At 40.5% G+C, this 144,179-nt stretch overlaps 4 protein-coding genes across 14 annotated transcripts in view; 3 read left to right on the top strand and 1 right to left on the bottom strand.

The window, feature by feature from the left end:
* mapk14b (mitogen-activated protein kinase 14b) overlaps window positions 1-10,480 on the top strand; it is a 29,087-nt gene extending 18,607 nt beyond the window's left edge. Inside the window, exons 4-12 of one of the 2 annotated variants that reach the window (XM_037766026.1) lie at window positions 1-27; window positions 1,210-1,239; window positions 1,503-1,550; window positions 1,649-1,763; window positions 2,694-2,765; window positions 4,828-4,907; window positions 6,622-6,700; window positions 7,570-7,743; window positions 7,881-10,480. The exon at window positions 1-27 is cut by the window's left edge and continues 85 nt beyond it. In XM_037766026.1, the coding sequence (XP_037621954.1) occupies window positions 1-27; window positions 1,210-1,239; window positions 1,503-1,550; window positions 1,649-1,763; window positions 2,694-2,765; window positions 4,828-4,907; window positions 6,622-6,700; window positions 7,570-7,743; window positions 7,881-7,948 (693 nt within the window). In that variant the 3' untranslated portion in view covers window positions 7,949-10,480. Of the gene's footprint in view, window positions 28-1,209; window positions 1,240-1,502; window positions 1,551-1,648; window positions 1,764-2,693; window positions 2,766-4,827; window positions 4,908-5,399; window positions 5,480-6,621; window positions 6,701-7,569; window positions 7,744-7,880 lie in introns of both variants that reach the window. The other variant, XM_037765949.1, reaches the window with a different exon arrangement.
* A 3,301-nt stretch (window positions 10,481-13,781) lies between these two features.
* srpk1b (SRSF protein kinase 1b) lies at window positions 13,782-41,234 on the top strand. Of its 5 annotated transcripts, none has more exons than XM_037765785.1 (16): window positions 13,782-13,899; window positions 14,466-14,520; window positions 30,528-30,655; window positions 30,927-31,035; window positions 31,368-31,455; window positions 31,569-31,656; window positions 33,137-33,243; window positions 33,447-33,612; window positions 34,225-34,250; window positions 35,077-35,311; window positions 35,459-35,887; window positions 36,714-36,808; window positions 37,189-37,296; window positions 38,373-38,442; window positions 38,653-38,745; window positions 40,150-41,234. In XM_037765785.1, exons 1-16 carry the CDS (start codon window positions 13,887-13,889, stop codon window positions 40,332-40,334), a joined length of 1,995 nt encoding a protein of 664 aa, XP_037621713.1. In that variant the 5' UTR covers window positions 13,782-13,886; the 3' UTR covers window positions 40,335-41,234. The 5 variants fall into 5 exon arrangements, with proteins under 5 accessions (XP_037621713.1, XP_037621564.1, XP_037621479.1 ...); XM_037765636.1 differs by lacking the exon at window positions 13,782-13,899 and adding an exon at window positions 14,009-14,096; XM_037765551.1 differs by lacking the exon at window positions 13,782-13,899 and adding an exon at window positions 14,037-14,096 and having other exon boundaries at window positions 14,466-14,524.
* An 86-nt stretch (window positions 41,235-41,320) lies between these two features.
* On the bottom strand, window positions 41,321-46,703 carry lhfpl5a (LHFPL tetraspan subfamily member 5a). The gene is made up of 3 exons (XM_037766140.1): window positions 46,152-46,703; window positions 43,017-43,253; window positions 41,321-42,307 (listed from the first exon to the last, which is right to left on the bottom strand). Exons 1-3 carry the CDS (start codon window positions 46,552-46,554, stop codon window positions 42,297-42,299), a joined length of 651 nt encoding a protein of 216 aa, XP_037622068.1. The 5' UTR covers window positions 46,555-46,703; the 3' UTR covers window positions 41,321-42,296.
* A 19,344-nt stretch (window positions 46,704-66,047) lies between these two features.
* kif21b (kinesin family member 21B) lies at window positions 66,048-143,950 on the top strand. Of its 6 annotated transcripts, XM_037772821.1 has the most exons (35): window positions 66,048-66,464; window positions 94,696-94,918; window positions 95,723-95,905; window positions 97,127-97,276; window positions 98,811-98,945; window positions 99,109-99,363; window positions 100,332-100,447; window positions 101,367-101,562; window positions 103,550-103,739; window positions 103,888-103,951; window positions 105,049-105,279; window positions 106,193-106,316; window positions 106,406-106,544; window positions 107,972-108,160; window positions 108,245-108,444; window positions 108,544-108,651; window positions 109,308-109,624; window positions 110,333-110,516; window positions 111,009-111,212; window positions 111,300-111,401; window positions 112,618-112,783; window positions 113,134-113,194; window positions 113,362-113,410; window positions 114,066-114,310; window positions 115,665-115,733; window positions 115,888-115,998; window positions 120,663-120,701; window positions 124,166-124,302; window positions 125,323-125,503; window positions 125,795-125,959; window positions 126,680-126,797; window positions 126,886-127,056; window positions 133,771-133,970; window positions 135,443-135,579; window positions 137,809-143,950. In XM_037772821.1, exons 1-34 carry the CDS (start codon window positions 66,424-66,426, stop codon window positions 135,540-135,542), a joined length of 5,163 nt encoding a protein of 1,720 aa, XP_037628749.1. In that variant the 5' UTR covers window positions 66,048-66,423; the 3' UTR covers window positions 135,543-135,579; window positions 137,809-143,950. The 6 variants fall into 6 exon arrangements, with proteins under 6 accessions (XP_037628749.1, XP_037628777.1, XP_037628756.1 ...); XM_037772849.1 differs by lacking the exon at window positions 115,665-115,733; XM_037772828.1 differs by lacking the exon at window positions 120,663-120,701.
* The last annotated feature ends 229 nt before the right edge of the window (window positions 143,951-144,179 follow it).

Raw genomic sequence — 144,179 nt, 5'->3', positions numbered from 1 at the left:
ATCTACCAGATTCTCCGAGGCTTAAAGGTCAGTGAAGCTCCCGGCGTAACACAAAAAGTCAGTTCAACACCGGTGCATCACTCCCTGTTGATCAGTAGACTGTTGTACTAGACTGATCTCAAACTAAGCTACTAACTTCTCCTTTGTCTGTATGGTAAAATACTAAATATACATTTTTTTCCCCACTTTGGATGAGTAGTTGTAGAAACATATTAGAGATTGTCTGTTAGTCTATCGGATGGCCTACTGAATGAGAATTGACCTATTTCAAGTTTGTCTGTAATCTGTTTTGGTGCCTGATAATAAGCTCTCTATTGACGGCTGAACTTTGACATCAGACACAGTAACCCCATAGTAAGAAGGACAAAAGCATCTGAGACAGAAGTTAATGTAATCCTCATTTTTAATGGGACAAAATACTTGATGTTCGTCACAATGATTTGCTTGACTTGCTAAATCCTCTTTGTGATTGTTTAACTTAATTTCTGTTTCTGGTATAGATAATTTTGTATTCATATATGCAGTCTTTTATTATTGCACTCAACTGTATTATTGTACTGCAATATATGTCAAAGAAAACTTGGTAGCATATTGTGCATATACCATATAGTGTAGCTTGATGGCATATACAACAAACTGATATTATTTAAGAGACATTTCTATATCCTGTTACTTTTTGGTGTTCAACCACTGTAGATTTAACGATATATTATCCAGAATAATCGAAATAAACAATATTCTTGTCATTTAAAAAAATGAATGCCACTGAAATAAGGATAATATAATACCATAATAATGCAAGTACACCCTTTCAAGGAGCTATGCACTTTTAATTAAGAATATTCAAACTTTTTGAATGTAAAAAAAAATATATTAAAATATTCTAAATAAATAAAACAAATAAAATAAAATCACAAAACAATAAATAAAATGAACTCTTGGGCTCTGTTAACAACAAACAAACTTGCATGTAAACACAACGGCAATATCGAGGTCAGCAAAAATGATCGAGGTCATGTCCACGTACCGTACGATGAGTCTATATAGTAATTATTGTGACAGGCCTACTGACGCATGGTTACACAAACACAGTAAACTATGATATAGGTATAAAACTAGCATATTAAATACACATTCAGTTGTGCTGTGTTCTTCATATTGAGAGTGTAATATAAGTTAATCATACTTATTTTGTTCTTTTCCCCACAGTACATCCATTCTGCAGATATCATCCATAGAGTAAGTTATGAAAGTTTAATGCTCTTTTGTAAGCTTCAATTCTGAAGCATGAAAGATTCTCTTGTTTGGAGAATACATATCTTATGCTGATCATCAAACCTCCTGAAGAGGGTTCACTTACAAAGACCAAACAATGAATAGCACATTAGCTATTCTCTATGGTGTTTGGTTAACATGAACAGGGAAAGGCGGATAGCAGGATACCTCTCCGTTACTTCTGTATCCTCTCTTGACTTTTCCTTCTTGCCTCCGTTTCTCTTCAGGACTTGAAGCCCAGTAATCTGGCTGTGAATGAAGACTGTGAGCTCAAGGTGAGAAATAGTCGACTTGAAACGAGGTTCACCGTATGTGATTTTTAGATGATCATTTGGAGTGGAAGATGTTCAATCAAAATCCCTTTGTCCCTCAGATCCTGGACTTTGGTCTGGCACGGCACACAGATGACGAGATGACGGGCTACGTAGCCACCCGGTGGTACCGAGCCCCGGAGATCATGCTCAACTGGATGCACTACAACATGACAGGTAAACTTAATCATAATGTCTTGGTTCCACAGTTGAATGTAATATTACAACATGTGCAATTTCACACAATGGAAATAGCTTGTATTGAAATAGCTTGCTGACGTCGTTGTGTTTAGGGGTTGTCGTAATTGTCGTAAAATGAATTCAGCATTCAATTTGACAAAAGGTCTAAGTGATAATGTGGAAAAACCTGTTGTTGTCTGCAGTATACATTGCTGATATATACAGCATATATTTAGCTTTTCCTTCTGTAGCCTCGCTTGTTAAAACTTTATTACATAAGAAATGATGAGGGCGATTATAGAGAAACTAGGCCAGCCTTTCAATTTTCTGGTGGATTCAACATGACGTCAAGGTGCAAAATCAGCCAAAAAAAGTTGTCTTGCTTGGCTTTGTGGTGTCGTAAATGGTGAAATAGATTAGTTAGGGTGTTGCCTTTTTGCTGGGGCCAACAGTTGTGCCTGTTTTAGAATATAATACTTCCAAATAGCATGTTTTTTTCACCAGTAATTTTTGCTCTCTTTTATCTCGTGCACTAAATTTTAAAGCATTTTCAAATAAAATAAAGGAGTTCGGCTCAATCGTTTTAGAGTGGATGTACGATACAAAATCACATAACACCAGATATAGTGACAAAAACAGAAATCACAGTTCAACAATGACAACACAGTATGTTAAAGAGATTCTGGGGGGAAAAAAGATGCATGCTGAATTGTTGAATAAGTGTTAAAGAGCCTTGTATTGAACATTACAAAACTATACAATTTATTGTGAAATCCCTGTATGAGTCCTCTCATGGGCAGACTTACTGATCTGCACTGTGCTTTTGAAAAGCTTGAGCTTGGGGAAATGGATGTTTTGTAACTGGTACTGAATATGAAAGTTAAAGTATTCACTAAGCTGCATGTTTTTCTTCATTACATGAAACAGTGGATATCTGGTCGGTGGGCTGCATCATGGCTGAACTACTTACTGGACAGACGCTCTTCCCCGGCACAGACCGTATCCTTCCATCACTGTTTATTGCCCATGCAAAAGTTAAAAATGGCTCCTTGTAGTCAACCTGTACTGTAGGTCTTTGATGCATCTGGACGAGGTAGAGGATGGATGCGTACTCTTCTTTTGTGTATATACTTTTGCTGCTAACGCCACAGTGTTTCAAACACACACACACACAATTTTACCTACTTCAAGCTGAATCAAAAGCGTTGCTGAGTATTGACTTTTGCAAGCCGCATGCCAGAATAGTCAAGGAAGCTTGTGTGTGTAAGTGTGTGCATGCATGTGATCAGAGCTAAGTGTCCCCTGCAGTCTATGACTCAGCGCTGCCCACTGTTGTCTCCACTGTTTCTCTAAGATACAGCACACCTTCCTGTTTCCCTCTCATGCAGCAGCAGAACATGTAACAATGTTTAATACAGAGAATCGCACAGGAAGACGCTGTGTAATTAGGTTACAGACACCTTCAATACCGACATTGGCACACACTACTGAGGTCTCGGTCCTGTTCCAGATCAAGAGCTTGCCGTTGCATATTGTGTGTCTGTGATTCCTGCTCTGAATGATCAGTCAAGCCATTCACTCCTTCACTGCTTGCTCTGTGTGGGGGTGTGTGTGTGTTTGAATGTGTGCCCTAACCAAATCTAAATCACCTCAAGAGGTGGTGGAGCCGCCCACTTATGAAGCATAGTTGAATATACAGAGTACAGTAGTCTTTCTGGTCGGTCTCATTTTACCTGTCTCAATGAACGGTGATCTTAACACACATGTATAGAGGCTGCAAACAGAAAAAAAGTCCATTTGCACATTATAAGCTCCTCCATGTTTTACGGTGTGCAGGAGCTTGATCTAAAGATAATCACACCTATATCAATTTGCTAATGATTGCTGACATTTTCAAATTTAACTAACTGCTCAGCTACATGCACTTTATCTGGTTTTGCTTGGTATAGTAGATCACTAGCATCATCATATTAGGACTGCAATTTAGGATTATTTTCATTGCCGATTAATCTGACTTTTTTTTTTTTTTTAGTTTAGTTTGGTCTATAAAATGTCAGAAGATGGTGAAAAATGTCGATCGGTGTTTCCCAAAGCCCAAGATGACGTCCTAACATGTCTTGTTTTGTCCACAACTCAAAGATATTCAGTTTACGGTCATAGAGGAGTAAAGAAACCAGAAACTATTCACATTTAAGAAGCTGGAAACAGAGAATATTTACTTTTTTTTTTCTTAAAAAAAAATATACTCAAACCGATTAATCGATTATCAAAATAGTTGACTAGATAGTTAACTAATCAATTCATTGTTGCAGCTCTACATCAAATCACTTCAAACTGTCAGTTAGGAGTTCAGTGACTTTAAAAATGCACTTTAGCCCGTTTGCTTAAGTTTCTGGTGTGTTTCTTGCTTGTGTAAGCAACAACGATTAGGTTAATTAGGTTAATCAGATTAATTGATTAGCCCATTGTAGTTTTTTTTTCCAGGTAAAATGCAGGTTCCAGCTTCGCTAATGGAAGGACTTGCTGCTTTTCACTGTTTTAATATAATTTGTAGATTGAATATGTTTTGTTTTATGTGGTGTTAAGTACTTTTTTCACTCTTTGTTGACATTTCATAGTCCTGAATACTGAAACTGATGATAATCGTCAGATAGATGATGAAAGAGATCATTAGTTGCAGCCCTACTTGCTTGCATTTTGCCAAATGACCTAATATTGCATGGCATGCTAAGAGGAAAAAGCCTAAGTTTTCCCTCTGAAACAGAACAACTTAACCCTTAGTAAGAAATGATACAGTGGTTAAAGAATTTGGGAGTTTTAGCTTCTTGTTTTTTTCAATCTTTATTATCTTTATCAGTAACTATCAATCATGCATCACAGTTTAAGTTGATTGAGCTCATTTGAGTTGTTGACTTTTTTTCCCTCTTTCTTTTACTTTTGAATGAATGAAAGAATATTATTTTGTCCACCGATGACAGTTTTGACTGTTGTACCTCTCACCCCTCCTCTCCTTATCCCACACCCTCCATCCCTCCTGTTTTCCTTCATGTGAGTGTGATAGACATTGATCAGTTGAAGCTTATAATGATGCTCGTCGGAACGCCAGGGCCCGAGCTCTTGATGAAAAGCTCCTCGGAGTCTGTGAGTGTCAAGTACCGCCCCGCCCTGTTGGGCCGCCCCTCCTGCCTGTGTTTGTGTTGCCTTGGCAAGAGTTAGACAGTCGACTTTACTACTTTGTATTGCTACTACTGCTTCTAAGCTGCACCTGTTTTGCTCTGAAATTGTGTTGTTTTTCTTAATGGCTTTATCTGCACTTTAGCACAAGGCTTTGATTCCCACTTCTTTCTTATGTACTATGAACTCCAACAGTCTCTCCATATGACACAGTAAGAGGCCTCTAGTGCAGCGATCTCTGTAAATACCTGGATACTTCATTATAGGTTATAGTCAGGCGAAGCTTGCTGTATATTGAAGCTCAAAAACTGTCTTCTTCCTCTTACATCCTCTTCATCCTCACCCTGCGTGTGTGTTTTCCCCCCTTTCCACCCTTCCATACACAACCTACCCTAACCACCCATGCTCTCTGACATGCTGACCTCCATGTTATGATGCCCCTTGACTCGGAAGCTTTAGATATAAACCAGCTGCAGCAGATAATGCGCCTGACGGGGACGCCCCCAGCCTCCCTCATAAGCAGGATGCCAAGCCACGAGGTGAGACACGTGCCCTCCACCTTCCCACAAGTCCCCACGAGTCACAGCCGAATTTACAGACAGATACCGTTAGACTTGATGTGTGGTTTTCAAGTATTTCTCACCGTTTGCATCTGCGTGTTAGCCTCTGCTCTTACTCCCCGTTTCCTCTCTGACTCACCGTGCTTGTCTCAGCAAGGCTTCTCAGAGTGCTTTGCCAGCGTATTCTAATGAGCTATCCGTGGTATTGGCAACACATATTGATTCCGAAAATTAGGGCACAATGTTTGTGTAATGAGTGTGGTTTGGGTGGTAGTTAAAGTGCTTGAAGCATGCCTTACTGGAAGGATGTACAGTAATAGCAGTTTTTGCACCAGGCAAATTTAGTACATCAATGTCAGAAGATTTGGTAACACTTCATTTTACAGGACCGCAAATTTCATGGTAATGAGGTGATAATTAGCAATTAACCTTTAATTAACCATTCATTTGAAATTTCTTTGGAATTACTGCCAAATTACCCCAATATTTACCTCAAAATGTATCGAAAATTACTTTATTATAAACATGATTTAATAATTATATGCTAAAATAGCATATAATCGTTAAAATAGGGCCCTTAGGCTTGAGAAGCGGCTGTGCGTTGCTCTTCATCGGAGGTGGAAAAACAAAACTAATAGAAGACACTTCTGATCAGGCACAAATCTCACCATTGTGTGACTTATTGTCTACACAAATGTAACCTGGTAGCTAATGTCATGATTCAGGGAGTTTTTAAGAAATTTCAAATAAGTTATTTGCTAATTATTATCTATTTATCAGCAGACATGGAAATAAAGCATATCGATTAACTTTGTATTCTTTTCCCGGAAATGTATTAAATAAATTACCAGCTATTGGGAAATAGCGGAATATAATTATTAAATAATATTTATAATAAATATTTTTCCGTAAATTTTGAGGTAAATATTGGGGTAATTTTGCAGTAATTCCAAAGAAATTCCAAAGAAATTTCCAATTGGTTACTTGCTAATTATCATATAATTGCATATTACCTGTAAAATGAAGTGTTACCGAAGATTTTTAAACCGTAGCATGACAAAGTGCAGCCATTTGCCCCTGTGTTATCTTTTACATTTTTGTTGTTAATCTTTTTCTCACAGGCGAGGAACTACATTAACTCACTTCCCCAGATGCCCAAGAGGAACTTTGCTGATGTGTTTATTGGAGCCAACCCTCTTGGTGAGTTCCCTTTTCAGCATCCTACTATGGCTGACACTAATCCCGGCTCACTGAGGCCCTCTAGTGGTAGCATAAAGTCACCGTTTTGTTTTTTAGGTCAGGGATTTCCTCAATTACCACACACTAGTGCAGTTCTCGTTCAAAACATGCCTGTTCAAAACATGCCTGTTCATTACAAGCCGAATGCTTGGCCTGTGGTGTTGCTGCCTGCAGCTTTCTCATGAACTGCACATACAAACAACTTCACACTCAACACCGCGCTTCCTTCCTTCCTTCCCTGAGCAAAACACCTGCTATGACATAGTTGTGTCACACACCCAAGTCACAGCTGCTCATAGCCAGAAACACCAGTGAAAAACACTCTGGTTCACGGGAAAAAACACTCCAAGGTCACGGCTAATCGCAGTCAGAAACATTGATGGAATACACTTAGCGGCGTACTAGTCGCTAGCTTTGACATAACCACTGCTGTTAATATTTGTAGGAGCTGGGAGATCACAAAGTAATTGTACTTTCTCTAATACAATCTTACTCACGGGGGGGAAAGCACACCCAAGTTAGGCAATTAGTAGTCAAGTCAATTTTATTTGTATAGCCCAATAACACAAATCACAGATTCAGTGAATTCTCAGGAAGCTTTACAATCTGTACAGGATACGAAACCCTCTGTTCGTTACAGTAGACAGACTGAGATTACTCGCTTTATAGTTAGATGTTTGTCCAATTTAAATAATCCATTATGAAAAATACTGACCAGAGCTATGTAGTAACAGTTTAAACACCTATCCAGTAATATTAGATTATAGATAAAGCTTTAGATCTTTGCCTTTCTCATACTCATCATTGTTCTCTCGTTGCTGTGTTTCAAGCGGTGGACCTGCTGGAGAAAATGCTGGTGCTGGACACAGACAAGCGGATCACAGCGTCCGAGGCTCTGGCCCACCCGTACTTTGCCCAGTACCACGATCCAGACGACGAGCCCGAAGCAGAGCCTTATGACCAGAGCTTTGAAAGCCGCGAGCTGGAAATTGAGGAATGGAAGAGTAAGTTGGTCACATTGTGAATGCCTGGGCTTATAGGCTAAACTGCTGGGAAGAAAATAAGTAGATGGCAAAGTTGTGTATCCAATAGATCGCTTCAGAAGTGTAAATAACCTCACACACTATTTATCATCTCTCAGGGTTAACGTACGAGGAGGTAATCAGTTTTGAGCCGCCGTCGTTTGATGGAGACGAGATGGAATCCTGAAGAGGAGGAGGCACCTTTTCTTCCATCTTTTTGTTTTCCAAGAAACACTCTTTATTAAGGACTATCAGTCTCTTGTGACTATCCACCACTTTCTTTAAACACACACACACACACACACACACAACCATGACATTCAAGTGCCTGCCGTCATTCATCTCCGGGGGACGATGTGTTATCAGGGATAAAACTTGACATCCTGTTCCTTCTGTCCCCCACTTTGTTGTTTTTGTTACTCTGCATCCCAAGGCGCCGAGGCAGACTTTAAATTCTCCTTTTATATTTTTAGTGAGTTTATACCTCAGACATTTATTGTTTATATCGATCCCCTCTTTGACTCTTTGATTCAGAAAACTAGAAATTACTTGTCAGTATCTTGGATAAAAATTAACTCCTAATTTGTATTTTATGAAAATGTACCACTTAGCAGTAATTAATATTATAGGGGAAAAGGTTTGATTGAAACTGCGGTGTGTGTGTAAAGTTTATCTTTCCTCCACATATTGAAATGTTATTTCTATCATCGCGTAGAAGTGTGTAAATATGACAAACAGTATTTATACATAAGTACTTCAGTCAAACTAGTTACCGTATTTGTGTAATAGTCATAATTGCTGAGCCCCACCTCGGCCAACCCCTTTGACAGTATGAATTTTATTACTAGAGTTTAGCCTATTAATGGCATATACAAAGATACAATATGTAATTTAATACAAGTATGTATAGGATAGGCTAAAATATAGAATATTTACCTCCACATTGCAAATTTAAGGCTTCATATTTCTTACTGTTGGATTTGAAGGTTTACAGTGTCCCTTTTTTAACCAAATATGAGTTTGGAGAGTATGGAGACTTGGCTTGTGTATCCATTTTGCGTACTTAAAGAGGACCTATTATGCTTTTGTGCTTTTTCCCTTCCATTTAGTGTGTCATATCGTTTTTTTGTCCATGTAAAAGGTCGGCAAAGAAGCCGAAAGTCCACGCCAAATTGAGTTACTCTCCCCCACAGAAACACTGCTCCCAAACTGCCTGAAACACCTTGCCTGAAGTCCCGCCTTTTCTTCCGTAACATGGTGATGTCACCAAGTAACACCTTTGCATAATAACTGCCTAGTGGCTAGTTTGGCACGCCCTCAAACAAAACCAGATAGAGCGGAGTCCAAAAAGTTTGGTTCGTTTGACCAATCACAACAGAGTGGGCCTCCTGACCAATCAGAGCAGTCTGGGTTTTTCAGAAAGTATGCACCTGAAAATAAGCACAATAGGTCCTCTTTAACATTTGTTTAGTTTCTACTCTTCTCCATATCAATTCATCTCTTAGCACTTCTGTTGTGTTGTTTCAGAGGAATGTTACAGTCCCCGTTATCACGGCCTAACTTTCGCATGATAAAGCCAGATTTGGCTTTTTATTCGTTTATTGAAATGTGATGTTTCCCACCACAACACCAACTGACAATGTACTTTTAATCATATTGCATTTACAAAACACAGTACTATTAATGTTTATTGAATGTTGGGGGCACACCAGTGCCCTGTATTTATGATCTTTTGTTATGTTGTTTGTATATCGATGTAAAAGAGAATATTATTTGTCCGAATTTAAGGTTCTTTTTATTATTTATGGAAAGCTTACTGTACCAGAAACCAAACGTATCGTCAATAATCTCAAACGTCAGTTAAGCCGCGGTGACTGCAGTTACAGCTTGTCTATCGGAGCCAACATTATAGTTTTAATCAGTTCGATCAACTCTGTTCATCTTGGAGTTGTTTCAGTTCATTATTTTTCTTTAGTTTAAAGCAGTTCTTGAACATTTATTTATCGCATTGTGTCCCCCGAGGTACTGCCCTCCAAAAGTATCCTATTTTTTAAAAAGAAATTCAATAAAACATTAAAGCAAAATATGTGTTTCAATTTTGTATTGACATACAAACCACTAAACATCAGACTCCTAGTTCTGAAGTGTACTACAAACATTTATTGACAAAATGTTTTTTCTATGTGAACTATTTCAGGAGTCATACAAGCTATATCCACAGTCGCTCTGGCTAATGTCAACAACACATCAGTGTCTTCACAATTTCATTTACAACAGCTTGTTTTAATGTAATGCTTTTTCTAATGTATTATTTTATTCTGTGTGTTAAATCAAAATTGGATGTTATTCTGTGATTCTTGTAATATTGATTGTTTTTTGTTTTTTTTAGTAATGCTAGAAATATATTTGTCATTCATTTGAATAATTTAGCAGGGCACATGTTTGTGGGAAAGAGTGTACGTTTACTCACTGGATGCTGAAGGGCAATGCTGAAGCCTCGTTCTTTGTAGTTTTAAAAACAACTGCACACATTAGATAGGGTATTTATCTATTTTCCATATCCAAATGTCAGTAGTTAATTTGGTTATTGGTTATGCTTTCTTTGCCTGAGATGTGTTCATATCTTTTTACTATGTGCTTTATCACATGTACCAAGACAGCACGCCACCTGTGAATACCACCATTAGAAAATAAAGGCTACTATTTTTCAAACCTGTAACAGCATGTTGTGGTGAGTTTTAGCTGTCAGTATGTCGCCACTGGGCGGCAGCATAGCGCAAGTAGCGAAAAACCTCTGCCAACGTGTAGGATGACCAAACCTGAAGGCAAAGAAGGTGAAGTAAAACAGAAATAAAGAGCTTATAAATCTAAATAAAACATTTTTTTTAAATGAAAATAATGAGCGAAACACTAAACACACAAGTACGGGTACTTGCATGATCGCATGCATATACACATAGTTAGAATCCTATGCAATCCTCAATGTTAATAATACATTAATGCATCAATAACCGAATCATGGTAACTAGCTGCGAGGTAGAAGTCAGTTAAATGTTTGCCCAGAGAAAGGGTAACTAAATTGATAAGACGTAAATTTGTGCCTTCACTATGTTTCCCCAGCTCTACATGAAACATGAGTCATGTGTTCTTGGAAATTACATGGAGACTCTTTCATAACATAATGCTCCTCACAGATGGCTGATTTGATGCTTTTCTCAGGTGCACTCAGGTCTTAATTATATGGAAGCCCATTTCCACCAGGCAAAGAAACAAATTTGATTAAAAGAAATGTAGAAATTAGGGCTGTCAATCGATTAACATATTTAATCGTGATTAATCGCATGATTGTTCATAGTTAATCGCGATTAATTGCAAATTAATTGCACATTTTTTATCTGTTCAAAATGTACCTTAAAGGGAGACTTGCAATGCAAATAATAGAAAAATAGTGCCTGAAATAGTCATGACTGTAAATAACTAGGTAACAATCAACAAGGCTGGATTACCAACAAGACAGAGTTTAATTGGATTGATTGCACATTTGTTTGGGAATTTGCATCATTAAAGGGACTGTTTGTAACTTCTAACACGTTTAAATCAATCCGGGTTGGTGTCCCATGCGGCTCGCTTGTGGCTACGCTGTTCAGACAAGACTCCAACACAAACTACACGGAAGCACCAATAAATAACTGCTGCAGCTCCTCCAGACCAACAGAGGTTTCCCGTGTCTTGTGAAGTGACGGGGCTCCGCAACGAGTTACGTTATTGTCGCCGACCGGGTGCCGGTGTCTGCCCTGTTTTCTCCGGCCGTGGTCGGGAGGCTGAAGCAGGAAAAGCCAACACTAGGATCAGCATTGATTCATGGAGAGACCTCCGTCTGGTCAGCTAACATTACTGCCAAGCAGGCAGTGTTGAAGAGACGTGTCATCCAAGACAGCCCCTCCACACCCAGAGCCTTCAGCATTTCTGGACGGATCTCATCAATCCCCGGGGCTTTGCTACTGTGGAGTTGTTTGACTACCTCAGTGACTTCCAGCAGGGTAATTGATGATGGTCCCCCATCAGCTTCCAGCTCTGCCTCTACAAAAGAGGGCGTATTGGTTGGATTCAGGAGTTCCTCAAAGTGCTCCTTCTACCGCCCGATTACCTCCTCAGTTGAGGTCAACAGTGTCCCATCCTTACTGTACACAGCTTGGATGGTTCCCCGTTTCCCCCTCCTGAGGTGCCGGACGGTTTTCCAGAAGCACTTTGGTGCCGACCGAAAGTCCTTCTCCATGGCTGCTCCGAACTCCTCCCACACCCGCTGCTTTGCCTCCGTCACGGCAGTGGCTGCTGCTCTTCGGGCCTGTCGGTACCCTGCAACTGCCTCCGGAGTCCTTCGAGATAACATATCCCGGAAGGCCTCCTTCTTCAGTCGGACGGCTTCCCTGACCACCGGTGTCCACCAAGGTTTTCGAGGGTTGCAGCCCCTTGAGGCACCTAAGACCTTAAAACCACAGCTCACTGCCGCAGCTTCAGCAATGGAAGCTTTGAACGTCGCCCACTCGGGTTCAATGCCCCCAACCTCCACAGGGATGCCAGAAAAGCTCCGCCGGAGGTGTGAGTTGAAAATCTCTCGGACAGGGGCCTCCTCCAGACGTTCCCAGTTCACCTGCACTACCCATTTGGGCTTACCAGGTCTGTCCAGAGTCTTCCCCCACCGTCTGACCCAACTCACCACCAGATGGTGATCAGTTGACAGCTCCGCCCCTCTCTTCACCCGAGTGTCCAAAACATGCGGCCTCAGATCAGACGATACGATTACAAAATCGATCATCGACCTTCAGCCTAGGGTGCTCTGGTACCACGTACACTTATGAGCATCCTTATGTTCGAACATGGTGTTCGTTATGGACAATCCATGACTAGCACAGAAGTCCAACAACAAACGACCACTCGGGTTTAGATGGGGAGGCCGTTCCTCCCAATCACGCCACTCCAGGTGTCTCCATCGTTGCCCACGTGCGCGTTGAAGTCTCCCAGCAGAACTATGGAGTCCCCTACTGGAGCCCCATACAGGACTCCATTCAGGGTCTCCAAGAAGGCCGAATACTCTAAACTGCTGTTTGGTGCATACGCACAAACAACAGTCAGAGTTTTCCCCCCCATAACCCGAAGGCGTAGGGAGGCGACCCTCTCGTCCACCGGGGTAAACTCCAACGTAGCGGCACTCAGCCGGGGATTTGTGAGTATCCCCACACCCGCCCGGCGCCTCACACCATGGGCAACTCAAGAGAAGAATAGAGTCCAACCCCTATCCAAGAGTACGGTTCCAGAACCGAGGCTGTGCGTAGAGGTAAGCCCTACCAGATCCAACTGATAACGCTCCACCTCACGCACAAGCTCCGGCTCCTTCCCCCACAGAGAGGTGACGTTCCACGTCCCCAGAGCTAGCCTCTGCCGCCGGGGTCCGGTCCGTCGAAGTCCCCGGCCTTCACTGCCACCCGTGTGACAGCGCACCCGACCCCAGCAGTTCTTCGGTGGGTGGTGAGCCCACAGGATGGAGAGGAGGGGAGTGCCACTTTGCTTCTTCAGGGTATCCCCAGCCGGGCTCCGTGGCAAGCCCGGCTACCAGGCGCTCGTTGACGGGCCCTCCGTCTGGTCCTGGCTCCAGACGTGGGCCCCGGGCTTCCTCCGGGCCGGGTAACTCCTCCTCTGCCTCGTTTCGTCATTGGGGTTTTATGAACCATTCTTAGTCCGGCCCCTCACCTGAGACCAATTTGCCATGGGAGACCCTACCAGGAGCACCAGGCTCCAGACAACACAGCTCTAAGGGTCATAGGGACACACAAACCTCTCCACCACGGTAAGGTGATGGTCCCCGGAGAGGTATCGAGAAAACTGTCTTATCCGGGATCGGATTTAAAAAAAAAAAAATGTTATCGAGAAATCTGTCTATATTAATGTGATAAATGTCTTAGTTTATTCTCCAAAAGATACTGCATACAACACATCACAAATACCATTAGCTGTTGACAGTTCTTCACACTCCACCCCCTCCTACATCTCTTGTTCCTTTTCGCGGCACTTTAGAGTTCCGACATTTCCAACAGTCCGTGAACGCAGCTCATCTCCTGGTTAGCAGCATGGAAAGAAAAGGTAACGTTGTTGTTGTAAACTTGCTCCTTAAATGCTCTTTTTTACACCTCGCACTTGAAACACACACGCGCACACACTTCATTAAGACATTTATGTTGCAAATTATGTCTCATAATGATTTTAAGAACTGTAAACAAGCCGTGAAACAGTGGATGGAAAGTAAAAGTGGACCATGCGCTCCGCTGTGTGTGTTAACAGTAAGCTAGCTGCAGCTAACAGACTGTTAACATCTTGATCTGCGGGACAAGAATACACCTCAACTTTTAGCCAGATTAGAGTGAAAAATGAGCCACAGAGAGCCACAAACACATATACCAGGAGCTATGCTTGATAATGGACAAACTGTGTGTGATATTAGCAGTGAAAAGTGAATGTTAGCAGCTAAGCAAGGCCGGTTCACTGAGCTCTGTGAGAGGCGTTTACTGCGGCTAGGTCACCTGCTAGCTGCTCACTGCTGCGAATGTAACTACCAGTTTAACACCTGCAGCTTTTGAGAAACAACACTGTGTCGTGTTTTTAAACAATAACAACGAGGTATTAACTGTTTTTCTCTCTACTGTTTTTAGTACTCGCAATGCAAGCAAGGAAGAAGAGGACAAAGCCCAGGAAACTTGGCAAAAAGTAAGTGGAAAAACCTGCTTTGTTTTCATAACATCACTGTTTACTCTCTCTCTGGTCTGGAAAACACAAAAGTAGGAGGAGGCATTCACTCACTTGGCTGACAACTATTTTATCATTTGCCAAAATTAAATGATGTGAAATGAATTTGTCCCACATAACATCATGCACCTGTTAGTATGTGTGTTTTTAAGACAGCTATTGGTGGATGCAGCATCACAATGCATCTGCAAGTTTGTGACTTGCAACTAGGGCTAGGCGATATGGCCTAAAAATAATATTGCAATATTTTTAGGCTATATCGCGGTATATATCGTGTATCGCGATATAGCCTAAAAATATTGCAATATTATTTTTAGGCAATATCTCCCAATAGATATCCTCTAAGCACTTCATAAATGCTTGATTTAACCCTTTCATGCATACAATCACACCAATATGATCACTTGGCTGTAAACATGACAACTATTTTATCTTTTGCAAAAAATGAAATAACGTGAAATGAAGTTGTCCGACATAACATCATGCACCTGTTAGTGTATGTGTTGTTAAGACAGCTATTGGTGGATGCAGCATCACAATGCATCTGCAAGTTTGTGACTTGCAACTAGGGCTGGGCGATATGGCCTAAAAATAATATTGCGATATTTTTAGGCTATATCTCCCAATAGATATCCTCTAAGCACTCCATAAATGCTTGATTTAACCCTTTCATGCATACAATCACACCAATATGATCACTTGGCTGTAAACATGACAACTATTTTATCTTTTATCTCTTATCTTTTGTGAAATGAAGTTGTCCCACATAACATCATGCACCTGTTAGTGTGTGTGGCCTAAAAATAATATTGCAATATTTTAGGCAATATTGAGATGCACGATATATATTGCGATATTTTCAAATATCCTCTAAGCACTTCATAAATGCTCGATTTAACCCTTTCATGCATACAATCACACCAATATGATCACTTGGCTGTAAACATGACAACTATTTTATCTTTTATCTCTTATCTTTTGTGAAATGAAGTTGTCCCACATAACATCATGCACCTGTTAAGTGTGTGTTGTTAAGAGAGAGCTGTTGTTGGATGCAGCATCACAATGCATCTGCAAGTTTGTGACTTGAACAGTATCCAACAGTATTCACTTTAACCAGATAGTTATCTGGCAATAAATGCTTTATATATTTTGATGAATACATAACACACACACACACACAGTTTTTAATGGCTCTAAACATGGCAATTATTTCATCATTTGCCAAAAGGAAATAATGTGAAATGAAGTTGTCCCACATAACATCATGCACCTGTTAGTGTGTGTGGCCTAAAAATAATATTGCAATATTTTAGGCAATATTGAGATGCACGATATATATTGCGATATTTTCAAATATCCTCTAAGCACTTCATAAATGCTCGATTTAACCCTTTGATGCATACAATCACACCAATATGATGATTCTTGTAGTCCGTAGTTTTAATGCAGTACATGTCTGCATTAAAACCTTCTTGTTTATATTCATTTGTGGTTTCTGTTGGAACAATTTTAATCTTACATGCAAAAAGGGGGAAATCACAAGTTAAATTTAACAAAACAGTATCCAACAGTATTCACTTTAACCAAATGGTTATCTGTAAATACATTCTTTATATATTTTGATAAATACATAAAACACACACATACAGTTTTTAATGGTTCTAAACATGACAACTATTTTATCATTTGCAAAATATGAAACAATGTGAAATGAAGTTGTCCCACATAACATCATGCACCTGTTAGTGTGTATGTATGCACTTTAAATGTTCGATTTAACCCTTTGATGCATACAATCACACCAATATGATCACTTGGCTGTAAACATGGCAACTATTTTATCTTTTATCTCTCTCTATCTTTTGTGAAATGAAGTTGTCCCACATAACATCATGCACCTGTTAGTGTGTGTTGTTAAGACAGAGCTATTGGTGGATGCAGCATAAGATAAGATATTCCTTTGTTAGTCCCGCAGTGGGGAAATTTGCAGTGTACAGCAGCAAAGGGGATAGTGCAAAAAACAAGATGCATCAGCTAACACAGTAACAAAAAAAGCTAAACAAAGTGTAACAAAATATGAACCATTTAAATAGAAGGAAGTCACAATGTATCTGCAAGTTTGTGACTTGCAACCCCTTTACATTATTATTATTTAACATATTGTAAAAAATAAAATAAGTACACAAACGACATTTAAAGCTGCAGTGGGTAGAATTAAATAAAATATGATAAAAACATTTTATTTTTTTTTTAAACAGTCACTATATCCTGACGGTAGTACATAGACAGGTAATCTGAAAAGGTGCCTCTGTGTCCTCCCGTGCTCCGAATGGCATAGGTAAGATTTCACAGACCGGAGGAAAACAACCAATCAGAGCCGATCTGGAGCCTTGCCATCTCTGAGCAGCTGTCAATCACTCGTGAACTCCAATCAAGCGGTCAAACTAGGCAGTGCTGATATTATAATATAATAATATGAATCAATATTCTGTTACTGTAATGCCTATTTCTCACCTCAAATGTTTTCAGAAACATCTTGTAGTGTACTGTTTAGCTGTAAAATGAGAAAGTTTGTGACCCAGCAGGCATGTTGAGATCAGTTGAGGAAATACCAAGCACCACCCACCAGTTGGAGCAAACGTTCTAATTTTACAGCTAAACAGTTCACTACAAGATGTTTCTGACAACATTTTACCAGAGAAATAGGCATTAAAGTAAGAGAATATTAATTCATATTTGATCAGCGCTGCGTAGTTTGACCTTTTGATCGCAGTACGCGAGTGACTGACAGCTGCCTCCATTGTATGAACAGCCAATAGGAACGCTCTCTCTCTGTGAAATGACCTCCGATTGGCCAAAGTCTCCCGTCAGATTTTTTAAAGCCTGAAAACAGAGCCATGAGGAGGTGCAGAAGTCTAGTTATCTCTCAGAACACTTGAATTACAATATGCTGAAAGGTTATTATGAGATTTTTGCCCAATGATGCCAAAAATATTCTGCCTACTGCAGGTTTAAATACTCAAGTAGTTTATTACGGATGAAAGGAAGTCAGTTCTTTTTGAAAGAATGTCAATGCTGTCAAGTAGTTTGAGTGCTTGATTTGCCATAATAGGAGCCAATTTTCAAATTGCTCACAGTATGGTTCTCTAAAGTGGACTTGAGTTGACATTTATAACATAAAAGATAAAGGAATTTTTTTTAGAATACTTTTTCCAAATTTATGTATACTTCAGGTACACATAAAAATCATCTGATGTTACCGAACCCATCAAATAAAAAGTTTATTCTGACTTTTAAAAGAAGTCGAGACACCAGGAGAGTAAGGGTCTTTCTGTTATATTCAAACAGGATTACAAAGCCTGCATAAACAATACAGATTACCTCAAGGCGCTACTCGACAACCAATTTTTGTGGCTGAATTTTTTTAACTGAATAAATGGCACAAAAAGACATATACAGTATACATAGGCATCTATAGGCTACCCCTAACACTGCTACTGCAATTGCTATTATGTACTTACTAATAAGAACAATCAGAATAACAGGCAAATAGTAATATGTAAATGAATATTGGTAACAATAAATATTAGTATAACTAGAAGTGGACTCGGAGAGCGCAGACCTCAGCCAAGGCAGGTTTCATGTACGTCGTTATTAAAAAAAATTCTCGAAGCTGGATCATGATTCGGATCACCACCAAAATATAACAGATTGTTTATTGTGCCACACCCCACCCCTCCAAAAAATGTCATTCAAATCCATTGCGGACTTTTGGAGTTATCGTTCAAACGGACAAACCAACGAACAAACGAATAAACGAATAAACCAACGCCAGTGAAAACATAAAGTCCTTCCTAAGCCTAAAAAAAAACTAAATAATCTAATAGTTTAATTGTTAACCAAGACATGCCATCAGTTTTATTGTTTGCAATATTAGACACATATCGTTTTTAATAAGTATCGTACATTTCATGTTTTAATCACGATATTCACGTTAGATAAGAACATCAGTAAGCTAGCATTAACTTATATTGATTAGCTAACAATAAGAAACGTTAGCTAGCTCTTATCAGATGTTACAGAAGCAAACGTTTTGTTGTAACAGTTAATAACGTGAAAAATGCTTAAAGGAAAATGTGATGTGATAGTACTAGTTTTTAATAAGTACTTAATAATTGATTGAATCCCACCATATGTGAGGACAGGCCGGTGATCCATGAACCGGAAGCGGTGTTGGGGAAAAGAAAAACAAGTTGTAACGTTAACTTAACGTTACTCCTCGTAGATCATAAACGTTTGAATATAATAACGACTCATTGAAATCGGTTGAGAAATGTAGACGTTATAATGCTTTTTATTGCCCATAATTGGGCCAGCCTTGCCAAGTCCAATACGGCGCCCACGTTGACGTACGATCCAGGAGTCAGTGCGGCGTCTATGTATATACTGTATGTTTATGGGTAAACAGGCCAAACTATATTAACTACCTTCCTGCTGTGCCAGCATGCACCTGTATCTTTGCCCCTATCTCCTCTTGACAGTGATGCTGTGCAAGAGTTCAAGCAAGTTGCGAGCACCCAAGCATAAATCAGCTTCCCTCTCTCTCTCACTCTCTCTCTCTTTCCCTTGCACCCATTACGCTCCTTCCCTCCCTCTCTCTTGTGTCAGTCGCTGTGTTGTGGCTGCTGTGCTGCTGAGAGGACGCAGCAGCCACCGTTCAGTCGAAGAGCCAGGGGAGAGGAGAGCAGCAGACCTGGTCCCAGACCCAGAGCTTTAAAGTGCCGCCCACCTTTGCCAAGTTCAGTTCAGTATAGACTTGACGTGTAAAAACAGCTCCAGCTAAGTGTCCTCTGGGTCATGTGGCTCCTGGACTGGATCTTCTCCATCAATACAGCTGTGGTGAAGCTAGCCAGCGGTCTCACATGCAAGTGAGTAGGCTCATGTTTGTATTTGTGCAAGCAGGATTGAAGGAAAGAGAGGAATCTGTGATGATGGGAGTTGTTCAGCGTGGTAGTGTTTTGGTGTGTGTACGTGTGCACGCGCCAGATGCCAGTTTACACAGAGTTTGGCTGACTTATTGATGGGCTGATCCATTTTTCATTAAGGAGCAGATGCTGCCTGTTGCTGCTCTATGCGGTACTTGACTACCCGCTCGTGTGTTTTGCTTAGTGTGTGTGCAAGTGAGCGATAAGAGGACGGATGATATCCCTGGAGGATTTGTGCTGCCAGCTTTTGAAAGAGCTTATCGCCCTCCCGATTTTTTTTCACTGTATTTCTGCCTTACAAAATTTTTTTTTGCATCACTCCAAGAAACCACTTGTTTTGTCTAACTTTCTGTGCCTCAGATGTAATTTTAGGACTACATGTGAACTCAGGAGTCTGAACAGGAATAGCCAGCATTGCAGAGTATTTACCAGCACAGTTGCACTCCTTTGTATTTTGCTTTTATCTCTCCCTCTCCCTCCATAGCTGCAGTTCATTACATAACCCATCAACTCTTTTATCATCTGCAGCCCAGTACAGCTCTGTGTTCCTCTCTTTCTCTTGCTCTCTGTGTCCTCACCCTGCAGGTGCTAAAGTAGGTGATGCAGCACGCTCATTTACACTTTGTGTGCATTGCACCCTCAGTACAGCTACCTAGTGCTGCTGTTTTATTCTGCTGCCCAGGCTCTCGTCATTGATTTTATCTGGAGGGAGGGTAGGAGGAGGAGACGACGTAAACTTTTTGGCCACACTCCAACCCCAAGAGCTCTTCCCTCCTCTTTGTCCTTGTTTGTTTTGCTCTAGAGATCTGATGGGGCTTGATGGGTGGAAACAATACAGCCAGGAGAAGCCAGGAGACGCTGACACACTCTGTCATGTCAGATGTGTGCACAGCAGTGATGGAGATGTCAAGTTGTTGTGGCTCTGTGTTACATTTCAGCCCTCACTGGCACAATCACTGGCCCAGGCCGCAGTTAAACCGACCATTTAATAGGCCCTTTGTGTGTAAGACAGAGTCGGCATCAGCTTATTGAAACGGTTTGTAAAAGTACGACCAGTTTTGTTAAAGCAAAGTAGGGACGTTGACAGTGGGATGGTTGTTGTTGGTCTTACAGAGGCTGCAGTTAATATCTTTTTGAAAAAAAACTCTCCCCTTGTTTTCATTAGTTTTTATTTCCTAAGTGAGTGTTCATTATTGAGGGAGAGAGACAGAGGGTCTCTGTGCTCATTTGTCTAATTTGACAATGAAATGTATCCATCATCAAAAGAGAGCATTCAGATCCTCTTCTGTTACCAGTGTCCCCGTAATCTGATGATTCAGATGAGGAATTTTCCTGTGTTCCTATGAAAAAAGGCTACTAGTTTATTTTAGTATTTAATTTCACTATTTGGTTGAAAATAAACAGTTACAATCGGCTGACAGAGGGGGGGGGGAATGCCTTCCAGCTGCTACCAAAGAGACTTTGATATGATTTGTCATATCAGGAAAATCACAGTTGTAACTAATCACATTAATGATGACTCAGTTCTGTTAAAGGTATGATATTTAACATTTCTGCGTTAAAATGTCTAAACGACTTGACCCGTGTTATATATTTTGTTGAGTTGTGTACTTTCATTATCCCAAATCCCAAAAAGGTAACGGTGGATTTCATTTGGTCGCCTGTCAATTGTGTCATATCACCTTTGCGCGTGCGGCAGTGGTGTGGTTGTCTGCTAGAAGCTGTACGTTTTAAGCCACATTTTTATGATATGCTTTTTAGACAGAGGTCATTTTTAACCATAATGTTTTAACCGGATGAATGATTTTAGTCATCGGATGCCTTAATGCGAAAATGTATTGCGTCCTTTCACACAGGGGCTGACATCTGTTGTATTGGTGCATATAGCTCCTTTCACATGCTCGTGTGGATAGTGTTTATATTTACAATGAATTATGAGAATAAAATTGAATTTACTAGGATTACAAAAGTAGGCCATTTTTACAGGTAATGTTGGTAATTCTCCAGAGAAAATTATGCTTGTCACTTAATAAATGCTTAAATGTGACCTTGTGGACCGGATTGACCAAATAGTGTAGGCTAGTTCCCACAGTGCACCAGAGCATTTGGTTCACAGGTACGGATGCAACAATACTGGATCGGATATCGGGCCCCAACTCAAATAGCTGGGTCGGGTATCGTGTATAATCAATCAATTTAAAGTACCAGTGTGTAACACATCGAGGGATCTATTAGTAGAACTGGAATATAATATTCACAACTATGTTTTCATTAGTGTATAATCACCTGAAACTAAGAATCGTGTTTTTGTTAGCTTAGAATGAGCCCTTCATATCTACATAGGGAGCGGGTCCTCTTCACGGAGTCCGCGATGTTGCTCCGCCATGTTTCTACAGTAGCCCAGAACAGACAAACCAAACACTGGCTCTAGAGAGAGTCTTTCATGTTTTTACGTTACCTGAAAGCCACCGTAGTTCTCTGACACACTTGTGAAACCTCTGAATGAGGCGAACGGCATTACCATGGTTTTGCACTCGGCGGCTCACGTTACCGCCGTCTTGGAAAGGGAGAAGTGAGCAGAGGGGTACTTAGCTGGTTGCAACCACAACACTAGATGTGGCCAAATCCTACACACTGTACCTTTTAATGACATATTACTGACAAAAAGCATGAATGACTAACGTACTCAGATTGGTACTTGATCCACATAATAGTGTGTGAGTATACTTAGTGTTTGACATTGACTCTGAATGAGGAGGTATTTAACTCTGCAGCCCTTCAACAAAACCAAGGCCGAAGATAAGTATAAAATTAATCTATTTTTTTAAATACACCACTATAGAAATAAAGCCATGACAGCGATTCAGGGGGTTGTTCTCTGTGCAGCCAGGGATTGTGTACAGATTGAAAAACAACATCTGGCACATGTTTTTTTTTTTTTTTTTTTACTGCAGCCTGTTTTTGTACATTTTGATTTCCCTTAATAATGAATCTAGTTTCATTGTCTCAAGCATGGCATTATATTGTTGTGGGTTCCCCACATTGTCTTTCAAAGGGGTTCCCTTGACCTCTGACCTCAAGATATGCGAATGAAAATGGTTTCTATGGGTACCCACGAGTCTCCCCTCTACAGACATTCCCACTTTATGATAATCCCATGCAGTTTGGGGCTAAAACCATGCAGTTTTTTGCCCGTAGTACAAATGTGTTATTTCCGCCTATTCTAAAATGGTGTGTTCTTTACACTATGACAGTTTCCCTAAAATTAGATTTTAAAAATCGCAATATATTGAATCATTACCCCAGTATCATGATACGTATCGCATTGCCAGATTCTTGCCAATGCACAGCCCTACTACTGATTCCTCTCCTGCATCCAGTCTTGATTGTGATAACATGAGGAGCAAACCCTGCAGAGGCTGGGGCATAGTGCGTACGCAACAAACAGTCTGAGTAGCATTGCTGTTTCAGTGCAAAAAAAAAATGATGAGTGAAACATTGTTGGAATGGCAGGCGTACTAGATTGGGGAGGGGGGGTGATGATGATGGACAGACAGAGAGGGGGAAGAGGAATGGTGTTGTTTTGGTCAGACAGGGAGGAGGGGTGAGGGCTGATGTCGTCCCTCACCTGCAATGCAGTGCTGGGCTGCATCACCCAATCGTCTCCCAGCTGTCAGTGAAGGGGGCGGGGCCAGCGGCTGACGACAGCCAAGGAGAGTTCTCGGTCAGACCGAGATAGAGGGAGAGAGAGAGAGAGAGACAGTGAATGTGTGGGAGAGAAAGTGAGCGAGAGTCAGCGAGCGTGCTCCAGGACTCAGCCTCAGTGTTCAGCCTGCAGCAGAGCCTCCACGTTTCTCCTCTTCTTCTTCCTCTTCTTCCTCTCTGCGCTCGTCTTCCCACCTCTCTTTCCTCCTCTTTCCCCTCTTCTCATTCTGTCTGCCACCCCCTTCTTCTATAATCTCTGCTTTTCACTTATCACCACTGATCTCTCCTCCTCCTCCTCCTCCACTCTACTTTTCACTCTCCATCCCTTTTCATTCTTTTGGACCTCTTTTTTTCTTTCTCTTGGCGCATGGAGTGAGAAGGTTTTTTTAACTACTCCACTCTCTCCTGTCCTCCTCCCTCCATCACGTCCCATGGGCATCCGTGCGTCTGCCAGGTAAGAGCTGGATGTGTATGTGTGTGTGTGTGTGTGTGTGGGTGAGCAGGCGTGACAGCCACAGGCAGTTAGAGGTTGTCTTGAGACAGCTCCAGGTGAATTTTGAGTGTTGCAGAAGTCCCTGAAGTATGCTGCCTTCACGTTGTCTGGCCATCAGAGGGTATTCAACTGTCTCCGTCCAACTGTCGATGTACCGCAGTGAGAAAAAAAAACTTGAACGCACGATTTTGAAAAGGCTTGATCATCTGCTGCCTTTCGCTGGTGTTCGGTTCAAAATGTCATTTTTATGTCATTTGTATTTGCTAAGTATTTCTCCCTTTTTCCTCTCATATAGACATTGTGTCCCTCTAACCTCCACCGTTCTGTCCTTTCATAATTCTGCTCTCGACTTACTAAAAATAGTGTTCATTCTGGCAGCTATATTTAGATCTAGTCCTTGTCCTGGGATCAAAGGTCCAATGTGTCAGTTTTTTAGCTTAATCCTTCATATTTTAATGGGATTTTAGTCAACAGAAAAACATTTTAGTCAGTTATCAAGAACCATGAACATCTATTATATATATTATATTATATATCTTTTGTTGTGTTCATCAATATATTAGTCAAATGAAAACTTTGTGAACATTTTGGTCTTGTTTTGTTCATGACCAAACATGTTTAGTATATTCAGTATCTAGTCTGTCGATGCAGCAGGTGCTGCAGAGAAACAGCCAACAGTCACTGAAATGGATGCATATGATTCTTTGTAAAATGCTTTTTTTAAATACATATCTCATCTTTTTCTATAGTAATGTGTCACTTTTGTCTCATATTTCTATTAGCAATAACATGAGAAGATTCAGTCAGTTTTTGTTTGCAAATATTAATTTCATCTCATCCCATGTTTGGGAAGAAGCCATGTGGAGGTGCCTGACTAATGTTTTCACAACTTTTGTTACCAAAATTCCCCACTATACTGAAGCCCAGTTTAAGCCCACTTTTTATTATTGTTCATTACAGCAAGCGTTGCTCTAAAGCTTGTGTCTGTTTGAGTATCTGAGATAAAACAAACAGCAGAGGGAACAGGGAATTGTCGTTCACGTTTGAAGCACTAGGGATGAGGGATGAGAGGAGACTGACCTTGGCAGTGTTTTGATAGATTTCTACACTGTGTGCATGGGAGTTAATGAATAAATGCAGTGTTGTTTTTACGCCTTTGCCACACGGTGTGTGGGCTGACCAAGTTCTTGAGTGTAAGTGCCGAAATTGCTTAAGCTACAATCACAATCAAGCCCAGAGAAAGGCTGGAGGCTGCACATTTGTCTTTAAGTAAGCGCAGTACAAGTTAAAGAGAACACATTAACTAGTAAAAACATCCAGTGTTTACTCTCTTCAATGCTGCTGTTAAACGTAGGGAGACCCAAACATTATTTTTGGTTATGAGCAAATGAAAAATGGAGTGTGCCCACTCCAGTGACACCTTTTCTTTTGAGAGAAAAATCTCACAACAGATGGGCGAATATGTAGAAGCATAATAATCACAATCTTTTTCTCTCAGCTTTTTCTCCTTGGAGGATTCCTCCTACTCATATGAGCCAGACAGATATATCACCAACAGGCCAATATCACTGGGTGATATTTGGATTATTACAGATATATCTGGTACAGCTCATGGGTTGACAGATATGCAAACAGAAGTTGCAGTATCTGTTTCACTGGCTGCATTTTTATATATTTTGGTGTCTGCATCAAAACCCTGAATTGTTCAGGCTCCAAAAAAGAGAAATTTTAATTCGACTCACTTGAACTCCGAGCCCTTTCTTGTCAAAATAGTAAAGGACCTAATTTATGAATTAATCTCTGACTCACTTCAGCTCAACAAAACAAACCGTTGAGTTCTGCAGGCGGACGAGCGTGACGCAGCTTTGTAAGCATGCGGAGACGCATCCAAAGTGGTCCGTCTTCTTCTGTTGCTTAGACTTAAGCCAATGAACTGATTATCTAGGCGTGCTAATCCTAGTGACTTCTAACATCGTTTGCAAGCACGTCACAATAAAGTAGCATTAACCAAAGCAATCAAACACATTTCTTTTTGTCTCTCCGCTATCACATTTTAGAAGCAACGGCAGAAAACAGTTAAGAGTGAACTGTTTTTCTTCAGAGGGTATGTGGCAGCGTCAGCTGCTCAGACCCTCTCATAGCTTAAGAGATAATTTGACTTGCTTTAATTAGCTCCAAATCCTCCCCAGCACCATCCAGTGTTTACTGTTAAACTGAAATAGCACGTCCAAATGTAGCACACAGGGACTGATGTGCTTTGCATATTAGAAAAATTCAAATGAGATATTTTGTATGCAAGACCACCGTATGTTTATTTGAAATATTATGAAGAAAAACGATGTTGTTGTGCTGTAAACATCTGTCTGCAGTGCATGCAGAGAGCAGGATTTCTTGCTGGAAGCTGTTAGCTGTTCTTTACCTCCACAGTGCACCACGATCAGCCCTCTGCAGTAATACAGTGAAGCAGCATAAGGACAAGGGCTGCAACTAACGATTGTTTTCATTGTTGATTAATCTGTTGATTATTTTCTTGATTAATCAATTAGTTGTTATCAGGTGAGAAATATTGATCGGTGCTTCCCAAAGCCCGGGAAGACGTCCTCAAACGTCTTTGTATGCCCACAACTCAAATATATTCAGTTTACTGTCATAGAGGAGTATAGAAACCAGAAAATATTCACATTAAGAAGCTGGAATCAGAAAATTTTGAATTTGAAAAAGAAATACTCACACTGATTAATCGATTATCAAAATAGTTGGCGATTAATTTAATAGTTGACAACTAATCGATTAATCGTTGCAGCTCTAATAATGACTCATGATCTTCGGCTCTTCAATAAAATACTAAAGATAGTGGGGTAATAATGCTCTGTGTCGGCACAGGAATCTTTGCTCCTAGTCTTGTTTACTTATTCTTCGATCTTTTCCTGATTTAGTATTTCATGTAGGCTTTCTTCAGTTTTAGTACAGCTGTTGTGTTGAGACAACATAACAAAGCAGGCAACAAGCCAAACAGATGCCCTGTTTTGTTCAGCAATACAAATTAAAAAAAGGTGTTTGTTTTCAGCATAGTAAGGTATTGTAAAAAGTATATTTTTGGTATTTGGAAGGACTGTGATGAATATAAGATGCCCCTGGTTCATCTGTCTAAGCCACTGATTGAATTGTGACCAAACATGTTAATGCATTATTGTGGTGTGCTTAAAATTGGACTGATTGGCCTGCAGGGGATGCTGGCAAGTTTATTTTTAGTGGTTACTGATTGGCTGAAGAGTGTTGACATGATTCATTGGTGATAGATGATTTGTTTGTTACTCTGTGGTTTGGATTCAGTGGGAGAGACACAGTACCAGTGCAGTCTCTTCTTTCAGCACCACGGACAGCACCAAGAGGATGAGCAAACCAAGAGCTATTCAGTTTGTCCAGAAGCGGTCATTTACTTAAAGGGATAGTTTGGGTGTGGGGTTGTATGAGGTACTTATCCATAGTCAGGGTATTACCTACAGAAGATGACGGTCGGCACGGCCCCAGTTTGGAGAAGCAGGCAGGAGTTACCGACACGGAAGCAAGGCAATACAAGGCTGTGGACGCAGCCGGCAGCTATATGTATTTTAGCCACCTAAAAGAAAGGTTCACCTAAAAACAGCATTATCAGTTGAAGTCTACGCTATATTTAGAATATTTTCGCCAGTTAACTTTGCCGTGAGACAGCTATACAGTCTATGTTTCCAACGGGGAACTGAAGTCGTTATCTATGCTCTCGTCGAAAGCAACCATACTCCATTGGAAAAAAACTTAAATTTTACTTTGCAGAACACAGATCTACGTCTGACTCGATCAGTTAGGTTTTTTTGTATTATTGTGTGACTTTGGTAAGTTTGGATTCACCAAAGTCACACAGTGGCACAAACATGCTAACCGATCGAGGCGGCGGTTGACCAGCAACCTCCGTGTTCTGCGAGGTAAAATTACAGGTTTTTATCAGTGGAGTCCGGTGGCTTTGGCGAGAGCATAGATGGATATAACGGCTTCAGTTCCCCGTCGGAAAGGGCTGTCTAACAGCAAAGTAAACCGGTGAAAATATTCTAAATATAGCGCACACTGGGCTTTTATTTTAGGTGGCTAAAATACGTTTTGGTGCCGGCCCCGTCCACAGCAGTACACTGCTTTGGTTCTGTGCGGTAACTCCTGTCTGCTTCTCCAAACTGGGGGCGTGCCGACCGTCATCTCCTGTAAGTAATACACTGATTATGGATAAGTACCTCACTTCGAAACACCCAAGCTATCCCTTTAATAGATCACAAAACAAGAAAGAGATGATAATGTGTGACCATAATTGGTTTAGTTGGTCCTTTGGCTTTAATAACTGACTCAGGTAGATTATGTAGTGTTCCAAGTTAATAGTTTGTCCAGCTGGATGCTCTCCTCTGGAGCACCGGTTGTAGTTACTGTACATGCTGCACCTTCATCATCTACGGGGGCCTCTTGTTTTACTTGTTTGATTTCTCTCTTGAATCCTGTGTGTGATTCCTCTAATGGAATCAAACACGGTCTCTGTTACTCTCCAATGAGCTGTCCTATATGAACAACTCAATAATTCATTCCACTTTGTTCAGATTCACACATCACAACATGCTCATTTAAGCACTGAGCAATCACCATGACTTATTCAACAGTACTATTAATGTTTAATAATATTAGGTCCTGGTTGAAAGAGTCTCATTGTTTAATACTATGTGTTTTTTGTGCAGCTTTTAGTAGGTGGTTTAAAAGAAAAATAAATCCTACTTCTCCTCCCTCCCTGTACTTCCTACCCAGCTGTTTGGGACTTATTGTGTAACTGATTGACAACACAGATTCCTGAGCCACTTCTGTTATTGACACTATCCATGCTGTTTTTAAATTAATTTAAAATTCCACTCCAGAAATGCGCTTTAATGTGGGTCTCAAATGAAAGTACTTTCCTTATCCGATGAGAGGTTCACACTTTAAAGGACAAAGGGTGTTGTTTCATGTACAGATTGTAAAGCCCCCTGAGGCTGATTTGTGATTTTGGGCTATACAAATACAATTGACTTGACTTTATTTAGGAGATAATGAAGTATTATGAGACTTAAAATGTTACAATCAGGCAGAGAGCTGTTTAAAACAGTGTTCTGTTACTGAGTCCACTTTTTTCTCTTTTAGTGTGAGCTGCTATTTTTGGTTGCAGCTAAAATGAGTTTGGATTCTTAAGTTAAGAGAGGAGGAGAGGTGAGAAACAATTTATGAGGTGAAATTGGCCTTCTCTGCAGCAGCTCTCTTAGCCAGGACACTTAGCTGGTCTCATCCATTTACGTCCCGCAGTGTTTCACAGGTGACCTGTGTCTCTGTATCAGGCGTCCACAAATATGAGAAGAGAAACAATACAAAGAGAAAATATAGGGACTGACACTTCCTGCTATTTTAAATTGATTAAAGGTGTTCTGCAGTTATATTCTTGAAGTGGCCTCGTATGTCTTAACATGACACAACAATGAAAATCTCATTAACTTCAGTGTTGTATTTTCTCTGCTTAGACATATTTGCTGTCATTACTGGATATTAGTGTTGTCCTCAACCATAGAAATTCTTATGCATGATTTTATACTCCTACGGTTGTGTGCTTATGTGTTCTGTGTGGGCTCATCTCATTCACGCCAAACATACATAGTACTGCGGTGGACTGAGCATAGCATGTAATTTCCATTTGATTTGGACCCACGGTTTTCAAATCCTTTGTCAGGCGCTCTGTGGTTTATTTGATAGGCGTGATCAAGTAGTTCAACATAAGTTTGGTCCAACACAACAAAAATACACAAGAGTTGGCGGATGAAGTCGAACTCCTGTGAATTAATAATGTTGTTGTTGTTGTTGTAATGGATGTGAGGTAGTTCTCCTGAAATCCCACCACCCGGCTCTGATGTCCAGACGAACTTCTGCAGTGTCTGCAATGCCTGGCGCGTAGTCACATTTTTCAGGAAATGCGTGGCTCTCTACGAGCGCTCTGCAGTTTTGCAGAAGCTCTGCGCAAACGTTTCCGCAGAAGTATAAATTAGGCATTAGTCGACGAACACTAATACAATTTTGTCGACTAATCGATTAGTTGATTTAATCGACAGATCTGTGAAACTGAGTTTCAAAAAATCATACAAAAGCACCATTTTAACTCTTGTGTTTACCAGAGATGCGCTCACAAGTTTCTTGGGAATAAGTCATTCAGCGTGAAAAAAAACAACTAATTCGCTCAAGAAATCTTAGTCGACTAAGACCAAAACGAACGATTAGTCAACTGATCTACGGCTGCAACCAACGATTATTTTCATTGCCGATTAATCTGTCGATTATATACAGCTTTCTTCTGTCCCTTTGTGCTTACATGACTGTTTTTTCAGAATTATTAAACAGGCTCCTGATCTTTGCTTGATTGTACTTTTGGTGAAGAATTTGTTCGTATCCACGATATTACTCATGAGTTTCACTGGATGAAAACACACTGTAAGATTTTTTGATAAAATGCCTCTGAAAATGACGTATTATGGAAATCACATTCTCGAATGTTGACTCTTTCCTCTCAGTGTTACACGATTTCTGTTTCTCTCTGTGAGCCAATCTGATGTCTTTCACCCGTTTTCCCACCGTCGCTGTCCCTCCCTTTGCGCTTCCTTCCTCCCCTGTCTTTTACGTTCCTGTCTGTCTTTTTGATTTCTCCTCTCCCTAACCGCCCCTCTCTCTCTCTCTCTCTTTTTGTCTCCCCCCCTCAGACCAGAGCCTCATGGTCGTGGAGGCGGCTCTCAGCCGGGCCAGGCGGACTCTCCAACCCCAGAGCAGGACGAGGAGATCCTGGGCTCTGATGACGATGAGCAGGAGGACCCCAACGACTACTGCAAAGGTGGGTGTTGTGTGTATATATATCCAGGCCAATTAAACATAGTATTAGTACAATGACATAAATAGTACTTGTATTGACATATATTTTAGCAATTATACACATATTACATTAGATAAAACATGATTAAATATCTAATTTGGAGTAAACCTTAAATGTTTTTGTGTGCATATCAATGTGTGTGAAATGGATTTTCTCTCAAATTCATTTACACACCAGCTTTACTCACTATACAATAATTAAACAACATATATCTGCATATTCCTTTGGCCAGGTGGATATCACCATGTGAAGATTGGAGATCTCTTCCACGGGAGATACCATGTGATCCGTAAGCTGGGCTGGGGGCACTTCTCCACCGTGTGGCTGGCCTGGGACATCCAGTGAGTTTTGCTCCTAAACTTGACTGTGCGACGGTGATGTGCAGATTTACAGAGCACATGAGTGGATTTCACCGAGCAACACTTCCGAAAAAGAAGGGTCTAAAATAGTGTCTGTATCTCTTAACAGTAGCCATGGAGTGCTGTGTGCATGTATGTAATGGTCCACAGTGACAGCCACACATTTACTTTTTCCATGTTGCTGCCTTTATATGTGATATTTATAGAATATACTGTATGCTAGAGTATTCTGTAAGGCCTCGCAACCCCCCCTTGAAGCTTTGGCGGTTATTAACCACTGAGTTAAACCCCTGATTTTTGTGTGTGTTTTTCAGGGAGAAGCGCTTTGTGGCCATGAAAGTTGTAAAAAGTGCTGAACATTACACAGAAACTGCTCTGGATGAGATCAAGCTGCTGAAATCCGTAAGGCACACAGTCACCGTGACATAAACATATTCACACTGGCTCATAACTCCAGTGATTCCAGTGCCCGCAACTTTCACAACCCTGTGTGTGTTTTTGTGTGTGTTTTCCAGGTGAGAAACACAGATCCCAGCGACCCCAGCAGAGAGAAAGTGGTGCAGCTTCTAGACGACTTCAAAATTTCTGGCATGAACGGCACTCGTATCCTTTGTTCTTTGGAAGTAACCGTTCACGTGTCCCCAGAATACAGAAATCCACTATTTCTTTTAGATGCTCTACCCTTTTCCTCGCATCTAATCAGATTGGCTGAGTGGGAATGATGAATACATACAATATTGTTGTCCACTTTTGATGAAGTTATAGGTTTTGCAAAGCAATGTCTTGTTTATAAGCTGAACAGCGTCCTTTTAAAACAGTGCATACCGACCAGTGTGTCAGCCAATAGTTTACATTGTAGAAGGTTTTCCGGTGCTGTCGTTCTGTGAAGGAAGGGAACGATGCAATAACAGCAACTTAAATGCTTGGCGTCCTTCCATTTTCTCTTCCGTTCTGTTGCTGTCTCACTGTGATGGCTTGGACATACTGATTACACTCATTCCAGGCCAAATAGCTAACTTTAGTGTGGAACATCCAAGGGTAAGACTGCATCACCTCAGGCCAGACATTAATTTAGCTCATCCTTGTTATAGTGCTCGAAGGCCACATTTGTCTGCATTACTTTTAAAGATGGAGCATCTCTCAGCCGACCATAATTATTGAGCTTGTTATGCGAACAGCAGTGACAAGATACCATTTTGAGTGCCAGTCATTTGGCAGTCTAAAGTCTCCAGCAATTTTATTACACCCCCAGATTCACACTCTGCCCTGCTGTTCGTGGTTCACAGATGTTCATCTTGACGTTGGGCTCGCTGTGTGCTTTGGCACGTCTTTAAGCTTCACAGTCCCCAATATACCAGCGCTCGCTCTATCCCTGTCTCTCCCACGCCACCCAATCTACAGCAGTATATGTGCCCAGGAAAGGTACGGGCAATGGTGTGTGGTGCCGAAAGACTCGTTGACGTTATTTCATCTTCTTTTTTTTAAGCATACTTTTGTAGGTTTCCAGTGAATGAAGTCTTAGCTTGACATTGTAACAATTCCCCTCGTCGTAATCCACAACAAAAAAATCCACAGGACCACTCGGTAAAGTTCAACCATTTACTTCGACACATGAAAACATTGGTACAGAAAAATTGTCCATTTCCAGTGTTATCCAATTCAAGCGAGAATCGTTACAGAGATAGAAAGAGAGAGGGAGGTAAAAAAAGTTGTGTGGCACCGCTCTCCGCTGGCCTGATTGTCCCTCCGATTCCTTCTAACTCAATAAAACATGTAAAGTACAGTTGTTTTACATATTGACTTAAATTATCGTTAATTAATCAAACATCAACAAACTGCATTTAGGCTCCTACAGCTTTCAATCAGTGTTGAGCTTTGCTGGTGAGAAATATAGTTTATATAAATATAATTAATATTGTTATATTTCTCAAATTCAAAATAATCTGGCTTTGGATCAAGAGAAATGTGTAGCTCTGTGTATGATTATATGTGTGTTATTATAAACTTTATTGGCGTAGGTCCCCTGTAGATTGAGAAAACTTTTTGACATGTTGTGTTAGTCCTTGACGGCGTATCTCTTCAGATGTGTGCATGGTGTTTGAGGTGCTGGGTTATCACCTACTGAAGTGGATCATCAAGTCGAATTATCAAGGCCTGCCCCTACCCTGTGTTAAAAGCATCATACAACAGGTACTGTACAGCTACACCTAAACAATTTGTCTTTAAAATATTACTTATTATTTATTGTTATTAAGAGGACAAAATGATCATTTCATGTTTGAGTGCAGAGTCAGTCAGACTGTGGACTGCACTATTGTAACACTAGCAACAAGAAAAACAGATACTGCTCTGAACATCCGTCATTTTTACACGCTGACTTTTCTGCACCGCAGGTTCTGCAGGGTTTAGACTACCTCCACACCAAGTGTAAGATCATCCACACGGACATCAAACCAGAGAACATTCTGCTGACCGTCAACGAGCCCTACATCAAGAAAATGGCTGCTGAAGCTACGCAGTGGCAGAAGACCGGCGCTGCACCTCCCTCGGGTTCTGCAGGTCACAACCTTTCCTTTTCCTCAGCACTCCACTAAGCAACTTCTGTGGTTTGATCGGCATGTTGCTGACAAGGAAGAGGTTTGCTGTTTAGATTTATCAGCAGGTCCAATGCCTGACATTAGGGTTTGACTGACATGTTACTTACTTAGTGGTTCACACAATAAGTGTGAGCCATTATCATCAATTAATGCCATTAAAACAACTACTTAAACAGGTAATTTGATCAATAAATGTTTTTAATTGGATTGTATTGTCTAGAGGCACAAACCGGCCATAAATACGCCAGTGTTCCAGCTCCGTGGTATAATCCTCTTTTGTGTCTGATGGCAGCGTTGAGAAACTTGAAAGCATGTGGAAGTTTCTAATAAAAGCGGAGCGCTTAGCCGTGTGTCAGTATGAGTCACCGCTGGAGCAGTTATGGAAATTACCGACTTGCTCAGAGGACTGTGTGACTCCCGCTGAGCCGGGTGCCGCCGCAGAGACAGTCTATTAGTACAGCTCGGTGTGAATCAACTCAGCCACCCGAACAGAATACTAATTATAGAGAGGCAAAGGATACGCCACATATGTCGCTCACTAATGTAATCCTCTGATTTTTCCTGTCTCCTACAGTGAGTACAGCCCCAGCACCCAAACCAGTAAGTTATGTGTGTTTTTTATTCTTTACCAGATCTGAGGACTTTGTGTGGGATCGTATGAGGTACATATTCATAGTCAGTGTATTATCTACAGTAGATGACGGTCGGCACGTCCCCAGTTTGGAGAAACAGACAGGAGTTACCGCACGGGAGCAAAGCAATGTACTGCAGTGGACGGGGCTGGCAGCAAAACGTATTTTAGCCACCTAAAAGAAAGGCTCACCTAAAAAAAGCAATATCAGTCTAAGTGTATGCTATATTTAGAATACTTTCACCGGTTTACATTGGTGTCAGACAGTCTTTTCCGACGGGGAACTAAAGCCGTTGTATCCCACTATGCCTCGCCAAAGCCACCAGACTCCATTGAGAAAACAAACTGTCATTTTACCAAGCAGAACACGGAGGTTGCTACCGCTGCTTCTATCGGTTAGTTTTTTTTTGTTATTGTGTGACTTTGGTTAATTTGGATTCACCAAATTCACACAATAACACAAACAAACTAACGGATCAAGCCAGCGGTAGACCAGCAACTCCCGTGTTCTGCGGGGTAAAATTACTGTTTTTTTCAATGGAGTCTGGTTATTTGGAGAGAGCATAAATAATGGCTTCAGTCCCTGCCAGAAACATAGACTGTATAGCTGTCTGATAACGAGGTAAAACTCCTGTCTGCTTCTCCAACGTGGTGGCGTGCCGACCGTCCTCAACTGTAGGTAATACACTGACTATGGATAAGAACCTCATACAACCCCACTTCAAAACACCCCTCCCCCTTTAAGTCAGAATACAAACTTAGATTTTTTCCTCTCCTCCTGTTCTCTTTCCCAAGATGGCCAAAATGTCAAAGAACAAAAAGAAGAAGATGAAGAAGAAGCAAAGGAAGCAGGCAGAGATGCTGGAGAAGAGGATCCAGGAGATGGAGGGAGGAGCAACAGAAGGAGGAGAAGAGGAGGACGATGAGGAGACAACAACAGAGACCACAACAGAGACCACCGAAGATACGACTTCAGCCACCATCTCGATGTCTGCCACGCTGCAAGACATCGCTAACCATACAATCACAGGTGAATGAGATTGAGATGGAGGACAGCAGATAACAGTTTGGTTAAAATGTTTTTTATTGATTTGTTGTTTTAAAAAAATCTTAATAGATGGTATGCATTAACATGAGGCATCAAGAGTTGAATGATCCTCACTGTATTTTACCACAGACTCGACTCCTGACGAGCAGCCCCAGCAGATACCAGAGGTAAATGAGCGGGGGGAGAATGCGGCCGAGGAGGAGAACGGGATGGAGGTGAACTGCAACGGCCACGCTTCCAGACCGGAGAGCGAGACCAGCGTAGAGGTACAAGGGACCAAGCAGTTGACAGAGGAGCAGGAGGACCAACAGAACGCAAACCAACCAGAAAGTAGCACAGAGACCCAGGACACGTTAAGTAACAAAGAAGAGCATCAGACCTGTAACGGTTCACCTGGGGACCCAGACGCCGACCCGCAGCAGCTCCCTGCCTCTCTCAGCCCAGACTGTGTCACTGTGGAGCTGAAGGACGGAGACGAGGAGGAGGAGAAGAAGGGGGAGGAGATGGACACTCAAGGGGAGACCAAACGAGGGGATGAAGAAGACGACAGCCAGGATGGTCAGTTAACCTTTTACCACACCTTTTTTTTTTTTAACCAACTGTATGATGATAGATGATATACATTGTGTGTCTTCTGGTTCTGGCACTTTTGAGTATGCTGTGTTTTTCTGGATATGAAATGAAAAATATTTTGGATGTTTTGCATTGTTTATATCAGGCTGTGATCACACACTCAGCACTGAATTAATCAACATGTTTTGTTGTGGAATATACAGTATATTTTCACACTTCCTCTGAACAGCATGAGATTATCAATAGCATATTAGCGCACGTGAACCAGAATTTGCTTTAATATGCACATTAAAGCTAGAGTTGGTAATCTTCTTCAAACACATTTTTTGTTATATTTGTTGAAATTCTCCGGACAGCAATCAATAAATCAAATGTTCTGACCAAAAAAAAGGGTAAAAGAAAATCTGGTGGCTGTCACAGGACTGTAATAAGCAGACTGCATCAGAAAAAACGTTGTGCTAGTAAAGCTGATAAATATGGATTAACCCGGCATATCACTAACAACCTCCGCTGACTTATTACTTAGAGGATACCCTGTAATCTAACACATGATAAACCCTCCAGTAGCATCCTCCACTCTGAATGTTTCATCTACAAAATGCAAACGTTGGTTTGTGAAGAGCTGTCACATTTAATATGATCCTGGGAGTTTTATTCCCAGTTGTTGGAATGACCCAGTGCAGTTTATGAGCATTCGGCCAACTTAGATTTTTCCTGGTCGTCTCCCATGTGTCTAAATTTTCTTCCCCCTGCCTCTTTACCTCACCCTCCTCTGTCCCTCTCCCCCTCTCTTCTCTCCTCTCTTTAACAGGAGGATCAGGCAACATGTTAGTGAACCCCCTTGAGCCTCTTAACGCTGACAAGCTGCAGGTTAAGATCGCTGACCTCGGCAACGCCTGCTGGGTGGTGAGTAGAAATTTAGTGCTCTTTATTTCTTATTTTACGTGTGCTTTAAATCGGACCTTTACGCTGCAAGGATTAATCGATTTGTTGAAAACTATTAAATTAATCGCCAACTATTTTGATAATCTATTAATCGGTTTGAGTAATTAAAAAAAAGTCTAAATTCTCTCCAGCCCAGTCCAGCTTCTTAAATGTGAATATTTTCTGATTTCTTTACTCCTCTATGAAAGTAAACTGAATATCTTTCAGAAAACAAAACAAGACATTTGAGGACCTCATCTTGGGCTTTGGGAAACACTGATCGACCTTTAAATCTTTTGTAAACACCGGCTCAATTATGACTTAATGCCTCATCATTCAGGATTTCTTTCTTCTTCTCACAGAACAAACATTTCACAGACGACATCCAGACACGGCAGTATCGATCTCTTGAGGTGCTGACGGGAGCCGGCTACAGCACACCAGCAGACATCTGGAGCACAGCCTGCATGGTAAAACAGACGCACACAGTCACAACAAACACTCTACTGAACTATGAGGAATTAATGTCATTAACACGGACTGGAGAAGACGAGCTGTAAAGTTATTTAAACTCTTTCAGCCGGTGGAGTTTTTATAGTTATCAAGTTTATTTGTTATCAAACGACATTGTGTGTAACCTTCAGGCCTTACAAACATGTTGAATGTATTTAATACTCCATAAAACATTTACCTTTCTTTAATACTTAATGGACCTGCATTGTTCACATCAGATTCCTGTCTTCTTTTATTGACTCATGGGGGATGATCCCCACTAACACTGTTACTGCAGTCGGCTGAAATGTGTATTGTGTTCATTAACATGAGCCCATAGGACATTAGGATAAGAGATACAGACAATATGTGAACCTGATCATCAAAATATTGGTTTACAGCAACACTCAAAAACTCCTGTTAACCTTTCCTGAATAGACATCCTACACTGACACACCCACACACAGCTGTGTGCATGTTAGGGATGTAAAACTGAACCGTAAAAAAACGAACCGTGGGCTTGTTGAACAGTTGCACCTCTATTAAATACAGGCCTGCTAATGATTTGATGGTCCCAGATACATAGAAGAGGCAAATATCTGAACATTGGTAGAACAAGTAGCCTTTCATATAATATAGAAATATCATTCATCACTATCAACCAATCTATCTCATCTATTTACATATTTTGGAGTTCAAACACAATGGTTATGGTAATGGAAATTATTCTGTTTTTCTTCCCCCGTAATGTGCAAAACAAACCGTGAGCCAAAAAACGCAGTACAAACCAAACTGTGAGCTTGTTGCACCAGTAGTGCATGTATACACACACAAAGTAAGATAAGCCATCATTAGTGAAAAACAGGAAACGGTTGCTGACCCAAACCCTAAATATGTAAAGGGTTGTGCCCACATTGACACTAACTTGCATACAACAAACAAAAGTCAGGGAATCTAGGTCTTGACCTCATTGACCACACTAATGTTCTTATATTTGTTTAATCCGTCCATCTACTGGTTATTGAGTTCATGTGTGTGTGTTTTATATCCTCAGGCCTTCGAGCTCGCTACTGGAGATTATCTGTTTGAACCCCATTCTGGAGAAGACTACTCCAGAGATGAAGGTCAGTGTTTGCCTCCCCTGAGACATCAGGTTTTAACTAGAGCGTTACTCCCAACAGACGAAACACGCTGGCATGGGTGCGAATGCCAGGTTCACAGAGGAACGTTGTGGACTTTGTAGAGTCCAGTACTTCAGACATTCATTGAGACTGTTCTGTTTAGGTGTTTGGCCTTCATCAGCTGTGTTTGTGTGTTTCTCTGCCTCCCCGTAGATCACATAGCGCTGATCATCGAGCTGCTAGGTAAAGTTCCTCGGAAGCTGATCTTGGCGGGCAAATACTCCAAGGAGTTTTTCACCAAGAAAGGTAAACACACCCCGTCACCAGCTGTCTGCCGTATAGCTAAATCCAGTTCATCCTTGAGACATGTTCAGGTGTTCGGTGCAAAAGTTCCTATTTCAGACGGAGCACCTGATTGCTCAGGGGATCAGCCATCTGCTCACTTTGAGGGCAGAACTTGCAAATTAAATTTAATGCAGCTATTTCCAGTTCATACTATAGAGGTGGTGTAGTGGATTTATGCCAACTAAAAACACTCTTACACATTATTTCATATGAAACCATTGTTTTGCACTCTTAAAGGACCAGTGTGTAGCATGAAGGGGGATCTATTGGCAGAAATGGAATATAATATTCACCTGAAAATAAGAATCGTTGTGATTTCGTTAATGAGCTGTTTATATCTACATACGAAGCGGGGACTCCTTAAAAACTTGGTATTTCACCCGGGGTGGTGTCTTGCGTCACACACACAGTGCTGTGTGCGATTCGTCTGCTCACATTGGGTTGTTTCGTCAGTTTTCGTCTGCATAAGCTAGCAAAACAGTAACCAAAAAAAGTTGTTTATTAACCTAAACTTTGCCTTAACCTGAAGATTAAACCTACAGGGTACCTCATGCCTAGTTGTAACTTCAAACCAAGATATTCTTTTTGTGATCATCGATTTACGAAGATACACTTAGACATTTTTTCCTCCTTGTAATGTTACTGCTGGTACGGCTGCAACCGCGACGAGACTTCCCTGCAGATTTTCAAATTGCTTTTACCGGACTGCAGATGAATTCTCAAATTGACCATCATAACTTTACTGGAAAATAAAGATGAAGGCTCCTCAGGAATAGATCTATAAAACGTTAAGCCAAAGAGCAGAGATAAACGTTCCTGTCCGATCACACTGATTTCTGACTCTCGCTCACACACACACACAACTCAACTCTCAGTATTTATAATTCCATGGGGCAAACGTTAATGTTACCTCTGCATATGAGGCTTGTTTACAAAGGAAACCTAAATGTAAAGTTAGCTTAACAGTAAGTTAACATTAGCTAGCCAGTCAATTTCATCCATTATACTCATGGCACATGATATGGGGCAAATTAAAAGTAGTAACCTATATTATTTCTACAAAACTAACGTAACTCGTGAACATGCACTCGCCAAAGCGTGTAGTGCTATTTTCTGCAAAACTACGCTCATCCGGGTGAAATACCAAGTTTTTAGGGAGTCCCACGGAGCCAGCCGCCATGTTTCAAACACCGGCTCTAGATAGGGACATTTAAGTTTTTGCGTCGTCCACCGTAGTTCTCCTTGACGCTTGGCACACGGGAGAAGTTTCAGCTGTTTGCAATCTGCCACCTCGCCTCACGCTGCACCTTTTTAAAATGTAACACATTACCATTCAGCAGTGTAATTGTCGATATCTCCTCCCAGGCGACCTGCGTCACATCACCAAGCTGAAGCCGTGGGGTTTATTGGACGTGTTGGTGGAAAAGTACGAGTGGTCCAAAGACGAGGCGCACACCTTCAGCACCTTCCTGCTGCCCATGCTGGACCTGGTGACTGAGAGGAGGGCCACCGCGGCCCAGTGTCTCTCCCACGCATGGCTCACATCCTAGAGGGCCGGGCCACGCACACCTCCACCCTCCATATTTTGAAAGGATAAATTAGGTTTGAAGATCCCGGGCTTGACATCATACAGCAAAACAAACACATTCTGTGTCTGTGAGACCCTGCGACTGCATCGTGCCTGCATCCTCCCGTCGTGGCTCTCGGATGCTTCCCATACTCACTTTGATGAATACAATAAAAAGAGAGACTGCTGCTGAGTTTTAGTCCTGTCCTGGATTACACTTCCTATATTTATGGCTCTTTTTTTTTACTGGCTGTATAGGACTTATCGACCTTGCTCTCTTTTTTTTTTCCTGACTCCAGCTCTTTCTCTGCAGCACATTATTCTCTGTATTTTTAGCTATAGATAATTGACTGTCGGATTTAAAAGGACGTTGCACTTGTCTACAAATGCAGAAGAAGGAAGGATGTTAACAGAAACATTAAGATCACCATCAAAACAGCATACTTTTATCATTTAGGTCATTAACAAGCCAAATCTTTGTTTGCCCGTCGTCATGTTAGCCGTGCCAGTTTTTATGCCTTTGGCTGTCAAATGTGTGCAAAGTGCTCAGAATTAATAAGTACGTAATGCTAACAGCCATGATGAGAGACTAGTTCTTAGCACTGTTAAGTTAGCTTTATCCTTAACAACTTTTGTACATTTGTATACAGGCATAACTACATGATTGGAAAGCATTTGGAGAGAGACTCATCAGAAATCACACTATTTTTCAGGACTGTGTAATCTGAGATTTTTCAAATGTTCATGTTGGTTTCAGCATTATCTTATATTGCGTTTTAAAAAAAAAAAGCACTTATATACACAAAATAATGTGAAAAACGTTCCGATTCCTTTCCTACTTCATGCACGAGAGGACAACTTTATGCTGTTTCATACCTGGATCGCTACTTCCTGTAACGTTTCCCACATTAACCGTCAAATCAAACTATACGTGGATCCACGTCCTGTGTGCAGTGCACCAAAGAGTCGGCCTTTAGTCTCTCCCTCTCTGCTCTGTACATTGAAGGCACAAGCTGAAATGTTTGGGCATTTATTTTACACTTTTTTTTCGGGAAAAATGCCTGGAGGAATGTTCAGGTGGTTTCCAGTAAAGCTTCATTTCGAGTGTTTCCACTGCACATGGAGGTGTTGGATTTGAAAATAATAGATTGTACTAAAAACAAAATGCTGTAATATTAATAATGCTTTGAATCCCCTCAAAACCATTTTGCTTGTTTTTCTACAAAGTCTCCTCTCCTTCTGTCCATGTCTCAGCTCTTCATTTGATTCTTTTTTTTCTGTAGGTGATAAAAAATAAACATTTTTCAAAATCTAACTAGATTGTATTCGCCTCATAAATCGCCACTGCAGTGTTTCCATTCTCTGACTAACACAAATAAGCAGAGATATAAAAGATTCTGTCATTAACTTAATGCATCATCAGGACATCCACATACAGTAGAGTGGTATCAGATTTTATTTTCTACTAACAGATCCATGATCTAAGTTTATTTTGAGGATCATTTTTTATTGGAGTGTCCAACCAAAGTCACTCCAAATGCTCCTTCAATACTTCACAGGTGTTGGTTTGCATGTCAAATGATGAATTTACATATTTAATGGTGTCTGCTTAGCATTTATAATAGTTCTCTCTCCAAAGTAACAAGGAGCTGCTCGTCATTTTAAATAATAAAATGCTTAAAAGCAAAGTCCACAGCATGTTCAATCAGCTAATGTTAGGCCGTAACATCTGAGCTGGAGGTGGACAGCGACTCTTCCCGTGTTCTCAAAGTCTGTGGATGAGCTGTCACCATTTCAAGGGCAGTATGATGGACTTCTTGTAGTAAGTTATTTTTAGCTTGTAATTAACTGTCCTGAAGCCTTGGAATACATTTGGATCCCTCGAGTCGGCGGTGCTCCTCGTAAAAACCTCGTCCATCTCTTCCCTCCGTTGTCCGCGGAGGGCCTAGGCATTATCTGTAGTAGAGAGGAAAACATTACTGGAAAGAGAAGATGATGTGTCATTGTCAGTTCAGACTGACGTAGATTTGTGGCAGTAGCTTAGCTGGATTTGAACATAAACACTATATAACAAGAGTCTACAGCCCTGCTAGTGGCTCTGTGAGGCTGGACACTACAGCTTTGAGCTGATGCTTAGCAGATTGTTATTGTTTACCATCTAAAGCCCCGTTTCCACTGCAGGAACTTGTACCCCCGGAACTAAGAACCTTTTGAGGAACTCATCGCGTTTCGTCAGCATTGTCTAAATTAAGTTCCGTGGCCTTTTTACCCCACCTGGGAGGGAGGTAGTACTTTCTCAGGGATTTTCACTGGATAAATGAAAACGTTGACCTGCTTGCGTCGCTTAACTAAGTCAGAAAATCACTAAATCACCACCATCCTGTGATAACTGTGTCCGTACAAAATGTTGTCGAGATATTTCAGTCTGGAGATATAGTGGTGGACTGGACAACATTACCATCCAAACCTTGGTGATTCATCACTTATACAGAGGTCCTTGAGGTTTCAGGGCTTCACCTCTTTCCATTTTCCCTCCAGCACTTAACCCTTTAACCCTCTGAAAGCTTCTCTCCAGTTAAATATCCTCATCCAGCTTGTGTCTTCCTCTCCCACCAACCAGCCGTTTATCCCCCCCCTCTCTCCTCCCTTCCCTTCCCTCTGGTACCTTTCCCCTCCACCTGGAAGTCCTCTGGCAGCAGCTTGTCCTGCCGGCTGCCCAGGCTGAAGGCCAGGAAGGAGAGGATGAGCGAGTCCATGATGCTGATGATGGCCAGGATGTAGGCCCAGCGCACCGTGCAGTTGCCCAGGGTGTACTTGTCGGTCCGCTGGCCACACATGCGCTTCACCTCGTCCGAGTCCCATCCGTCAGGATAGATCATACAGCCAATCACCATGCAGGTGCCTGAGACAGAGAGGGGTTTAAAATCAGGTACTTCAACACTCACTCTTAGCCATTCATTCATTCAAATGCACAAACTTTCAAGGATTTTGATGTAGGAAACCTGTAGAGTCTAACATTTACTACATTCACTTAAGTACTATACTTTAGTACAGACTTGAGATACTTTCTTTTAATGCCACTTTATGCTTCTATTTCATTACATTTCAAAGACAAATGTAGGACTTTTTACTGCACTGACAGCTTTGGTTACTACTTACTTTACAAACTAAGATGTTTGCATGCAAAACATATGAGAAGCTTATAAAACACTACCCAACAGTACAGCACATAACAAGTAGAGCTGAAACGATTAGTCGATTGACAGAAAATGAATTAGCGACTATTTTGATAATTGTTTAAGTCACTTTTTGTGTAAAAAATACCAATGATTTCATGGTTACAGCTTCTCAGATGTGAGGATTTGCTGCTTCTCCTTTTATTAATTCTTATTTTTTTTTATTTATTTTTTTTATTTTTACACACACACATGCAGGTGAGTTGCCTAGCAACTCCAGAGCATCTCAACCCCAGCAAGATGAACTTGTACATCCATTATTGACTCTGCAGAGAGACAGCCGCCCTCGAGCCGTCCCACCTCAGCATGCAGAGACACGTGAACTATCAGATGACGAGGTGAAACGTTAGCACATCGAACACACACTTTCACTTTCTGAGCCTCACACACACACTTTCACCTCCTCAAAGTTCTCACGCTCACTTTCTCAGTTCTCTTCCTCAATTTCAAGATAAGATAATCATTCTCATCAGCTTACTAACACGTTAAGTTAAATGTTGACACCACCTGAAATAATTAGGACTCAATTATTCTATTATACATGCAAGGTCAAACCCATGTATATACGTAATTACCCCCCTCAATGCTATTGTTTACGTCTCTAGTAAACTCATATTGAGTTGGCCCTGAAATATGGAAAATGTAGATTTTTCTGAGCCATAGTATCTCTGAAAACAAAATCATATATGAATCCTTTTGGACTAATATAGAGGCTAGGATGGATTTTGTAATATGCAAACATGGATGTGATTAATTTAGAGGCTTGAATAGTTAAAACAAGATATGAATATTATGTATGTGTGTATAATATACAGACATAAAAAAGTCTGGCATTTATTGGAGTGCACACACGCACACGCACACACACACACACACACACACACACACACACACACTGAGCGGCAGGTGTGCGCTGTATGAAGAGCGGAGAGAAGAAAGTGTAACAGCACACCTCCGGGTTAATCTCATTATGTGATTCATTACAGGCTCGTCCTTTCACTTGCAGCTACATCTGTTCTCAAGCTGCTTCATGTTTCAAACACAGGATCACGTCTCACTTCTGCCTGTGTGTGTGTGTGTGTGTGTGTGTGTGTGTGTGTGTGTGTGTGTGCGTCTGTTAAAGGAACTAGTGAAATGTTTCTGGATGCAATTCCCAGTTTAAATTTTCTTTTTAGACGTGGTCTTTCGTGGATATTTCACTCACATTTGAGTCTTCTTTTGTTTTTAATACAAGGCCCAAACACACTCACATCCTGTCTCTCTGTGTAAACAAACTGCCTGAAATTTGTTTTTTTGTTTCCTGTTGTGTGTTTCTAGCCAGCGGTGGAAAGTGACTAAGTACTTCCATTTCATGTTACTTTATCCATCAACTCATTTCAGGGGGAAATATTCCTACTTTTTACTTAACGTCATTGAACTGCAAGCTATGGTTACTTTTTGGATGGGAATTTTAAACCAATGTGTTTTAAAATTATAAACTGTTTAGGGAAATTTTGAACACAAGACTTTTACTTGTGACAAAGTATTTCTACGGTCCAGTGTGTAGGCGGTATCTAGCAGTGAGGTTGCAGATTGCCACCAACTAAAGCCTCTTCCAGTGTGCCAAGCGTGTTGGAGAGCTACGGTGGCCGACGTGAAAATGCGAATGTCCCTCTCTAGAGCCATCTGGAGCAGAGACAGTGCGTAGAGTGAGTACGTACGTAGGAAGTGAGTGGTGAAGCAAGAGAGAGAGAGCGGCGGCGATGGGAGCGAGTAACGTTATGGACTCCAGCCGAAGCAGGAAAAGTTAACAGAGTTTGGTTTGTCCGTTCTGGGCTACTGTAGAAACATGGCGGTGCAACATGGCGGACTCCGTGGAGAGGACCCGCTCCCTATGTAGATATAAAAGGCTCATTCTAAGCTAACAAAAACACAACGGTTCTTATTATCAGGTGAATATACACTAAAAAAAACATACTTACCTAATTGTTACACACTGGTCCTTTAAGTAAAAGATTTGAGCACCTCTTCCACCAGTGTTTCCATCATATTCATTTTCACATTGACGTGTCATCGCTTGCTTATTTATTAGTTAGATCAAGTAAGGTCTTCCTGTGTATTTCTTTGTGTGTCTGTGAAGTAATTCAAGTCTTGTTTAAATGATAAAAAGCTGAATAAATAACTCTAACTGATGTCAGAAACTGAAATTTGTTTGGCTCCATGCAAAATTAGACACAATGGCAAAGGTTAAGTGTTAAGTAAACCAATTGAAGGTCTCACTAGTGTGGTCATAAGTATTCTGGGTGTGCAGACATGAAGAAAAACTCAAAGATATATAGCCCACTAAGCCCAGACATAATTTGAAAGAATACTTAAAAGAAAAATACAAAGGTAGTGTATTTTAAAATTGTTTTTGTACTGCATTCTGTTATGAAATATAGCTTATATTTACAAAATATAGCCTTTACTGTAGGGTTATAATGTTAATAATCTATTAAAGAGACTATATTTAACACAAAATGTATGTTTTTTTATATGACTCATAGAGGCCTAAACTTAGCAGATCCTAACTTTGCTGTGCTCACTGGAGGCCAGCTGCATCCAGGCGCAGATCTTGTAGACGCTCCCGGCGTTGCAGAAGAAGAAGAGGCTGAAGCAGACGATGCTGCCCACCACCAGCAGCATGGAGATCCCCACGAAGAACATGGCCGTCTTAAAGGCGCCGGACGGGATGGAGCCAAAGTCCATCGCACTCCCTTTGCATGTGAGCTCCGAGGTGAGTGCGTTCCCGATGCAGTAGTGGAAGAGGCCGAAGTATCCGGCCTGCGGGGTGTGCACGCTGTCCCCGATCCAGTAGGGCTGGATGAACACCACCACGCAGATGATGGCGAAGGTGATGGTCAACACCGTCCACAGCACGCCCACGGCCCGGGCGTTACGCACGTAGTTGGTGTGGTAGATTTTGGCGGCCTCTTGAGCTGGGAGCATGGCGACACCCTCCTCAGATGTCTCCTGGGTGGTCTGAAAAGAGGAGAAAGTCCTTCTCCTGGATTTTCTTTCTTCTGTAAAACTGTTAAAGAGTGAACAGCCTTTAGTTTCCTGGATCCAGTATGACCGTAGATGCTCAAGAAGTTTCTTTGTAGTTAACTTAGCATTTGGCCTACATGTCACCATAGAGGTCATAAGTCTCCATAAATCAACCTACTAGGTACCATAGCAGCAGCAGCAGCAGCAGCAGCAGCCAGTGTCTTTAACTGTCAGAGTGTTTCCTCTCCAGGGGAGGCTGCGATCCTCAGGTAACCTTATGAATGATTCATGGTTAAAAGATCCGCCGAATCACTAACATTAAAGGAACAGTGTCTAACATTTCAGGGAAACTATTAGCAGAAATGGAATAAAATATTCATAACTCTGTTTTCAGTAGTGTATAATCACCTGAAACTAAGAATCATTGTATTTTTGTTAGCTTAGAATGAGCCCTTCATATCTACATGTTTCGACATTTTTTTCAGATCTTTTTTTTCAGACTTTTTTTCTGGCATTTTTTCAGACTTCTTTTGTCCGACATTTTTCAGAATAGCTCTTTTTTTACGGACATTTTTTCACACTTTTTTTCAGACATTTTTTTCCAGACATTTTTCAGATCTTTTTTTTCACACTTTTTTCAGATCTTTTTATTCAGACTTTTTTTGTCCGACCTTTTTCAGATCTTTTTTTTCGGACATTTTTTTCAGACTTCTTTTGTCCGACATTTTTCAGATCTTTTTTTTTCAGACTTTTTTCAGATCTTTTTTTTCAGACTTTATTTGTCCGACCTTTTTCAGATCTTTTTTTTCGGACATTTTTTTCAGACATTTTTCAGATATTTTTTTTCAGACATTTTTCAGATATTTTTTTTCAGACTTTTTTCAGATATTTTTTTTCAGACTTTTTTTGTCCAACATTTTTCAGATATTTTTTTTCAGACTTTTTTCAGATATTTTTTTTCAGACTTTTTTTGTCCAACATTTTTCAGATCTTTTTTTTCAGACTTTTTTCAGATCTTTTTTTTCAGACTTTTTTCAGATATTTATTTCAGATCTTTTTTTTCGGACATTTTTTGTCCGACATTTTTCAGATCTTTTTTTTCAGATCTTTTTTTTCGGACATTTTTCAGATCTTTTTTTTCAGACATTTTTCAGATATTTTTTTTCAGACTTTTTTTGTCTGACATTTTTCAGATATTTTTTTTCAGACTTTTTTCAGATATTTTTTTTCAGACCTTTTTTGTCCGACATTTTTCAGATATGTTTTTTCAGACTTTTTTCAGATATTTTTTTTCAGACTTTTTTCAGATATTTTTTTTCAGACTTCTTTTGTCAGACATTTTTCAGACTTTTTTCAGATATTTTTTTTCAGACTTTTTTCAGATATTTTTTTTCAGACTTTTTTTGTCCGACATTTTTCAGATATGTTTTTTCAGACTTTTTTCAGATCTTTTTTTTCAGACTTTATTTGTCCGACCTTTTTCAGATCTTTTTTTTCGGACATTTTTTTCAGACTTCTTTTGTCCGACATTTTTCAGATCTTTTTTTTCAGACTTTTTTCAGATATTTATTTCAGATCTTTTTTTTCGGACATTTTTTGTCCGACATTTTTCAGATCTTTTTTTTCAGATCTTTTTTATCGGACATTTTTCAGATATTTTTTTTCAGACATTTTTCAGATATTTTTTTTCAGACTTTTTTTGTCTGACATTTTTCAGATATTTTTTTTCAGACTTTTTTCAGATATTTTTTTTCAGACTTTTTTCAGATATTTTTTTTCAGACTTTTTTTGTCCAACATTTTTCAGATATGTTTTTTCAGACTTTTTTCAGATATTTTTTTTCAGACTTTTTTCAGATATTTTTTTTCAGACTTCTTTTGTCAGACATTTTTCAGACTTTTTTCAGATATTTTTTTTCAGACTTTTTTCAGATATTTTTTTTCAGATATTTTTTTCAGATATTTTTTTTCGGACATTTTTTGTCCGACATTTTTCAGATATTTTTTTTCAGACTTTTTTCAGATATTTTTTTTTGGACATTTTTCAGATATTTTTTTCAGATATTTTTTTTCAGACTTTTTTCAGATATTTTTTTTCAGACTTTTTTTGTCCGACATTTTTCAGATTTTTTTTTTCAGACTTTTTTCAGATATTTTTTTTCAGATATTTTTTTTCAGACTTTTTTCAGATTTTTTTTTTAGACATTTTTCAGATATTTCTTTTCAGACTTTTTTTGTCCGACATTTTTCAGATATGTTTTTTCAGACTTTTTTCAGATATTTTTTTTCAGACTTTTTTTGTCCGACCTTTTTCAGATATTTTTTTTCAGACTTTTTTCAGATATTTTTTTTCAGATATTTTTTTTTGGACATTTTTTGTCCGACATTTTTCAGATAGACTTTTTTCAGATATTTGTTTTCAGACATTTTTCAGATATTTTTTTCAGATATTTTTTTTCGGACATTTTTTGTCCGACATTTTTCAGATATTTTTTTTCAGACTTTTTTCAGATATTTTTTTTTGGACATTTTTCAGATATTTTTTTCAGATATTTTTTTTCAGACTTTTTTCAGATATTTTTTTTCAGACTTTTTTTGTCCGACATTTTTCAGATTTTTTTTTTCAGACTTTTTTCAGATATTTTTTTTCAGACTTTTTTCAGATTTTTTTTTTAGACATTTTTCAGATATTTTTTTTTTGACATTTTTTCAGACTTCTTTTGTCCGACATTTTTCAGATATTTTTTTTCAGACTTTTTTTGTCCGACATTTTTCAGATATTTTTTTTCAGACTTTTTTTGGATATTTTTTTCGGACATTTTTCAGATATTTATTTTAGATCTTTTTTTTCGGACATTTTTTGTCCGACATTTTTCAGATATTTTTTTTCAGACTTTTTTTGTCCGACATTTTTCAGATATTTTTTTTTCAGACTTTTTTCAGATATTTTTTTTCAGACTTTATTTGTCCGACCTTTTTCAGATCTTTTTTTTCAGACTTCTTTTGTCCGACATTTTTCAGATATTTTTTTTCAGACTTTTTTTTCAGACTTTTTTCAGACCTTTTTTTTCAGACTTTATTTGTCCGACCTTTTTCAGATCTTTTTTTTCGGACATTTTTTTCAGACTTCTTTTGTCCGACTTTTTTCAGATCTTTTTTTTCAGACTTTATTTGTCTGACCTTTTTCAGATCTTTTTTTTCAGACTTTTTTCAGATATTTTTTTCAGATATTTTTTTCAGACTTTTTTTGAGACATTTTTCAGATATTTTTTTCGGACTTTTTTTTTCCGACATTTTCCAGATCTTTTTTTTCAGACTTTTTTCAGATATTTTTTTTCAGACTTTATTTGTCCGACCTTTTTCAGATATTTTTTTTCTGACATTTTTTTCAGACTTCTTTTGTCCGAAATTTTTCAGATATTTTTTTTCAGACATTTTTCAGATATTTTTTTTCAAGACTTTTTTTGTCCGACCATTTTCAGATATTTTTTTTCAGACTTTTTTCAGATATTTTTTTTCAGATATTTTTTTTCGGACATTTTTTGTCCGACATTTTTCAGATATTTTTTTTCAGACTTTTTTCAGATATTTTTTTTCAGACATTTTTCAGATATTTTTTTTCAGACATTTTTTTCAGACTTCTTTTGTCCGACATTTTTCAGATATTTTTTTTCAGACATTTTTCAGATATTTTTTTTCGGACATTTTTTTCAGACTTCTTTTGTCCGACATTTTTCAGATATTTTTTTTCAGACTTTTTTCAGATATTTTTTTTCAGACTTTTTTCAGATATTTTTTTTCAGACTTTTTTTGTCCAACATTTTTCAGATATTTTTTTTCAGACTTTTTTTTCAGACTTTTTTCAGATATTTTTTTTCAGACTTTTTTTGTCCAACATTTTTCAGATATTTTTTTTCAGACTTTTTTTTCAGACATTTTTCACACTTTTTTTTCACACTTTTTTTGTCCGACATTTTTCAGACATTTTTCAGATATTTTTTTTTTGACATTTTTTTCAGACTTCTTTTGTCCGACATTTTTCAGATATTTTTTTTCAGACTTTTTTTGGATATTTTTTTTCGGACATTTTTCAGATATTTTTTTTCAGACTTTTTTCAGACTTTTTTTTCAGATTTTTTTTCAGACATTTTTCAGATTTTTTTTTTTTTACATTTTTTTCAGACTTTTTTTGTCCGACATTTTTCAGAGATTTTTTTTCAGACTTTTTTTGTCCGACATTTTTCAGATATTTTTTTTCAAACTTTTTTTTCAGACATTTTTCAGACTTTTTTTTCAGACTTTTTTTGTCCGACATTTTTCAGACATTTTTTGTCCGACATTTTTCAGATATTTTTTTTCAGACTTTTTTCAGATATTTTTTTTCAGACATTTTTCAGATATTTTTTTTCGGACATTTTTTGTCCGACATTTTTCAGATATTTTTTGTCCGACATTTTTCAGATATTTTTTTTCAGATATTTTTTTTCGGACATTTTTTTCAGACTTCTTTTGTCCGACATTTTTCAGATATTTTTTTTCAGACTTTTTTCAGATATTTTTTTCCAGACTTTTTTTTCAGACATTTTTCACACTATTTTTCAGACATTATTCAGATCTTTTTTTTTTGACATTTTTTTCAGACTTTTTGCAGACTTTTTTTTCGGACATTTTTTTCAGACTTCTTTTGTCCGACATTTTTCAGATATTTTTTTTCAGACTTTTTTCAGATATTTTTTTTCGGACATTTTTTTCAGACTTCTTTTGTCCGACATTTTTCAGATATTTTTTTTCAGACTTTTTTCAGATATTTTTTTTCGGACATTTTTCAGATATTTTTTTTCGGACATTTTTTTCAGACTTCTTTTGTCCGACATTTTTCAGATATTTTTTTTCAGACTTTTTTCAGATATTTTTTTTCCAGACTTTTTTTTCAGACATTTTTCACACTATTTTTCAGACATTATTCAGATCTTTTTTTTTTGACATTTTTTTCAGACTTTTTTCAGACTTTTTTTTCGGACATTTTTTTCAGACTTCTTTTGTCCGACATTTTTCAGATATTTTTTTTCAGATATTTTTTTTCAGACTTTTTTCAGATATTTTTTTTCGGACATTTTTTTCAGACTTCTTTTGTCCGACATTTTTCAGATATTTTTTTTCAGACTTTTTTCAGATATTTTTTTTCCAGACTTTTTTTTCAGACATTTTTCACACTATTTTTCAGACATTATTCAGATCTTTTTTTTTTGACATTTTTTTCAGACTTTTTTCAGACTTTTTTTTCGGACATTTTTTTCAGACTTCTTTTGTCCGACATTTTTCAGATATTTTTTTTCAGATATTTTTTTTCAGACTTTTTTCAGATATTTTTTTTCGGACATTTTTTTCAGACTTCTTTTGTCCGACATTTTTCAGATATTTTTTTTCAGACTTTTTTCAGATATTTTTTTTCAGACTTTTTTTGTCCGACATTTTTCAGATTTTTTTTTCGGACATTTTTTTCAGACTTCTTTTGTCCGACATTATTAAGATATTTTTTTTCAGACTTTTTTCAGATATTTTTTTCAGATATTTTTTTTCGGACATTTTTTGTCCGACATTTTTCAGATATCTTTTTTCAGACTTTTTTTTCAGATATTTTTTTTCAGACTTTTTGTCGGGCATTTTTTCAGACTTCTAACCCTAACCCTTTTTATAAATGCCAATTTAAACCCATACCAATTTATAAAAATATCATTCATGCATAGCGTATTTGATGATCTTATAAATCATTTACCAAAAAGTGACTCTACCCCATCATGTCCTTTATATGTTCATTTATTTTACGTCCTTACAATCAGTCATGTGACTTGTTGCCGGAAGAGACGACGGTAAAGTGGAAACGTGAAGTTGAGTTGGAGAGAAGAGAGAAGAGAGAGGAGAGAGGAGAGAGGAGAGAGGAGAGAGGAGAGAGGAGAGAGAAGAGAGAGGAGAGCCACCCACAGGACACCGGTGTTGTTAGAGTTTGTTGTGTTGGAGTACAGAAAGTGTAGTTTAGTGTTATCTAAAAGATGTTCAATGTCATGGCTGAATATTTAGCTGGTTTCGATAATGTGGAGGAGACGCAGGTTTCACGACGAGGCTTCACCGAGTGAACAACTCAAGTGAAAGGTAAGAATAAGGTTTTATTTCTCTGTAAGATCATTTCCATAATGTTTTCAGATACTTATAATAACAAGTCTGTCAGTGGCAAAAACAAGAAGGCTCAGGTCCAGGTTGAACAATTCTGAAGTTATCCTTTATTGTTGTAATATATAGCTTACTTTATTACATTATGTTATATTATATATTATATGAGAACCTCACACTTTATTTGATTGAATTTTATTTTATATTATTTTTAGGCTATTTTTCAATTGTGAACGAAGGAGAAATGTCTAAGCTGTGGGTGGTAGGGGGTACTTTGTTTCCCTGTTCGTCTTTCTCAGTTATATTTATTTATGGAAAAAAATGCTATTTTGCTTCAATAAAACATTAACGTAAAAAATATCCACAGAATAGAGTAAAACAGGTGGCAAGAAATAACCTAATCATTTTCCTTTTCTTTCTTTCTTTCTTTCTTTCTTTCTTTCTTTCTTTCTTTCCAGACCTACTTCTAGATTCATGTTTTAATGTCAAGTCTTAAAACAATATGTAATTGTTCCTCCTGTCCATAATCAACAGACAGTGTTTGCTTGCTGAGCCACAGCAGAGGGACAGAGCACAAAAAGACATATTTTGATCTAAAATGACAGTAACTTTGAAAGACACCTAGTTGATCAACCAAACTTCAGAAAGCATTTTATCACAGAAGGACTGTAGATTTTTGTCCCCCATCATATAGGAGTCATGTGTGATTGTGTGAAGACAGAATCTCACTTCTTTGTGAAAAATATAAGGATGTGAGAGATGTTTTCTTTGAGAAAATAAATAACATATATCCTGAGTTCATCCATCTCCCCGATCCTCAGAAAATACCATACTTATGTGGGGAGAAAAAATCAATGTGCAATATTAGCTGCAAAATATGTTGACTGTTGCCATGCAGTAAGAGGTGCTACAAGCTCCGAACATGTTTCTTATTGACTACAGTACATCTGTAAAATAATGTATATTTAAAATGTATTTGCTATATTGTGATTGTGATTTTTTTGTGATTCTTATTTGTGAAATGTAATTATTAATTAATATGTAATTTAGCATTTGGCAATAATGTAACCCTGAACATTCATGCCAATAAAGCTTATTTGAATTTGACTTTGAATTTGAAGTATGAAGAGACTCTTCACAGCCAGTAAGAACAGTTACAGCAACCAATAACTCTGTCAATGTACGGATGGGTGTTTGAGTATTGATTTAAGGAATGTGAACCTGTCCTCTCAGTCAGAAGTAAAGACTGAGCCAGTGATGGAAAGAGACCCTGTGAGGGTCTGAATAACTTACCTGTATGTACTACAGTCTAACACTAGAGAGAGCTACAGAGCTTCAGTGTAACTACATCACCAGTATGTTTCCCAGTTTTGCCCCAAATCACTCTTTAGACAGGTCCCGAATCCCAGATCTTTGCACCTCTATTAACCCATTTGTGCCAACAACTGATTTGTTTTTTAATTTCCTTTGGTGGAAGTGTTCTCTGGGCACAAATGTGAAGAAATGTTCTAAATCGGTCAAACTGCATGGCCGAGAAGTGAGATTTTCTTATCATACTACATCTTGACTTTGGGCACATGGGACTACTGTTTTTGCGATAGACTCCATTATATTTTAGGAAAAAGCAGTCGTCCCAATGTGTCCAAATACTAGATATAGTAAGATATCTCAGAAACTATAAGAAGCCCAATCAATTATTTGGTATCTATGAACTCATAACAAGTTGAATATCAAAGATATGCACACATATACAGTGTAAAAACAATATTTCATATGGAAAGCATTTAATAAACACAATAGCGTTTCCCCTCATTTTTCAAAAATCCTGACTTTCATTGATATTGATATTAATAAAAATGATTTTTCATGTGATATAAAAATGTCAAAGTTGTATTGTTAGACACTTGCCATATGTCCGTACCAAATTTCAAAACTATTGACCAATCAAAACAAATGTTGTGTCATTTTTCCTTATCATACTAAATATAGTCTTTGGGCACAAACGGGTCAAACAGGCCAGACGTGTTACGATTAAACACCACAGTTTAATTGTTTTTACTTACTTACTTATGTATTTTAAGTTGCAAAACCAAACCATGAATCAATTACAAGTCAAAGTCCTAGATGAAAAATTATACTTAAGGGAAAATACCGAATTTATCAGTGAAAAGTACTTAAGTGTTAAAAGTAAAAGTATTAATTATGTTATGCAAACTGCCCCCTTTCAGAGTATATATATGATTAATATAATTACTGATGCATGTGTACACACTTTAATGTTGGTTAAATCTACAACAATGAATTATATTTTATAAGCTGATTTTATGTTTTCTATGTAAAATCTTAATCTGCTAAATGACTATTAACTCTAGCTCTCAGATAATTACAGTAGAGTAAACAGTACGATCAATAATTCCCTCTGAAATGTAGTAGCCTATAAACCCATAGGCTAGTATATAGTATATATCTTTTCACCTATTATTTGTATAACATGTGTGTGGTGTCCCGTTCAAAACAAGTTCTCCCAACTGCTGCATTTATTCCAGCAACATTAAATTATTATGTCAGAAAAAGCAGCGTGAAAATGCACGTTTGTTACAGTCACACGTGGGCTGTAAATGCATTTATTTCCACAATGCGTTTCACACAGTGAAGTTGTGCAGCTGAGTCTGTAACGTAACACATTCCTTTGTCTCATAGTGTTTTTCCATGTCCGTTGTTCTCAGTGTTGGCCCACATACTGCTGCGCTGCGACAACACATGAATGCACTGACTTAAAGAAGCCCTCTCACATGCCTAATGCTGACATAATATTGACCTCTAGCTTTCAGATCCTAATCAGCCAATACTTCAGGTGCACAAAGCCTCTAGCTGACTGAATAATGCAATAATCTTAGAGCTGATTTTTGACCTAGAATCCATAATTTTCTCTGAGACACGTCTATGATGTTTGTTCACTCTTAGTTTAGTCCCAGTTAATATATTTTTTTTACTGTTGATCTAGTACCTGTAACAGGTTGATACAGTATATAGATCTGCCACCCGATTTGACTGTTATCAGGCCATTGAATAGGCCTTATCAGTCGCTATAAGCACCGTAGATGTGGGTCACTAGGGGCCTACTAAGCCTCCTACGTTTTAAAAGTGAAAGTGAAACTTAAAAGCATCACCTTCTTACATGTTAAACTAAATGAAACGTTACGTTTTGAACACAAACAAAAATACATCTTTAGGTTTAGGCAACAAAACTACAACTTCTTTAAGTTTAGGCAAAAAACAACTACAACTTCTTTAGGTTTAGGCAAAAAAAAACAGTTAGGTTTAGGCAACAAAACTACAACTTCTTTAGGTTTAGGCAAAAAAACAGTTAGGTTTAGGCAACAAAACTACAACTCCTTTAGGTTTAGGCAACAAAACTACAACTTCTTTAGGTTTAGGCAACAAAACCAATTAGGTTAAGGCAACAAAACTACAACTTCTATAGGTTTAGGCAATAAAACTACAACTTCTTTAGGTTTAGGCAACAAAACTACCCCTTACGGAGTTCACAGTCTATACTACAGCGCCTGACTTCCGCTTCTGCTCCTGTCATAATTACTGCAGTCACACTGTTGTGTTCTTTTATACCTTCTTTCGATGATCTACCATGTGAATAGATGATAAAAACCTACTAGTGGGTGTAGTAGGCCCCTATTGACCCACATCTATGGGTCTGATAACGCCTATCTAATAGTCCAACAGTATAATCATCTAGATCTGCAGCGGTGTGTGTGCGCGTGTCTTTGTGTGTGCATGAGTGTGGGCACAGGCGTGTCAATGCACTTAGCTTTATTAAGTGATACCGCCCCAGAGTGAGAGGGAGGTTGTTTATAATCAAGTTATTCGGAGCAGCAATCCAATTTTCCGATACAGAATGGAGTGAGATGTCATGTGTGTGTGTTTGTGTGATGCTGAGATATTCTTTGTGCATGTGTTTGTGTGTTTTTATTGTATGTGTGTGCATGCCTGGGTTTCTTCTATGAATGCATAATGCGATCAAACCTGTTAGTCACAGCTCTCTAAGTGGATACATTAACTATAATGTTCCATAACAGTGAAAAGGCAGCAAATCATGAGCGAGACCCTACTGACACCGGTCTGTTCACATACGGTAGATGTAGATTAAATAAATACAATGTACTTTACCACAGAATCCCTCTTTTAACAGCTGGGGTAGGCAGGTTGGCGAAAATGTGATTACAATTTTATTTTTATTTTTATAAAACGGTCACTATATCCTCACAGTAGTGCATCTGCAAGGTTTCACAGACAACCAATCAGAGCCGAGCTGGAATCTGTCGTCTATGAGCAGCTGTCAATCACTCGCAAACTCCGATCAAACGGTCAAACTAGGCAGCGCTGATCAAATATGAATCAATATTCTGTCACTGTAATGCCCAAAGTTTGTGACCTGGCAGCCATGTTGAGATCAGTTGAGGAAATACAAAGCACCGCCCACCAGCCGGAGCAAACTTTCTCATTTCACAGCTAAACAGTACACTACAAGATGATTCTGAAAACATTTTATGCAAGACACAGGCATTACAGTAACAGAATATTGATTCATATTTGATCAGCGCTGCCTAGTTTGACCACTTGATAGGAGTTCGAGAGTGATTGACAGCTGCCTCCGTTGAATGAACAGCCAATAGATTTTTTAAATCCTGAAAACAGAGCCATGAGGAGGTGCATAAGTCTAGTTCTCTGAGAACATTTGAAATACAATATGCTGAAAGGTTATTATGGATTTTTTTGCCCAATGATGCCAAAAATTTCTGGTTTAGAAGAAGCTGCACACAGAGTATTGAAACAAAAGCAGATTTAAATGGCTTCAAGGGTAATTCAGAAGTCTGGTGATGCTTGTTATTGTATCTTCCATTTTGCCTGTCGTGGAAGATGTGTGTATGTGTGTGTGTGTGTATGTGTGTGTGTGTGATTAACCCTTCACCCCGTCTTCAGGCCTATTCGATATCAGAGCCTCTGAGAGCACAAAGAGGCTTTTCTGCCATTTCAGCATCTCTTCCTGTCCCTTCCTGCCTGCCTTCTTTAGAGGCTGTTTCCATAGTAACGAGGTGCAGGATGCCCCCAGAGAGATGGGCTGCTAGGTGATGGGGTAAGATGACAGAGAAGTTGAGCACATGAAACAATTTGGTAATAATACTAATATAATGACAGTTTGCTGCTATAATGAGTGAGTGAAACTAGCTGGTGATCTAATGAACCATTCAAAAATCACAGCTAGATTCAGTTCAAATTCTGGTTTCAGGAGGTGGATTGTTCCCTGAAATCCAAAATGTACTAATGTGCATTGTTACAAACACATTCACATCAGTATTGTAGGTAATATGTTCCACCCAAGGGGGTTGGTTTGGAGGGTCAGCTGACACAGATGGACTCTATTAGTCGTTTTGTAAATGTGTGAGTAACGGCGTGCAATGAGGCAGAGGACCAAAGAACAACCACTCCTTGTTGACCCCCTCCACTCATCTCTCCCCCACACACACACACACACACACTGGCCTCATGCTCCGTGATGCAGCAGTAAATCAGTCAATGAGTGTGTCACTACCTCTCTGAAACACCCCGAGGGGCTGCAGCAGCAGCCACTATGAGCCTTCCTCCAGCCTCCACCACAGCCGCTGCCCGGCCACAGCCCAGCAGGAAGCATCCAAGTCTGGGCAAGAAACGGAGCAAAGTGTGGGTCAGCGTGTGCCCTGGGGAAGAAAGCTGGAATGTAGGTCTGCTCTACAGGGAATGGTCTTCATGACTCATTACTGATCACTCGCGACTGGTGATCTGTATGTGAATACATGTATGATCTTCTACACGCAGGCTCTACTGGGCTCTTCTGCTTTTTCTAAACATGTTAAAGGAATACTTCACCAACAAAATGACCATTTGTATATCAATTTCTCACCCCGTGTTACCTTGAATTCTTGAAGAAAACGTTTTTCTCGCATGCCTCAATTTTTGGCATCATTGGGCAAAAATTCCAAAATAACCTTTCATTATATTGTAATTCAAGTCTTCTGAGAGGAAACTATACTTCTGCACCTCCTCATGGCTCTGTTTCAGGCTTTAAAAAAATCAAGACTTTGACCAATCACAGGTCATTTTATTGAGAGAGCGTTCCTATTGGCTGTGCTCCGGTCATGTGACCGGAACTTGGCGTTCCTTCACCAGATTTCACAATGGCGGCGGCATCACAAACTTTCTCATTTTACAGCTAAACAGTACACTACAAGATGATTCTGGAAACATTTGAGGCAAGAAATAGGCACTAACGTAACATAATATTGATTCATATTTGATCAGCGCGGCCTAGTTTGACCGTTTGATCGGAGTTTGCGAGTGATTGACAGCCGGCTCTCATAGACAGCAGATGGACAGCAGACCTCAGATCAGCTCTTACTGCTTGTTTTCCTCCGGTCTGTGAAATCTTGCAATTGCCGTTAGGAGCACCGGAGGACACAGAGGAACATGATTTTTTTCAGGTTGCCTGTTTCATGTACTACTGTCACGATATGAACCATTTTATAGAAATAACTATTTTTAATCATATTTGCTCCAATATCGCCTACTTCAGCTTTAACAGAGAATCAAAAACTGGAGAAAGTCTTGATATAGTGAAGTTAATGGTGGCCATGTTTAAACGGCCCCTATTTACTTCACTTTTCTCTGTTTTTTGATTCTCTGTTCACCGTGGAGGCATGTGAGAAAAACAAAGTTTTCTTCCACAATTCAAGGTACCACAGGGTGAGTAATTGACATACAAATGGTCATTTTGTGGGTGAAGTATTCCTTTAAGTGCAAAAGTACCATGAAGGGGTAATCTCTATAAACAGATTCTGCATTGACATGTAGAACCTGCAGAAAACGAGACAATATTTTGGCATCGGAAGCGTTCTGGTTTCCGTTTGTAGTCTGAGTAGTATTGACCAATCACGTTCCAGCAGGCTTTGGTTGAATGCAGGTAAACAGTCTGTGTGGAGAGCAAAAAAGGTGGAACACATTGGCTGAAATGCAATCTCCGACTATCGTCCGACGATGATTTAACTTTTTTATTAGTTTAAAATTAGGTTGTAAACTGGCTACTTGTGAAACAATCTGGTCATACACGTCGTCTCTCAACTCCAACTCCGGTCTCGCGTTTCAAGTTGCTAATCGAACTGCAAACAATGAGCAGCGCACGGAAAAGGAAGTCTTGGCCCTGGATATCCACTGGCTACACCGGAATCCCAGAAATATAGTCCTTAGAGGCTTATCTGTTGACAGACCGATAGACGATGCATTCCGAGATAGATGAAGGGGTTGTAAACCTGGAAGATACATCAATATAATATTAGAGAATGATATTAAACAACATATTGGGAAACAGTTTAAATATTTGTTTCCTGCAAGTGACACAATTTTCTTAGTTTTAGCTGTGAGAAAAAGAGTTGTGAATGTCTATTAACATTTCTTAAAGATCATAAAGTACTTTAGATTAACACAATTGTAGAGAATAAGTTGAGAAGATCGATACCAATCTTCTCATAGACAATACTGAACCTAAGGATTAGGGGTTAATATCACCCAGCTCGCAGTAAAGACACACTTTCACTACTTCTACTGTAAGCAGTGACAGCTGAGCTCTGCAGGGTGATGGTGGGACCAAACACTACGGGGAGTCCATCTCTGCCAAGACCTAGTGCGTACCTGCTCTGCTTTATGCCACTGCAGCTGAAACAAATAAATCTAAACCAGCTCCTCTGTCACATGCATGCAAACATATAAAACACAGACACCATCAAACATCAGTGCACACACATATATTAGACTCAGTCATGAAGGAGGGAAGCAAAAACATAAAACAACTGTGCATGATTCAACTTTCCTTTCTGGCGGTGCACCTCTTTCTCTGCGAGTGAGTCGTCAAATGTGTGTTTGCGTAATCCTGGCCAATTCAAACAGTTTTGTTACGGTAAAGAATGGGGGATTAGTTTATGGAGCTTCAAAAGCCAAATATAGAAAACGCATGTGAGGGATTATAGACACATCAAAGAATAAGGATGGAGAATACATTAGGGTGCAGTTTCCATCTCCTTCTCTCATCTCTTTCATTGGAAGAAGCAATGTGATGCATTTGGCATTAAATGCATCTCAGTCTTTGCTAAATTTAATACACAAGGCGGATATATGGATTTGCACTTCATAGTGTGTATATGGTGGCATATTGTGTTGTTGTGATTTTTATAATAAGTGTCTTTTACATTATTTTCCACCAGTGTGGCTATAAAAAAAAAAAAAAAAAAATATATATATATATATATAAATATAATAGTCTTTTTTAACCCCCCTGAGACCCGCAATCCCGACCGACTTTACTACTGTCTTTCAGAGGCTGTAGCAGGTTCAGTTTTAGAGCTAGGTACATAATTGTAATATGAAACTAGATGTCATGTTAGCTTTTTGGAAGGAGGCTAAGTAACGCTCCAAAGTTAGGCTAAATTTTGGCGAGGAAAAACTGGCATGGCCATTTTCAAAGGGGTCCCTTGACATCTGACCTCAAGATATGTGAATGAAAATGGGTTCTATGGGTACCCACGAGTCTCCCCTTTACAGACATGCCCACTTTATCACTTTATGATAATCACATGCAGTTTGGGGCCAAAACCAAGTAGTTTTTTGAATGCAGTGTAAATATCTTATTTTCACCTGTTCTAAAAACTGCATACCGGGGTCCCTAAACAGTCTTGGAATCGCATAAATTGGGTATGACTGTAAGCTGAGATTCTTGTGGATCCAATGAGCACAATTGTATTCATGTGTGATGAAGTTAGTCCCCATAGTAGCCATTTCATTGTAGTGAGACCATTTTTTTTAATAACTGACCTCACTGTATAAAATGACCTGTGGTGACCTCTAGGATAATCACAGCCTCATGATATTTTACAGCCACAAACTACAGACCTAGAGCATTCAGAGGATGGATGGCTTTCCTAGGTAGATTGACAATAAGGGAGTTTTCTGAGCAGTTTCCAGAACAGAAGCGCTCGCCACCCAATCGCCAAAAAATGCAAGTCTTGCAGAAATCTCCAAATGTCAAAAGTTTTTGACACCAAATCACAGCATGGCTTTTTCTATGGTGTTACTCAAGGTCTTGATGTCTTAATGTGGTATTTTACAAGGTTTTTTGACCATTTTTATCAATTCTCAAGTGGTTAAAAATGGTTAAATTTAGCACAAAATCTGTGTAACAACTTATGATACAAAATAGAGCATGGCAATGACCATCATATACTTTTATTATAATGTTCTAAGCCCTTATACATTTTTACAATTTATTTTTGATTAATTAATTAATGTTAATTTCTGATTTCTAACTAGAACATCTTGACGCACAGTGCTGAGCTGCATCTCAAATTAATCTCCAGGTTCCCAAATTTAGATGATGTATACACCACTTCTATGTGACATCTACTGTTGACCTGTTATCTCCCCCTAAAGACCTCCTGTACCCCCCTAAAAAATACATAAATTGGTCTATTGTGGGTCTCAGAGGGTTAAAAATAATATATTCAACATTTGAAAAATAGCTACAAAAAGATTGTGGTACATTAAAGATATGAGTCATCATCTTGTTTTTAGGTCAGGATATAATCACCCCATGCAGAAATGAGAAGATGGGCCACAAGTATTCATGAAGTGCCTCTGTGCGTGTGTGTGTGCGTGTGTGTGTGTGTGTGTTGCTGGGAGATGAAAAGTGTCAAATCCAAAGAGGGAGACTGATTTGCTGACTTCACCGTGACTGCCAGCACCCGAGGGCGGCTGAAATGATTGTATTTGAACGCCTCTTATGCAATTAGGGTGCTGTTATTTTGACTATATGAAGCCCTAAATATAGGGATTATGCTGCAGTTTGGCAATTGCAATATTAAAAATATCTTCAGGGTTTTATAACCCACACAGTTATGAAACATGAAATGTGCTTTTTACATTCTAAAGTGCTGAGGAGGAGGAGGTGGCGTACGGGGAATAAATCAGCCAGGGTGGATTTGAAAACTGTAAACATGCCTGAAGGGGAATGAAAGGGGACTTAACATATGCTTAGGGACGCAGTGCAGCCTCATTATGTAATAGTTGGTCTTAAAAGTTCACCAGATTGAAATAAGGTGAGTGTGTGTGTTAGTGTGTTTTGTTGTTTGCCGTGGCTGGTGGCCAGTTCCCAGCAGATCTGGGAGGATTGTAGCTTTATCCGCATCATAACTGGATGTTAATCTTGTGTGGAATCCAGCGCTGCTTCCGGGGATCGCGGCCTGCGGCGGCACTAACATCGGCACCTGGTCCTCGGGACACCAACACACACATGATTAGAGTCATAAGCTCCTCTGTGTGCACACAGATTGGGTTTTATAGTTCATGCAATCATTTGCAGACTGTGGTTCGTTACATAAAAGTATTTGTTGCTGTGCAGGGACTTTTTTTCCCCCCACATTCATACAGAAAGCAGTGTTTCTTATTGCTGAGCTGGCGTCTATTTGGTCATACAGAATATGTATTTGAAAAAAGCCACCTAGATCAAACCTGCAGTAGGCAGAATGTTTTTGGCATATTTGGCAAAAAAATCCCTAATAACATTTCAGCATATTGTAATTCAAGTGTTCTGAGAGAAAATTAGACTTCTGCACCTCCTCATGGCTCTGTTTACAGGCTTTAAAAACTGTAGCCCGTGAGCGGAGACTTTGGCCAATCACAGGTCATTTCAGAGAGAGAGAGCGTTCCTATTGGCTGTTCATTCAATGAAGGCAGCTGTCATTCACACGCGAGACACATGCATTACAGTAACAGAATATTGATTCATGTTTGATCAACGCTGCCTAGTTAGACCGTTTGATCGGAGCTTGCGAGTGATTGACAGCTGCTCAGAGACAGCAAGGCTCCATCTCGGCTCGGATTGGTTGTTTTCCTCCGGTCTGTGAAATCTTGCAGATGCCATTAAGAGCACCCGAGGACACCGTAGGACACCGAGGCACATGATTTTTTTCTAATTACCTGTCTCGTGCACTACTGTCAGGATACAGTGACCGTTTTATAAAAATAACTTTTTTAATCATATTCGCTCCATTGCTACCCACTGCATCTTTAAGTTGTTTCAGTTTCTGGAGTTGTGAAAGAGTTGAACTGAACTGTGTTTGTGTTAAATTGGGAAATAACTCGCTGCTGTTCGGACGTGGCTGTCATCGGCAAACTGAACATGAGTCATAAATAATGAGGAGGATGAGGATTTGGAAAAGTTGGAGCTTTCTCTGCAAGTGTAGATTTGAATCCTTGCCAGTCAGTATGATACGCTGCCGTCATCACTGACAGCTGTCAGAGGAAACTAAACCGAGGAGGGAAATCCAGAATTGTATTGTATTGAGAAAAAGAAACAGAGGGAACTCGAGGAGGAACGATTAAAGTGCATCATGTCTGTCTGACTCAACTAAAAAGAAAGGATTTCAATTTCCCCTTTTCAAGAAATCTGACTCAGCATGAGAGGGAAGTGAGCAGAGTGTAACTTCCCATTCAGACCAGAGCAAATCAGCTCCATCTTCTGCAAGAACATTATAACATCTGCATGAGTTTCAACCTTTGACCTCCAGGCGTTTTTTGAACCCGGTGGCCCCTCCTCTCTGTCTCATGGCATGATGGGAACAGTCTCCCTCCTGTTTATGGCAGTTTAACGGACCTCAGATGTGGCCGCAGGCTGTCGGTGTGCAGGAGGTGTGTCTGCTGTGGGTGTGCCGCTGGGCGGGGCTTCAGAGGCCCATCGAGCCCGCTGATTGGTCGGTGAAGAAGGTTCTAATTCAGCAGTTGACTAAACTGCTTGTCAATCAAGTGCGATTATGCTGCGTTCAGGGGCTCTTCGTATTATTGTGTTGTCATAGAAAGTGCAGTAAAGTTGAAAACAGCACTTTAATTCTTCGTTGATATGACCTTCCTGCAGTGGTGGAATTTATTTAAAGTGCATTTTACTGTATTTAAGTACAATTTTGAGGTACTTGTAGTTGATTATGTTCTTAATATGCCTTGTACAAAGTTTTTCTTAATATGTACATTCATACTTCCTGATATGTATATGTTCTTAATATGCCTTGTACAAAGTATTTCCTTTAATATTTGTAATATAACTTATTATTTTAATGGAGCTTCCCAGCAAAAAGCATTTCACACGATTGTACTTGTATAACCGGCGTGACAATAAACATCTTAAATCTTGAATCTTGAATCTTGATTATTTACACTGCACTATATGTCAGACACAAGTATTGTAACTTTTTACTCACATATTACACATACAAGGAATAAAGTGCTACAGGAATGAATCCAAAACCCAGAAAGTTATAGCATTTTAGCACTTACGGTTCCCTCGTCTGGAAGTCAATGGGTTTTTTGAATGGGTTTTTGGTTGGATGCGTGAAATAAGGTCTGTGTTTAACACATGCTTAATAGTTTTTAACGTTTTGTTCTACCACATAAAATACATCAATAAATACCCCACTCATGAATTTTTAAACCTTAAAGGGACTGTTTGTAACTCCTTACACGTATAAATTACCCGGGTTCGTGTCCCATCGTGTATGCGCGCTCGGTGCTCGCGTATGCACGCACGCGTGTGGCTACGCTGTTTAGACTCAGACTCCAACACAAACTACACGGAAGTACCAAAACCGCAAAGTTATATCTAGTGAAGCCCGTCTTGCAAAACAGTGTTGGCTGCGGTCGGAGGACACGGGAGAGACCGTAGCTTTGGTCTCCATGGCCGGAGTCTTTGCGCCTCTGCTCCTCTGCTCCTCTGCCTGCTTTCCTTCACAGTTCCTTCAGTTCTATAGTGCAAAACATGTAAAAGTAAAAAAGTTAGTAGTACAAAGTACAACAAAATATACCAGATATAAAAATACAAGGAGATGAAGAAAACTGTTAAAAGTGAATATTGTGCAGGGTAACAGCTGTGTTACAGGACTATTCAAAAAGTGAATATAGTGCATAAGAGACTGTTAAAAATGAGTATAGTGCAGGGTAATGGGCGAGTGGTAAATAATTGTGTATTCACCATTTTCCCTTTTTAATCTTTTTTCTTGGTGAAATTATCCTCCATAGCCCTCCCTAGTGCACTGCTATTGATTCTGTAGATGCCATAGCAGGAACGCTCCAAAAGTGTATGCATTATTTCCGACCGCCCCTGAAGGCAGCATTCTCAGAGCCTCTACAACGTGATCGCGTCTCTCAGAGCAGAGCGGCGGTGAGGTTACTGGTTACTGAGGAGCGCTTCACTCATACGCACTTTAAACAGGATGTAGCGACTCATTCAGACCACGGAAACACACAGAAAAGGAAAGAAGCGGGTTAAACACAACTGCAATGTGACAAACGCCGGTGAGCCAGAAATGAACACCACAGCAGCGGAGAAGAAGACAGGAGGAGTCCGGATGAGGCATCTCATCGCCGGCAGGTCTTGACGGCTGCTCCTCGCTGACCTGAGAGACGCCCAGCAGCAGCAGCAGCAGCAGCACCACCAGCAGCAACACGCACTGAAAACCTGCAACATATAGCAGAAATACTCCACAATATCTCCACATACTCCAACCTTGATAAAGCGATAATGGCTGGGATGGGCGACTGCTGTGTGAAGGTTGCATTGAGGTAAGCCTGTCTGTCTGTCTGTCTGTCTGTCTGCTGGATATCTGCCGACCTTTAACACACCACATTGTGTCTGAGCCTCCTGGTGATTAAATGCATTCTGCACACCTAAAGTCTTATTACACTCCTTCCTGTCTCTGCCCATTCAGTTGCAGTGAAGAGCACCTTGTTTTGTAATACATGGGTGGTGCTCTGCATAGTATTGATAAGGCAAAGCATGTGCCAGCATGTTATCTTATCCTATATGATTGTTTTTTCATGTTGAACTTCTTCCACAGCATTAGTCCTTTTAGTTATATTATATGTGAAGCTTGCATTCATTCATGCTTTAACATTGAAGTGACAAGGACATCTGCAGCCAGGTGCAGGGAGGAGAATGGGCGTTTCTCCTCCAACCAATTCTTGTATTATTATTCCCACATGCAGCTTATTATACCTGCAGCCTCACCTCATCATAAAACCACCTTATGGATGAGTTATAGCTCCACAACCAGGGGTTTTGAAAGCTTTAAAAAAAAAGAAAAGAAGAGAATAATCCTGCCTCTGCAAATGAGTCGAGCACAAAGAGATGCTCTCCTTCAGAGCTGTGTCATTCACACACAGCCTTTGTTGGAAATGCACCCAAAAAGGCTCAGGCAGCAGAGCAGCTTTTTGGATTTGTATCAGGAGATATTAGCAGCTCATCGATTGTGTGTGTGCCAAGACTAAATGCAGATTGAGAAAGAGAGATCACATAAATGGGCATGTGCTGGCACTAGAGTGTGATTGGGGGCTGCGTCTGTAGTCATTTTGCAGCGTGTGGGGAGCTGAGGCGGGGGTCTGGTCAAACCCACAGACCCTCCCAGTCGCTCACATCAGCTAATGAATCCCAATTGGTCAGACTGAGAATCCTTTACAAGAAGATTAAGATAATAGGCATCCTCACACGCTCTTATTTAGCAAATGCAACAAAGTAATAGTGACATTTAACTATTCTTCATTAAGGACCCCTTTGAGTTTCTCCAACCTCAGTTTGGGAACCATTGATTGAACCCAGTGGGGGTTGAGTTTGGATGGGGGGGTCGGCCCAGGAGAGCAGCCTTTTAAAGATGAACCTCACAACCGATGGCCCCATTTCCCCCCAGGGGAGGTTTCAGAGTCACTTGTCAATCAGCCGCTGAGTGAATCTCCTTTGTGCTTGTTCACAGCGTCAACTGTAACAGGAAGTGAGGTTGGGTGGTGGTGGTGTTGGCCAAAAAAAGCATAGAGAAAAGGTGAAAAGAGAAGCCGCTGAGACAGCTGGTGGCTGCTGCTCAACTGAAGTCATTGATTATTAAAGCCCGGAGAGCAGAGGCTTGTTGTGTGAGTGTAACTGAATGAGTGACTGATGGTGACAGATCTCGCTAGTGTGTGTTTAGCTGTCCATCTTTTTTTTCTCGGTGATACAATATTGACATGATCATCATCAGCTTGTAAGCACATTGTCAAACCTGACAAAAGAGTGTCAAATAAACACAGAGGGTACAGTGGTATCTTTTAAAGAGGACCTATTATGCTTATTTTCGAAAATCCTTAAAAAAAAGTAAGGATTTATTTTTAAATCAACACTTCCTGCTTTCATTTCAAAATAAAAGCCCTCAAGCATTTTTTTTCTGTGGATAGAATTCCTTGATTTGTCAGCACAAGGCTTTTATTCTGAAATATGTGCCGGATAGTGTTGTAGAACATGCAGTGACTTGGAGAGCTCAATGAATGAATATAGTACGGGGTTTTAATTGTGGATTATTACTATTATTTACAAATTACCACGTGTTTCTTAACCTTTCTCTGACTAAAATAAATATAAATTATATTTATAATGAAATGAAATGGCCATTATGAAAGGCAAACTCTATGTAGAAAGAAAGGGCTGGCAGCAGCAGTAGCAGAAACCCAACTGAAGCACAGCTGGTGTGAACACCCAGCGCATCAATCACGCAGCCTCCACGCGCTCCTGACGTTCCCAGTGTGAACAAGCTGAAGCGCCGGGGGGCTTTTGCGAAAGCTGCAACGACATAATTTTCTGGTGCGTGCACCTCGCGCCGGCTTCACTATGGCGACCATAAATTAGGCTTAACTCCCTTTGGCGTGGACTTCTGGCTTTGTAAGTTTGCAAACATTTTACATGCACAAAAAACTATATAACACACTACAGGAAAGGGAAAATAATAGGTCCCCTTTAAATCAGTTTCATTAGCACAAACTTCACGTTGTAATTAAAGCAAGTGTTTGTGTAATTACACGACTACGCTTGTGGGCGAGCTAGCGCTGCTCCTTTTCATCATGTGTGATCTGTGTGAGTGTATTAACATGCCCTGCGAGTGCCACCAAGAGCGTCTGTGTGTTTGACAGGAAATGGGAGCCCACAAATAAACACACGGAGGAGAAGGATAACTTCCTGCCTTATAAGCGACGGTTTTCCCCAATGATCGGCAAGCGTTTTGTTTTTTTTAAAACTCTGAGAAAGTTTGCTGCTGATAAGAGAGCATGGGGTATAATTGCTCCCATGTTGTGCAGCCCTTGGGCCGGCTGCATAAAGCTTGTGTTTGTGTGTATGCATGTGTGAGTATGCATTTGGAGGGCAATGAGGTTGTCTTGTGGACCAACCAACCAACACACACACACACACACACACACACACACACACACACACTCACACTCACACACACAGTCTGAGTTGCCAGCATCCATTTCCTGAATGTCTGCGCTGCCTTCCCTAAACAATGGCCGTGTAACCAGTGACATGACCTACAATCCTGCATTCAGACCTGACTGCCTGAGGAATGGATGTAGATATGACACACACACACACACACACACACACTTACTTAAGTCAATGGCTCTGCATTGCAGTCAAGTCAAACATGAAAAGACGCATGTAATGTAACTCCCTACTAAGTGGCCGTCGTTAAATTGCTTCCGGCTCGGCTGTTTCATCTTCATACATTCAAAAGAAAAGCTCAGTCTGATGCAAACCGGCTATAACAATGAGAAGACGTACACTTCCTGAGTCTCACTCATTTCAACCCCCACACACACTCTCACTATCATATTCAGACATATACGCGGGGTTTCACTTCACCTCGAGGGTGCCTCTTCCTCCTCCTCCTCATCCTCTCGTTGATGTTACGTTGAGTGCTGCATTTCCCCCAGATTGAAAGCTTTACGTTAGGGCTGGCTCTGAGCGTGCATGTGTCAATAACTCAGCTTTTGTGTGTATGCACTAGGCATGTAGTATGTTGGGTGTAACTTGACATGAGAGTTATGAGCACTGTGTAAATTTCCATTTGCATATCAATCTCTCTCTTGCTGTTTCTCTGCAGCTCTACTCGTTTCAGACCGGCAAGCGACTCCACCAAAGTGCTCAGTCAGCCTCCATGTGTATAAATAGACACAAAGAGAAATCTGTTTAGTGCCGTCGTGGTCTTTGACCCTGTGACTGCCGCTTGATGTTCTCACCTGAACAGACTCTTCCCCGAGGCTGTCCTCTCTGCCTGATTTGAGATCTGCAGCCGGAAAATGACCTGAGGAATCACCAATAAATGATTCCTCAGTCCTGTTTGTTTCATGCATTTGTGGCTCAAGTGGATGCCAGTAATGACCCTGAATGAAAGTAATATCTTATGCAAATAGAGCACAACATATCCAGTGTTCTTTCACACCCCGCAGGTGGATGATGTGGACAGTTATGACACAGAGCGTTTTTAGCTCAAAGGCCATGAGAGCTCAGCTGAGAAAAAAAGATTAGCTTTTTATCTCTCCGGTCTTCTGCTAACACGAATACAAAGTTTTTCATGAATCCATAAAAGTGCTGCTGACTTTTTGCCACCCCGTGACCAAAACACTGGCTTCAAAACAAACCCGGAGTAGCGGAAGGGGCCCCCTGACAGCTGATACACAAAGGCTTTAAATGGGAGTTGTTTTTTTTTGTAGGACACCACGTATGTCCTGTGTAGGCTACCAGTCTCGCCTGTTTCCTGTGTGTGTTAACAGTTTACCACACAGGCTCTGTCTGGGTTACACACCTCCCCAGGGGGTTGCCTTTTAAAAATGGCTGGACTCTGGTGGGAAACGGTGTTTTTGTGTGTGAGGCTATCAGCCCACAGTATGTACTAGTCACAGGGTAGTGCTGCAATGTAATCTCCTCATGAGTGCATTCTTACACTTGGTCTCAACATTTATCCTCTCCCCGTATTGACAGCAGATTTACAGTTAGGAAAAGTGAAAGCGGTTTTGCTTTGTTGTTGGGAGTCACCACTGAAGTTGTTTCTAATCGGTGATTTGGACCTCAGCGGAGGAAAGAAGAGCAGGAAACATGACAGAGCACACGCCCAAGTTGAGCATCCACAGCTGTGCATCACTTCCTCCTCACGCTGGGCTGCTTGTCACATGTTTTTTGTTGTTGTAGCTCTTCAAACCTATTAGACCTAACAGTTCTGTGTGATTTTGTGGCAAGAGTGCTAAAGAAGCTGCCTGTCTAGAATGGCTGGGCATGGTGTGTGCAGTATGTACTGTTGTGTCACTGCAGTGTAGATGAAAGAAACCTCTGACATGAGACCTGAAAGTTGATGGGAACATCATGTTTAAACCAAAGGACAGAGGCTACATCCACACTGATACGCTTTTGTTTTACAACAGCTTTTTATAATGAAAACGATCTCCATCCAGATGAGCGTTTTAGGGCCGTTTCAGAATTAATCTCCGTCCCTACTACCACGCCTGAAAACGCCTATCAATGCGCCGGTGTAAACAGGAAGCAGCGCTGGAATAATAGCTTGCCTCCTGGGCATGTTGGCAGTAGTAGCGTTATAAAATGTAGAATTTAACTGCACAGCAGCTGCTAGCAGAGACAGCAAGGTTGGCAACGCTTGTAACTCGTTATCCATGTTGAAATTAACCACTTGTGGCCGAGGCTGATGTCGTTTGTTTTCTTCCGGAAAAGGTTCACGTGATGGGGTGTGACGAATCAGGGAAGGACACGTCATGACTGATAAGACCCAATCAAGAAGCGAACGTGGGTGTCTGTGTCATCGTTTTCAAAGGTGTCCAGTCTGTCCAGACTTAAACGCGAGTTTTAAAACTGAAATGTGATCAGCAGCATTTTCAAACGTCTCTGTTTTAGGGGCTCAAAACTGCCGGAGTAGTGTGGACGTTCGGCATAAACGTAGCAAAAGTTATGCGTTTTGAACCGAATACATATAAGTGTGGATGTAGCCATAGTGATGCGTGGAAGGCAAGAATCAGAACAGAATACTGTGCGACTTGTTCATCGCCTATAGCAACTGGCTCTACAATCAGGGGCTTTACAAGCACATTGTGGCCGAGGAGGTGAAAAAGGTCTGCAGGACAAAGAAGTTAGTGAAGTTGCTGAGCTACGCCTTTTAATGCTGGTTTTCCAAACAATAACACAACTCCTCTTAATGACACATCAGATGAAAGGTGTATAATAAAGCTGCTTGATTGTGTTTCAGGGAAGTGGTGCTTGTGCATAGATCCTGTTAGGGTGGAATTTATTACCCCTTAGCTCGTGTATTTAAACCAATAGATCAGAAATATAAGGGACTTGGCAGGCACAGACTTTGGCGTTAAAATGAGTTGCGCAACTGATGAACCTCTCCCCCGTTAAGTGCATCAGCACTCTCCCGAATGGTGTGCTGCTGTTGCAGAATGACTTCCTGTGAGGCTGCCACTGGATTATACACACTTCCTGCTCACTTCCTGCTTTGTGAACTGCTGATGAGCCCGTTGACACGATTCAGTTAATCCTCAGTGAGAGCGTGAAAGTACACACGACCTAAAAAATAGGGAGGATTTCAAAACCAAAGCGTTGGGTTCTGGGGGTCCTGAACAATTAGAGTTTCAGAGACTTTGTTTCCTGCATTCTGGTGACTTTTAAAAAATGAAAATAACAAAATATTAAGTACACTGCAACAGCATTTTTTGTTAAATAGGCCTACTTTAATTTTACTTTTAATTCTCTGGAAAGAAAACGGAATAACTCGCCCCTCTGGCGTGACCTTGTGTGAATCTCTGGCATAAACTAATATTCATCAATTTTTATTCATTCGTTAATTTTTTGCCCCTGCTTAAGTATTTCTTTCTCTTAGTGGTCTCCATTTCTCTCTCCTTCTCTCTCTCACTGAAGGTCCTTTCAGACACAATGCAACAACGGCACAACTGCGCTCTGAAACCCGTTATTTCCAACGGTTTGCGCCATGCCATGCCGAGCAGCTCTCCTTCGCCGGGAAAAGACATTTGGTGTAGCTCTGTTGCTTTTACACGCTGTACAGTGCCAGGGACATGTTGAGATAACAAAAAGGAAAAAGGTGTGAATAAATAAATCGGGAGATATGTGGGATAATTGTGACCCTGGGAGGAAACCGGGAGAGGGCAATGAAATACGGGAATCTCCCGGGAAAATCGGAAGGATTGGCATGTATGTGAAAGCGAAGGAAAATGGACTTGAAGTTAAGCCTCGGGCCATTTAGAGAAAAAATAAATAATAAACCCTCTCGGAATCAGTCTTCTGCTCTGTAGCCTGAATGAGAAAGGGCCTGTTGTTCCTGACTCAAAACTGGAAAGCACACATTGATCCCGGGTGTACTAACTGTGTTCTCTGTGTGGACGACGCGTCATCTCAAACTTCCCTCTAAATGTTTGCCTCATCCTTTTATTTCCTCTTCTTGCTCAAGCTCGTCTGAACTGTGCAGCGAAATAAAGCGTGACCAAAAATGCTGGAATATCACCAGCTCTTTTATCCCCCCTCCTCAGCTCCTTCCAGCCCTTATTCACCCACTCCTGCATGTGCACACACACACATTTCTGTATTTATTTGAATTCATCCATTTGAATTCAGCGATGAATGAAAGGCGCTTCAGTCCCAACATTTGCATGTTTCTGTTATCAGGGTCTCATCATATGTCAGCTGGAGCTGGCCTTCTAAACAGTCCTAACTATAATCATTCATGCTGCTCGGACACAAGGAAACCTTTTTTTATGGATTGTGTGGTGAAAATAGTTATATTATTCATTCTGTAGCATTTTGTTGAAATACATTTCTCTTCAAAGCTTCTGTGATCTGCATATTTTGATAAACAATATAACCAATTTGTGTGTTTTGACGTTGTTGTGGTCACTTGGAAATCGCAGGGGATCTGTGTGTGTGTGTGTGTGTGAGGGGGGATGTGGTCCTTTAAACAGAGCACCTCTCGGGTGAGCGTAGACAGAGGACACAGTGTGAATGAGTCTGATGTCACTGCAGGTCTTTGTGCTCTGTGCTGAGTTTGCACACACACACACACACACAAGCATATGAAGACACACTGAGCAAGGGCAGAGAATTGGAGGGTAAATAAATGGGGATGAAGAACAGGCTATATTTTTAGAGAGAGGAAGGGGCGAACGAAAGGTTCGCAGAGTCAATTTCTGATGTCGTCTTTGTTTTATAAACTGCTCTCCTTCCTCTGAAAAGAGCAATGCTTCCTGCGATTCAACACAACAAATACAAAGAAAAATCAAAGAGAAAAAGAGGGACAGAGGAGGGCGGAGTGAAGAAAGGAGCAAGTGTCTCTTCTGTTGTCAAAGGGGCTACTGTAGCGTGCAAATATGAGCTCTTAGCCAAACATGCAATCAGTGTGTGTGTGTGCCTGGGTGCGTCCGTGTGTGTGTGTGTGTGTGTGTCTGAGCATCGTGTGTGTATGAATAATTTGGGCACAGCTGCACGTGTTTGCCATATTCCCGCAGAGGGAGGAAGAGATGGAGGTGTTGTGTCTAGACTGCATAGAGTTTATTTACTTCTCTATATTTAATGTTGAATGTTCTTTCTAAAGAATCTAAAATTATATTATCTTCTGCTTTTTTAATCTGTGAACTAGAAATATGACATGACTTGCCAGTAAACAGGTGATAGGAGTGTATAATTATTAATCACTAGGGGTGGGAAAAAAATGGATTCATCTATGTATTTTTTTATTTACGATTTTGAAATACATTTTTAAATGCCAGAATCATTATATTTGCTTCATTTGAGTTTATGAGGAGTTAGAAGGAAGTTACCGCTTTTATTGTTGTAATCAGCGTAACGTGACATCATATTCGTTCCGTATCCGTCAACCAAAACAAACCAGCTGGCCAAACGAGAAAGTACAAAACGGCAGAGGGTCCACATGGATAGATAAATCCAACGTGGTAAACACTACACCTACAGTAAAGTATGGAAACATTTTGGGTTTCACACATTGCAGGAAAAGCAGAGCTTTAAAACACTTTAAACACAGACACACAATTTTCCTCAGCCTCTGAATTGTCTCCTGAAGCATTGCACACTGTAAGCAGGTCAGCATTTCTGTCTCTGTGTCCGTCTGAAATAATTTATTCATATTCAGCTAGATTTAGCTCAGCGAGGAAGTCTACATATTATGGACCAGACAAAAAATGTGCGTCTGTGTGTGTTGTGTGTGTCTGGTGTGTGTGTGTGACCAGCTGGCCCATAATCACCTTCAGCGCTAAGTAGCTTAATCACTGCTGGAGTTTGTGTCTCTGAGTTTGTTTACTGGAGTTGGGTGTGAATGGAGAGAGATGACAGCAGGACGAGGCTTTAAAATGGCTGATTTCAGCACTAAATAACTGAAAAAACGGAAATTTATCTACTTTAATTTGTCCAATACTTTGGTTTATTACCAAATGCTGATTTCAAGTGGGCCGAACCAGTAAAACCATCGCCTGATAACCTATAAATAACAACATCTCCAATTTTAGCAGGAGCACAAGTACACTGTTCACAATTAATGAAGAATCCATAAGCAGATGAACAGTCGGAGATGTCACGCTGATCTTTCGGCTACGACTAAAAACGGACAACAATTCATTTATCTTCTCTGTTCTCAGTTGTCCTTGCAAGTTCTTTTTTTATTTTTCATCATGATGAGTCCGATAGTGGCGCCGAATATTATATTCCTTGAGCCCTGAAAGGTGCTGTGAACACACTGAAGCACACTGGCTTCCCATTTACCTCTGTGAAGAAACAGGAACTGATCCATTTTTCTTGGAAAATCCAACACTCTGTGTCCACTTTTTCTCCTTTTATGAGAAAACAGTGTTATGTCACGTAGCCTGTATACGTGAACATGTGGAATCTATAATAGCGTATCCAGCACAGGGCCTGCTACTCTTATTAGCGTGACCCCCAGTGGACAAATAGGAACAGCAGAGCATTTTATTGAAAAATTGGAATTATTGACTTCTCTGCAATTTTCACACTTTGCAAAGTCATCCAGCGGGCTGGATTGGACCCATTGGCGGGCCGGTTCTGGCACTTGGGCCATATGTTTGACACCCCAGGGCGAGACCGTTGAACGACAGCGCAAGCTATACACTTTTGAGTATTCCTGTACAGCAAAGAAGCTAAGAAGATGCAGCATTTACTAACTGACATCAAATGGCAGTGAATGTTAATTCATCAGCGACATGTCAACACTATATCATGTGATATTCTACTGATAAAGCACAGTTTGTTTGAATTGTTTAGACCGGCATACAAGCACTGAGAAATAGCAGGATAATCTAGCCTAGAACACCTTTCCTTACTGGTAGAAAATTTGCATTTCTGGTACCAAATTTAGCTGTAGCTCATTATCTTGTCTGCTTCTCCATTAATCAGACTAATAATCATCATTTCAAGGTCATAGAACTATTTTTGATGTATCACCTAATCTCATCCGGCTCTGGGTGCATTTAAGGAGAATACACACGTGTGTGCATGTACCTGACAGAAATGTCTCCAGCCCCTGGCTAAGTTCACATAGCTGCAGACAGACAGATGTAGTGGCTGGCTACATTAGCGCTCATGCTAAATGTTGTCTGACAGAGTGGGATGTTGGGCTGCCGGTAATGCTAAGCAGCCCTTCAGGGAGGCAGACAGACAAGCAGAGTCATGGCAGCAGTCTGCAGCTCAGCGGCGCGTGTTGTACACGGTTACACCCTGTGTGGATGAAAAAGGTGAACACAGCCAGAGGTTTTGGCAGCTGTGTGTTTGTTTGACTTGCAACATTTATTCTCCTTAAATATATCTTCTATATGTATGTGTGTGGTTGTGTGTGCTGCAGCTGGTAGACCTGTCCATCTAAACTATCAGATAATGAATATGAAGCACCATTTCTCATTTGAATAATTCAAATATATAGGCTAATGAGATGTTCAGATATTTCACTAGGGTTGTATATTGGCTAGAGTCCGGCGATATGATACGTATCATGATACAGGGGTTACGATTCAATATATTGCAATACTGTACTATAATACTGTAAGCAAGGCGATAGATTGCGATTTTTTAAAATTTAATTTTAGGAAAACTACAAAGAACACACCTCCATATGCATAAAATCAGAGTAAAAAAAGTTTACTTTTTTATGCATCAGAACAGTGGGATCTGCATTTGCATTTATCACAGTCCTGTAACATCATAGCGCTACTTTTTGTGCAATCTGAGCCGCTGTTTACCAGAAATCATTGCATGTAAATTCTTAATTAAGATTGATAGTGTTTTTGAGAATCAATACATAATCACAATAATAATATCACATAATATCGCGATACTCAAGTGTGGCGATATTTTCTTACACCCCTATACAGTATCACACGTCACACGTGAAATGCAAAACATCACATGTGAAAACATGAAAAAAAATTCACATGTAATAGGGCTGTCAATCGATTAAAATATTTAATCACGATTAATCGCAAATTAATCACACATTTTTTATCTGTTAAAAATGTACCATAAAGGGAGATTTGTCAAGTATCTAATACTCTTATCAACATGGGAGTGGGCAAATACACTTGCTTTATGCAAACGTATGTATATATTTATTATTGGAAATCAATTAACAACACAAAACAATGACAAATATTGTCCACATGCCAGTTTTTCCTCGCCAAAATTTTGCACAAGTTTGGAGCGTTGTTTAGCCTCCTTCTTGACAAGCTAGTATGACATGGTACCTTCATTGTAGCTTTAAAACTGCGCCTGCTACAACCAAAAAATTGCAAGTTGTGTAAATTCGTTAAAGAAATTACTGACGTTAAAACAAATTTACGTTAACGCGTTGTTATTGCGTTAACTTTGACAGCCCTATTAATATCATAGGTTTAAACACATTTTACATGTGATACATTTACATATAGGCAGTGTTTTTAATCACATGCAAAACAGTATTTCTCGTGTGAAAAAACTCATTCAGGCACATGTGGTCTTCAGATGTTTCCCATGTGAAACATTAGCATGATAATAGAGGCACGCATGTTATATTTCACATGTGAAAACATTTATTTCCCATGTGCTTTTTTCTGCAGGGGTCCTCCAGCCTGGATAATTTAAAGCAGAATGTGAACCAAACCTCTTTCTGAAGGACTGCTTCTTGTTGCCACTTTCCTTTTAATCTTTGATCTTTTTATGAACTCCATGCTGGGTGTCCCACTTCTCCCACCGCCATAATTTAGTGTCACACCGGATACATTTTACAGCGTAGTTTGTCAGTCGAGTGTATCACTAACACTCTCCAGATACTATTTATTCACATGTTGGCCCATACTAAAATGATACACAGTCATGATACTAAGAAGCACTTTGACTAAAAGCATCCAGTATCCATCAAAAACAACTCATGTTTTCTTAATGGCAAGCGCTTTCTCTTTCAGACCGTGGAAGTTCATTGAAATAAAGCAGAAATCGGGCAGCACCTCCGTGACCTTGACAAGGCCGTCTGTCAGGAAAATGTAGGAAAGGAAGCTAATTTGATTCTTTCTTGTGCCTCCCCCCCCGTCCCCCCCGTGGAGCAGCAGACAGAGCAGACGACGGGGGGAGGGAGGGAGGGGAAATGAGGTGGGGGATGAGGAAGTGGGGATGGGGATTGACCCAGAATCAGCTCCGATGATGCGGACTGATGTGCCCTTGTAACAATGAGAGATGCTCATCTGAAAATGAATGATGGTTACTCGTCTTTGACAGTAGTGAGAAGTTAGTTACTTACTGACACTGGGATGATCAAAGAAATTGAACTTGATGTTATAGTTATTGAATAAGTCATGAATGAATGAATTATAGTATTATATACTTTCTGATTTCAGACTTTTACATCAAAGACCTTTTAAGTACGAGGAGCGTTTTGTCTGTGTGTAACGCCTGAGGGTACGTACACTCAGACAGTAAATAAATGCAATGTGTGGTGTCTCGGTTGTTAAAGCCTAATCCGCTTTGTGTTGTATTCCAGTTTCATGCGTATCCATGCGTATCCACGCAGCTCCGTCCCACTTTACCTGATACTATCAGCATAAAAATGTGATATTTGAGACACTGAAGTGTCCCATAGATCCTACTCTGAAGCCTTCACTCCCCACTTTACCTTTTGATGTGCCGGTTTGTTGTCAAGGGATAATTTCAACAGCAGACAAAAAGAAAGCGATGAGGCCACAGTTGTGTATCAAGAAAGATCTTAAACTTACGCTGACACTAGTGTGTGTCTTTTGGAAATAAATTCCTGAGTTGATCTTTCTGGAGCAGTCGACCTAGCCCTTTCCAGACAATGTAGGACAATTCTGTCCTTGAAGTCTGGCTCAGTTAAGGAAACGCTCATGTTAACATCGATGAACCAGTTCGCTCATTTGTGCCCCAGCGTTCGACACTGCATGCTAACACAACCAGTCAAACCAATGAGCACAATGCATGTGAGCCCTGCTCTCCCCTATCGCCGGTTACCAATCGGTTAGAAGTGCCTCGGGCCACGGGGCGGCCAGTCTGTGAGGTTAGTATCGTAGATAAGGCTCATACGAAGGCCATGAACAGTGTGGAGGTGAATAGACTGCTAGTGCAGCATCAGATGAGTGTGAGAGAGAGTGACTTTCATTGTAAGCAGAAAGCAGAGAATATCCTCCATTGATGGAATGACTGTATGGGTGTGTTTGTTTTCAGTTATTGTTCTCCACGCTGCTACAATAGAGAGACTTTTTCATGTTTGACGGGGTTGAAAACCAGTTTATAGAATTAGATAGTTGATGAAATTGTTATTAATGCTTTTATAATGTGGGTTAAACATTAGAGTTAAACATTAGAGTAGGGCTATAACTAACGTCTACTTTTACTTTTACGTCTAATTTCGGAGGAGACGGGCGGCGTTGAAAAAAGCCTGCCCTTTCAAAACTACTCGCTGACTGCTAACGTTACTTGTGTTAAATAGCGGTCCACTTCCGTGTTTTGGTACGGTTTGCTTTCACACCTGATGTGAACCGTACCCGAGTACATATGATCCGTGCCAGAGACCACCTTTTCAAGTGGTTTCGAGTTTGGTATGGAGCGTTCAAACTAATCAAACGAACTGGACTTTGGGGTTCAAGTGAACTCGGATCCTGGCCCGGGTCCCTGATGTGAAAGCACCCTAAATTGCTCAGTAGAAATGGAGATTCCAATGTCGACAACTCCATGACAACTGGTAAAAACACCATCTGCTGATGAAGATTACATAATGTGACTGAAAGCTCCAGAACAGCTACTAACTGGATGTGAAATTCTCAAATAAAGATATGCATTTACTACCACACAAGACAAAGGAAAGAAGTGAATCCTCACAATTGACTATTGATTAATGGAAGTAGTTTGAGATTGATTGACTAATTGTTTCAGCTCCGTGAGGATGATGCCCGCAGGAGAATCATTTTTTATCTCTAGTATGTAGTCATTACAGTGGCCACATTGAATTGCAGCAGGCATGGCGCTCTGGGAGAATCAGCACGTGTGTGTCAGTGTGGCGAGACAGACGCCAAATGGGAGTGGCAGAAGGTGTCCACTCCGAGTCTGCCTGCCTGCCTGCCACCACCTGGGTGAGCCAGCTGTCCAAACCCAGCGCCGCCAGCCTCTTGTGACCGCTGTCCCACTTCCTCTGCATACGCTTGCTCATAATGTGCGCTGCCTTCTTTGCTTTCCCATATTTCGCACTTAGTCAGCTCTCCCTTCCTTTTACTTCATGCATCACTGCCTCATTTTGTCCAAGTGTTCCTCATTAGTGCTTTCTCTTCCGGTGCTCCCACCTGAGCCAGCCATTTACTCTCTGAACCACTCGTCTCTTTTTTTATCCTGGTATTGTGTCTGCCTAAATCAGAGGTCAAGCCTCGCTAAATGGCATTTCTCCCCCCTCATTCACTTTTTATTTGATGCCAGCTTTTTTCATTCATAGCTAATGTGACCTCAGCTTAACAGGGACAATGCACAGTCAGGTGCTTATTTCTGCCATCCTCTTGGAGAGTGTTGGAGCAGCATATGAGCTTCTCAATGTGTGTGTGTTTGGCTACCAGCCTGTTAACCTGCTGGGATGTCGGGCCCATGTGGAGGATTGGAGGCCGAAGCGAGAGACAGATTGTTTTAGTGAATGGCCAGCAGTGAGTCTGTGTTGCTATTATGCACAGATGCTTAACTGATTATTATAAGAGCACGGCGTAGACGTTAAGGGGAAAGGTGTCTTAGATGGATTGTGACGGATAGAGACGGAGAGATGAGATGAGAAGGTCGACTGTACGGAGAGAGAGACAGTTGATGGTTTTATGTGCGGAATCACTGCAGACAGCTGATGCAGGAAATCAATGGGAGGACTGATTAAATGGGTAGCGGGACAGAAATGCCTACTGTAGCTCGATAATAAAACATGGAGGCTTTCAGCTGTGCTTGTGTTTCATAGAGGTGGTTGGTATTACAGTAAGTCTTTGATGAATGGGCTTTAATTAATGAAAGCTGTAAGATACGAGAAGATGTTCATTAGTGCTGAATACATTTACCTTAATTGCAATCAGAAAACTTAATTTCTCAGACAAACAACGGAATCGACTAATTAGGATGTCAAACACTATTTACTATAAATATTCATGATGTTTGTGATTACATTTATTCTGTGATGTATTTTAAAATATTTGAGAAGTAAACTATACAAAAAAAAAATAATATAAGAATGTTATATTTAAATGAGCTAGGATATGCCAGAATAGCTGACTTGTTGTTGGTCGGTCCATCTCTTTGGTCCAGACTCAAATATCTCATCAATTATTCAGGGATCAACATTGTTTTGTTTTTTTCACTTGCCCGGTCGGACAATTGGATCAGAATTCAATTTTTACTTGCCCCTATACAAATTATGATATATTATTTGTTAGTGGTTATCAACTAACAACAAAGACCAAAGTTAATTGTCATGTTTAATCATCTTTAATCTTTTTCATGTCGTTACCCTGAAACAGTCGCGGATATGTTTATGCAACAAGATCACTTAGTTAGGTTTAGGAAAAACGTCATGGTTGGGCTTAAAATAGCTATGTAAACTGAGTAAAATACGTACAGAAACAATGTAACAAGTACGGAAAACATGTCACCAATGTCTCGAACATATAACTTAAAAATAACTCAACACTTTGGGACACGAACACCGGTCTCAAACACCGGTTTCCTGGTTGAAAGTCCTGTGTTTGTTGGACCTATCCACTTCTCCTCCGGCCCACCATAAGCAGTTTTTCTTTGACGCCACTCGCTCGGAGCGTAGCATGTTCACACAGATGCGTTTGCATTGCAGTCAGTACAGACTGCATGGCGTGTCATTTGTCACGCCAAAAGCAACAAATGCGTTGTTATTGCACACAAAATGACTTACAAATTACTGTGTTATTTAAAATGAGACCGAGCTGACATTATACCTGTTAGGTTTTGGCTCAAAGCATTGCTGTGCCCAAGTACAACCTATATATATAATTTTTTTTTTGAAATAACATTAACATATAATATTTTCGGAATCACCTCTTAAATAAGGCAGTTTAACACTGTGTGGCATATACTGTGTAAATCACCTACATAATGGACATTTCCATTTTAATAGAGAACATTTCCCTGCATTTCATTATTAAGATCAAACATATTCAAGTCTATCACTAGTTAGATTGGATAAATTCCTTTGTGAGTCTTACTTGCCAAGTAATCTTTTGGGCCATCTACTGATCAATTGACCTTGACACAAATGTACATTTCTCACATCCATTCTACGTTACTCACGTTGTTAAATGGGTTTTCTTCCAGTTTTGACCTCAGCAGCCACTGGTCTTCCTCCCCTCCATCCATCGCTGCACCTCGGGGCCTCTCACATTTCATCCCACAGTCACTGATATGCCCACAGCTCCTCACCCAAAATAGGCCAAGCCAATTTCCTGAGTTCTCACGGCTTTTCACGTCAAACATGCGACAATCTTCATGAATTGCCGTATTATCCCTCCTCTCCTGTTCTTGTTCTCATTTTCCCTGTTCTTTGTGGGACTCTTTTAAGAGCTGAACAAGAAAGAGGCAGATACAGTGAGAGAGATGAATGGTTCAAAAGAGCATTATCAGCTCCACCTCGACAGCTTTTCAGAAGTTTTGTATTAGCTGTACGGTGTGACAGAGGCCGCTATCGCATGCTGCCAGAACACTTCCAAAGACATACTGAAGAGGTTCAAGATGCCGACCATGGTTTGAGTCTGGCCAGGGACCTTTGTTGCATCAAGTCATCCCTCACCTCCCTCTCCCCAAATTATTTTTTATGTCTTTCTTCTTGTCCTTAACTTTTTTTTCTTTGGTGAATTTACATTTATCCAGATTTGGTATCATTTCCATCAAGTAAGGAATAATGTACAGCGAGTTGTTCATTGTTGTGAAATAAACCCCAACAGGGTGATGCAGGATGCCCTGAAAGGGTTTATTTCACAACAATGACCTGTTCACTATACATTATCCCGCTTATTACACGGCTACTTACTCGAAAGAAATCAATAGTTTGACAAAAAAAATGGTCCACCAGACTCCGAAATCAGAATGGCACCCATAGCAACGGTCTGCTCTACATAGCAACGGTCTGTTATAAATAAATAACAGCTGTGATTGCTGTGATTGACCAATCAGAATCGACAAAGCCGTGTAATCAGAAGTGTTATTGTAGTTTTCCAATAAGAAAAGACAAAGTTAATAATGTTTTTAAGGTAGTATTTTTTTCCCACATTTGTAAACTTCTTTCTGAGTATCTGCTGAGTTATCTTGTCCCGGTTGCTATGGGGCAGGATGACCTTGACATGACATGCTCACATTGACAATGATAAGCATGCAGCTGGGGTTTGTCACGGCAAGTCAAAGAGAGAAAACAAACACAGGATGTTTGGTTTCAATTTCTAATATAGGAAATTACACTTGATTTTTTGGGATGTATTTCATCGTGTGACTAAAAGGACAGTATGACTTCATACCAACTTTTTATGAATGCTTGTCATATTAACATTTTACTATTATAGTCTTTATTTTTCTCTTGGAGGAAACATTAAGAAAAAAATATATTCTGAAAATGCTGTGTGTATCCCTGTCTGTGGTGCATGCACACACAGCGCTGTGGCAGTTGGGTTAATCCTAATCTGAACTTCCGACTATGACAAAGCACTAATCGGAGGTACGGTACAAGCAAACAGAACAGAACCAGATGGAGACACTGTGCTCCTGTTTATGTAATCTCTGTCGGGCTGGTTGCATGAAGTTAATCTCTTTCAGAAAGGGAAAGACAGTCCTACGCAGTAAATAACAAGACAAGACTGTGATTGTGTTAAGTTTATTTCAGGTGTGGCTTGTATTTGGTATTTATCAGGTTGTAAACAGACACAATAGGCCGACTCATGTCATCACACTCGGTGTGTTTAGTTAAACAGAAGTAAAATAAGAGGAACTTTTGAGTATTCATCATAAAAACTCTCACTGACCCAGTGGCATTTAACATGATTTTATTGTGTGTAATACAGTGGTCAACCTCCGGGTCTGAAAAGTGAAGCCAATGCTGAAGTGCCTTAAACTTGCATTCTTTCTCATAGCCAGCAGGGGGCGACTCCTCTGGTTGCAAAAAGAAGTCTGATTGTATAGAAGTCTATGAGAAAATGACCCTACTTCTCACTTGATTTATTACCTCAGTAAACATTGTAAACATGAGATTATGGTCTCAATCGCTAGTTTCAAGTCTTCTTCAATACAGCATGATGTTCATTTAGTAAATTATGGTCCCATTTAGAGTCAAATAGACCATAAAGCAGGGGATGCTTTAGGGCGTGGCTAACTTGTGATTGACAGGTCGCTAGCACGGCGTTGTCCGGTCTGGGAGTTGTCTGTGTTTTCGTTTTACAACTTAAACCCTTTCACAGTGTGTCTTCAGTTCATTAAAAGTTAATTGTAACATTTTGGTCACCTACAAATATCTTATTCAGCGTTTGGTTGTACTTAGCTCCATCCTCTCGTGTCACTTCTGGTTGCAAAAAAAACAAGATGGCGACAGCCGAAATGCCGAACCCGAGGCTTCAAAACGTCAGTCCACAAACCAATGGGTGACGTCACGGTGACTACGTCCACTTCTTATTTACAGTCTGTGGCGTATTATAACTGTAGATTAGTTACTTGAACGTTGTTTCTTTGGTCATTGGTTGGTAATTTTTCATCTACAACTTGAACGTATGCATAGCTTTGAGTTTGGCAGCAGTTCAAGAATTTATTTTATATTAACTTTCACTTTAAGGTCAATTTCAGTATCTTGTTTGATAAACGGAGGCCACTGTTGTTAGTGTTTGCACATTATTTCAGGGCAAAGCGCTGTCGGGGTTTATGAGTAACCTTTTGTTGTGCAAGTGGAGCCTACACCCCCATCAGCAGTGTTGTGTAGTGGGGCCGTGGTAAGTCAGCAGGGATGCATCCTGAAGCAGTTTGGGAAACCACCGAAAGGCACTGACAAGCTTGAAATCAGAGGGAAACACCTTTTAGCACAGTTAATGTTCTTTAGAAAAATAATCACAGTCTGCTTTGACCTGCAGTGCCGTGCATCACAACTGTTTCCAACAGGTTGTTGTGGAAATTAAAAGAGTTTGTTCTTGTCATGCTGTGTTCTCAATCTTGAGGACTTAATAACATAAATGCATGAGGTTTGCATCCATTTATTTCATAATGATAAATAAAGAAGATGAATTCCTCCTGCCTTTCAACCTTTTACTACTGTAGACATTGTTTTGCACCAATATTGAGCTGTTGGACAATATTGTCTAATGAACACTGCTGGTTCAGTCTTTAGGAGACAGAGACCACTGTGTGAGTACCAGCAGTCATTACACAAAGGAAATGAGGTGTGTGAGAGTAGGAGAGGGGATGCGAGGACAGGTTTGACACTTGTGTCTCTGCTGAGTGGTTATTAATGAGTGGGATGACAACAAGGGGATATTAAGTATCACCACCTCCGACGTTGTCAGCCCATGAGGAGAGGAGAGGAGAGGAGAGGAGACGGCAGGGCACCAGCATAGGGCAGAGTCTGCTTTTAGGATGCAGTGCATCTGTTAATCCAGAAATTAAAGTTCAGTCTTTGGTCCACTACCAAAACAGTCTTATTTCAGACAGTTATTCCTGCAAGCAGTAGGGCAGAGATCTGTTTTTGTTGCACTCTTGTAGTTCTGTTTCCCTGAGGGAAATATCTGCTAAATGATCCATATATTTCACCAGCTAGTTGCTTTGTCTGCCGTTTGTTGCTGAGCAGCCAGTGCACAGATGTATCAGTGACTTTTCACTGAAAACAGCTTCCTGTGCAGTCAGTGTGGAAACTCTGCTAAGTTTCCAGACTGAACCAAAACCGTAAAGATGTGGGCCGTAAAACCAAAATGATAAGCTGAAAGATGGTAAAATGTTGAGTCAGGTGATAATTATCTGTGGGTTCATCTCTACGAACCACTCTTTCCACTCTTACACTGTCATTTTAACGATTGTTAATGTTAAATGTTAAAGATAAGTGCAGCTTTAATGCTGTCGATGCTGTCATCTGCACTGAATTTGACTGAATCTTTTGTATGCAGACATCAGCACAGAGTTCTGTTTGATTGCATTCATCTGCTTCACACATCCGTATGTGTGTGACATGAATCAAAACAATGAATATGTGTCTGGCTTTGTTTTCGGAAAGACAGAACTGAGAGGTAAAATATGGGACGGGGAAGGACAGAAATAGATGTGGCTGTTGTCCCTCATCAATCAGGAGAGTTCAGCCTTTCTGATCCTCCTGAATTGAGAGGATCTTGTGGGACTTAGGCAATGATCTGAGATCAGTGCGCTCAATGCTTCGTAAAACCTGATCCTAAAAACACAAAATCAATTCTAATTTACAGCCTCCCTACGCAGGCTCTACTGTGCAAACATGTTTTTCTACTGTATCTCCCGTCCTCTCCCACTGATCAGTGTTTTTACAGCACCGTTAGTCACCTGTAGCGCTTTCATTCTCTACCTGTCAGCGCAGCCTTTCCTGGATGGCAGCCTGACTGTTGAGTCGTCTGTCAACAGTTATTGGATCTGCTGTGTGATGGGAGGAGGAGGAAGAGGGTGACTGTGTGTTTGCATTTTAAACAGTTGTTAAGGAACAGACACAGTGCGTATGATGGCTACGTGTTTTTCCATTATGAAGGCAATATTTGATCGATAGCATGAAAGCGAGGCAGAGGGAGAGGAAGTGAGGCAGCAGTGGCGAGGAAATGTCCACATTAGTGTTATCAGGAGGAAATGGAACAGGCCCCTCTGCTGCTTCTGCCATTCAAGCTTTTGTCCCGATAGTCTTGTTTTCACTGGCAACAAACTGCGGGAGGGCTACGACACAGGCCGAGGTGTGAGGGTGAAGACGAGAGCGAAGGAACAAAAGGAGAGTCAAATGACGTTTTCCTGTACAGCGATGATGAAGCTAAAAAAGATAACAAATAACAGGGAGAGAGGGAGGGGAAAACGATGGCATAATCCTCGATTGAGAAACATGATGAGAGTAGATGTTGTCCTCTGATTAATGGACAGAGTGTTGAAGGAAACGTGGACGCAGCGTCTGGCTTCCTCCGCTGGCTCAGAGCCAGAGAGGAGACAACAGAGAGCATACGATTAACTCGTATGTCTCTTTATGTGTGTGTGTCTTTACTGAAGTGTTTACATTAGGGAAATGAGCTCTTTGGCTATCACCGGCCTCTTCTTTATAGGGTGAGTGAGCATGAACACACACACAATAATGTACGTACACACACACACACACACACACACACACACACACACACACACACACACATACAGGCATTACTGGCACTCTCTGTTATTGGCAGCGAGCACAGCGGGCTGATTTTATTGGGTCTCTGGGCTTGTTGGTAACAGCCTTGGCATTTGGTCCCAGCTATTTTCTGGATTGTGATTGGATCACAGCAGGTCAGCGGTTGAGTTTCAGATAAGGATTACTGTATAATTTGGGCATTAGCATTTTGTAATTTGCACCGCTAGAATACCATTATATACTTTACTGGTGTAAACACACACACACACACACACACACACACACACACACACACGCAGTCGTTGCACATTAGGAGTCCCTGAGCAGTGTTTGCAGTTCCCAAGGAAACTGGACGCCCCTAAAGTGTGCCAGCTGAAGGGAACAAAAACTGGAAACGAGACTAAGACTCTCTGTTTCTGTTTGCATGCATAATATGTTAGTGTGTCCATAGTGAAAATATTGTGGTACAAATTAAATGGTTCCTTCATACCAGTAAAGGCTTTTTTTAACATGTACATTTCGTGTTTGAATTATATTCTTTCAAATTAATTCAGAATTGAAACTGTTACACGCAAGGACCAGTTATTTTTTCTCTCTCTAAAATATTATGACTTTTTCCCGATAAATATTTTTTTCTCTTAAACTTACAACTTAGTTTTAATATGTTATGACTTTTTCATAAAAATCAGATTTTTTCCTCTCAATATTATGGCTTTGTGTTGAACATTTTTAATTCTGAAATAAATATTACAGCTTTTTTCTCCTAAAATTACTACTTAATCGTCAAAATATTACAACTTTGTTTCTCAAAATATTTCAACATCTTGTAAACTCGATTATTCTGCGCTGAGAGTGGACCTTATTGTCTGTCACTGAAGATAATCATATTTTTCTACAGAATTTATTAAGTTATTAAATGAAACTTCCCAATGCATGTGTTTAATATCAACTTACCACAAGCAGACATACAAACACTTCAATAAAGAGAGTCTAAAATTAGGAACGTTTTAATGATTTCCTGAACTAGATCAGAAAATTTCTGATTGTAATGTGACCGCGATCGATGCCAACAATCAATACTTGACACACTTTGATACTTGATGCATTTCAGACCTACACACAACACTAGCAGCACATTTGGCATCACATTTTGCTGACCTCCTGCTGCTCTTTTCTTACATATTTTCTCTCCCATAAGCCACCACTGTGCTTGCAGCACAAAAGTGACGTCTTAACCCCATCTGCACCAGTACCTCATTCTGCTCAATGAGACCAGTCTGGTACTGATTTATCTCCTACTGAGGCAGCAGCGTCTCTGTAAGCCTCACGGTATTGTGATGTGAGCTGGATGTGTGAATGATGGAGCCCCACTGGCACTTAATGGCAGTTGTAGGTCTCTGCTAACTGTTTCCACCTGCCTGAGGACAAAACACAGCACTACAGAATTGTTTTCCACAAAAATTAAAAATGTTTCTTAATTAAAGGTACAGTGTGTAGGATTTGGCAGCATCTAGTGGTGTAGGTGCAGATTGCAACCAACTGAGTACCCCTCCACTCATCCTCCCTTTCCAAGACTGCGGTAACGTGAGCCACCGAGTGCAAACTGTGGTAATGCCGTTCGCCTCACTTAGAGGCCATCCTTACCATAATAGCACTACTTTAGGAGCAACGGAAGTTTAAGACGGCGGCTGGCGGTACCACGGTTTTGCATTCTGCGGCTCACGTTACCGCAGTTTCACAAGCATGCCGGAGAACTACGGTGGCCTTCAGGTAACGTAAAAAGGTGAAAGGCTCTCTGTAAAGCCAGTGATTGGTTTGTCCGTTCTGGGCTACTGTAGAAACGTGGCGGAGCAACGTGGTGGACTCCGTGAAGAGGACCCGCTCCCCTATGTAGATATGAAGAGCTCATTCTAAACAGAAGAACATGTCAGCCTACTGCACCGTTCTGCGAAGCTTCGAAGCCCAAAAAACGGTATTCAGGACAGCCCTAGAAATCTCTTTTACAATTTCAAAAACAGGATGCCGAGTGATGATGCTGTAAATGTAACGAAGGTCTTGAGGACTGTGTTCAATATTTTTAGAGGTCAGCTGCCTCCCTCATGTTGCAGATTAATTCACTCTCAAGTCACGCATCAATGACTTCTGCAGCTCTCAGGGTTTGATATGGCAATTATTGTGTGTGTGTGTGCGTGTGCATTTGTTAGTTTGTTTGTGTTTTTGTTTTTTTATGAGTCTGCTCCTAATTAGCACTATTGGGTTTGATAATTATTGTAATAAGTGAATTCCCTCAGAGGTTGTGGATAATGAGTCTCTGACTTTGTGTGTGGGTGTGTGTGTGTGTCTGACTGACAGAACTAGGTTTAGGGTCCCTGACAAAAGACGGGGGTAATGAGTATAGATACCATGTTCGTACCTACACACGTACCTATACATTCATCTGCATATAAAGAACGCAAATACAAAAGGTGTGTGTGTGTGTGTGTGTTTTGCTTCTTTCAGGGACTCTGTTTAGTCTTCAGGCTATTTAAACAGTTTTCCTATTAGTGTGCAAAGATGAGAAGATATAGACGCCTTAATTTGCCGCATCAGTGATCCACAATCTGTGTCTCTTTGTTTCACTCCGTCTACGCCTCATACAGGCGTTTAATTGCGGTGTTATGGGCTATTTTTAGCTGCTTAATGTTCTTTAGTGAGTGTGTGTGGTCTGAGTCTGGATCTGTGTGTGTGCGTGTGATGTTTGCTGCTCCGATCAATGTTATGGATCCCATCTTTTGTTGGCGCAGCTGGCTTAAATGTTCATCCAGCTGAGGCGCGGTGTGATCGCGTGTGTGTGTGTGAATTGATTATTTATAGCTGTTCCATTTCTTCTCCCTGTAGATCACTGACGGGCTGTCATTGTTGATTTTGTGTCTCTTTGTTGTGTGTGTGTGTGTGTTTGTCTATTCTCGTTTGATGCGGCGCTTGTCGACTTTCCTGAAGTCAGCCTGAGTACTTGTCTTGGGAAAGTTTTACTCCTCTGTGATAACGGAGACGACACTCAGAAGAAGAAGCGTGTAGAGCGTTAAACGTAGTAGGGCTGTCCTTGATCCAAAAAAATCGTAGTTGACTAACACGTACGATTTTGCCGACTAATCTATTTGTTGATTTAATCGTCGATAGATCCGTAAAACTGATTTTCTCAGATTTTCTTAAATCTTGTGTTAACCAGAGATGTGCTTATACGTTTATTAGAAATAAAAAAGCATGAAAAAGCATTAAAAAAATGACTAATCGACTAAGACCAAAACGACTGATTAGTCGACTAATCGACTGAGGGAGCAGCCCTAAAACGTAGACACACATATTTTATCATGGTATACTTAGGGCAGCAGCCAGCGATTAATGTCATTATTGTTGGTCTTTCTATCATGTTTTCAATCAATTATTAATGTATAAGAGGAGATTTTCAGATCAGATTTTTTTTCACGATTTCTGAGAGCCCCAGATAATTTCTTTAGATTTCTTCCTTTGTCTGACCTAAAGTCCAAAAATATAAATATTGAATTTACAATTATATAAAACACAGAAAAGCAAAAAAAAGCGTCACATTTGACAAGCTGGAACCAACAATGTGTTTGGCATTTTGCTTGATAAATAACTTAAATGATCAAGCAACTATCAAATTGTTGTGGAATAATTTTCTGATGATCAGCCAATTAGCACTTGTAATATTTCTGCAGATAGACCGGGGGGTGTAGGGTCTGTTGAACAAGTTTAAATATGGCACATTGGCCAAAAGCCTGCTGAAGGCACTGCACACAAAATTACTTCTATCAATTCTGAATATACAGAGAAAGACACTTAATAATCAATGTAGGCCGGAGTTATTTAGCAAGACTAAGAGAAGGGATGCCGATCGTTATCGGCCGATATTCAGTAAAAATATGTGATCGGGCAATCTGCATTATTGCTTTCTAGTCATTAGAGATGTTTTCACAGCATTTTAAAAAGATATTATAGAGGGCAAAGCAAATATTTAAATAAAAATACAATAATTTATTTACTTATCATTTGAATTGTGTGTTCTTATGCAAATAACCACTATAGATGACAATAACAAAGTAAAACGATAACATTTAGAATTTGTGGACGCTTAAAATTATGGTGGTGATAAAAGTGTGTCTCTGTTTTATGATGATGTTTAGCAGGTATAATGTTTACTATGTTAACCATCTTATTTGCTATTCAGAACTAAACGCAGCTCATTAGTTTTGCAGGTATTTGGAAGTAAAATTCGGACCTTTATGATGGCGCTAGAGGAAAAGTCTGTAGGCTTCATCTGCTGAGGACCATCAGTGTGTCTGTACAAAAATGTAAATTGCAATTTTTCCAGTAAACTCAAGGCCACAAAAATGGCCTTGTATTTCTCTATCTGAAATGCTTGAAAACCCCAAACCAAAAAATGTAAAACCAAATTGCTGTGTTGGACTCTGTAGAAATTCTGAATTGGCAAAGACCAAAGTGTCAGAGATTCGACAGCAAAGACCGATCCTGCCGTGGCTGCCCAGTAAATCAGTCAGTGCGAGACGAGGCGAAGCTGAAACAGAAAATGCACTGAAGGAAACATGCCAAATCCAAATTACTCCACTAATAGTATTACTGGGATGTTCTTTTTTTTTTATACTGTAAGTGATGATGAAAAGTTAATTATCTTAATAGGGGAAGGACTGACGATTGCAAAATGTGAGTAAATGGATGTGATACTCATTATACTTAAACGTTTCTTTTCTCTATATTTAAATAATTACCAACCCATACTGTGGTCCACATATTTCTTTCTTTCTGTCTTTCTTTCTGTATTTCTTTCTTTCTTTCTTTCTTTCTTTCTTTCTTTCTTTCTTCCATTTAAATGTCAGCTGTCAAGTGTTACACCTGACACTTCTGACCTATAAATATTGCACACAAAAGACTGACAGAATTGCGTGTAAACAGAGAGAAAAGGAGAGAAGAATGACTTCTATCCCTTTTACGATACAGCTGCAGCTCACACACACCCACCCTCCCACACACCCACCCTCCCACACACACACACACACACACACACACACACACACACACACACACACACACACACTGTTCGTCTTATAAGTCCATTGTGCAGACAGAGCCAGTGCGCTCCTCCTGCTGCTGCCGCATCCACTTCATGTTAATAATTGGTTTAAACAGCACTCATGTGGGATCTGCGGTTTTGATACATTAACCTCCATGTCAAGGTCACCTCCAGTAATAAAAAGGACTCGTCTGTCTGCAAGCTGCTTTCTGTGTCTCGCTGTCTATTATAAGGTGGTCGGGGGTTAGTGTGCTGCTGCTGAATTGTCTTTAATTCCTTCCTGGAAGACCCTCTTCAATGAGGCCTCGAGGCCAGAAAGAGGGCCAAATAATGCTGTTGTCAGCTGTGTGTGTGTGTGTGTGTGTGTGTTTCTGCAGCACCACAACGACGTGTGGTGAAAGGATTATTGTGTGCGGTGGGTGTGGTTCTTAATGCATGCTTGAGAAGAACCATGTGTTGAAGTGAAGATAGTACAGTAGGTTGTTTCTGAACTGTGTGTGCGGTATTTGTTTCTAGAGTTACTGTGTGTGTCTTTGTGATGGGCCCACTATCCCTACAGCTGTTGTATATGCGGTTGGGGATTTCTCTTGTGGTTTTATGACTCTATACAGTGTATGTGTGTGTGTCTTTGTTGCAGCATCCCATAGGGAGTCTGTGGTGCGGTCCCAGTGTTTGCGGGGGAGTTGATTTGCATCCCCTGGAGATTGAACTAGGGGGGTTTTAGCATGTGTAGAGGTGGACCCGGCACTCCGATACTGCTGGCTCACAGCTTTTTTCCGCAGCTTAAAGTGATTACCTCCCCACCGTGTCCGCATTGTACCTCTGAAAGCCCAAGATTAACAGTGGTGCCATGTGACAGATCTTCTGTTTTATGTTCATTGCGTTTAGCCTCAGTTTTCTCTGCAATGTTTCCTCACAATGAACCGGCGCTGCGGCACAAGCAAGTAAAAAGCTGTCACTTCTTTTAACGGCTACATCTCCTCTAATCAGCCGCCTCTTTGCCTGCGAGGCTTTCTGCCGTTCTGCTGGAAAACATGTTAAAATGATCCTGAATTTAAATACTTGGGCCTCATTCTGTCACAGGGTTCAGAGATGCTCAGGCGAAGTAGCTGCTTTAACTTCAGACTCATCTAATCAGGGATTATTTTACAACTGGGATGTCAGGTGAAAGCAATTAACCGCAATGAACTACCTGTCAGGATTGGAAAAGCCCAGCAGGATTAACAGCTGATGATGAGTTATCAGCCAAAGTTTGCCACATCGTCTTCAGTGGTTTCACTCAGAACTGTCCTTTTTTATGTCTAATCATTACTGATTTCCTACACGTTCTCTAACTTTCTAAATCAACAGCTCAAACAAAAGTGCTGTTGATTATGTTCAAGCTTTGTCCTCAGGGCTGCTCTTCTGCTACAGATTTCGGTTTAGTTCCACTCTATAAAGTTGCGTGAATGTCTTGTTTGTCTTTTGTGTATCACACCACACAGTCTGCTCCACTTTGCTCTAACAGTCAATCAAATTGATGGTTCATTATCCTGTTGGATAGAGATGTGTTTGAGGACGGTGTGAATGGGTAAATACATATTATGTGATCGATCAGGCTTTGTGACCTTCCTCCTGACCAACGTTTATCTGACACTGCTGGGCTTTGATATGAAAAGTTGATCATGGGTTTCTGTAGTAAATGTTATGGATTATTATAGGGTTCCTGTAAAATTGGTATTTTATAATACTAATATTAGTTTGATACTTGACACTTTTTATAAGGCAACCAGAAAGATAAATCATAAATATATACCACGTTGCCTAAACCAGCTCAAAATGCTTGCAATGTTTCCCCTTGAAATTATCATGAGGTCAAAGCAGAGCATGTCTAGCGTGTGCATCAGATTGTCATGTCTGCACAGTGTATCAGTGACACCCATTTTACATTTTTGATTTATGACGATGTAATTGTTTAATCCGTTCACTGACTATCTCTCCTTCTCTTTTCTCCTCTCAGGATTCGTCCTCAGATGGCCAAGGAGAAGATAGAGGGCTGCCACGTGTGCACGCTGGTCACACCTGGAGAACCACAAGTCCTCCTGGGTAAAGACAAGGCCTTCACCTACGACTTTGTGCTTGACATCGACTCAGAGCAGCAGCAGATCTACCAGGCCTGTGTGTACAAGCTCATCGAGGGCTGCTTCGAGGGCTACAACGCCACTGTGTTCGCTTATGGTCAGGTATGACACCGAGGCATGGATTATGATATTAGAGATTTATTATTGATTAATGGATAGAATAGAGTTCTATAGGTTTTGTGTTTATTTATAATTTTTTAAAAATATGAACAGAAGATGTAAGAAAATTACAAAGAGGCAACCTGAATACCAAGTCTGTTCCCAATCCTGTTGGTGATACATGTTACACTGATGAATTTGACAGATAGCGAACATATTTGTATCTTAAACACACAGTCGAGATTCCCAATGGGCCTTTAATCCAGATCTATCTTGGAAAAAAAACAATAGCCTAAATGTTTACCTGATTTCTGATCAATTTATCTGTTTTGTATGACGCTGCAAAATAAATATAGCGAATTAAAGGAACAGTGTGTAGGATTTTGGGGGATCTATTCCAACTCTAATATTGAGTATTTCTAAGTATTGTATAAAATATTGTGTTGTTATATTGACTGTTTTTATTTACATTTTATTGTGAACTTTTATTCAGAAATTTCTCTGTAGGGGGTTCAGCAATCCTTTAGAGGCCGGCCATTTATGTGCCTAGTCTTTAATGGAAAACTGATAATGACATGGTCATTTTGCAGTGTATTTAAATGCTCTGGTATCCAAAAGAAACATGACAAATGTCCTGGGCAGAAATGGGTTGATTGAATAAAAACACACACACCTCAACACACAGTTAATTAAAGTTTAATTAATAACCAATACACACGTGTAAAAACAGGTCACTGTGCATAGATGCTTGATGTTCGGAGTACAAAGTAAATGGGATCTCATCGTGGTCGATGAAATGTGTTTCAGACGGGTTCGGGGAAGACCTACACCATGGGGACGGGCTTCGACATGAGCCTGGGCCAGCTGGAGCAGGGCATCATCCCGCGGGCTGTTCACCAGCTGTTTGAGGGAATCCAGAACAGGAGGGATCGCGCCCAGGAGACCGGCAGCCAGCCGCCCGAGTTCAAAGTCAGCGCCCAGTTCTTAGAGGTAGGCGACACACACACACACACACACACACACGTGTAGATGTGGATGGATGTACCATCACACGTAATCTACCATTTTAACTGCGTGCAGTATTGATGTTCTTGCTTGCAAATGTGCGTGTGTGAGCGCTGGGATGGATATTGGTCCATATTAACTCTAACCAGATGGGACAAAACAGGGAGACGAGCGGATCAGCCACCTCTTCCACAAACAGGAAGTGACAACCCAATGACAGATGGGCAGGAATGCCTGCCTGTGCTTTGTTGGTCCTGATTAATGTTGGCCATTACCTCTGACATTATTCCTCATCATTGAGGGGTAGAGGATGGATAAGAGCGAGGGATAAGCGGGAGGGAGGGATGCTTGTGTAGGAGCAATGAGATAATATGACAAGTAATCATTTTTTTCTCCAGAGGTTTCTGGCAGGCAAATGTTTGGGTTGTCTCTGGGGCCGATGATTGTATGTGTGTGTATGAACTGATTACTTTAATAAGGTTCCTGTAATAAGATTTAAATTAAAAAATATTTTTCTTTCTAGCTTTCTTTCTTTCTCTTTGTCATTTGTTCTTTCCTGGTCTGTTGTTAGTGTGTTTTTTATAAGTTCTCAGGTCACAAGGTTATCTCTGTTGATGGTAAACAGATGTGTGTGTGTGTGTGTGTGTGTGTGTGTGCGTGTGTGTGTGTGTGTGTGTGTGTGTATGTGTATGTGTATGTGTGTGTGTGTGTGTGTGTGTGTGTGTGTGTGTGTGTGTGTGTGTGTGTGTGTGTGTGTGTGTGTGAGAGAGAGAGAAAGAGAGGGGAGATAGAAATACAAGTGCAATAGGAGAGCAGTTCTCACTGTTGTAGTGCCTTAATTAGTCTGTTGGAGAGATGGAGCAGGTGGGCTCAGAAAACCAACAGGAAGTTGTCTGATTGCATATAGGCATAGTTTTGTGTGTGTGTGTGTGTGTGTGCATGCGTGCGTGCGTGCGTGCGTGTTTGGCAGTAGGTGGGAACAGCTGAGCTTTCAGCTGACCTCTGTGGCCCTTCTGCCCTCTTTGCTTTCTGAGAGGTCATTCTTGTGAGCTGTGTGTAAATAAAAAACACAGCTGTGAGAAAAGGGGAGACCACGAGGGGCACGTGTTTGATATGTTTTGATAAAACGGAGTATTTGCCGTAGTATTGGGTATGTATGAATTGTATAATGATGCGTGTTGTGTTTGCGGCTTCCGTTTATTGCAGTTGTACAATGAAGAGGTCCTGGACTTGTTCGACGGAACCAGAGATGCAGAGAGTCGGAGCAGGAAGTCCAACATTAAGATCCATGAGGACGCCAATGGCAGTATCTACACCACCGGAGTCACTTCCAGACTGGTGAACTCAGAGGAGGAGGTGGGTGCATGTTGGTGTTTGTATCGTATGTGATGTCATCTGCAGTCATTATCCTTACCTTTTCTCAGTCTTTTTCCATATATAGTATTCTTGTACAATGTATAAACTATCGCAGTTACTCTTCTGCTACTCTTCAGCACCTTTAACCTGTTTGCATGCTTTATAAATAAAACTGCTTTGCCTACTGTTTCTTGGTCTAAGGGTCATGAAAGTGTAAAACTATAAAAACTGTCATGTTTTTCATTCAATTTAACCTCCTGCACTGTTATGGCTCAGTCTGTAATCATTTTTGATATTTATCCTAACACACCTGTTTTAATTTCTCGTCACGTTGCTGGCGTTTGTTGCATAGTGTAAATACGCTGCATTCCCATTGCAAAGAATTAAAAAAAAAAGAACATGAGCATAGCAGTTGTGGCGGTTGTTTGCCATCCTCTGTTGTTGTCTTGTCAATAGCGCAGTATTGCAATATTACAGTTATTGCGACAGCAATACAGCAATTCACAAAGTGTTTGGCACCAACAGTTTCAAGGAAAGAGTGCAAAGTCAGTATTGTGTTACTACAGAGTGGTGTTGCATCGCAAAGGGTTAACTGTGAAGACGTTAATGAATGCTGACAGGTTGAGGCGGAGCATGGGGAGCTGCCGGAGATCCCCAGCACCCCGAAAAGTCTGGCACGAACCATCTGGTGGTCAGTCGTTGAAAACAAAGAAATGGGTCGAGGATAATAAGGGAGACCTGCCGCTAACATGCTGCCTTTAAAAGCCCGACTGGTTAAACCCACGAGGCTATTTTGCGTGAGCGATACCAGACTGTCTTGAGAAGTTGCCAGATATGGAGGAGTGAGTGATAGTTGCCAAGAGGGGGAACAGATCAGAAGTGACAATGTGAAAGAAGGAGGGCATGATGGGGTCAAGAGGGCAGGAGGAACGACGGTTAGTGGAGATGTGACGGGTTAACAGAGATGGCAGGTGGTGATTTAGAGGACAGGGCTACAGTAAATGCTGGCAGGGACAAGACACTTAAGGTTTCTTCTCAAATAGGTGACAGAGTAGAAATATGTGAGCGGGTTGTTAAACTGAAGCAGAAAGAGAGGGAGAATAGAGGCTAAATTTAGGATCCGTGCATTCAATTTCCAAAAATTCAGACAGCTGAGAGACAAGTAGAGACAGATGAGTACTCCTCTGCATGGGAAGAGAAGTTCAGGAGGAGGCAGGAGATAGAAGTGTGGAAAGAGATGAGGAGTCAGGTTGAGGGTAAAAAGGAAGAGAAAACTTTTGCATTTGGCAGCATTTTGAGTGTGTAGAAAGAAAAGAAAGTTTGAAGTTGAATGGTTTCCCACCTCCATTAAATATGCCGACGTGTTGAGTTCTTAGAAATCAGCAAGTGATCATGGGAAGTGATACAACAAAACAGCGTCAACAGTTATTTGTTTTTGTTGATTGACAGCTTTTCTGATCATAGTTTTCTCTTCTTCAGTTTGAACTTTAAAGGCATAACCAAACGTCCTCTGTAATGTGTGTGTGTGCTGCAGCTGCTGCAGTGCCTGAAGCTCGGCGCTCTGTCCCGCACCACCGCCAGCACCCAGATGAACGCCACAAGCTCCCGCTCGCACGCCATCTTTACCATCTACCTCTGTCAGATGAGAGTGTGCCAGCAGAATCAAATGGTGAGATTTGGGGTTTGGAGTGGAAAAACTAAAATAAAGACAATAATTTTATTATAACAGTCATAGTAGCATTAGAGGTGATGAAATAATTGCTATTTGTGAGTAAGATGCTCCAACTCATGAACTCATTTTCAATTGTTTTTTGTCCACCTCCCGCCAGCAGAACGGAGGAGGAGGCGGAGGAGGAGGTGGAGGAGGAGAAGGAGGTGGAGGAGGAGAAGGAGTAGCAGGAGGAGGAGTAGCAGGAGAAGAGAACGGAGAGTTGAACGGCGTGGACTCCAGCCCCATCGCTAAGCCAGAGTTCGAGACGTTGATGGCCAAGTTCCACTTTGTGGACCTGGCGGGTTCCGAGAGGCTGAAACGCACAGGAGCTACAGGAGACAGGGCCCGCGAGGGAATCTCTATTAACTGTGGACTGGTGAGACAGACAGACTTAATAATCATAAAATGTGTGTGTGTGTTCATATGCGGGTGGTATGTTAGAAAACATGTAAACAAAGAAAATGACAAAGCACAGCAGCTGTTCTATTGTCTGTCTGTACTCGGATGTGTTTCAATTAGGGCTGTCAAACGATTAAAATATTTAATCATGATTAATCGCACATTTTGTCACTGTTCAAAATGTACCTTAAAGGGAGATTTGTCAATTATTTAATACTCATATCAACATGGGAGTGGGCAAATATGCTTGCTTTATGCAAATGTATCTATACATTTATTATTGGAAATAAATTTTGAACACAAAACAACGAGAAATATTGTCCAGAAACCCTCACAGGTACTGCATTTAGCATAAAAAATATGCTCAAATCCTAACATGGCAAACTCAAACCCAACAGGCAACAACAGCTGTCAGTGTGGTGACTTGACTATGACTTGCCCTAAACTGCATGTGATTATCATAAAGTGGGCATGTCTGTAAAGGGGAGACTCGTGGGTACCTATAGAACCCATTTTCATTCACATATCTTGAGGTCAGAGGTCAAGGGACCCCTTTTTTCTCGCCAAAAAGTATTGTAAGTTTGGAGCGTTATTTAGCCTCCTTCGTGACAAGCTAGTATGACCTGGTTGGTGCCAATGGATTCCTTAGGTTTTTTATAGTTTAATATGATATCAGTATCTTCACTCGAACTTTAAAACTGAGCCCGCTACAACCTCAGATATATCGTAAAGCGATAAGAGGTTAATTAAAAATCAAAAGTTGCATTAAAGAAATTAGTGGCGTTAAAACAAATTTGCGATAACGCGTTATTATCACCTGAACTTTGACAGCCCTAAGTTAAATACAAAGTTTGCATATCTCTCTTCTGCTTTCTTAAATGTCAGCATGATAATAATACTAGAAAACTAGTTTGTAATCAATTTCTGAATGTGTGTGTGTTGTAGCTGGCGCTGGGAAATGTCATCAGTGCTCTAGGAGACCAGGCTAAGAAGGGAGGACACGTCCCGTACAGAGACTCCAAACTCACTCGTCTGCTACAGGACTCACTGGGAGGCAACAGGTACTGTACACACACACATACACATACAAAAATGATTTATATAGTAGGAGAAACATATAGTATTCTGGAATAATATGAGTATTGTGGAAGATTAAGTTTGATCCACAAAGGAAAGTCTTTATTTATCAATCAATCAATCAATGCAGCCTTCCAGAGGATCTGAGAGGAGCTGAAAATATATATATATTTAAATGTAAAAACACATCTTTTTAGTCTGGCTTTTATGTAGTGTTTTATAATTTTTGTGGTTTTATTATCTATACTATTTTATACTATTTTTATTTATACTTTTTCTTTTTACAATATTCTATTCTTTTATCAACATTTAACTACATTGAGTAACTGTTGATCATTATGACATCTGTCAATTTCTTTGTCAATCGCTTGCAAAGCACTTTGAAGCATTTGATTTGTTCGAACATTGCTATAAGTTTGATTGTTAATTTATGAAGGCATCGGTGCTCTGAAATGATTAGTCAATTAATCAGAGATGACTGATTAATTGCCACTGTTTTGATAGTCGATTAAATTTCTGCAATTAAGCAAATTGCCAAATATTTGATGGTTCCAGCTTCTACAAAGTGAGAATTTGATGCTTTTCTCTGCCATATGTGATAGAAAAACTGAAAATTCTTTCACTATTTTCTGACATTTTATCGACAAAATGATTTATCAAGAAAATAATCAGCAGATTAATTGATAATGAGAATGATCGTTAGTTGCAGACCTAGTGCTCCGGTTTAGTTATTGACAGAAGTTACAGAGTTTTTCTTTTACAAGATACGCTGCTGAGTTGTTAATGTTGTGCCTGATTATCAAAAGGGCTTCTGTTATGTTCACGCTAAGAACAAGACATCCTCAACATTGTTATACTGAACGCACAGTCGTCTAAAACCGTTTGCATTTCCTTCCTCTCCAGTCGCACGGTGATGATCGCCTGCGTCAGTCCGTCAGACCGCGACTTCATGGAGACGCTGAACACGCTGAAGTACGCCAACCGAGCCCGTAACATCAAGAACAAGGTGGTGGTGAACCAGGATAAGACCAGCCAGCAGATCAGCTCCCTGCGCGCCGAGATAGCCCGACTTCAGATGGAGCTGATGGAGTACAAAGCGGTGAGAGAGGGAGGGAAGAAGGAAACATCTTGGGAGAGAGAAATGAAAAAAAAATATATTTTGAAATATAAAGACGAGGAGGTGCTCAGAGAAAACAGATAAAAGGGGCTGAATGACAGCAGGGGAGATGGAAAATGAAAAGTGGCACGTTGAAGGAGTGAGACAACATATGGCTGTCAGTGTAACTGATGCAATGAGGCAGTAAGAGAGGGCTGACATGATGGATGCAATTGAGAATAGTAATTGAGCAGATGAAGAAAAAGGACAACACTAATGGGAGTAAGTGCAGATGGTATTAGAGAAAGAAAAGCAGAGAGCATGTCTGCTGCAGCAGCAGCTGATCACTATATCACATTAAAGATTTTTACTGGAACATGCACATCCATTTATACCTTTACTATAGTGCATGAAGGGTATGAAGAAGATTAATCAGTGCAACATCAGCGTTTTCCAAAGTAATGCTGCAGAGATAAATTGATCCTACTTCTGCTGAGAACCTAATATGAACCGTCGGTGGGCCGTCCACCAATCGGAAGGTCGGCGGCTCGATCCCCGGCTCCTCCAGCCCGCATGTCGAAGTGATAATAACGCGTTAACGCAAATTTGTTTTAAAACCACTAATTTCTTTAACGCATTGACGCAATCTATCTTTTGGTGGTTGCAGCAAGCTACCAAATACTGGTATCATATGAAACTATAAAACCTAAGGAATCCATTGGTACCAACTATGTCATACTAGCTTGTAGTGAAGGAGGCTAAATAACTCTCCAAAGTTACGCTAACTTTTGGAGAGGAAAAATTAGCATGGCCATTTTCAAAGGGGTCCCTTGACCTCTGACCTCGAGATATGTGAATGAAAATGGGTTCTATGGATACCCACGAGTCTCCCCTTTACAGACATGCCCACTTTATGATAATCACATGCAGTTTGGGGCAAGTCATAGTCAAGTCAGCACACTGACACACTGACAGCTGTTGTTGCCTGTTGGGCTTCAGTTTGCCATGATATGATCTGAGCATATTATTTATGCTAAGTGCAGTACCTGTGAGGGTTTCTGGACAATATTTGTCATTGTTTTGTGTTGTTAATTGATTTCCAATACTAAATATATACATACATTTGCATAAAGCAGCATATTTGTCCACTCCCATGTTGATAAGAGTATTAAATACTTGACAAATCTCCCTTTAAGGTACATTTTGAACAGATACAAAATGTACGATTAATTTGCGATTAAATATTTTAAGCGATTGACAGCCCTAGTATTTAGATTAAATCCTGAGCCTTGCATGGCAGCCTCTGCCATCAGTGCATGAATGTGTGTGTGTCTGAATGGTTGAATGCTGACATGTAGTGTAAAGCACTATGAGTGGTCAGAGGACTAGAAAAGCGCCATATAATTGCAAGTCCATTTACATTATTCAGTAAGAAGAGCGGAGAATGAGCCAAGAAAATGTGACAAGAAATAGGCAGAAAATTCAAAGAGAGTCTGCAACGAGACTTTTTCATCAGCCTTGACCTCTGGGGCTACAAGAAACGAGCAATCGTTTAGCGGGGTTGTCAGTCTGTTACGCGATTAAAGGGGTTACTACGGTTACTAGAAGGAAGTGAATGCGTGACTGTGGCGAGGGCCTGCGAGCTGACCTCGATGTGGTAATAAGGGATGTGATGTGACTGGAGTCTGGAAGTAATGGAGTGTTGGATTGGCGGAGGTAATGATGTCTGCGAGCTGTGACTGGATTAGATAGAGACTCTCTGTTCGAAGCTTAAACAACGGCATCTTTTCAGCGTTAATCATTCAGAATACGACAATAGCTGCCACAGACAGACCAACTCATGTTAAACGAGAGCATTGTGTTTATTTGGACTGCAACGTCAAGTGTATGTAAGAGTGTGGATTTAGAATCTGTTTTGTCTTTTTCCCTGAAATGCTTGTGGTGTTCAGGGTCGTTGTTTTTCATGCTGCCCGTGTGATTCTCTGTGCAGGGGAAGCGTGTGGCAGGTGAGGATGGTTCAGAGGGCTTCAGCGACCTGTATCAGGAGAATGCAATGCTGCAGAGAGAAAGCGACACGCTGCGCCACAGGGTCAAGGCAATGCAGGAGACCATTGACCACCTCAACACCCGTGTAACACATCTGCTGGCCAACGAGGTCAGCGCTCTGCTGACCAAGTCAAGTATGTGATGGGGATATTGTGTAACTGCTTTGAATGTCACATGAACTCTGTTTCTCTTAAGATTAACGTCTTCAATCTTACTTTAATGCATCTTTGTTGCGTTGAGTGTTTTCTGTGACCTGAGCCTCTTTCTGCTTTTGACTTTTAGGTGAGGGCACCGAGGAGATCGGGGCTTTGATCCAGAACTACATCCGAGAGGTTGAAGAACTTCGGTAAGAGCTCCAGACCTTCTAGGATGCCTTTTATTTACTGCCATCACTTGTAGCATTACACTCACTGAAATCATCAAACCTGAAACTGGGACAGCACTTACTTTACAAAAGTTTTGGACCTGACTTATGTCATTTCTTGTTTTTTAAAGGAATAATTTGTCAATTAGGGGAATACATTCATGAGCTTTCGAGTCATGCCCTTTAGCCGGTTAGCTAAGCTTAGCATAAAGACTGGAAACAAGGGATAACAGCTAGTTGGCTCTGTCTGTAGGTAAAACGTACCTACCAGCACCTCTAAAGCTCAGTAATCAACAAGTTATGTCTTGTTTGTTTAATCCGTATAAGACCTGACATGTAGAAATGGTGGATGCTACATTGGACAAGGCTAGGCTATAGGGGTGTAAAAAAAATATCAATACACTTGAGTACCACAGTATTAAGTTTTGTGATACTGTATTGATTCTCAAAAACACTACTGATTTTTAATGTATAGTTTATATGCAAATATTCATGGCAAACAGTGACTCAGATTGGACAGGACTGTGATAAATGCAGATCTCACTGTTCTGATTGCATAAAAAAAGTTTTTATTTTATGCATATGGTGGTTTGTTCTTTATACTTTGACAGTTTTTCTAAAATTAGATTTAAAAAATCACAATATATCATCTTGCTTACAATATATCGCAATATATTGAATCGTAACCCCTGTATCATGATAACGTAATGTGTCATCAAGTGACAATTATGGTATAATAGAGGGTAGAGGCATAAGGTTCATGAGCCGACTCAGTAATGTCAGTTACACAGCAATATTTTTCTGAAGTTTGCTAACGTTCGCTAAAATAAGCTACCATTTGCTACTGGTCATTCCAGACCAAGCAAGGCTGTAGAGTGTATTGAATTGAACAAGGGTTTATTTTATTGCTTATGAAGTGAACTTCTCATTTGTAAGAGGAAGAATGTTTTAGCTTGTGATAATTCAGTTTGAATGTTGTTTCTAATTTCAGAGTAATTTTTTCTCTCCTTCTCGGAACCAAGCAGAAATTATGAATGATTGAGTTGTCTTTTTCTCCCCCTGTCTTCCTCCTCCGTCAGATCCAAGCTTCTCGAGAGCGAGGCCATGAACGAGTCGTTGCGACGGCAGGCGACCCGACTTTCCACGCGTCCTCAGTTCTCTTCCTCCACTCTCAGCCCCGTCCCCGGCCACCCCCTCGGCTCCTCCCCTGCTCCTCTGTCTATGGAGGCCGAGATGACGGACGTGTTGCGCCGGGCCAAGATGGACATCGAGAGGCTGAAGAAGAAGGAGAGGAGGCAGAGGAGGAATAGGTGAGGAGGCATTTGAGATGTTATCCACATATCCACATGCTAATTCCAAAAAAATATTATATAATATAAAACAAATCAGGGCACAAGTCACCGGAAGAGTCAAATTCACTGAGCTCCAGGAAGCTTTTCTGTCCTCATATATTCAAACAACTCAGCATGATGCAAATTTAATTTCCCAATTGTCCCTCTAAGCCCTTGTCAATGAACCTGTGCATGTTTTAAAAGCCGTGAGAGCATGATGAGTACATGATTGTTCACGCCCATATACTCTCCCCTCCTCATTGCTCCTCTCCTCGAGCTTAAGAGCTGCATCACAAGTCGATTAGTGCTTTGGGATGGCCAGCGTCTGAATAGAATTGGGATGCAGCCAGTGCTGAGTAGTAACGCTGGCTTGGACACAAAAAGGTCTAATTCAGTCGGCCAGTGGGTCATGAGAGAGGAGAGAACACAGCCTAACAGGCTAATTGAGGTTTAATGAGATAGAGATGGAGGTAGACGGGAATTTAGAGATGGTTCGGCATGGTTGTAAAAGAGAGCACAAAGGGGAGAATGAAATTGGCAATAAAACGTAAAGAGCTAAAAGGGCAAGACGAGGGGTAGATGAGCTGAAGAGGACTTTGCTAATGACTTCAGATGTCTGATTTTGGCGTGAGCACATCATTTGGCAACACTCCCAGAGCCTTAATGGTGGTTGTTGAGGGTATGACATCTCACTTACATGAGAGAGAGTGTTTGTAAAACATGGTAACGGACAAAAAACACTCATGCTGCTGTAGTTGAATTGGATAGACTATCAACCACATGTGAAAATAATAAAGGGAAATAATTTTATCATACATAACATATAGAGAAGTGATGTTATTTGTGTATTTTCTCAATGCCAACTGTCATGTGGCTTTTTCACCTCCTGCAGTCCAGAGCCGGAGAAAGGTCTGAAGAAACGAGTGAAACTGCACACTCACGAGAACGGAGAGAACGGGCAGAGTGGTCAAAACGGACAGAACGGAGAGATCGATTCAGACGACAATTACACCGAGGTACTGTGAGGTACACGTGTTGGCATTCAGACAAATTTAAAAACGAAAACAGACCAAAGTCTGATGTATCTGTGTGTTTGTGTGTGTAGGATGTCATGTCTCCACTGCAGGAGGAGAGCGGTTGTGATGAAGATGAGGGGGAGGATGAAGAGGAGGGCAGGGAGGAGGAGGACGGGTTTGACAGTGACGAGAGCCTGGTGGATTCAGACTCTGACTCTGATGAGAAAGGTGTGTTCCTGACAGCTTCTGCTACAAAATGATCAGACCTCTTCCCCCTTGTGTGTCCTGTTTACAGTGATGGAGCATGGCTCTCTGTCTGTCTGTCTGTCTGTCTGTCTGTCTGTTTGATGGTCGGTAAGTATCTCAAAAACTATTGAATGGATTGCCATGACATTTTGTATAAACATTCATGGTGCCCAGAGGATGGATCCCAGAGACTTTGGTGATCCCGTGACTTTTCCTCTAGCGCCTCCTGCTGGTCAAAGTGAGACTGAACTCTATCTATCGGACGAACTGGCACAAAATTTTGCACAGACAATCATGATTTCTAGTCGATGTACCATAATGACTTTTGAGATCCCCTGCCTTTTCCTCTAGCACCATCATCTGGTCTAAATTTCAATTTATTTTTCGTTTATCACCAAATCTTTGCAAAACTAATCACATTCCCATCATCAGCCTCAGCTGTAGTTTGTGTTTATTGCTAAGTAGCAAATGTTAGTATGCTAACCCGCTAAACTAAGATGGTGAAAATGACAAACATTTAGCATTGTCAGTATGAAGCAAGGAGGGTGAAAAGAGGAGATGTCGCGCGTCATAATTGCGTCATATCATTGGTACAACACATGCGCAGTAAATTCTGGTCTGCACTCACCGAAATTTAGCTAATAACAACGCACGACTGCAGCTCCAGTTAAACTGCGCATGTGTCATACCCCAAAGCTCAAGACCGTGTCCCAGCCTCTTTCAATAAGCCTTAGTTTTAGCATTTAACTCAAAGCACTGCTGTGCATTAATACAGCCTCACAGAGCTGCTAGCATGGCTGTAGACTCTTTGTCCTATTCAACGTTGCCTACATCTCCTTTTTCTTTAAGGACATTATGCATATAGTTTGCCAAATGGTTGACAGTGAAGACAGAAGAAAACATTTTATAGTGTAGAGCTGAATTTGAGTAGGTGTGCAGTCATTGGATGGTTTCTAGGAGAAGCACAAAGAAGCAACACATGCATCAAGTAATGCCCAAGTTTTAGACCAGGGCAAATTTGGCCCGCCATGAGGTTTGATTTGGCCGACCAGATGTAAAAATAAATTAAATTAATTTTAAAAATTATAATATAAATCGCTGTTCATGTGGTTTTATTTTTTGTAAGATAAAATGCTCTTTAAATATGTAGGATCCATAATTATTGTGTTTCACAAAATGGAGGCAGAGACAGTGGCACATGGACAAAAGGCATTTCGATTATGGGAAGTTGGGATCCTAGTACTATTTTGCATCTTAACAATACAATACAATACAATAAGTGTTTGCTTTTGGCCTATGGCTCATCATTAAGTTTCAGTTTTGACATTTCCTGCTATTTATTTCGTTATCCTAATTGTTTTATAAGCTCTTCTTTGCACTCTGTCTGACCTTTCCCATCCGACCCGCAGCCAACTTCCAGGCGGACCTGGCCGATCTGACCTGCGAGATCGAGATCAAACAGAAGCTGATAGACGAGCTGGAGAACAGCCAGCGGCGGCTGCTGATGCTGAAGCTGCAGTACGAGGAGAAGCTCATTCTGCTGCAGAATAAGATCCGAGACACTCAGCTGGAGAGAGACCGCGTGCTGCAGAATCTCAGTGAGTTCATGCATCATGGGATTTGCAGTTTACATACATGGTTGGGGAGTTGTTGGTCATTAACATTATTACATGGCCACACAGTGTCAATGGAGAACTACACGGAGGAGAAGGCCAGTCGGATCAAGCAGGACTATGAGAAACGTCTTAAGGAGATGAACCGAGACCTGATGAAGCTACAAGTGGCCCAGAAAGAGCACGCGCGTCTCCTCAAAAACCAGGGGAGGTACGAACGGGAGCTGAAGAAACTCCAGACAGAGGTCAACGATATGAAGAAAGCCAAGGTAAGAGGAGGAAGTGTGAGCGGGAGCATGGATGGATGATATTGTTTGAGCAGGAATACTAGTGTAGTTTAGGGCAGCTAACCTCTCTGCTTTTTCCAGGTGATACTGATGAAGCAGATGAAGGAGGAGCAGCAGAGGAGGAGGATGGTGGAGGCAAAGAGGAACCGTGAGATCGCCCAGCTCAAGAAGGAGCAGCGCCGCCAAGAGGTCAGTCTGTTTGTATGCATACTACAATCGATACTTTCTAGATACAGTCTACAGAAACACATATTAACATATTTTTTATGGTGCTTCAGCTCCCTCTAATGTCTCATGCAGAAATAGAATTATTGGGAAATTGGGCGCTACATGTAGGTGAGACAGTATGAGCACTGTTGTATATGAGCCTGTTTAATCTATGTTTCAGCTGTTGTCCACATGGTCCAAATTCTAATTTCATACTGTATATAAAGAGTGACTCATGCTGATGAGTTGGTGTGTATGTCTCGCATTGAGGTTCTCCTTCTGTTTGTCAGCCTGGCACTTTAAAACCATGATTTATGGATCTTGTACATATTGCACACAGATTGTTGGTATTGTTTTTATGTTTTGAAGATTAGAACATACCCTAAATGTAGTAATTTCCATCTTTATTCGTTTTCCCTGGAGGAGAGGGCTTATTAATGAGCATGAAAACATTTACACTAACACACCGTGGGCTTCGTTCGTAATCCTTTTATTAAGGGTTTCTTTTTAAGTCTTAAAATCCTCTCATGATCAACACTTTGTAAGCCTGTTGTTCAAAACAGCTCAGGAATCTAATTACGGTTTGATGAAGACTGAATAACTAACATATTAAAGGACTGTTTCTCTCCGTCCATCAGTACCAAATTCGAGCGCTGGAGTCTCAGAAGCGGCAGCAGGAGCAGGTGCTGCGCAGGAAGACCCAGGAGGTGACCGCCCTACGGCGCCTGGCCAAGCCCATGTCGGACCGCGTGGCCGGGCGCGTGGCCCGCTGGAACCACAGTCCCCCAGCTACGGACTCTGGAGCCGAGTTCTCGGCCAGCACCACGGCGAGCAGCTCTGAACCGGAGACTGGGAGGTCTGTGAGCGGGCTGGTGAGACAGTGGAACAACAAGAACAATGGGATTGGATATCTGGCAGAGAGTGAAGGGAGCATGGATGGATCCAGGGTCATTGGGTAAGATGGGCTGATGCAGTCAATGACACATGTGCATGTGTTAACACTGTCTTTGTAATTGATATTTTTATAAGAATGTATTAGATAACAATGTGAAAGGGGGTGATGAACCTACAGAGAATTATCACCCGAATCTGGAGCTCCTGTCAGTTTTACAGTGAATTTTAGCTCAACTTAAGCCTAACTTTACTGTTTTGGTTCACTCTCACTGCTCTCATAGCGTGGTTTTCATCGTAAAAGCTCTAAAAACCCACTGTACATTACCTACTCAGCACCAAACAGCAGACAGACACAGTTGGCTACTAGCTGGTGAACACAGTGGAACATTTAGCGGCTAAAGAGTCTGATATAGAGGGCTACAGGGATGACATTTTTTTGTAGGCCAACCATGAAGTTAGCATCATACTGGTTCCCTCGACAAACAGCCAATGGGATTTTTCCATTGGGTTTTGGATTATTGCAGAAAATAAGCTCTGTGGCAAACAAACATTTATGATACTTGTTGCGTTCACAACTTGTTTCCTCCAAATGGCCAAAAAAAATGTTTTTGCAGGTTTAATTTAGGTGCTTAATATGGTGAAGTTGAATGTGTCACACATGTATATAGTACAAGGGGGTTTCAATTGAGATGATTGTTGGTTTCTTCCTTGTCATTTATCTCTTTATACTTTCTTCCTCTCCACTCCTGTCCTCTCCTCTCCTCTCCAGCGGTAGGAAGAAGTTGCAGCGTAAGCCAGCAGGCATTGGCAGCGCGGGAGCGGCGGGCAGAGCCAGCAGCTTTTCCAAATCCGCCCGTCAGAAGTGGCAAACACTAGAGCGTCGCATTATGGACATTGTCATGCAGAGGATGACAATTGCTAACGTGGAAGCAGACATGGACCGCCTTATCAAGGTAGGAATGGCCTTCACATTTTTACTCTAGATTAAGGTGGGAAATATTGCTGTTTGAGGCGTCGTTGTTACCGGGATTACGCTTGGTTTGGTGGCTGTAGAGTAAAATGGCATCCACCGGACTGTACTCAAACATAAGGAATAAAACTTACACATGTTCACAGTAATGGCAGCAGCAGAGCTAGTTTCAGAGGTTACAGCTTAGAGACATTTTTGACTCACTTCGTCTCAGTAATTGACACCTGAAACCAAAGTGAGTGTGGCTCTTCCTTCCTCCGTTCTTTATAGACAGAGACTGTTAAAATCATGCAGTACAATTAGATGGGGATATTATTAATCTGTAAGATGTTTGAGCGTATATCAAAATGAATTTGTTCAGTCAGTATTGCACATAGATATAGTAAATAATAATAATAATTGCAAGTGTTTTTATAAGTATAGCTCTGACTTCTTTTTTTTTGCTCTGTGTGCATTTGTGTTTTTGATGAGTCAGAAGCGAGAGGAGCTGACGGGCCAGCAGGAGTCTCTCTCACACAAGAGGGAGGTACTGATGGCGGACGGGGAGGGACCAGAAGCAGAGGACCGCCTCCTTCTGGAAATTAATGAGGACATTGAGGTGCTGAACGCCAACATAGACTACATCAATGACAGCCTGTCTGAGTGCCAGGCCACCATTGTACAGATAGAAGAGACCAAGGTATGAACACACACACACACGGTAATGTTTGCTGTCCAGCTGTGAGAAGTGACACGTAGTAATGCCTAGGACCGTGTTTTCCTGCAGGATGAGCTGGACTCGGTGGACACCTCGGTGGTGATCAGCTCCTGCTCTCTGGCTGAAGCACGCAACCTGCTGGACCACTTCCTGAAGGCTTCCATAGACAAAGTGAGTTATCATACAGAGCCCATATGAAAATTTAAAAGAACATAAATAGGTTTGCAGCATTAGAAACATGTGCAAAATCCATAGTATTAAAACTATAAAATCTGCACTTTTGGAGATGTGAAGTAAAATATGTAGCTTTAACAACAAAAACAAATATAAAAGCATATACGCACCTATTATTATAAGTGTTTAAATACAGTACACTAAAATAGTTTTTGACTCTTATCATATGCCACTGCAAAAATGTCATCATGTATTGATGTTGCAAGTGAGAAAAGTGCAGGTTCATTGAATAATGGATTGTGGTGCCATCTAGTTGTGTCTCTTTGTACTGCAACATGTTGTCAGGGGTGTATTTGTTGGTACAAAAACAATCAGTAATCACCCTTCTGAAAGGTAAAACACTATATTTACTAGGTAATCTCATTTCCTGTTGTATGATTAATACATAGTCTAAACCAGTGGTTCCCAACTCTTTTCCTTAAGGGACCCCTTTTCTATCATTTAGTAAACTGACGACCCCTGACTAAGTGACATATTTTATGGATTTTTCGTATTATATTTAATGCATAACAATAACCACAGAACAACTGTAAAATTAACCCAAATAGTGAACGCAATAACTGTCGGAAATTTGTGTAAAACAAGCAATTTGAATGAATTTTGAGCAGATTATTTCCTGTGAATATTGCATCAGAGATGAGTTTTCCTCTTATTTTTAGGAACTTTTAATACAATTCTTTGTCTGTATTATGTGTTGTTTTGAATTTTAAAAATCATACATACTTAATAGGCGTCTTTTTTTGACGAATTCAGTGTTTTCTTCTCCCTGATGCTTTGCCATTGTTCTTTTAGCTCTTTTGTTGTTTTAACTGCGTACTTTTCTAATGCAGGATGAGGCTGTTTAGCAGAGAGGGAAGACTGTGAATATAGCTCGTGTTCAGGTCTTCACCGTGATCTCATCATGTGTATATCTTAAATAATAATACAGACTTTAAACATAATGATTTCATTCCGTTTTCTTCACAGAAATGAATGAAATGTTGAGAGATTGGCCAACTGTATATTTATTTAAAAATGTTGTCTTACACCCCTTAAAATCAAGAAGGGCTAACAAACCCCTGTCAAGCTTTGGCAACCCCTAGTGGGGGTCGGGATGTGTGTGTGCGTGTGTGCATTACTGTTTTTGATTTGTCTGGTCATTGTGTGCACGTAGAGTTTACAGGTGGCTCAGAAGGAGGCTCAGATCCGACTGCTGGAGGGTCAGCTGAGGCAGACTGACGTGATTGGCTCATCTCACAATCACATAATCCTCGATGCCCTGCGAGAAAAAGCAGAATACATCCCTGAACTCCAGGCTCTCATCCACAATGTTCAGCAGGGTGAGTGTTGGTGTTTAGGTCCGTGTGCCAGTGTGTAAGACTTTATAGTGTATGCTCCTTGCCTTGATCAGCTTTAGAGAATATATTAAAGATGACCTGTTATGCTTATTTTCAGGTTCATACTTGTATTTTGGGTTTCTACTAGAACATGTTAACATGCTTTAATGTTCAAAAAGCGCTTTATTTTTCTCATACCGGCTGTGCTGCAGCACCTCTTTTCACCCTCTGTCTGAAACGCTCAGTCTGAGCTCCTGGTAGTGGTGGTGGATTAGGCTGTGACACATACAGACTTACTGAGTGGTGTACAGTGTGCCGGGGGCTGACAGGTTGTGTGTTTTGTGTGCTTCCAGAAAATGGTTACGCCAGCACAGACGAGGAGCCCTCTGAGTTCAGCCAAGCTTCTGACTGCAGGTGAGACTGCAGTCGCACACATTAAATCCATCTCACCCTGACCCATTTAAAAAAAAAAAAAAGCATTGTGCAAGCGTGTTCATCCTGGAAAATTTCCATCTGAAAAATATGTACTCCATTTCTCTCTGTATCCATGTCTCTTACTCTCATGTGCTCTCTTCCTTCAGTGTGTCTCACATGAAAGAATCCAACAGCCATGAGGATTTCAAAATAAAGGTACAGCTGATTTGTGTTGTTTTAGTGCATTATAATTATTTAAATCCACATTCTTCCTCTTTCTACAACAATAGCATCCTCTGTCTTAAATCCAGATGTTAACATTAATTCTTTATTTTATATCTCAGAATACTAACAAAATTTTTGTTAGTGTCAAAACATCAGGTAGTGCTGCGTCTTGCAGTATCCAAGCCCGTTAGACCTTTATGAGTCATGATGACGCTGCATGTTGTCAGATGGCATTAGTGTTAGTGATTGTGTTTAGACCCTTGCTCTAATTTCCACTGTCCACACAAATGCCACAGTTTGTCTGTCAGAGCAGCTGCCATATTTGCTTTGAACCACAAGGTGGCAGTACAAGCAAACACTTAAAACCTCGTCCACTTCCTAGAGCTTGGTTTGATGTTCTGAGGAGGAACCCCTGATTTGACACTAATCCCTCTTAACCTCATATTAATGCTGTGTTCTCTATCCTCTATTGGGTTTTTTAGTTATTTTTAGCAATGGTTGCTGTCTCTTTTCTAGCATGTTTGTGTTACTGTTTTCATATTATCTCCCTATGTCTCAGTTTTTCATGTCCCACTGTCTTCCTTTCTCATATCATTCTCCTTTCTATGGTCCTCTGTAACACAAACTGTTCCCATTTTCCAACCAGATGGAGCCTCGTCTGTCCGCTCAGATGAAGGCGGTGTCTGCGGAGTACCTGGGTCCCATCCTGGACCCGTCATCAGGCTGCAAGCAGCAGCACATCACCAAGTCTCTGGCCTCGCTGACCGACATCCAGGAGGACGGCATGTGCCTGGGGTCAGCGAGTCTGGGACTCAGCCTGGCCCTACGAGACTCCTACCACCGGGACCGGGTGTCCCGCACCATCAGCCTACCTGTCAGGGGACACACCTTGTAAGTGAATCATAATGATCGCTGTGATGAAGCTAGGGCAGCAAGGCAGATCTATTTTTATAGTACATCTCAGACACACAGGCTATTCAAAGTGCTTCACAGACAAAAGCATGAGGATGACATTCAAAAACATTTAGAAACCAGAATAATGAGATTTTAAAAAATAAGATGAAATGAAATAAAAAACATAAAATGAAATAAAATGCAAATGTAATAGACCAGTAATACAGCTACAGTGCAGTAATAAGTTGTTAGTTGCCCCAAATGCAACAAAGGAAATAAAAGTGCAGTAGAGAAACCATTCAATCAAAGGCAACAAGAGACCAACAGAGTTTTTCATTTAGATTTGGCAAGACATGCTATCCCTTAAGTGTTACAAGGAAGGGGGAATGGTGGAGACTTGGTTCTTATATTTTAGCCAATGTCGAATTATGAGAACACATCACAAGTATGGTGGAATCGGTATTGCCAAATCTCTACCGGTGGACACATTTCTACTGTCCTACGGTATATGCCGTCATAATGCTCAACCCTAAATCAAAAAGTAATTTCTATTCTGTCAAATTAGTTGAGCTTCTCTACAAATCTTTCCAAGTACCGCCTGGCTCCTGCAGAAATACCCCCTGGGGTATGAGTACCCCCTAGTTAGGAATCACTGCTCTACTGTGCGGGACAGCAAGGTGGCCCGCTTGTTAGAGTCTTCTTTAATAAAAGAAACCTCATCTCGAATCCCCGTGTTGGTAAACATTTGTTCTGCTGAAGCGCCCTGAAGCAAGATGAAAAGAGCAGAGTAATGGGATGCCGACGACACGGGTTGAACTGGAACATTTGAGACTATTTAAACATAAAACGTGTAACTGAGATAAACAAACGAGCGGGAGAGAAGCACGAGGATTATTGCATTTAACCATGTACCCCCTGGAATATCACAAATCAACAAGAAAAAAAAGAACATCGTTTTACATTTTATTTCCTGATAACGGAGATAAAGTTGTCAAGAATTTCTGTGTCTTTCTCAAACTGCACACTCCCAAGTTAACAACCACTGGAGACCTGCCTAAGGCCTGACATTTTTTAGGTTATAAAACTGCTTCAGGGAGAGAAAAGAAAAAGAAGAAGCCAATGAAGCAGTCAGATATGCATCAGTCCTCGGGGGATGGGAAGCCTGCTTGTGTGCGATTTGATATTTAAAGAAATTAGCCTGCCAGTCGCTTTAGTCTGCTAGAAGTCTGCTGTTAAGTTGCATAAACCCTTGTTGCTTATTGATTCCCTATAGTTTCCATAGCTGTGTATCATCCTCCTGTGCACTCCCTTGAAGATATGCTTAGTTTGCTTTTGTGTGTCTGTGTGTCAGTCCCAGGCAGTCTCGGGGTTATGACACTTCCCCTCTAACAAGGAGGAAATCTTACGACCGTGCGTACAGGTACAGGCACTGTGATGCTCATATTTAAGCTACTTTGTTGGCAGATTGAACACATTTTTTGACTGTGTCATATAATTTGCCTTCCTTCTTCCTTCTTAACTCTTCTCGTCCTTCCTCATCCTTTAACACTCCTCACCCTCCCGCCCCTCATCAGGCCCACCGACGGCTACACTCCTCCCTCCTCCCCTCCTCTGAGGACCAGGAACGACCGCAACGTCTTCTCGAGGCTCACCAGCAACCAAACCCAAGGTTCTGCTCTGGACAAGTGAGTGCACGCTTGCACAGATACATACACTCACACACTTCTTTTGTCCTTTTGTCCCCACATTCTCATCTGATCAGTTCAGTCTCACTTTGAACCTTTCCTTTCTCTTCGTTTCTTCTCTTCCATGGTTTAATATCTTCCCCGGCCCTGTAGATGGGCTGATTGTCAGGCCTTTTGAGAGGACGGTGCTTTTGTCCGCGGTGTAGATGTAATAGAGGAGAGTGCTATTCCAGCTGTTTATCTGCAGGTGAAGCCCACTCGTAGACAAAAATACTTTTCATCTGGCATTAATGCAGTTCCTTGGAGGACAGATGGTGCGAACATTCACTGAATCCAGGTGTTAAGTGCACTCAGGAGGCATTTGAAGATCTGATCATCCAAACCACAACCGCAGGCCGCATTTAGCAACACTAACAACAAGGTGTAATTGCAGTGTGTTTCCAGTCGATATATAGGAGGTACCAGGAAACAAATGCAAATTAGGAAGAAAGCAGCTCAGATATCCTCTGTCGGAGAAGGGCAGTTGTGTTTGTGGGAAAAAAAGCAAAATGTGGTGTAATATGTCTGTTTTGAGATGACGTGATGTGCATTCGGGCAATAGAAAGAGAAATCAGCTTGTACAATCTAATCTAATCCAATGAAAATACAGCCCTGCAATATATCTTATCTCATGATATTCAGGTTTGTTGACAGTAGCTGTGTTTCCATTCACATATTTTAATGCGCATTTGGAAGTGTTGCATTAGAAAAGCTGTATGGAAACGGCAAAATTAGATAAAACTGTTAAAAAAAAATGCAGAAAAAAAGTTTTACGCTCGCTGATGTGCTAGATGTGTTATGGAAACGCCTTTGCCGAATAAGTTCTGACGTAGCAAACATTTAACTTGCATGACTGGTCAGCTGTCTCTACTGTCGGCGTCTTCTTGGATATTCCCATTCCCAACGTGTGAATACTCGTCTTCGTCTCCAGACAGCATGAAACATCACCAATACCAGCTGACATGAATTAAATCAATTATAACTGGCCCAATTGAAACAAATTGCTGAAGACCTCTGTCCATTTTTCTCTCGTAGATGGTTAGATCATGGATGTATGGGTTAGATGGTGTGGTGGCAGTTTCTGTTAAAACAAGACACAAACCAACGTAACAACTTGTCTTTCAGTGAATTTAATAAAAAGGCATACATTAATAACTAAAACATCTGCAGATGGACTGCAGATGGACTCACGAGCACAGCCACCTGTTGTGGACTGTGGCAAGTGAGCCCCGAATACAAAGAGTAGTCAGTATTTATACATTTAAAGCATAACATGAAGATAAGTGCAAAGAAGAAAGGAAGAGAAGGATAGAAAGTGTATCAATGCGTCAGCACACAGCAGACAACAGAGCATCACAAGACATAACAAGTATTTCAGCAATCTGTTGTTTGCAGTTACAGAGATCTAAAATGTCAGGTCACCGTCCTATGGTGACGAAATTGAACATGTGAGGCCCTGAGATTATCTAAAGGTACAGTGTTAAACTGCAGATATGAAAATTGCCATTACAATGGCCAAAGCGACTTGCTGTTTTTAGTGTTGGATTACAGCCATGCGTAGCCTATAGCGCCAACTTCTGACCGAACTACGCTGAGTTTATTCGCTCCAAACCAGTCGATGCAAACGTGCCTAATTCACATTTCTTTTTTTGCGACATTTCAAAAGATCGCTTAAAATTTGCTTGACAATTGAATGGAAAAACAGCTACAGTGTCAAAGAGAATTAGATTTAAATTTATGTACATCTTTGAGGCTGTAGTTAGATGTGTGAATTGGCCTGTTCTTAATGTTCTTTCATCCTATTTACATACATAAAGGTTAAAAGGATGTTTTGAACACTCATCAATGTATAAACGTGTTTGCATTGGGAAGTGTGGATACACAATGTGGATATGAGATGAGATGTTAATGTCAGCTGCGGAGGTGTTAAATCTGGAATGAGCAACCGGCCTTTTCCCTTCCTGCTCGCAATCAATTCCAGCTTTCCGCTCTGACAAATGTCAACAGTTAATTTCAGCGTTTTGCTCTGCTGCTCTAAAGTTGTTTGTTTTGTAATCTTTATTAATCTGGAAACATTTCTCAGCCTTATTGACCCCTAATTGTTAGCGAGGACACTGTGTGAAATGAGTGTTTGTGTATGATACTGTATGTGTGAATATCTGTGTGTTGGAGCCTGTGGGTCCTCATTATCGGGAGCAGGGGTAGGTAAATGAGTTGGCGCTTGTCATCTTTCCATGCAGCTGTTGTGATTGGTAGCCATTTAGAATGAGCTCTCAGGGTGGCAGTGTGGGAGGATATTCATGTTTAGGGTCGCGCTCGTAGTTCCCACAGGAGAAGCCTTCCTATAGAGCGTGATGGAGGATGATGAAATGTATTCATCTTTTGCTGCACGGAGCATTTGCATTGTTGCAATATGATATAAGGTATTAACATCATTTTATCATCTTTTTATTTTACGTTAGGTGTGGGTGGGCGTAATGTTTTGTTTACTGAAGTAAACACTGGATACAATGTTTTTTTTTTATTACCAAAGATTCATCGTTTTTAAACCATCATTTTCACTTCGGTTTTATTGTGCTAATATAACTGACACTGTCCTAACTGACACTTAATTCATTATCACAAGCATAAATTTAAAACTAAATGGAGCCAATTTATTAAAAAACAATTAGAAAGCCAGTCTGAATCGTTCTGTGTGAGAAACTGTCTGCTCTGCAAAGACAGAAGATGATGATACCCTCAAATGCATCTTTGCAAATTCAAAAAACTCTATTAAAATGCAATAAGATTTTTTTTTTTATGATTTTGACTGTATGGATGCATTCTGCGTTTGTTTTTTAACCATATTTGAAGAGATTGGTCACCTATGAGACAGGGATCAGGCGTTTGACACAGATTTGAAAGACACATGAGAATGAGGAAGACAGTTTTCTTGTCTTCTGATGGATGAAGAGACTTTGAATCCTAGAACCATTTTTTTTTATCTTCGCATTACATTTGCGTCCTCCAAAACCAATGCATTTTAAAAGGATTTTGTCTTGCGAGTCTGAAAAAAAAAGCGGATATCACTATGCTAATAGCCTCTGTGGCCAGCAGTAAATACCAAGAAATGGAGGAATTTTGTATCACCTTTTAACACTGTTGTTCCCTCCAGACATATCCACAACCATTTTGTTTTATTATTTCATGCTCAGAGTGTAAAGCACGGGCTCTCATGGTGGTCGACCTGAGGCTATAAAATATTTACAATATAATAACACTTTTATTGCACTGTTACACACAGTGGAGGTTCTGTATTGGTCTGGTCTGGATTTTTCCCTCGACAGCTTTGAGCGGGCCTCCGCCTGTGAGTCTGACTGACAACCTTATCCTCCATTCTGGATTTTCCCTTCTGTTAACCCTGATTGTGGTCCCTTATTTTCTTTTCTGCACCAATTCCCTGTATATGGCTGGAAAGAGCAGATGTGGGAGTGGACACTGGCATCAGGGGAGTCATACATCGGGGCTACAAATTGTAATGTGCAGTTTTTTTGCCTCTGTGTATGACTATCTCGGCATTGGTCGTCTATAGAAGGTAACCTGCAAATTGCGAAAACTTGCAAAAACTCTCGCTGCCTGACGACCTATCCTAACCATAACCATTCAAGGTCGATACCTAACCACAACCATCTCGCGAGAGTTTCGCAATCTGTGTGTTGCCTTCTATACACAACCCTGGGCTCGGTGTTTCCTCCCGCACTAATTCCTTCTTTTCTTTCAGTACCTTTTTTTCTGCCTTGTTCAAATGAATAGTTTGACATATTGGAAGATACGCCTTTTCACTTTCTTGCCGAGAGTTACATGAAAATATTGATACCAGTCTCATGTCTGTACGCCAAATATGTAGCTACGGCCAGCAGTCGGATAGCTTAGTTTAGCATAAAGCCTGGAAACAGGGAAACGTCTAACCCGGCTTCGTCCAAAAGGGACAAAATCCACCTGCCAGCACATTTCTTCGTTGAACTGGTAATAAACTGTGCAAATATGACAAGTCGTGGTTTTAGCCCGGCACATAACTCTATGTAAAACCACAATTTTTTTTTAATTCAAAGGAGATATAACCTGTGTATTAGTGAGCTTTAGAGGTGCTAGTAGGTGAATTATGTTACCTTCGGCGTTAACCTTATATTGAATGGACAGACATAAGAGTGGCGTCAATTTTCTCATCTAACTCTTGACAAGAAAGTGAATAAGCCAAAATATCGAACTATTTCTTTAAACTTTTAACCTTTAATGTTCGCCCTAACACCACTAGGGAAAAGTCCACTAAAACCAGCCATTGCTGAGTGTTGGTGTACCTACAGTAAACGTGCTTTACCAAGGAAAACATCTGCAGACAGCGGTCAAAGAATACGGCCTGTTCAGTGAATATCTTTGTGAAAAAAAACACATTTGATAATCACAGGACAAGTTTTTATTGTTTGGCTGAGCTTTCTTGCCTCACTGCTTTTATATCTCAAACCCTTCCTCCAGTCACTCCTCCCTTTAACCCTTTGCCAGTAACCCTTCTGTCTTTCCTTAGCGTGGTTAACCCTTTCCTCTTCCCGCCCCGCCCTCCCCCTCTCCTGCTCCTCTTCTGCCTCCAGGTCGGATGACAGCGACTCCTCGCTCTCCGAGGTGCTCAGGTAGAGGAACTGTGTTTGTCACTCTCTGTTTTCCCATTTGCCTGCAAACTCACCTGGTGTCATCTCGTCTCCACCGGTAGTCAGTGCCTCGCCTCGCCTCGCCTCCTCCTCCACCTCCACCTCCTCTCTTTCCCCTCTGTGGGCGAGGTCGCTGTGGTGCATGTTTTAACCACATGCGGCTTTCTTGACCCGCCGGCATTTCCCACCTGTGATGTCGTGTTTCTCTGTGATTTTGCTCGCACACGAGACCTGAATGAACCTTATCGCTTCTCTGCAGGCTGCAAAGCAAATATGAGAATGTGCAAATGTTATTCAAACAAACATCTTAAGACTAGTAACCACCTGATATTTTGATTTATCACCTGTGAGACAACCAACAACAACGATCAGTAAATTCCTATATATCTTAATTTCCAGTAAAGACTGCAGTATTGATAGAGGTTTAGAAATAAATGAGTTAAAAGAATAACTCGGAAAAAAGCTCAATAATGAATGAATACAAAAACCGAAGTGTAAAAAGGACAAATTGGGGTTGTAAGAGGGGGTTATGTGCCAGACTGTTTCTTGACCTCGGGACCTCAGGCAACCAGGACAGGCTCTAGGTTTTATATTTCAGTTTTTTTACATATTAAATGCAATAAACAACATGTTAATGAATTAGTTACAGCTATTTCACCCTGCCTCCAGCTTAGCTGAGCTAAGCTATTTGACTACTGGCTGTAGCATCAAATTTAGTGTCCATCATCTCATCTAACTTTCGGCAAGAAATAAGAAATAAGCAACATGTTTTCCCAAAATGTCAAACTACTCCAAATATAAAAAAATATATATATAATGATGATAAAAACAGAATTTTCCCCTCTTCTTTCTAATCAGTCTATTTCTGTGTATTTATCTCACACTCGCACACAAATTGATGCACCTCTCACCGAGGCTCTTCTGTCTGTTTTTCTGTGTATTATTGCAAAGAGCACACACTGATCTCCCTTCATGTTTTCATTAGTCTGCTGGTCTCTTGGTGCTTGGCCCTGCAACAGCCATTAGCAGCCCTCACATAGTGCATAACACAGCACACTATCATATCTTCCACTGACGCTGATAGAATGGGAACACTTTCTGCCACTTGGACCAGAGCCGTGCTGCGAGAAGCAGAGTGCTGCATTAAGCAATATTATAGTATGTGCAGTATGTCCTTTATAGAGAAAACTTTAAAGAATGTATTAAAAATAATGCAACATAATGATTCCCTGGCAGGTAAATAACAATTTCTTTAATGCATTAACGCAATCGAACTTTCGTAGGTTGTAGCATTTGCTAGATTTCAATATACTTCTATCATATGAAACTAAAATAACTGGCTATTTTCAAAGGGGTGCCTTGACCTCTGACCTCTAGATATGTGAATGAAAATGGGTTCTATGGATACCCACGAGTCTCCCCCTTTACAGACATGCACACTTTATGATAATCACATGCAGTTTTGGGGCAAGTCATAGTCAAGTCAGCACACAGACACACTGACAGCTGTTGTTGCCTGTTGGGCTTGAGTTTGCCATGTTATGATTTGAGCATATTTTTTATGCTAGATGCCTGTGAGGGTTTCTGGACAATATTTGTCATTGTTTTCTGTTGTTAATTGATTTCCAATAATAAATATAGACATACATTTGCATAAAGCAGCATATTTGCCCACTCCCATGTTGATAAGAGTATTAAATACTTGACAAATCTCCATTTTAAGGTACATTTTTAACAGATAAAAAATGTGCGATTAATCGCGATTTAACTATGGACAATCATGCGATTAATCACGATTAAATATTTGATATGATATATTTAACTTTAAAGTTAAATATATCATAGCTTTAACACCTTACTTCCCATTTTAACAAATGAGGATGGAGCGCAAAGCCTTACTTAGACAACATGAGAGGGTTAACAGTCTTCAGAGTGATATGGTTCATTCAAAAACTGCACCTCAAATTCTTCTTCTCCTTTAAAAATCTCCCTTCCCTTCTCCATTTATTAAAAAAAAACCTTTTTTATTAAAGAAATACCTGTGTTCTATCATCAGTCTTTCCAAAAATGGAATTGGACCAGAAAAAGAGGGTGGGACAGATTATTATGTGATGTTGTGTTCACTCCATTCACCTCAATCAGAAGCTGATAATCTGACTGATGTTATCGACCTCTTACATCTCTCCACTTACCCACATGTACCACATAACCTTTTCCCCTGGGCCCTTAAAAGGCGATTGGCTGTGGAGGTGCTGAACAGAGAGTCAGCGCCCACCTGACGGGTGGAGGATGGATGCTGCATGTGGTGATGTGATGACGTCTCAGGACGTTGTGCTGCTGTGGTTTATTTTTGAGTTGCGGGTTGCTGTGTAGTCGGTCTTCCAGGCTCTGTGGCTGTTGTGAACAATATTGTTTTGAGCTTATTCTGCACAAGTCGGTTCTCTTTTGTGTTTCATGAGACTTGGCAGTCATGCATGCAATCTTTTTTTTCCCACTGGCTGATGATTGGCAGTTTTTGATTTTGGTTGGCATCTTTACACTGTAAAAAATACAAAAACATACACAGAAAGTATGGTTCGGTGTTTAATTTTTGATTTGACGTGTGTGTTTGTGTGCTTTCCCGCTGAGACATCAGCGTACGTGCAGGCACAGAAGACGAGCATGTTGCCGCTTTTGACACGTTTCAAGCACACCCTTCTGTATTTTTCTCACTCCGCGCAGAAACAAAACCTGTCCTGGATTTTGTGTGTAATCACAGATTCTCTTTTCCCTTCTCACATCCTCTGGCTCTCCCTCACTGTTTTGCTCTCTACCTCACTCTCCCTCTCTCACACACACACACATATGCACACACCCAGTAACCAACACTGGTGTTATTAGGAAGCCCACTGGGGACCAATTTTCCCACATTCCTAACTCTTCTTCTTCTCACCCTCTGCCTGCTCTGTCTCACTCTGCTGACTACTCTCCAGGCTCTCTGGGACTCTGGCCTGTCAGTGGGACATAGATGGGGGGGGAGTCAGCTAGAGCACATAACATAGAAGAGGCTGTGTGTGTGTGTGTGTGTGTGTGTGTTTGTGCATATGTGTGTGTGTGAGAGAGAGAGAAAGAGAGGGGAGATAGAATACAAGTGCAATAGGAGAGCAGTTCTCACTGTTGTAGTGCCTTAATTGGTCTGTTGGAGAGATGGAGCAGGTGGGCTCAGAAAACCAACAGGAAGTTGTCTGATTGCATATGGGCATAGTTTTAGTGGAGTACATCATCTGTATGTATCCAGTGAGGTTTGTATTGTCTCCGTATAATGGAAAGAATATCTGTGTCTTTGTGTGCATGTTTGTGATCGGCCTGTGTTTTACAGTACATACATCTGTAGATATAAGAAATCAGCCTCACTGGTTAATATTGAAAACACTGTGACGCCGTGTGTGTGTGTGTGTGATCTTTAGGGGTGTGATCAATCCCATCGGTGGTGTGAAAGGGGGTCGGACGGCGCCCCTGCAGTGTGTTTCTGTAGCCGAGGGCCATTCCAAGCCGGTCCTGTGTGTGGACGCTACAGATGAGCTGCTATTCACTGGATCTAAAGGTACACATACCACTAACTGTTTATATTTTTAAAGCTCTTCTAAATGGATCTTATTCACGTCGAAGCAAATAACATGATGACAATTACAGCAATAATAAGGTTAATTCAACATTTTGGGAAATACGCTCTCTTTGATGAGAAGATCGATACCACTCATGTCTGTGCATTAAGCATAAGCTGGTCTCAGCAGGTGATTAGCCTAGCTTAACATAAAGACTGGAAAGATAAGATAAGAGATAAGATAAGATATTCCTTTATTAGTCCCGCAGTGGGGAAATTACAGTGTGGAACAGGGGGAAATAGTTAGCCTGGCTCTGTCCAAAGGCAACGTTACAGTATGTCTTGTTTGTTTAATCCGGGGGGAAAGAAATGGATAAAAAGTGTAAAAATGACAAGTTGTTGTTTGATGTTTTTTGTACAGATTAAACAAATGAAATATAGCATGTTAATTGGTGATTTAGAGGTTCTGGCAGGCAGATTCTGTTACTTAGGACAGAGCAAAACTATCTGTTTCCAGTCTTTATGCTAAACTAATCTAAATAACTGCTGGCTGTAGCTTCATAATTTACAGATTCTTCTCATCCAACGCTGCAATAATGCAAACAAGCATATTTTCAAAATGTCAAACCATGCCTCTAATCTGCTCACAAACAGAAATGTAAAATGGACAATTTACATTTTTCAATCGTTTTTACATTTCTGTTTGTGTTAATTAAACAAATGCAATTAGTATTAATTAGTGAGCTTTGGAAAGAGCCAGGCTCGATATTTTGTCCAGCTAGCCTCAGCATAAAAACATTATGCTAAACTATGTTCAGCATTTAAATTATTCAAGTTCTAAAATATTCCTGGTATACATTTTTTTTCTGTAAATTTATCAAAAAAGTCAGATTACTGACAACGGGGCACGTAACAAAAATAATAGCAAGAATAGAATAATCTGATTAGTTTAATGCAATATAATATGCATGCAGGTTTCAACCCAAGGAGTGTTTGAACTGCCCTTCATTCCTCCTGCAGATCGCACCTGTAAGATGTGGAACCTGGTAACAGGTCAAGAGATCGTCACCCTCAAAGGCCACCCGAACAATGTCGTGGCAGTCAAATACTCTCCTTCCTCCTGTCTGGTCTTTTCTGTTTCCACCTCCTACATTAAGGTGTGGGACATCCGCGACTCTGCCAAGTGTGTCCGCACGCTTACGTAAGTTTCCTCCCTGCGACCAGCCAGATGGAACGGTTTGGAGCAGTTAAAGTGAAAAAAATTGCAGCAGAAGAGATGATTTAGGGATATGCTTTTTCAGTTCAGTGATGTGTTTCAAGTTGCTGAAAATGACAAATTACATTTTTATGTAAATTGCATCAAGAGGAAATGACAACTATAAAGTTTTGCTCATTAAACATGTCTCTATTTCTCTACCTCACGTCCCCCCTTTTATTCCCCTCCTATTTTTTCCCTCTCTCTTATTCTTTTTCTCTCGCTTTACCCCCACAGGTCATCGGGTCAGGTGATATCCGGTGATGCATGTGCGAGCACCACCACCCGCACAATAACCTTTGCACAGGGCGAGTGTCAAATTAACCAAATAGCCCTCAACCCGTCGGGATCTGTGCTCTACGCTGCCGCTGGAAACACTGTTCGCATGTGGGACCTCAACAGGTACCTTTTGTTCATTCATTATTTAGTTATAGATTAATTTATTTATTGAAGTACTCATTTAATTGTTTGTTAAGGTATTAAGTCAGTCAGTCATTCATGTATCAATGAATTCATGAAGTCTTTCATTGACTTACATGCGTAGTCATCCTTTATTGGTTCAGTCATGCAGATAGTTTCCTGACAGCCAGACGTGGATGTATATATTCACTTGTCAGATGTTGATCAACCAGAGAGCTGATTAACGTCTGACTTAAGAGATTAAAAAATGCTGTCAAAAGAGAGTGCAGGAACTCGGCACTGGTGTGTACATGAGTATCTTTTTCTACAAGGCACCTGCTCTTTCTGAAATCCAGCGGCATCGCCGTGTTCACCTCAGTTTTTATGCGTCTAGAGGGAAATGATTAACAGATTGGACCAGACAGTTTACGCTGAGGGGCTCAGACCCAATTAATGATGCATAACAACCCCGAGAAATGAAAAATGAATGTATTAAACATGTCTTCAGTATCATCTCTGCCGTTGGCGTCGCTGTGTCTCAGCAGTTTTGCTTCACTTGCGAGACGGAAAGTGATTTCATTCAGTGGAACCTTGAAAATCAAATTGTTTTAAGTACTGATTTTTACAGACATTTGCTTCACCTCCTTTATTGTGTGCCTTTCTCCCCGTGTGTGTGTGTGTGTGTGTGTGTGTGTGTGTGTGTGTGTGTGTGTGTGTGTGTAGGATGCAAGGGATGGGGAAGCTGACAGGCCACATCGGCTCTGTCATGTGTCTGACAGTGGGTCAGTCTCTGCTGGGCAAAGACCAACTAATCACTGGCTCCAAAGACCATTATGTCAAGGTACCACTCACACATATTCAGACCATACCCGAATGTCACAGATGCAGACACATCTTCTACAGTCTCCTGCTCCCTGTTCTCTCCTCAGGTGTTTGACGTGGCAGAGGGAACGCTGGGTAATATAGGTCCAGCTCATAACTTTGAGCCGCCCCATTATGACGGCATCGAGTGTTTGGCTGTACAGGGAGATGTGCTGTTCAGCGGGTCCAGAGACAACGGCATCAAAAAATGGGATCTGGAGCAGCAGGAACTCACTCAGGTGTGTGTCTGCATGTAGAGTGTGTTTTTGTTAGAGGGATAATTCAAGAGTGTTGAAATGGGGTTGTACGAGGTACTTATACATAGTTGTAGTGTATAACCTACAGTAGATGACGGTCGGCATGCGCCCAGTTTTGAGAAGCGGACAGGAGTTACCGCATGGAAGCAAAGCAATGTACTGCTGTGGATGGGGCCAGCAGCAAAATGTTTTTTAGACACCTAAAAGGAAGGCTCACCTAAAAAAGAAAAAAAATATCAGTTTCAGTGTACATCATAATTAGAATGTTTTCACCGCTTTATCTTACCATCAGACAGCCCTTTCCAACAGGAAACTGAAGCCGTTGTATCCATTTATGCTCTCGCCAAAGCCACCAGACTTCATTGAAAAAGCTAACCGCTCGAGGTTAGATGTAAAATTACAGTTTTTTTCAGTGGAGTTTGGTTGCTTTGGCGAGAGCACAGATAACGGCTTCAGATGCCTGTTTGAAATATAAACTGTATAGCTGTCTGACGGCAAGGTAAACCGGCAAAAATATTCAAAATATGACGTATACTTAAACTGATATAGATTTTTTTAGGTGGCCCTTTCTCTTAGGAGGCTAAAATACATTTTGCTACCGGCCCCGTCCACAGCAGTACATTGCTTTGCTCCCGAGCGGTAACTCCTGTCTATTTCTCCAAACTGGGGGCGTGCCGACCGTCATCTACCGTACGTAATACACTGACTATGCATAAGTTGCTCATACAACCCCATTTCAAAATACCCGAACTATCCATTTAAGATTTGTGTTATGGAAGAAGACAGGGCTTTTTCTTAAAGCCTAAAACACGTCTCCTTTACCATGCTGAAGACACGCTGTACAGTTACTCACTAAGGGTCATTTAATATTAAGGCTGCATGCATGTATGTTCCTACACCATATGTGAGGTCAGCGGGGTTGAGTGAAGCAGGAGGCAGAATGATTTTATATTCATGCGGATGAAGAGTTCATACATAAAAGTTTAAAACCCCGGTTGTGCTTCAGTGCTGCTCCTGATGTTATGTGCCTTTGGGCCTGCAGGTAGAAGCAAGCAGAATCCATTGTTCTCTGAGGCTATTAATTCATGATCTCTTGATCCTCATCATCTGGCGAGCAAAGACAGTTTTCCATATGGTGCATGTAGCGCGGATGGAGTGCTAACGCAGTATAAAAGGGCTTTTAGGGCCGTGTATTGGTAATAATCTGGTTATTCAATGCATATCATGACACGGGGGTTAATAAGCAAGGCAAAATTGCGATTTTTTTCAATCTAATTTAGGAAAACTCTAATTGTATAAAGAACACATCATCATATGCATAAAATCTGAGTAAAAAAGGTTTACTTTTTTTATGCAAATTGTGGGATCTGCATTTGCATTTATCACAGATGGAGTGCATCTCTGCAAATGAAATAAAGTGTTGACTGAGTTAATCTTTGCATGTTAATTAAAAATCAATTCAGTGTCAATACAGTATCACAAAACTTAATAACGCGATACTCAATATTTTCAATATTTTCTTACACCCCAAAGGCTTTTGGGAGATTATGTGGGAAAATGATTCCTATCAGTGAGGATGCCACATTTAAAGGTCAGCTTCACTGCTTCTAGTGTGGAGTCGTGATTTTGATAATCAATTGATTAACTAAGAGTCTGCAGCCGTGTTAGCAGCTCTGTCAGGCTGTACTTAGGCAAGCGCTACTTTGAGCTAAATGTTAATGCCAGCATGCTAACATGGTCTCAATGACAAAGTTAACATGCTGATGTTTAGCAGGTATAATGTTTATATCGTGTTCACCGTCTTAGTTTAGAGCAGTGGTTCCTTTTTGAGTTTGGGATCCCCCAACATAATTAGGTTGGTGTCCTTTGGTGTATTGTTTTTCTCTACAGTAATAAACTCGGTTTTGACTACATGTTTAAATGATTAGTTTGAAGAACTGAATAATTGAGAATGAAAATAACCATTAGTTGTGGCCCTATTGTAGACATTTGATAGAAGAAAAAAAACACACCCATGACACAACACACAAACACCTCCTGTGCCCATAAAGTCCCTGTAGAGATTGTATTTTCCTCGTTATCTGACACTGGCTTGGCTGTGACAGTTCAAAACTGTGCTCCCTGTTGAGTGTTCAGGAGGTGGACAGCTCCCTTCATGTCTCCCTTCACCCAGAGTGTTCCCTCTGGAGAAGGTCAACAGATTGTTGTCATGTCAGGCTGTTAGAGCCCACACACATCAGAGCCACATGTGCCAGAGAGAGTATGTGTGTGTCTTTATGTGCATTGTTGACTCCGGTGTTGTCTCATGTGTATCCTCCGTTGGCGCTGCATATGTTAATAATAGTACATAATAATGCACCTCGTGGGCGGATGTAGCTTACTCATTTGCATGCACAGTAATATCCATATTAAGCAGAACTTTCTTGTTGTTTGCATAAGTTCCATTTAGCCTTTGTTTATCCGAACAGAGAAAACAAGAACAAAAGACATTATTATTTCCATTCAAAGGCTGAATTAAATCAACTCAGTCGGTGCTGTGGTCTGCGGTATATGACCTTAACCTCATTTGTGAAGCAGCCAACACAATCCATTTTACAGCCTCTCTAACTCTGTAGTCTCTGTCTAATTATGTAATAGGATCAAATTGTGGCTTGGGGTACAATAAAATATATTACAGTAGACTCTGCCTCCTCCAGGATTGCTGCTGCGAGCGGTTCTGCTCCGACCCCTCTGTTAAAATGCACACGCCATAGTGTGTGTTTCTTGGGGGAATATGTGAAGCAATTTATTTATAATTACTCAACACTGTAGTTTGGTGATTCCCAATTGCTTGATAAATAATATCCCTTCCGAAAACAATTTCAAGTTTGTGTGTGTTTTACTGGTTGTCCGACATGCTTGTGCGACTGTTGCCGTAGTGTGGTGTTGCTCTCGATGAGGTGTTGGAAAGCGCGACACATTTTTACCCTCGGGTGTTAAGTTGTTACAGATAGCGAGGTAGATGTAATATATGTGAGAACAACTTATTTTTTGTACTTGCTATTATTCCCCTTTTACAGCTCTTATTGAACTCCCAACTACCCGTGGATTCAGGGGTGGGGGATTCCTCTAGGGATGCACCAATACCAATGCCGGATATCGGGCCGATACTGACTCAAATAACTGGATCGGGTATCGTGACAATGGGGACGATCTATTCAATTCAGTTCTGTGTTAATATACTATATACATTATATACTAGAATTTAAATTCCTGTTTAAGTTTTGACCATTTTGTTGCTGCATTAAAACGGGTATACACTTGAGTTGTAATTCCTGTTAATTTTGAAGATTTTTTTTAGTTGCGGTGTACAATTTATTATTTTAATAATAAATAACAATTTGATACATTTATATGTATTAATTTGTTACATATTTTGTTTTACGAAGTTAAGAAAACAATGTTTCAGTCAAGCCTGATGCTGTCTTACACATAAAAGAATGATCCCAGTCACTTCCACACAGTGAGGCATACAGCGTATTAATTAAACACTGGTATTGGATCGGTAATCGCTATCGGCGGATACCCAAAGCCAAGGTATCGGTATCGGGACTGAAAAAGTCAGATTGGTGCATCCCTAGTTTTCTCCATTTTCCTTTTGTGTTAAGGAAGGATTTCTAATTTCTCAGCCTTTTCTGGCCTATAGCTCCCTAGTCTTACTATGAATGACAAAACTCTGCTGACCTCCTGGAATTAAGGAGCTGTCAAGTTGTCAAGCTGTCATGGAGGGAGCTTCTAATAGATTATACTGAAACGGCGCTATATTTTAAACCCATTTAATATTGTATTCAATTAGTTTGAAATACATGTAAACCAACAATCATGTTAGTTTTTGACAAGAAGGAAATGCAGATTACGTTTAATTTATAGGAGCTAAGAAAAAGTAATCAACTTCATCCAGCTCTGCACATAAATTAAAGGTAGCGTTGGTAGTGTTCTCATTACGTACCGACAGCGATCAATAAATCAAATGCTCGGACTAAAAAAAGAGAAAAAGATCTGGTATCTGTGGCTGTCGCAGAACTGTAACAAACCTGTCCAATCGTTGGATTTTGGACGGCCTACCTGTCTGCCTGTCTGCCTACGTGCACACACTCTGCTTGTGCTCTCATTGTGCGTCTTCCACAAGCTGCTAGCTTGACAGCTGTGAGTACTAACAATAGCCATGTTCGTTGTTTACCTTCATTACGTTCCTAATGATAATTTTGGGAAAGTGGTTTCGGAGGGAGGTGTGAAGCAACGGACTGTCAGTGTTGCAACTTTCTCACTAGATTTAGAAACGTTTGGTGCTAGTGCTGCTAGGTACTTTCATTGGAAAAGAGTTGGCAACACTAGGCTGGGATTTTCCATTGGATCATTTTTAGAATCTAGTGTACTCTTACTAGTTTCTCAGCATTACCGACCCTACCTTTACCAATCTGCACGTAAACTAGCAGCATTGAGCACGGCATACTGTAATGACTGATACCAGATCCAGTAGCTCCGAAACCACCGACCTGCTGAGATCTTCACACAAAACAGCTCTGATATTACGACAAGAAAAGAGCCCGACCCATACTGGATTTTCAAGGCTGATGTTGAGTTTTAAAAAATCAACAGATATATCAGTCAATATTCATTTTGTTACATAAACGCATAACTCCCCCCATTTGGACAATAAACTTGTCAGTGCTCTCTCAAACTATGTAATGGAGCTTCTAAATTACCTCAAATATATCTATAGCATTTCTGTACTGACATTACTTGTTTGCTTATTAAACAATTGATTAATATCGGACGAAATAGCCCGGCCAGTTTATCAGTCTAGCTCTAATAGAGAATGGAAAAAACCTATTGTGTCAATGGACAGCAAATCCTTGTTTTCTGCAATGAGAGGCATACAGGAAGGCCACATAAACACACAGAACAGTTAAAAGCATCATAAACACAATCTTTCAAACCTTTAAGTAGATTTTTTGTGTAAGCAGCATGAATCCAGGAGTTCATTCTACCTGCCTGCTGTCTACACTGTTGTCTGTGAATTGTCACGTTGTTTCTGTCCATCTGTATCAATTTGTGTCAACAGTTTGCTGTTTCTGTGTCTGAATGGATAGTACCAGCGGGAGAATGTATCGTCTCAAATAGTGCTTATTTTGTTGTATTGCGAATCATAAATTCTTGAGTTGCTCATGCTGTTTTTAAATATACAGCTTTGTTTATACAAAGCAATGTGATATCTGCACTAGATTATGTGGTGCGTGGCAAATTATAGCCATTTGGATTATGTCACTCGCAGCATTTCAATCGTTCTTGGCTCGGACTATTGTTCCATAAGAATCACTGAACAGAAAACAACTTGGAGCTCTGCTTCAAGGTGAAATCAGTAAAATAATACTCATTTATTATTATGCTCCGAAAGCTGAAGAGGAAGAACACATGCTTTTATTTGTTTAGATCACAAGACATAAGGCTAAAATAGAGCTGCATGCAAATGAAGAATAGATATAAAATGTATAACTTACTGCCTATAAAAAGTAGAGCAGACTAACTGCAATGCGGAAAACATTCACAGAAGGAAAAACAAGTCAGTGTGTGAGGTACCTGATGGAAACAATAATGGAAAGGAACTTTATTTGCAGTGTTATTTTGGTTGAAAGCTAATCTCAAAATGCAACAGGAAAATAATTAATGGCAGAAGCAAATCAAACACAACATGAAAAAAATAGATAAACGTAATAAAAGTTATCTCCCTGTGCATGTGTTCCTCTGTTTAGAGCTAAATTAATCTGCAGCCCAGTTGGTTGAGATAAACAGAATCATAATAATAATAAAAAAAAAACAAGCAGCAAAACTCAAAGTTTGTTAAAGCGTCGTGTAAAATCCAAATTGCTTTTTGCATATTTGTTCTGTATTTAAAGACACTGATTAGATTTAACATCTCACCTCCGCAGTGCTGTATCATCGTAGACATGGTTCACTCTGTTCTTCGTTTTGTCTTTAATTAATATAAAAAAATGTGTGGTAAAAAGTGTGATGTCAATTTAGAAGCTGATGTTTTTTGGCGCTGTGTTACAGTTTGTTCCTCGCAGCAGAAGTGTGGAGATGAGCTGCAGGAACAATTAATCCAATAAAATAGCAGAAAATAGTTTGAATCTCTTAAAGGTCATATAGAGACTAGGCCGGCCCATAGGGCTGAAATTACTCATAAATTAACCATCTCACGTTGCCAAATACTTGCTATGCTATGCAAAATCAAAACAATTGAAACAATTCCTACAAACTTTTTATGATTCTCCACAAACGCTACGGGCCACAAATGCTGTCTTTGCCATTTCTCTCCAGTTTATGAAAAAGCGGCTCATATCAGAGTTATTATCTTATTAAACAAAAGACATATGAATCCATTCTGAGTTAATGAATCATGTTTGACACATGAGCTAAGATTAACTACGGTATCACTGAGTCTAAATACAGTATTAGCGTATTTTCCATTGTGGGAATAAACGTTTTTACTGGCGATGATTTACATCCATTAATGAAACATTTATGATTTTCTGCTGCTATTTTAAGAACGCAATAACCCAGATGACTCACATTCCTGTATTTTTTATGTAAAAACATGAGATGTAATATCTTTATCACTCTCTGACTTTTTGTCTCTCTGCTTTGACTCCGCAGCAAATCCCCAACGCCCATAAGGACTGGGTGTGCGCTCTGGCGTATGTCCCGGGCCGACCCATGCTGCTGAGCGCCTGTCGGGGCGGCATGCTGAAGGTGTGGAACGTAGAGAACTTCACCCCCATAGGAGAGGTCAGAGGTCATGAAAGCCCCATTAACGCCATATGTACCAACTCAAGACAGATCTTCACTGCGTCCAGGTAAAAAAAAAAAAAAAATGCTGTGGACTGTGTTCATCAAATTGTAATTATTTTTTAATTGTTATTTATCTGTCTAGTGAAGGGATTAATGGGCAAAAAGACTAATTTCTTTAGAAGATTATTACCTTTGTTGAGAGTTAAAGAAACCTTTTATGTCTTAATAAATGTAATTTATTTATTATTTATTCACAACAAATTACTGTAATGAAAGTGTGCGTAGATTAAAGTACCATCAGCTTTCAACTGATACATACACAAGCGTTAGAAGATAAGACGGGCGATATTCTAAATTTTTTGTTTTTGTCTATTAATTCCCGTGAAAAGACCAAAACAGTAATTGGATTGATCCAGATAACATGTATTGCCTTCCTGATATGTCTTATTCCTCTGTGCCTTAGAGCCTGATTGTTGTTTAAAAACTACTAAAAACATGTATCAGTCCCACATACGCCGTCTGCTGCTGTAAATACTCACTAGAGCACCAAATGTGTGTTAATCCGCTGCTGAAAATAGTCCTTAACAAATGCACTGTTTGCTCCTGTTTGAGTAACGTTTCCTTAAAAACTACAGCACCCTGCTGTTTTAAGAAATGACTTGGCGTTGAAATAAAAAATGAAACTATACATTTATGACCAAATTTTTAATATTCAAATCATCGGTATCAACAAATGGGCTTGGAGCCCAGAGCCCTAGACAAGGTAGTGAAGTAAGAAACTACTGAGAAATTGTTGGTTTTGGTCTCTTTGTGGAATTTGTTGACAATAGCAAAAATATAGAATAATGCTAACCATATCAGAAGGAGTTGGAGGTTGAGAACTGGAAAACATAATGTTTATATTTTAGTTTTTTGAACTTGTACAGAGAAAGAGAGAACATGTTTGTGAAATACTGTATTATGATTCATGCTTGTTCATCTCAAACATTATCTCCAGGTGTGTGTCAGCCTCTGTAGCTCAGAGAGGGTTATACTGTACTACATCCCGTTTTTCTCCAAATCTGTGTTTTGCTGAGTTTATAGCTGCATCAGATAATGCTTGTTTACGGTTTGTGTTTATCTGAGGGGAACATTCTGTATTCATTCTTTTTCACTTCCCATTCAGCTGGTGGGCTTTCACTGAAGTCGACTAACTTTCCACTTTCTCTTCTTCCTGTCTTTTTTTAATTTTTTATTTGTATAGCCCAAAATCACAAATTTGCCTCAGTGGGCTTTACAATCTGTTACAGTACGACCCTCTCATCGGATAAGGAAAAACTCCCCTCCAAGAAAAAAACATTCAACAGGAAAAAATGGGAGAAACTCTTCTCTTCTTCTCCTCTTCTCTCTTCTTTAATCTTTATCATCTCTCACCGCTCTTCCGTCATCTTTTCTGTGGACAAATATTTTCTCGTTTGGTCTTTTAAACTCTGCCTTCCCACTTCTCCTGTTCTTCACCTTCCTCCCCCCTCCTCCTCTTCCTCCTCCTCGACCCCAGTGACTGCAGGGTGAAGTTGTGGAGCTATGTGCCAGGCTTGACCCCGTGTCTTCCTCGACGGGTCCTGGCCATCAAGGGCCGAGCCACCAGCCTCCCATGATTGCTTCTTCTCCGCTCACCAACCCTCCCTTCCTCTGGTACTCTCTTAACTCATTTCCACCCTTTTTTTCTCCCCTTGCTGCTTTTCTTTTCTCCTACTTTTGTTTTTCTTTACCTGGGTGGTGCCTGTACTTTTCTGTTTGTTCCTGTTCTGTTGCTATCCTGTTTCTTTGCTCCAATTCTTCTATCATTCTTTTCTAATGTTTTTTTTTTTGTTATTTAGCTTTTTAACACGCTGCTGCTGCTGCTGATGATGATGTTTGACTTCTATTTTTAAAACTTTTATTGTGGTTGCTGGTTCATTTGCAGATCACTGCCTCCGCTAAGACAAACAGCTTCTCAGTGACTGAACAAGTGACTCATAGTTCTGCTCAAAATAACTTGTTTTTTCTTGTGTGCAAATACAAATTAGTCTGTTGCTCCTATTGTTCTACTTTTTTGGTTAAATACCGGACCCCAAGATGATGGCTATATTCATTCCAATAAGAATTGCTCACCTGCCGCATACGCCGAAAAAGGTTTTCTTTGTTCTGGGTGTACTTCCGGGGTACACTCGGCCCACTGAATATGAACAATAGTGTTTCTCCCGCTGGCCCCGCTCGGCCCATAAACTTAACATTGTGATGATGTCAAAGATCTTTAATCGCTTTTCTCGGCTAAAAACGTTTTACAAATATAAAACCTCCATGGATCAGAAATTCATAACAGAAAGAGTCATAATCGAACTTGTTCAAGGTGTCCTGTCACCAGTTTAAAAACGTCTCTCTTATAATGGTGGTCTATGGGGGAAAATGCTTTTTGGACCGCACGGGGATTTTTCACTGCAATACTGCGAGTGGCCACTGGAAAAATTCGAAGCAAGACTTAATGGCCACGCCATATCCAGGTCTTATTACAAGGTCTGTCCATACGGGAAAAATGGCTAGTCTGGCACTATCTAGTCTGGCATGTAACCGCCTGTAAAACCGCACTGGACGTTTGTACACTACAGTTTTCATTGGGATTAACCAAATGAGATATAATTTCTTAATTTGTGAGGCTTGGAGGTGCTGGCGGATTTTGTCACCTTTGGTCAACAAGGCTTGCCGTCTCCCTATGTTTCCAGTCTGCCTGCTGGCTTTAGCTTCATATTTATCGTACAGACACAAGAGTGGTGTCAATGTTCTCATCTTACTCTGGGCAAGAAGTGTATTCCTCAAAAAGTGGAACTATTTATTTAAAGCTGCAGTCGGTCACTTTGAGGTATTATGATGAAAAGTTATTTATATAAAACTGTCACTATATTTGACTCTAATATAATAATCGGTCTTCTACTAGCGCTCCTAATGACATTTGCAAGTTTTCTTCCGTGCCCTAACCAAAACAACCAATCAGCGGCATCTTACAGCTGAACAGGACACTAAAATATGTTTCTAAAAAAACATTTGAGGAGAGAAATAGGCATTACAGTAACAGAATCTTGATTCATATTTGATCAGCGCTGCCTAGTTTGACCGTTTGATCGGAGTTCACGAGTTTCACGAGCAGTGATTGACAGCTGCTTCAGAGACTGCTTGACTCTGATTGGCTGTTTTCCTTTTGGTGCTGTGAAATCTTGCAAATGCCATCAGGAGCACCGGAGGACACAGAGGAACATAATGTTTTTCAGATTATATGTCTCATGCACCACTGTCAGGATATAGTGACAGTTTTATAAAACTAACTTTTTTTTTTTATCATATTTGCTGAAAGTTACCAACTTCAGCTTTAACACCTTTAGCATGATCCTTTCAGACAGAATCCACTCAATTGACATTTAGCATCTCCTAACTCCACTCAAAGAGCACAGCTAACTTCTTTAGCTAGTGTTAATGGAAAATGCGATGCTGTCCTGGGTATTGCCTAAGTGACCGGTACAAGGTGTTATGATTAGCACCCCGGGAACGTGCAGGAAATTAAATTGCCTGGTCAGTTGGGAGCAGAGTTGTGGGCAGGTTGATTAGATTTACTTGTTGCGGCCTTTAGAGTCATACGTATTTCGACACTTTTCTGAGAGGTTGGAGAGGTGTGTTTTTTTACTGACACCATGAGCACACTTTAATGAAGTGTGTGTGTGAAGTGCACTTTGAAGTCAATCTCTTTGTGCTGTGTCTGATGTGCAATGGATTGTTTTGAAAGGGAAGACTGCCTGATTGATGTTCTGTTATTTTCTCCCTTTTGTAGTGTTCTTCTTGCTTCCCTTTGCTCATCATCCCACCCTCTCTTTGTCTCTCTCTCTCTCTCTCTAGCGACAAGACAGTGAAGATCTGGTCGTCAAAGGTGTGGAGGAAGAGGTGACAGCCGAAGTGGTTCCTTTGTCGGCCATCTTGCTGAAACTTCAGCCACCGATCTGCGACCTGCTCACTTCTAACAATGAGATGTGAATAAGTTTCCAAGGCAATCAAGGTGATTTTTTATTTGTCAAGGTGCAAAATGACAAAGCCGAGGCGGAATATGTATTCGAAGGCAAAAAACTATTTGCCTTTCAGATATTTTTTGTTTTACTGCCAATTTTAAAGTGCCATTCAGGTGTGATGCTCGGACAACATACCGCATCTACCCAGCCGTGGATACACCAGGCAGAACAATGTCTCTCTCCTGACATGAAAACTACCACAGCCTGGTATTAAAAGAAAAAGAAAAAAGTGTCCTTCGGTTCTTTCACCAAGGTTTCCGAATCCTTGTGGAACAGCGAGAGATGAATTTGCTCACAGACATGTGTATTTATGTATCGAGTCTGAAAGTCGTGACGCAGGCTGAATTTAAATCCCAGAGGGACGTTAACTAACAACTGGGACCTCTGAACTTTTTCCTCCTGTTCCTCCTTTCAGGACTGTTAGTGTTCATTAGCGTTGTTCTGATGCTGAAGTCATTGGAGGGTCATGCGCTGGGCTCATTGTGGTAGATGATCGATAGAAAATTGTTGATCTTGGGTTAGACATCACTGGACAATTACACCATGTTACACCGGAAACGCCCTCCAATCACTTTTATTTCAAGTTGTTCTCGGTAAACCACTGAAACTTTACTGTGTTCCACAAGTCGTTAATTTTTTTTTAAATGACTTTTCCTAATTTATTATTTCCCCTACCTCAGATGCTTTGGACTTTGGTGTGAGGTAGGAGGGGAACATTTTTACGGGTCTCTGTACAAACCTGGTGCTTGACATTCTGAAACCTTTATTTAATGCCTGGCTCTTCATCTCTGTGTGGATGTGTCCTCTGTGGCCCTCTGGCTATAAGACTGTCTAGCTGCTGACCCTGCAAACAGGAAAGCACACGTCCAGTAGCACAACTAAGGTAGCACTGGCCCCGGAGGATCTGAACGGATTGTAATATCTGCTCTGTAAAGTGCTAACGGCGGCAAAAATAAAAGAAAACAGCCCCTTCAGATGCACCTGAGACAGTGCGTACCTACAGCACACGCTCCCTAAGACATTTGTGAGTCAGGTAATTCATTGAGGCCAAAGTGCTAGATCATTATCTCAAGCATCCTGCAGGTATGTGGCCCATACCTGCCATTTATCCTCCACACAAATGGTAATAGGAGCCCTACCAGTTCCCCCCTGCCTGCGTCCTGCTCCACTCTGATCTTTAAGGTTAGCCACTGTATCAGACTGACCAGCCTTACTGAAGAGCCCACCTCCTTCCTCGCTACTGAACTTCTCTAGGAAGCCAATTTAATTAGAGGTCTCGAAGCTCAGGCTGCTTTTCAGGCAAGATTACTTGGGGGGAAAGTAGGTCATAACTGAGAGAGATTTCTTATTAGAATCCCAATTTTCTTCCACCCACTATTTGCTGCTACATTTAAAGAGCGAGAGAAACTTCCTGTACCCGTGCACTGATGTACAAATCTGTTTATGTGGCGGATTATGTGCGTGGGCAACACACACACGCACAAACACAAGATTTCAGTGGATGTTTCGGTTATCCATCTTGCCTGATAGGTCTTGGCATCCCTCACTGTGTTGATTTAGTGTCTCTTTAATGAAACAAATTCCGCACTGCAGCACTGCACTGCACTACACATATGCGCATACATACACACTCCCTACAAGCCCAAAGTCTTAGAAGTCAATTCGATTATGTTTTTTTGTTGTGAATGCAGATAATAGCAAGCATTCGCATCACTTTCAGTTTATGAACTTGGGCTTTTATTATTTGTGTCAGTTCAAAATGACACGCAAAAAAGCTTCTTGTCATACAGACGTCTTACAGCTTGACAAAAACACAATTCATGTCTGTTAGTATCAAAATACCACAGCACAGTTGAGTTTTGTTCAGCTCTGAAATCTCCTTCTGTTGAAAAAAAAAAGATTTTCTTTGGTCATTTAGTGCACTTTTCCTTATAAAAGACCCAGAAACATTTGTAGTTTAATTAAACTAAGCTTGGGTCATAAAGCAGCAGTCACAGGTGCTGAAGATAGTTAATACTTTCAACATGCTTTCTGCAAATCCTCCTCCAAGAGGGAGCATGCACTGCTGATTGTTGATGTAGCCAACACGAGTTTGAAGCTGCTTACGTTCTCCAAAAGCAATGTTATGGGTTTTTGGTTTTATATTGGGAGGGGGGGTGCAGTGAATGCAAATGTGTGGATGGCGGTGATTTTGTTGAAGCGTTCTTGGTTTTTATATATTTTGCCACACTTAGAAACTCAGGAAAAAGTTGAAGGATAATGTTAGTCAAACTTTAGTCATTACTTGACCCTGTGAATTTAGGTAGCTCTTTGAATCGACCAAATGCCTTGTTTGAGAGATTTTTTTTTTATTTTGAGAAAAAAAAGGTACAACCATGTATCACCTCTTTTTGTAAAAAGTCCCATTTTCATGTCTTGCTTTTGATTCCCTTTACTTAATATCTACGTACTGTGCTTTTCTGTACAAAATGTACACATCTTAAATGAGATGATCTTCCCAATCTGGCCAAAGCTGAAAGTCTTGCAACTCTGAGAGGATGTGCACTGATTTTTGACCATAATTACTTGTTTACAATATCTATTAAATACAGTAATTGTATAGTAGTTAAACTGGAGTGAGCGGTACAAAATGCGGTCAGTAGGGAAATTAACCTCCATAACGTTTATAAACTACAGACCTCGAGTCAGACTCCTCTGGGCCCTTCACTGTACACTATGTATTTATCTGTGCTCATTAGCCAAACTGACCCCGCTCACCAGCTCTGTGGTGTGTTTCATGTGATAACAAAGCTAAGACAGCCTTTATCTCAGTTTTTTTTCTCTTCTCCAGACTACTACTTATTGCTAGAGAAGATCTCGTAGTACTGTAGCTTTAGGCACTCTCTTACTGTAGGTGCCCTGTGCTTGTACATTTGCTGAAGGATGCATGAGGTTAGTGGTGCTCATCGGTTGATTGGTCACCTCAAAACATGGCTATTTAGTAGGCAATTAATTCCCCATGCTATTGTCAATCTTAATGTTGAACATCTGAGTGGATTTGCTATCAAAATATTAGAAGGATTTGGCCATTTGTTTGGATTCTGAAGCACTGACAGTCAATGAATTATGCACACAATATGCAGAAAAAAAATGAGAGTGCTTCACAAAAGATGCTTGCTTTGAAGATTTATTATTGACAAGCAGAGTCCCTAAGTTATTATCTGGCCTTGGATCAGCCCAACCCAACGTTACCCCGAGTTCTGAGGCCTGTATTCTGCCGATGTCAGCACCACTTCATTACTTGATGATGTGTATATAGGTGTGTCGTTTTAAATATTACAGAGGAGGTTTAGTCGAGGTTAACTGACGTCTTCCTCATCAGCTGGCCTCAGAGTCATCTCTGCAAGTTAGGATTTACATGCACTTTGGATAATGAACACTGCTGTGAATACTCTGTTTTCCAGATAGGTATTACGCCTATTTTTAGACTTAGTTTACAAAGACGGAGTTTATGAGTCCCAAACGAGGCTTAAAGCACTGAAATTGTACTGAAAAGATGACATCGGTTTAGCTCTACAGTAGGTTTAGAAATCAATTATATAAATGTTTGTGCTGATACAGTATGTAAGATAACAGTCAAGACATAGAAAGACAGCCCCCAGTATGTCCCTGCCTTTAAAGTCCCCCTTTTTTTATAGCAAATGTTTCCTGAGAAAAAGAATATTCTCTTTGACAGAGCAGCATGCACATCTTTGTAGACGCTCAGGAGAGCCCATCTCCATCCTTATTTCCCTGGCTGTCTGCTGATATTCACACATTTTTCTTAATAATACTGACCACAAACAGGCCATATTACTATATCAAAGATATAATCGGAGGCACAGGAAAATCTATTTCTCCTGCAACTGCGGAAAAATCCTACTTCATGAAATGTCCTCTCAGAAAGGGATATTATCACACTAAATGTACCATTGAGCAGGTGACATTGTTTTATCAATACTGCTCTCCAATCCCAAATTGGTACATCAGCTGGTGGTAATGTTCTGTCGCCAAACGTGAAAAAAATAATCTATGATAGGTTCCCGTAGCCCCTTTTAGCATCTAATTTAAAGGTGCTAAATTCTATATCCGAAGCATCAATGTAGCAGTAACAAACTATGTGCTATGTGTAGATATAGAGGAGTAATGTCTACCTGAGCAGAGAATGAAGTCTATCTCTCTGTGTGTGTTATAATCTGAGCTTCTCCGTGCTTTGTTGACATCGCCGGGCCGGCTGCGTGTGCTTTTAGTGCATGTGAGCGTGCCCCACAGCCGTTCTGCACTGTGCTCATATGGCGGTTTCAGCTGCTAACGCCGTCATGACCGGCGGTGCCGTCGTGGAAGCGTAGCACCCACAACACTGTCAGCTCTGTCAGCAGTGTTGCCATAGTTTTCGCTTTTATGCTACGTTCCCACTCCGAGCGTCAAAAGCAACAAAACATTAAGTGTGGCCGGCTACATTGACGGTGAGTCGCTCAAGCACTCATTGACGTAGTTATGCCGTTAAAAAAAAAACATATGATTGGTTAACAATTCATAGCGTCATTGGAACGCTGAAAAAAGTTGAGACCAGCTCGACTTTATTGGTAGCACATCATGCTCATCACACAGCAACAAGTGTCGGGTGTCAGGTTGTAGCTTCATGTCACCGGCTTCCATTGAAAATAACTTGTAGAATGTTGCTGTTTCGTTTGAAGTGTGAACACAGCATTAGCACCGTTAGCTGCGAGCTCAGCCGTCGCCATGTTGAGAGCCGTACAGAGGCAATAGAAATCCTCCCAATCTCGAATTTAGCACCTTTAAATTGGAAAGCTGTTTGACCAAAGCTAAAACTCACTTGAACAGCTGATGCCTTGCTCACTCTTTAAAGCCGTTATGTGTGTAATTGAAGATTTCTGACTCTGGTGCCCCCGAGTGGTAGTATAAAAGAAAATATTTTGGCAAAAAATAATGCACCCATGGATCTCACCTGAGGACACAACGGATTGACCATATCGACCATTATGGTTGCTAAGCTTTGATTGGACAATCACTGGTCGCGGTGTAGCTAATGGTCAATTTAGTGAATGGTTTATTGGCTGAAAGCAAAACAAAGACTGCACCAATTTTCACAGGCAAACAAAAATAAAATCAATGTGTAGTGGTCGTTACCAGTCTGTCAGGTATTAGATATAGGACCACATGACAGATACAGTAGGAGAGCTGCCAGTCAAACTGATTGTGTGATTACCACCTGTAGCATTTCCAGCCCAGCCCAACCGTCTTATGACCACTAGGAAATGAAACCCAAGTAGTCAACTCAGCTTCAGCCTTGTGCCTCAGCCAACAGGCCTTACTGCCTTAAAGAAACAGAATGTGTATGTAGGACATTGATAATCATTCACTTAATATCCTGAATATCCAGTAACAGATTTATTCTGAGGATTGTAGATTGTCCTACAGATTGTGGCACTCTGTTCTAAGTCAGGCGACGTCTCAGCTCACTTTATCAGTACGGCTGAAAATACTTTCAACTTTGCCTCAGGCTGCTGAGGGGTTGGAATCGCATTTAGACACAATCAAGAGGGCACTTTACTGCTTTGCTGCTCGGCGGCGAATCGCTATCACACACACACACACACACATCAACACAGGTCTTCTCTGCAGCTGCTCAAGTATTTTTTCTCCAGGCGTGTGTTGTCATCTTGAGCTCACATATGGTAATACAATATGTGTCAGTGTCTGTGAAATATGTACTCATGGGACATAAATGCAGGGTCAAAGGTCATTTGTGCCTTTTATTGCACAGACTACTCCCTCTTAAATGAGTGTAAATGTGTGTACAGTTCTTTTTTTTTTATATGACAATGTGCATGTGACCAAGCCATGTAAAATATCTTACTGTAAATATTGTAAGTAAATATTTAATGAAGGATCCAACATTCCCTCAAAAAAATAAATAAGTTAAAACAACTGTCCTTCTGGTGTGAATATTGAATTCTTTCATGTAATTTGGATCGTAAAAAGAAAAAGGTTAGCTATTTTTTTTTAATCAGGTAGATTGGGTTTTTTTTTATAGTATTTACCCAGCTGTCTGCAGATTACAATATTTAACTCTTGATCTCCTCTATCTGATGTTAAGACTAAAGCAGCTGAGAAAGAAAACGATCCTTTAACTTGCAGATGGACACAGGGTTTATTTATCAT

The sequence above is a fragment of the Sebastes umbrosus genome, chromosome 1, assembly GCF_015220745.1.
Source record: "Sebastes umbrosus isolate fSebUmb1 chromosome 1, fSebUmb1.pri, whole genome shotgun sequence".
Classification (NCBI taxonomy): domain Eukaryota; kingdom Metazoa; phylum Chordata; class Actinopteri; order Perciformes; family Sebastidae; genus Sebastes; species Sebastes umbrosus.
The sequence above is the reverse complement of the archived record's forward strand: the minus strand, read 5'-3'. Positions and strand labels throughout refer to the sequence as shown.

Coding starts and splice junctions, on each gene's coding strand:
- srpk1b (XM_037765551.1), top strand. CDS start 14,052: ATGGAAAGTAAAAGTGGACCATGCGCTCCGCTGTGTGTGTTAACA. Junction 35,888..36,713: donor AGAAGACGACAGCCAGGATG/GTCAGTTAACCT, acceptor TCTCTTTAACAG/GAGGATCAGGCAACATGTTA. Junction 38,443..38,652: donor AGACTACTCCAGAGATGAAG/GTCAGTGTTTGC, acceptor GCCTCCCCGTAG/ATCACATAGCGCTGATCATC.
- lhfpl5a (XM_037766140.1), bottom strand. CDS start 46,554: ATGCTCCCAGCTCAAGAGGCCGCCAAAATCTACCACACCAACTACGTG. Junction 43,254..46,151: donor CTGGATGCAGCTGGCCTCCA/GTGAGCACAGCA, acceptor TCTCTGTCTCAG/GCACCTGCATGGTGATTGGC.
- kif21b (XM_037772821.1), top strand. CDS start 66,424: ATGGCTGGGATGGGCGACTGCTGTGTGAAGGTTGCATTGAG. Junction 66,465..94,695: donor TGTGTGAAGGTTGCATTGAG/GTAAGCCTGTCT, acceptor TTCTCCTCTCAG/GATTCGTCCTCAGATGGCCA. Junction 125,504..125,794: donor AAGTGTGTCCGCACGCTTAC/GTAAGTTTCCTC, acceptor TTACCCCCACAG/GTCATCGGGTCAGGTGATAT.